General features: G+C 40.6%; 1 protein-coding gene across 1 annotated transcript; it reads right to left on the bottom strand.

Moving 5' to 3' along the window:
* Positions 1-43740: 43740 nt before the first annotated feature.
* LOC132115314 (gamma-aminobutyric acid receptor subunit delta-like) lies at positions 43741-96143 on the bottom strand. The gene is made up of 9 exons (XM_059523711.1): positions 95845-96143; positions 85830-85945; positions 77499-77566; positions 64378-64598; positions 52921-53003; positions 52392-52529; positions 52065-52220; positions 49684-49892; positions 43741-44070 (listed from the first exon to the last, which is right to left on the bottom strand). The coding sequence occupies exons 1-9, from the start codon at positions 95910-95912 to the stop codon at positions 43765-43767; spliced, it is 1365 nt and encodes a 454-aa protein (XP_059379694.1). The 5' UTR covers positions 95913-96143; the 3' UTR covers positions 43741-43764.
* Between the last annotated feature and the right edge of the window lie 48036 nt (positions 96144-144179).

The following is a 144179-nucleotide window of genomic DNA, read 5'->3' as shown; positions in this document are numbered from 1 at the left end:
CTTGCTGACACCATACTGCAGTACATGGTCAAGCTTGCTCTGAAGCACAACTGTACACGGATGGACTTTGTGATTGACCAGTATCCGGAAACAAGTATTAAAAATCTAGAACGGTCACGTAGAGCTGGTGGTGGTACACAACTGGTGAAAATTTATGGACGGGATCAGAAAATGCCAACACAATGGAAAAAGTTTCTGTCAGATGGAACAAACAAAGAGGCTCTGGCAGAATTCCTCTATGTTATGTGGCGAGATGCTAATCTTACCACTGTGGGCAAGAACTTAAGCTTGTACATAGCACATGGTCACCTGTGTCACTGCGTGACTGTAATGGAGGGACTACAAACTCTCAGTGCTGTAGAATATCTGACATGTGATCATGAGGAATGTGACACCAGAGTGTTTTTACATGCACAACATGCTGCGCAGGAACATCAAACCGTAGTCATCAAGAGCCCTGATACTGATGTGGCAGTGATTGCTTTAAGTCTGCAGCCAGATTTACCATGTAGGTTATATTTTTTCACGGGGGTTGGCAACAAAACAAGGATCATTGACTTGGCTAAGTTCTCATCAGCTCTTGGCACCAATGTGTGTTTGGCACTTATTGGAATCCATACCTTCTCAGGTTGTGACTCTACAAGCGCCTTTTATGGCAAAGGCAAAAGAAAGGCATTTTCTGTTGCTTGCGAGAAAGAGGAGTACATGACTGCATTTACAAATCTGGGTAGCAGTTTTAACCTGGACCAGTCTACCTTTGAACCACTTTGCAAATATGTGTGCCACCTGTACGGCCAGTCATCTGCCAAAAATGTGAACGATGCAAGATACAAAGCATTCTGCATGGCATCGTCAGCTTTGCCAGAACTATCCATGCCCCCGACAAGTGACGCCCTGTACCAACACTGCAAAAGGGCAAACTATCAAGCAGCCATAATGAGACATTCTCTGAAAGGTATAATGTGTGCCCCTTCACCCGTTGGCTATGGATGGCACCTCGAGGATGGGGAGTTAGCAGTGACCTGGATGACTAGAAATCCTGCCCCTGAAAGTGTGTTGCAGGTAGTCCACTGCAGTTGCAAGCAAGGCAAATGTGAGACTGGAAGATGTTCCTGTATGTCTGCAAGACTGTCTTGTACTGATTTATGTCGGTGCCAAAATTGTGCAAATGTTTCCCATGAAACAGAGGAAAGAGCTACATGGGATGATGAGTCTGATGATAGTGATGGGGATGAAACTGATGAGTAAAGACACACTGTGTCATATCTTAAGCTGATTTTGAGCTTGGGCCAATGTTTACTTTGTTTTTATCTTTCTGTGATTACACAGGACCTATTGAAAAATGTGATGTATAAAACATCACAGTTTGGCTAAATTTACAATGTGTATGTTTAATTTCGATTGTTGCAAATTTTTAAGTACAAGTGTACTTTCTTCAAACGTGTTATATTTAATGGTTTACATTCACACTTTAGTATACTAATGCACCAATACCTGTCTCAGATGTTTAGGTAAGTGTATAAATGTCAGTTTGAGACATATTTTGTGTTGCTAAAATTAATATAAATAAAGATACAAGCAAAAACAACAGCTTACAATTTGCGTTTTTTTTTATTCACAATTTTATACATTTATGGATCGTGACAAAAAACTGCAGGATATTTTGCGGAGAACTTTTAACATAAAGTCCAAAAGGGTGTTGTCAATGCAAAAATGTTTTAAAAAAGTAGTGCCCAGGTGTGGGAATGAAAATCACTTTCTAGCCACTTTTTCCTAGTTCACCTTATGGCCTATTGACAAAAATGTTATTTTTGTTAGCATCAGTAAATGCATTCGGTATTACGAAAAAGCAATAAACAGTTTTAGAGCATTTAAAAGCATTGGTAAATGGTGGTACAAATGTTCATTGTATGTTCATTTTGAAATAACTAATGTTGTGGTACATTTAAATAAAAAATGTATTAGTCCATGTTATACAAGGATCAATAAGTGCTGCAAAACAAATGTTGTAAAACAGTTAAGTCAAGTAAAGTCACCTTTATTTATATAGCGCTTTAAACAAAATACATTTTGTCAAAGCAACTGAACAACGTTCATTAATAAAACAGTGTGTCAATAATTCAAAATGACAGTTAAAGGCAGTTCATCATTGAATTCGGTGATGTCATCTCTGTTCAGTTTAAATAGTGTCTGTGCATTTATTTGCAATCTAGTCAACGATATCGCTGTAGATGAAGTGACCCCAACTAAGTCAAGTCAAGTCTGCTTTATTGTCAATTTCCACATGTATAGTACATACATACAGAGAATCAAAATTGTGTTACTCTCAGACCCCGGTGCATACAGATAACATTACCATTAAAGCCTAAAAATCTAGATCAAATATAAAATGTAGATACAACTATGAAATAAGGGAATGTAAAAAAAAACATATAATAAAATTATAAAATAAAGTTTAATAAAGCAGCGCAAGGCAAATGGAAGATAGAGGGCAAATCAATGAAGTGAACAGTGCAGATAAAAGATTTTTAGTGCAAAAAAAAGGAAAAAAACCTTAAGTCTATGACAAAGTGACAAAGGGCTCAAGAGCAGTTATTTTATTTAACTGACTGATGAGGTAGTGGAATGACGTCAGTTCCATGCTGAATGAGGTAGTGAGCAGACCAATGCTGCACAAAGTGACTGGTGCATGCCATCATATATTAGTGGGGGGGGATCTGGAGGGGGTTTCATAGTTCAGTGGTAACTGGGGCAGAAGAGGGGAGGGGGGGGGGCAAGTTCAGGTGGGAGTTCAGCTTCCTGACAGCCTGGTGGATGAAGCTGTCCTTCAGTCTGCTGGTCCTGGCCTGGAGACTCAGCAGTCTCCTTCCTGATGGCAGCAGGCTGAAGAAGCTGTGTGACGGGTGAGTGGGATCACCTGTGATGCAGAGGGCTTTGCGGGTGAGACGGGTTCCATAAATGTCCTGGAGGGAGGGGAGAGAGACACCAATGATCTTCTCAGCTGCTCTCACTATGCGTTGCAGAGTCTTGGCAGGACACGTTGCAGGCGCCATACCACACAGTGATGAAGCTCGACAGGATGCTCTCGATGGTGCCTTTGTAGAAGGTGTACATGATGGGGGGAGGGGCTCTGGCTCTCCTCAGTTTGCGGAGCAAGTAGAGACGCTGTTGTGATTTCTTGGCCAGTGCTGCAGTGTTTTCAGTCCAGAAGAGGTCCTCTGTGATGTGCACACCCAGGAACTTGGTGCTGCCCACTCTCTCCACAGTCGCACCATTGATGGTCAGAGGAACGTGCTGAGTGTGTGCTCTACTGAAGTCTACAACAATCTCTTTCGTCTTCTCCACGTTTAGAGAGAGATTGTTGTCACTGCACCACTTGGCCAGGCGGCTCACCTCACTCCTGTAGTTTGTCTCATCTTTGTTGCTAATGAGACCCACCACAGTCGTGTCATCTGCAAACTTAATAAAGAGGTTGGAGTTGTGTGAAAGTGTGCATTCATGGGTCAGCAGAGTGAAGAGGAGGGGTCTCAGCACACATCCTTTGGGGGCCCCAGTGTTCAGTGTGATGGTGCTGGATGTGTTGCTGCCGACCCGTACTGCCTGAGGTCTTCCGGTCAGAAAGTCCAACAGCCAGTTGCACAATGAAGTGTTGAGCCCCAGCTGGATCAGTTTGTAAATAAGCTGTTCAGGGATGATTGTGTTGAATGCTGAACTGAAGTCTATGAACAGCATTCTGACATATGATTCCTTTTTGTCCAGATGTGTGAGTGCTGAGTGGAAGGTAGTAGAGATGGCATCATCGGTCAACCGGTTGGACCGATATGCAAACTGGAAGGGGTCCAGTGAGGGGGGGGGGGGCAGACTTGATGTGGTGCATGTTCAAAGCACTTCATGAGGATGGGGGTAAGTGCAACAGGACAGTAGTCATTGAAGCAGGATGGAGATGGCTTCTTTGGAACTGGAATGATGGTGGTAGTTTTGAAACATGTGGGAACAACAGCCTGACTCAGTGAGATGTTGAAAATGTCTGTGAAGACATCAGTGAGTTCTGCTGCACAGTCTCTTAGTACACGCCCAGGGATGTTGTCAGGACCCGGAGCTTTGCGTGCATTGATCCTGCTGAAGGATCAACTCACGCTGTCTGGGGTCAGTGTCATCACCTGGTCGCCAGGAGGAGGTGGAGTCTTCTGTGCAGTGGTGCTCTTTTGTAGCTCAAAGTGAGCAAAGAACTCTTCTCCAACTCTGAAGGCAGCGTACCGTGTCTTCAGGAGTCTGTAGACCTCCCCTGTCATCCATGGCTTCTGGTTGGCCCGGACAGTGATGGTTTTTGTGACAGTTATATCATCATTACACTTGATGTAGGCAGTGACAGTCTCTGAGTACTCCTGGAGGTCAGTGGTGTTATTGCATGTGGCAGCCTGCTTAAACATGTCAGTTACAGGAGCGTTGTTTCCGGTAGGGATCATTTTAGATTTCAATTCATATTCAAATACACAGAATGACCAATAGATTTAACCTAAATAAATTACTATAAATTACTAACCTTATAGAGTACAAAGCACAACTTAATTGCCTTCGTTTCCTTGCTGTTACTGTTGTGCATGCACGCTCGCACGTTTTTCTTATTTCCTGTGTTTTTAATTTGGCACGTTAAGAACGTTATAGAAGTTATTCCGGCTTTAGCGTAGTCAATTGATTACTGTTGAAAGATACATTTGACATTAGTTTAAACTCAACATCTCTTCTCATCTTTATTTGAGGTAACGTTAGCTACGAAAGTTTGCTTTTGATTTTTATTTGGCGCTGCATCATTTGTTTGTGGCTCTTACTCTCAAATCTTTATTGAGTGACATACAGTTTGCACATAGTCGTAGTCCAGATTTCCGCCTGGTTTGTGGAATAGATGGGTTCACTAAAGAGTACCAAGTCTACAACTCTTTTTGGTATCACATCAGACGAACACACTCACAATATCTAGATGGCATGAGTAGCAGCAGATCACATCTGAGAGAGATCAGCACAAGAGGCATCCGGTGAACCTAGAAAAATGGACAGCAACAACTTGTGGACAAATAGTGGACCAACTCTGGTGGCTCAGTATACTCGGAACTCAAGTGACAGTCCGGATAATGAAAAGACACTGGAAAATAGTGTGGATTTGCAAACCTCTCTTCTTGTTCCTGTGGAACATTTTGTTGATTTTGATGCTTTTGACACTGGTGAAACAGTTTTCTCTGGCTTAAGCAGTAACAACATTCCCTTCTCGAGGCGGTAACTTGAAATTACGTCAGCTTTGAGGTATGGGAACTCCTACCTTCTCCACTTTCGATGAAATCTTATGGGCTAACGCCGGCTGGGGACAGCTGGCCAATTGACACAAAGCATGCAAATACTGACAGGTCAGCGGGCAGTATAAAATGCATGGGTGCGAAAATTACATCAAAATCTCTTTCTTCACGCTAGAAGTCTTATCTAAGTCATCGTGGAAGTTGCAATAGAGGACTACTCACCCTGTTTTTCCTCTCCATATCTGATAGCTGCTACTGCTAGACTCGGACCTTTACCAGTTCTGTGTGACCTGCCTGGGCCTCACACAGACGACACGTACACCCACTGTGCCGGGCTGCCAGTGCGCGCAAAACTAGCTCAGACAACAGCGGGAATGAGGCCCACTGCCGGCAGCGAGCCGCTGGTGGCCCCTCCTCCGCCCGAAGAAGATTTCGACGTTGGCTTGGTGGATGATGGCTTCCATCCCCGGGAACTTCATCCTCTTCGGAGTTGGCGAGGTGTCGGAAAATGTTTGGGCATCTCAGTCGGACCGTCCTGACCAAGAGGGCCCTGCAGACCTCCAGGAGGAGCTCGTCAGGCTCTTCGGCGAGGACTGTCACAGAGCTTGATCTCGCTTGCAATGCACCTGACGAGCCTGCGAAAAGTAGCTGGACTCGTGGCTCCCCCATTAAAGCCGCTGCCAGACCGCATTGAGACATGCAAGAGCTCGTGGTGAAGTCGTGAGCTTCATCCCAATCGGCGCGCACCCATTCTGCTACGCAGGCCATGTTCATGCACGTGGACGGGGCGGAAGACACCTGTGAATGTCTCTCTCTGCATCTAGTCGGCCCACAGCCTGCCTTCTAAACCGTGCAGGTTCACGGCCCATAGGCGGACAAAGCCTATACTTCTGAGGGAAGGCAGCTTCTGCTCTTCATTCCATGGCAATACTCCAGGGGTTCCAGGCAGACGGCGGCACAGTAGCGCTGACGTCATCAGGGATCTGTGCGCGGCAATTGATCTAGCGCTGATGGCTACTTAGCGCTCTGCTCAGCCATTTCATGGTGCTCATGGTCTTCCTGACAGGCACCTATAGCTTACCCTAGCTGACCTTAAAGACGCGGACCATAGGACGCTCCTAAAATTTCCAGTTACTCCCTCTGGCCTCTTTGGTGATGCCATGGAGTCAGTCATGGAGCGTTTCTCCGAGACGCAGAAAGCGCGGCAAGGGGATGAGCCACGAGATGCCCCGTCGCTCACTCCAGTCATCATCTGTGAGGTTCCGCTCTTCTGCACCTCGTCAGGCTCTAAGACCAGCTAAACAGTGGCACCCCGCTCCGAACCGGACGCTCGTTTTGGCCAAAACCAGCAGTGGTAAGAGCCTGGGAGGAAACGTCAGGGTCAGTTAAGGAGCCCGTGCCACGAGAGAGCCAGCGCGCCATGCTTGGCCAACGAGCCGTCTCCCTGACAGACTGATAAAGTGGAAGAGAGAGCGCACGTGAGGTGAGGCCCCGCCTCCCAAGCGCCATGTTCAAATGCATCATGTCCCCCATTTTAATATGGGCGACGATTGCTATGTGTGTTTAAATGCTGTTTATGTGAGTTCCACAATAGAAGCATCTATACAATCAGCAAAAGAGCTTTTTCTTCCTCTTACACCCAACACTGTGTCACTCGCCCTCTCTCAGAGCAGCGCAGAGCCACAACCCATGATTATAATGGCTTCACGAGGGCACGAGAGTGCCAACACCACAAAAACACGGTGTCACTCTCCCTGTTCAAATGCATCATGTCCCCCATGTTACTACGGGCGACGATTGCTATGTGTGTTTTAATGCGGTTTGTGTGAGTTCCACAATAGAAGCATGTATACAATCAACAAAAGAGCTTTTTCTTCCTCTTATACCAACACTGTGTCACTCGCCCTGTCTCAGAGCAGTGCAGAGCCACAACCCATGATTATAATGGCCTCGCGAGGGCACGAGAGTGCCAACACCACAAAAACACGGTGTCACTCTGCCTGTTCAAATGCATCATGTCCCCCATGTTACTACTGGCGACGATTGCTAAGTGTGTTTTAATGCTGTTTGTGTCAGTTCCACAATAGAAGCATGTATACAATCAACAAAATAGCTTTTTCTTCCTCTTACACCAACACTGTGTCACTCTATCTCAGAGCAGCGCAAAGCCACAACCCATGATTATAATGGCCTCGCGAGGGCATGAGAGTGCCACACCATACAATGGCCGCCGGATGGCGACAGAGTGCAATTTCCCCTTAGATGAAGCGGAATGCGCATGTTGAATTATCTGGATGATTGGCTGATTTTAGCCCACTCAAGAGATCAGTCACGTGGAAACAATGCTTCGCTATTGGATACACTGGGACTGCGTGTGAATATGCAGTAGAGCGTGTTTTTACCGAGTCGACCTGGGCGTACCTGCCTCAGGCCTGTGGTCGGAGTCACAGAGAAGGTGGCACATAGACCGTTGGAATTGGAAGTGGTGTCCTTAACCCTGCAAGCCTTTCGGTCTAAATTGGAGTGGCAACATGTACTGATTCAAACCGACAACTAACTCGCTATCTCACTCCCCACTGTCGGGAGATGCTCTGACATCGCGCTGGCCAGATGCCAGGCTTTACGCCTTCCCTCCAGTGAAGATTCTGCCTATGGTGTTGTGCAAAATCAGGGAGGAGAGAGCGTCAGTTATACTCGTGGCCCCAAACTGGCTGAATCAGCCCTGTTTCACGGACCTGAGAGAGTTAGTGATGGCTCCCCCATGGCGAATCCCCCTCAGGAAGTACCTGCTGTCTCAGGTGAACGGCACGATATGGCACCCCAGCCCTGAGCTGTGGAACCTTCATGTGTGGCCGCTGCGGGGACCCTAATGAGCGGGAAGTTCTGCAGTCACGAGTGCTGAACACACTTACGGAGACGCACGCACCTTCTACCAGGTGCTGCTACGCTCTGAAGTGGGGAGTTTTCACAAAATGGTGTGAGGACATTTATATTGACCTGTTCCGTGTCGGATGTTTTGTGCTTTCTACAGCACAGTATGGATAGCGGGAGTTTGCTATTCACGCTGAAGGTGTATGTGACCGTTATTGCCGCTCTCACGGCGGGATTGAATACAGTTCCCATATACGTCAAAGCTGACGTAATGTCGAGTTACCGCCTCGATAAGGGAACATCTCCGGTTACTAACGTAACCTCGGTTTCCTGAGAGGCGGGAACGAGACATTACGTTAGCCGCCGTAGTCGCTGTTTGATCAGCTGTGCTAGTGTTCAATCTGAATTCTGACGTAATTTTCGCGCCCATGCATTTTATACTTCCCGCTGACCTGTCAGTATTTGCATGCTTCACGTCAATTGGCCAGCTGTCCCCAGCTGGCATAAGCCCATAAGATTTCAGCAAATGTGGAGAAGGGAGTGTAGTGTATTTTTTCGTCTGCCATGGATCTGAGCAATCACACAGTCTCGGGCTTTTGTTTTCAGAAGTTAGACTTTATTTCAGAGAGAAACAATGCCGAGATGTTCTCTGCGAGAAGATCTCTTGAATGCTAGGTGGCATCTCATTATATACCGTATACAGGGCGTTCCAAATAGTCAGACTTTTCCTTATGCTTATAATTTTGATACCTCCCCAGGGAGAAGGTGCCCCCTACTTGTTTTGGAATAGAGAAAGGCCCTTTCTGTATGTCTGACCAGATGATTCTCATCTAGTCTGTACAATCTGGACACGTAGGCATATTACTTTCTATACTTAGCCTATGGGGTTATAATGGAATAATAACTAGCATCAAAAATGGCTAGATTCACATTGGTTATACTTGATTAATTCAAATCATATTTATAAAATCTTCCACATTCTCCCCTTTGAGACTTAATAAATCTCACATTTGATTATTTTTATCCAGAGTGCTACTCCATAATTCAGTCTTATTAGTTAACACCAACTATCGACTAAATAACACTGTATTATCACCCGTGACTAGATTATGTAATATCACTCTTTGGAAAAACTGGACCAAACATCTCTCTCCTCACTTGACTAGAAGGGAGTAAAAGATCCAGTCTCCCTAACCCCTCATTAAAGATAAAACAATATTCAGCACGTCAGCACTTGCATGTGGTTGTCACAGTTATGTAAAATCCAAGAGTAATAAACATAAAAAAATGTAACATCACAAAAATAGCATAGTTGATCTTCAGTCCAGATCTTTTGTGCACTGTAGAGGCCATTTTGGTTACCCTCAAAAACCAATTTCCCATCATCTTGACATCTTTGAATTTCATTTGCTTAGCTGAGGCTTTGACTAGTGACCTCAATATAGGCAGAGGTGGAAAGTAACGAATTACATTTACTCGCGTTACTGTAATTGAGTAGCTTTTTTGTGTACTAATACTTTTTAAAGTAATTTTTTAAATCTGTAATTTTACTTTTACTTAAGTATATTTTGTTTGAAGTATTGTACTTCGCTACATTTTAAAACACATTAATTACTGAGTAAAAAAAATACAAATAAAAAAAATAAATCGCTCCCTGGAAACTACAGCAGTAAATAATGGGCAGGAGGGCAAACTGGCGCTAAAATCACAAGAAAGATGCAGACGGACAAAACAGGCGTTAGTGGTGCAGACACCGCTGAAAACGAAACCCCGTCATATTCTGAAGTTGAACTCGAAGAAAATGAGGTGAACCCCTGGCCATATGTATGCTCTATTATGCAGTGTAAGCTGTACTTGCCTAGGAAGACCAAACTAGCAGCTTATAAAATCTCGACAAGACATCAACCCTTCGCAAGAATGTAGAGGTAAGCTAAATAATTGCATCGTTGCATTGGTGGTTAAAATAAGCTTTGACATTTTAGCAAGAGGTTTTGCACAAATTAGCCAAAAAGACAGTGGTGAGGAGTGTGCTATTTTGGTTTTAATGATGTGCGCGCGCATTTTTCTTTCACTGTGTGATTCAGTCTCCTAAAATGCATTTAGAATGATCACAAAATTTAAGATATAGGGGCAGAAAATTCACATATTTATATAATTTCATATATTAAATCAAAATCACACAAACAATGCCATCTTTTCCTCCAAAAATCATCATGAATATATACATACATATATATATAACAGTTCAGTAAACAAGTTAATTAAGAGACTTGCATTTTAGACACCATATTGCCTTTTTAGCTCTATTTCTACAACAGAAAATAATTCCAAACACAGCCACCAAAGCACAGTTTTGCGTCTCTGAGCAACGTGACAGTGTTTCGTTCCTGAATGAATCAAACGTTTAAATGATTCGGTTCAATCGCAATGACTCACTTATTAACAGTGACTTGCTGACACATACTGGCCATTTTAATTTCACATTTAAAGTATCTTTTGATTTTTTTTTAAATAATTAAATTCTTATCATTTCAAATGAGTATTCAACATTTTATGTCTTGTATATCAAAACATTATTCATGCATTTGTAACTGCAGGTTAAATGCATTCTTGTCCTGCACTAAACAGTGTAATACATCTAAATGCCACTTCAATTCAATTCAATTCAAGTTTATTTGTATAGCGCTTTTTACAATACAAATCGTTACAAAGCAACTTTACAGAAAATTATGTTTCTACAATATTTAGTAGTAGCTAGTAGTTTGTGCACGTTTGACAGGATTTTAGAAAAATAAAAATAATAATAATAATAATAATAATACAAGACGTAGTCAGCTAGATGATGAACTATCAATATTATTAATTAATAGTAATTATAGGATGCAGTCACACATGTAGCAATAATTGTTAGTTCTGTTTGTTGATTCAAGGTTAGCATCATCTGGGGTCCTCTGAGGGTCAGCATCATCTCTTCTCAGGTGTTCTGGATCCAGACTGGAGCTTGTGTAAATCCTAGTTACCACGGGATGTAAATCCCGTGGCAAAACATAGAAACAAAATAGAGACATCATTAGCATAGCTGCTGATCCAACAAAGTAAAATTAGTTTAACCCAAGCTAAAGAATAAAAATGCAGATGCAACTACACTCACAATTTAAGAGATACATTATTCGAATGCTTGGCGAAAGAGATGCGTTTTTAATCTAGATTTAAACAGAGAGAGTGTGTCTGAACCCCGAACATTATCAGGAAGGCTATTCCAGAGTTTGGGAGCCAAATGTGAAAAAGCTCTACCTCCTTTAGTGGACTTTGCTATCCTAGGAACTACCAAAAGTCCAGCGTTTTGTGACCTTAGGGTGCGTGATGGGTTGTAGCGTGGTAGAAGGCTAGTTAGGTATGCAGGAGCTAAACCATTTAGGGCCTTATAGGTAAGTAATGATAATTTGTAACTGATACGGAACTTAATAGGTAGCCAGTGCAGAGACTGTAAAATTGGGGTAATATGATCATATTTTCTTGACCTGGTAAGGACTCTAGCTGCTGCATTTTGGACTACCTGTAGCTTGTTTATTGACGAAGCAGGACAACCACCTAGAAGTCCATTACAATAGTCCAGTCTAGAGGTCATGAAAGCATGAACTAGCTTTTCTGCATCAGAAACAGATAACATGTTTCGTAGCTTGACAATGTTTCTAAGATGGAAGAATGCGGTTTTTGTAACATTGGAAATATGATTTTCAAAAGACAAATTGCTGTCCAATATAACACCCAGATTTCTGACTGTAGAGGAAGTAACAGTACATCCGTCTAGTTGCAGATTGTAATCTACAAGATTCTGTGTGGTGTTTTTTGGTCCAATAATTAATATCTCTGTCTTATCCGAATTTAATTGGAGAAAATTATTTGTCATCCAATCTTTTACATTTTTAACACACTCTGTTAGCTTAGATAATTGGGAAGTTTCATCTGGTCCCGTTGAAATATATAGCTGAGTATCATCAGCATAACAGTGGAAGCTAATTCCGTATTTTCTAATAATATTACCAAGGGGCAACATGTATATTGAAAATAGAAGGGGACCTAGGACGGATCCTTGTGGCACTCCATATTTTACTGATGATAAATGAGATGACACCCCATTTAAGTAAACAAAATGGTAGCGATCGGACAGGTAGGATCTAAACCATCTTAGAGCCTGCCCTTGAATACCTGTATAGTTTTGTAATCGATCTATGAGTATGTCATGATCTATGGTGTCGAACGCAGCACTAAGATCAAGTAAGACTAGAAATGAGATGCAGCCTTGATCTGACGCAAGAAGCAGGTCATTTGTAATTTTAACAAGTGCAGTTTCTGTGCTATGGTGGGGCCTAAAACCTGACTGAAATTCTTCATACAGATCATTTTTATGCAGGAAGGTGCTCAATTGAGCAGACACAACTTTTTCTAAAATTTTAGACATAAATGGAAGATTTGAAATAGGCCTATAATTTGCCAGTACACTAGGATCTAGTTTTGGTTTCTTAATAAGAGGCTTGATAACCGCCAGCTTGAATGGTTTTGGGACGTGACCTAAAGATAACGACGAGTTAATGATATTGAGAAGCGGTTCTTCGGCTACAGGTAACAGCTCTTTTAGTAATTTAGTGGGTACAGGATCTAATAAACATGTTGTTGGTTTAGATATAGTGATAAGTTTATTTAGCTCTTCCTGTCCTATATTTGTAAAGCACTGCAGTTTATCTTTGGGTGCGATGGATGAAACTGAAGTGTTAGACGCTGTAGAATCTACATTCGCTATTGTATTTCTAATGTTATCTATTTTATCAGTGAAGAAATTCATAAAGTCATTACTATTTAACGTTGGTGGAATATTTGAATCAGGTGGCGTCTGGTAATTTGTTAATTTAGCCACTGTGCTAAATAAAAACCTTGGATTGTTTTGGTTATTTTCAATGAGTTTGTGGATATGCTCTGCCCTAGCAGTTTTTAGAGCCTGTCTATACCTGGACATACTGTTTTTCCATGCAATTTTAAAAACTTCCAAGTTAGTTTTTCTCCATTTGCATTCAAGACTACGAGTTACTTTCTTGAGAGAGTGAGTATTACTGTTATACCATGGCACAGTACGTTTTTCTCTAACCTTTTTCAATTTGATGGGGGCAACAGCTTCTTATGTATTAGAGAAAATAGTGCCCATGTTGTCAGTAATTTCGTCTAATTCATGTGTATTTTTGGGTACAAATAGCAGTTGAGATAGATCAGGCAGGTTATTTGCGAATCTGTCTTTGGTGGCTGGAACAATAGTTCTGCCCAGACGGTAACGCTGAGACATATAGTTAATATCAGTTATACGCAGCATGCACGATACAAGGAAATGGTCTGTAATATCATCACATTGGGGTACAATATCTATAGCAGTAAGATCGATTCCATGCGATATAATTAGATCTAGTGTATGATTAAAACGATGAGTGGGCCCGGTGACATTTTGCTTGACTCCAAAGGAGTTTATTAGGTCAGTAAACGCAAGTCCTAATGTATCATTTGCATTATCAACGTGAATATTAAAATCTCCCATGATTAGCGCCTTATCAACTGTAACTAGAAGGTCTGAGAGGAAATCTGCAAATTCTTTTAGGAATTCTGTATACGGCCCTGGTGGTCTATACACAGTAGCCAGAGCAAGAGATACATTAGATTTCTTTTGCATGTCTGACAGTGTAACATTTAGCAGAAGTATTTCAAAAGAGTTAAACCTGTATCCTGTTTTCTGGGTAACATTGAGAATATCACTATATATTGTTGCAACACCTCCACCACGACCAGTCTGACGGGGCTCATGCTTATAACAGTAGTTTGGTGGAGTAGACTCATTTAGACCAAAATAATCATTTGGTTTTAGCCAGGTTTCAGTCAAGCAGAGTACATCAAAACTATTTTCTGTGATCATTTCATTTACAATAACTGCTTTGGGTGTGAGTGATCTAATATTTATGAGCCCAAACTTTAAAAATTGTTTTTGTTCATTTACTTTACATTTTTCTGGTTTAATTACGATAAGATTTTTTCTAGATCCTACATTATATTTTGACCTCACTATTCGGGGAACAGACACAGTCTTAATAGTTTTTACAGCACAAGTACTTTTATCATTTAAGCGGGTGGAACAAAACTCATCATAATAGTTATTAGAGAATTGTCTTACTAGTCACATGGAGCGAAGTGTCCTGGAGATGTTGTCAGAGAGCAGCTCCGCTCCGATTCTGCTGGGGTGTAATCCATCAGCGCGAAACAGCCTAGGACGCTCCCAGAAAAGATTCCAGTTATTAACAAATAGCAGTTTCTGTTCTTTACACCATGACAACAGCCATTCATTTAAAGCAAAAAGTCTACTGAACCTTTCGTGTCCTCGTCGATACGTGGGCAGTGGTCCTGACACGACGATCGTCGCCGCGGGCGTCGTGCTGCGAACCGTCTCGATCAGGCTGCTGAAGTCCCTCTTCAGCGTCTCCGTCTGCCGCAGCATGGTGTCGTTAACCCCGGCGTGAAGCACGACCGCTCTGGGGCTCTCGTCGACCTTCAGGATCGCGGGTATCTGCGCAGAAACATCGAGAACAAGAGCACCAGGCAAACAATGAGTGTGCACTTTACCTTCGGCTAACGTAGCACTTACGTGTCGGACGATGGAGTCTCCGATGATCACAGCGTCGCGTCCTGTCTCGCGGAGGGGAGCGAAGCGGTTCCGGATGGAGATGTCGAAGGCAGGAGGGGGAGAAGTCGTCGCTCGGGACCCGGCTCGCGTCCTCCGCTGTGGATGCACCCAGGGTCCGTGGTGTCCCGGCGTCGCAGTGAAGGACATCTGGGAAGATCGCGTCCTGGGTGCACCGGGCCTGTGCAGAGAAACACACGGAGTAGACGTGGTGGGACTGTTAGCAGATCACTGTATACTTAACCCGGACTTGTGAGCGTCAGCCCGGGATGATTCCAGCGCGGTTCTCCGCGCTCTCAGCTGGGCCTGCCTCACCTCCAGGTCGCGAATCTGCTTTCCCACGGCCTCGAGCTCGAGCTGCACAGAGTGGAGACATTCATCCGCCATTAAAGCAAGTAACAGTGAGTACAGCAGTGGTAATGTGTGTGAATAGAGTATTAGCAATGTTAGTGCAGTTAGCTGCAACCACGCCGCTGATGCTAACGGGCTAAAAGCTAATAGCGGACCCGGGAGATCAAAATAAAACTAGTGATAGCGAGGCGCTCTGATTGTTTTTGTTGTAGAATACAATAGAGGATATATTCACACGTTATATAAACGGAAACGATGATGTATAAAATTGATTTTTGAGTTAAAAATAGTCAATGAAAAGAATATAGTGACGGAGCTCAAACGCAGTACAGCCGCCAACAACAAACAGGAAGTGACGTCTTCACTTCCAATGAATCTTCTGCATTTCCTCTGCATTAAAAGATGAGATGAAAGATGAGATGAAACTGATTCCTTTAATTAAAAACAACTAGTTTGAGATTAATAGACCTATCCCAGGGGTGTCAAACTCAGTTCCTGGAGGGCCGTAGCCCTGTAGAGTTTAGTTCTAACCCTGCTCCAGCACACATATCATGTAGTTTTCAAATAAACCTAAATGATTAGATTAGCTGGATCAGGTGTGTTTAATAAGGGTTATATCTAAACTGTGCAGGACTGTGGCCCTCCAGGAACTGAGTTTGACACCCTTGGCCTGTCCCATTTTGACTCCCTCCCACTATTAAAATGTAACTAAGTAATTTTTACTCTGAGTAAAATTTAAATGAGCTACTTTTTACTTTTACTTGAGTAGATTTTTAGACTGGTACTTCTACTTGTACTTAAGTAAAATTTCATTAATTTAATGGTACTTTTACTTGAGTAGAATATTTTTGTACTCTTTCCACCTCTGAATATAGGAAGTACACAGTAAAATAGTAAATCTCCTGTCAATAGTGCAATTCATAAAAACTTTCCCAATTTAACAAACCATGCTCCCCATGCTCCAAATTTCACATCAATCCAATCCCAAATTTGTTGGTTTCTTCTGGCATTTGCTTTATCTTCCTCTCTTAATTTTTTTTAAATTTTAGTCATAACTAGTATTATTTGGGATAAATGTACAACATTGATCTCCAAACATAACACAAACTCCTCCCTTGTCTGCCCAAAGTCAATTAAGAGCCTGTCTGTTTTGCTATGTCTTTTACTTGTTGCATGCACTTGGTCTCCTAATAAGGTTAACGCATCATCAGTATAATTAATGAATCTTTGTTGATTATAATAGATGTAATTAATCCACTCTGTATTTTTGTTTGGTGTTATCCAAACCAAGATTGACTCTAAACCTGCTTTTATTTCATCATATATAAATATACATTGGGGTTTGGCTTTCCTTGTTTGTGCTCTGTTCTGTTCCCCATTGTGCCATGTTAACTTCTTGAAGTAATCTCACTCTTACACATATACCTTTCCATCCAACTGGTAAAGAAGGCAATAATATTTCACTTTCACAGATCCAAAAGAAATCTGCTATTATTAATGATTGGTCTTCATAAATTTCTATTGAAGGTAAGGCTATAGTTTGATTTTCACATTTTTCAGGTGCTATCTTACTTTCTTTAGTTTTTCCGAGTGCTAAAAGTTCTGGAGCTCTAGAAAGAACTCCTGATTTCCAAAAATTTTTCTAATCTATATACCAAATAATAACACATTTACCTTTGAATTTACCCACATCTTGTGTTCTTTTTGGTTTATGGAAACACTCATATTTTTGTTTATAATCTATGCTATACCATTTTGTAATCTCTACTTTTTGTTTTTCAATTTTTATATTTTGACCGATATCTGAATACTGACACCAAGATCCCCAGAGTGGTCTAAAGGCATTCAGCAATACAATATGGTCTGATAAAATCTGTTAAATGACATAAGTTTCTCCCAAATTTGGCACATTTTCGGTAGTCATATGGATTTGGTATGGCTATAACTTTGTTTAACAGAGATTTGGAGCACAGCAAGCAATTTTCTTTTCCTTCCTCAGATTACGAATAATCTAGAGCTTTTCTATTTTGCTTTTTTCATTCTATTTGTTGCATTCAATTGCTCTATTTTCCCTTCAAATCTTCCTACATCCAGATTTCCTTCTTCTCATAACCTTCGAATTCTTGATCTGCTATTACTTGACATTATCTTTCCACTTTTTCTTTTCCATTTGTTGGCTCACATCTGCTCCCACGTATTTTGATTTCAGTAGCAGTCCCATAACTCTCTCATTCCATCTTCACCAGGGAGACTCTTTGCGAGTCGTTGCAATGGTCTTTCCCTCGTTGGCAAGGGTGGGTGGTTACTAGCACGCCCTTCATCCCTCACTTCATGCTGTGTGGAGTCGTCGAAGCTGGTTGACGTATTTTAAGGTTAGAGATGTGAACTCAGGTGTCACTCTGTAACCATTTTGCTGATTAATGCAAGGCTCTCCCTTGAGATCATAACTGCACCCTCATTGGTTCTCTTTGATGAAGCAAAGCATTTCTTGGCCTTACTAGAACTGCTGTCACCTGTAAATGGAAAACTTCTGAGTTTTTTGTTAGTGACACCAAGCATGCTAATTTGTTCATCTTGTTAGTTGTCCTTCTTGGTGTGGGTTGAGGGCTGTCTTGGCCCCTTTTTGAGTTTTCACAATTCCAGTGCTGTCCTTACAATGAGAAAAGGGTGAATACCCATTTTTTATAATATAACAAAGAATTTGGTTTTACTCCATTATTGGCATCCTTACTATTTTTAAATTCATTTCAATTTTATTCTCAACAATTTGCTTATTCAGTTATCTCGTTGTTTTGTAAACAGAGTTCCACTATATCACTGGATACTTTATCTAGTCCTATCTTGCTCAGTAGCATATGCCTTTTGACCTGGAAAACACTCAACCCACTTTATTTATTTTAACAGTCAGAAAGACAATATTTTATCCTTTTGACACAGAATAAGCTCCATAATTTTATTCTGAAAAAAAGAAAGTTAAATGTGGGGTGGACAGAGCAAGCTTGCTTTGCTCTGCCTTCCCATGTTATACGCTGCGCATGTGTGGCACTGTTTTTCTTTCTGCCACAACAATGACCTAGGTCAGCGGTTCTCAATTGCAGTCCTCGCGCCCCACTGCTCTGCACATTTTGAACGTTTCTCTTAGCGCTTCAGACATTTGTTCTATTCGAACATAAATGCCCTGCGAAGTGGACATCACAGGATATTCAGCCATGATTCCAGTTCGAAGTGAACGTAGCTATATGTTCCAATCAAAGTGCATTGAAGTGTGCAAGACGTGAATTTAAATTGTATTGATTTACAGAGGTATATGATGTCACAGTTGTCCATGTTTAAAGACGCTGCACAACACAAATCAGTGAATGAATGTTTCGATGTGAGGTAAACTTCAACAGATTTCCCCTGCTCAGAGAGTAGGGAGCAATGAACAGTTCATGCACGGAGTTCATTTCTAACGAGCTGATTATCTGAATCAGGTGTGTTAACAAAGAGAAACGTGCAAAATATGCAGAGCAGTGGGGCGCGAGGACTGGAATTGAGAACCGCTGACCTAGGTACTGACCAGGAAACTTAACCAAATTCATCCATGGTCATTATTTTACTGGGCATAAATTTACCCTGTGGGCCCACATTCAAATTTGTATACAGCTGTTTTGGCAAATTGATTGAATTGCCTTTCATGCCATACAACACCATCATTCATACTTTTTCACACACTTTCACACCCCCTTTTGGCAAAAAAATTAAAAAAAAAAAAAATTATTTATTTTTTTCTCAAAATGTCAGCTGATTGTGAACTAAATTATTTTAGCTGTGGAATGGCACATTTTGAGTAGGATAACATGAACTTTTTATGTTAGACTCTACTTAGCGTAGACCTGGTATCATTCCACATAGTTTCTAGATGTCATGCAACTGGACAACATCAGCCACCATAAAGTTTAGTATAACACCGCTGTATAAACCTCTCTCTCTTTTTTCTTTCCTTCTTTCTTTCTTCAAAATCTAATAGATTGATTTGTTTGGAATATTAGGCCTAGGCATTGGGCATTTGAGAGAGCCAAATATGATTTCTCAAATGTCACTTTTTTGTCTAATTTAAAGTTTAGTCAAATACTTTTTTGTTATTGCTCATGAGCAACTTTGAGAAGAGGATTTGAGATCTCTGCATAATCTAGGATCCATGGCCATCAAAATTTCCATCTTGTTATCCCCAGTGATGACAGTATATATGATTTCATGATTTTGGATCTTTGGAATAATTTTTTATTCATTATTATTTTATTCAGTCTAGCCTTACCTTTAAACAAAATGGAGTGACCAATATTTCTATTTTTTCAACCATATATATTTTTTCTATTGTTCATCAAGATACCCTTTTTTTTTCCTTTTCCCCAAAAAGGGTTCAGCATTGTTGTCAAGTATTCAGTTATGCTTTTTCCCCAGTTGGTTAAAGGATCACTTCACCCATTTGCATTTAGCTTTGTATTGTTAGAAACCCAGTCATATATTATAATGATCATGGATTTTTCCTTTGTTTTTCCCTGAGATGGGAGAAATAAGGATTTAAGTGTTTTACTTCCTGCTTATTATGAAGTAAAAATCGTCATTTTGCGTCATAATAAGCAGGAAGTCAAAATTCATTGAAAAGTGTAGAGACTACAGACACTAGCTTATTATTATTCCAGGGGATGGGACCCACTCACCCTACAGGCCTATTACAGATCAGTGGGTGGGACTAAACTTACAGAAACGAAAATGAAAATCTGCCATCTTGTTTGGAAGCTATGTAGCTAAGCTAACAAGCGCTTATGGAGTCAGATTTACGAGAATGGCTGGAGGAACAACTCATGATACGGAAGAAGAGGATTTTCAAAGTCTGTTGCTCGAAACAGATGTTCGTGGCTATCTATACGAGCCACAATATAGCGCAGAGCAGCTGAGGCTGATGGAGGAACAGGAGGCGGCGGCTGCAGCCGAGGCCGGAGACCTGCCTGTCGCGTCCGAGGAGCCCAGGCGTGCTCGAGCTGGTGCGGACTGGTGGTGCCTGTGCTCTCGTTGTGCGCCTACGGACACAGAGCTCGAGTCCGTCTGCTGCAAGAATTTGAAAGATGCCAATTTCTCCTCGAAGAAATGTCTGAGGCAGACAAGGACACGGATGTTTGCTTTGTGAACCATCCTAGTTTCGCCCCGCGTATGGACAGAGGCGTCCTGGAGACATACTTCAGAATTCCGAAGGTAAACTGGAAACGCCAGCCGAAGCCTGCAGGGACAAATGGACGTCTAACTGTAAAATAAGTGTTTCAATTTTATTTATTATTCATTTCGTGAAATGTACACAATTTCTTCAAGCATTATTATCACGAAATGATTCCCGGTTAATAAGTTACGTAACGTCAACTGTAAACTGTTTGTGCAGTACCTTTTTTAATGCACAAAAAGCTTACTGTGGCATTGTTTACTACTTTGGCACATAAATACCATACATCGCTAACGGTGTCCTCAATGTCTTGTGATCGCCTAACAGCCTAACAGCGGTGTTCTGGATTAGTGGGAGTGGCTTGTGGAGCTGTGCAAATGTGTTGCATTGTGGGAGTTGTGGTTTTACATACAAATGAGCCCTAAAGTTACTTTCTGTAATAACTCGGTCAAAAAGGCACCAAATTCGAAAGTTTTAATAAATTTCGACTACATATATGACCCACTTTCAATGAAGATCAATGTTCCCACGGGTGAAATGCTCCTTTAATGAAACAATCCTTACTATGCCAAATCCAGCTCCATGTTTATCTGATTGGTGAGTCAAGTACTCACTCCTGTCTGTCAAAATTATTTTTTCTTTAAGACATAAGGCTGGTGTTACGGATCACACTGGAGACAGAGGAGTAACAGATGAAGTTGGTTTATTAAAGACACAAGCAAAGGAGCAGGTAGTGAGGAGTGGATGGGCGTTGGGATCCGTGCCGGGAAGGTAGTGACTTCTGGAAGGGTAGGTGAACCACACACACGCACTTTAGGGGAATCGGTATCTTCGGAGGCAATCCTTAGAGAGAGGGTAGAAGAGGAGTTAGTCTTAATAGTAAGCATACAGGAATGATCTTGTCGCGAACATGACCGGACTTCGACTGAGTGCGTGTGTGTGGCTTTTATGGTGCAGCGCTGATGAGTGGGTGATGAGGAGCAGGTGGTGATGACTAGTGTTCAGGTAAGGGTGTGTGCTGTGATTGTGTGGAGGTGGAACCTGGCGTGTTTGTAACAGTACCCCCCTCCCCAGGGCCCGCTCCTGAGGGCCGGGGACCCCGACGACGTGGTGGGCGTCCTCTTCCCCTGGGAGCTGGTCGGTTGGGGTGACTGGCATTGAAGATCTCCAGTAAGGCGGGATCCAAGATGTCGTTGCGTGGGACCCAGGAACGTTCCTCTGGACCGTATCCTTCCCAGTCCACAAGGTATTCCAGCTGCCCACCACGCCGCCGGGAATGCAGGATGTCCTTGACTGTATAAGCTGCGCCATCATCTAGGAGGAGAGGAGGTGGGGCTTTCGTCTCGCCAGGTTCTGTGGAGGGAGAAACAGAGAAATGGTGAGGTTTCAGGAGTGATACATGAAATGTAGGGTGAATCCGGTACTCAGGGGGAAGCTGGAGTTTATAAGTGACTGGATTTATCTGCTTGGTGATGGTGAACGGGCCAATGAATCTGGGACTAAGCTTGCGGCAGGGTAGACGCAGGCGGATGTCCCGGGTAGACAGCCAAACCTTCTGACCGGGTTGGTATTGGGGGGCCTCGGACCGGCGAAGGTCGGCTGTCGTCCTGCGTCTGCGAAGCGCCCGTTGTAGCTGGTGATGAGCCGCGTCCCAGACCCTCTCGCTCTCCCGGAACCAGTAGTCGACTGCGGGAACATCCGAGGGCTCTCCAGACCAGGGGAATAGAGGTGGCTGGTAGCCGAGTACTCACTGGAAGGGTGTGAGTCTGGTGGGGGGTTGACGGAGGGAGTTCTGTGCGTACTCGGCCCACCCCAGGAACTGGTTCCAGGAGTTCTGGTGGCCGTGACAGAAGGTACGGAGGAAGCATCCGATCTCCTGGACCTTTCTCTCCGTCTGCCCGTTCGATTGTGGGTGATAGCCGGAGGACAGGCTGATGGCCACACCTAGGAGGGAGTGAAACGCTCTCCATACCCGGGAGATGAACTGGGGGCCCCGATCTGACACGATGTCTTCAGGAATGCCGAAGTACCTGAAGACATGGTTAAACATCAGTTCTGCCGTTTCCATGGCAGTGGGTAGGCCCTTCAGAGGAAGAAGACGACAAGCTTTAGAAAATCGATCCAAAATTACTAGTATACATGTGTTATTGTCAGAGGGTGGAAGGTCCGTGATGAAATCCACCCCTAGGTGTGACCACGGATGACTGGGAACGGGCAGAGGTTGAAGTTTGCCAGATGGTAGATGGCGAGGACTCTTGGACATGGCGCAGCTGGTACACTCACTCACGTACCTTCTGACATCCGAGGCCATGTTGGGCCACCAGAAGCGTTCTCGTAGCAACGAGAGGGTTTCATTGACCCCCGGGTGACCAGTGCCAAGTGAGGTAGGGGTGAAGTGGATAAGTGGAGTGCGCCGTGTCCTGGGGATATATTAGTGTCCTGGTGGGCAACCCGGCGGGGTGTTGTTAGGAGGTTCGGCAGGAGGAAGAGTCTCAACTGATCAGGTGATAGGGGCTACTATGACCTTGTTCTGGAGGATGGGTTCCGGGTTTTCTGACCTTTCTTCGGGTGCGTAACATCTGGATAGAGCATCGGCCTTTACGTTCTTTGCCCCTGGGCGGTAGGAGATGGAAAACTGGAAGCGGGTGAAGAATAACGCCCAGCGGGCCTGTCTGGGGTTGAGTCTCTTGGCTGCTCTAAGGTATTCCAGGGTTATTGTGGTCAGTGAGAACTTGAAACGGATGTTTGGCTCCCTCCAGCCAATGTCTCCACTCCTCCAGGGCAAGTTTGATGGCAAGTAACTCCCTATTCCCGATGTCATAGTTTACCTCCGCTGGGTTGAGTTTCCTGGAGAAGAAGGCACATGGATGGAGGGGGCTGGGAGTCCCCTACTGCTGTGAAAGGACCGCTCCCACTCCGGTGGTAGAGGCGTCCACTTCCACTATAAATGGCTGATCGAGGGTCTGGATGTACAAGGAGTGGGGCGGTCGTGAAGGCTCGCTTGAGGGCCTGGAAGGCCTCGGTGGCAGCAGGAGTCCAAGACAGAGATTTGGGCTTCTGGCGAAGGAGGTTGGTTAGAGGGCTGGTGATTGTACTAAAATTCTGAATGAATCGTCTATAAAAGTTGGCGAAGCCAAGGAATCGTTGCAGTTCCTTAATAGTGGTTGGAATGGGCCAGTCCCTGACTGCGCTCACCTTCCCCTCGTCCATCCGGATGCCACTGCGGTCGATGGTATACCCAAGGAACTGCACTGAGGGTTGATGGAATGAACACTTCTCTGCTTTCAGATAGAGCTGGTAGTCCCTCAGGCGTTGCAGGACCTCCGCAACGTGGCGCTGATGTTCTGCCAGGCTCCGGGAGTATATCAGGATGTCATCAATGTAAACTAGGACGAACTGGTGGAGGAAATCCCGGAGCACCTCATGTATGAAATCCTGGAATACTGAGGGGGCGTTTACAAGCCCATACGGCATGACACAGTACTCATAATGGCCGGTAGGGGTGAAGAAGGCAGTTTTCCACTCGTCCCCCTCACGTATCCGGATGAGGTTATATGCACTGCGGAGGTCCAACTTGGTGAATACAGTGGCACCACGGAGATGTTCCAGGGCCGCTGGGACGAGGGGAAGTGGATACCGTAATTTCTGTGTTATCTTATTTAAGGCTCTATAATCAATGCATGGCCGCAAACCTCCATCTTTCTTGGCCACGAAGAAGAAGCTGGACGCAGCAGGGGAGGTAGATGGGCGGATGTATCCTTGTGCCAGCGCCTCCTTGATGTAGTCCTCCATGGCTTTCTCCTCGGGAATGGATAGGGGATATATCTGTCCCCTTGGCACTGGTTCACCTGGCAGCAGATCTATTGCACAGTCCCACGGCCGGTATGGAGGCAGCTTGGAGGCCCGCTTAGGGCAGAAGACATCGCTGAAGGGGGCATAGCACTGGGGAATGGAGATGGATTGGGTATCGACAGGGCTTTCAATGGATGTGGAGTAAACTGGTAGCGGTTCAGGGGGATGTTCCAAGGGATCAGGGCAGCCGGAAAAACATGATTGAAAGCAAGCTTCGCCCCACTTCAGGATTTCTCCGGTCTTCCAGGAGATCACAGGGTTATGCTGATCCAACCAAGGGCGCCCTAGGATTACGTCAGCGGTGGAATCCTCCAGAACCAGCAGATGGATTTCCTCATGATGTAAGAGTCCTGTCTGGAGGGAAATGCAGAGGGCGCCGGAGATGAAGTTGCCGGCTGACCCAGAATCGAGGAGGGCGGAAACTGGAAGAGATACATCAGCGGCAGTAAGTGTCACAACAGTGGTGAGTGGTTTCATTTGGTATCGTGAATGGACAATGGCACTCACCATAGGACGAGGAGGACGGACTGGGCACACAGCAATGGTATGCCCCGGAGCTGCACAGTACAGACACAGGTTCTGGGCCAGCCGTCTCTGACACTCCGCCATAGTGAAGCGGTAAGAGTCCACTATCATGGGTTCGTTGGCTGGTTCTGGGGAGCTGACGTTCTCTGGTCGGCAAAGCGGTGTGGAGGACTGCGCCTGGCCCTGGTGCTCTTCTAAGCATGACTGCATACGAGTGGCGAAGTGGATGGACAGCTGGATGAATCACTCGAGGTCGATGGTATCCCCGTATGCAGCGAGATGCAAACGCACTCTGGGTTCCAGTCCTTGGCGGTAGGTCGTTAGCAAGCCTTGTTCGTTCCATCCACTGGAGGCCGCCAGGGTTCTGAACTGCAAGGCATATTCATTGACAGACATTTTCCCTTGTTTTAAATTGTATAGCCTCTCACCTATCGAGGAATCCCAGGCAGGTCTGCCGAAAACTTCGCGGAAGTGTTCGATGAAGCTAGAATATGACTGAATCACTGGGTTGTTTTGAGTCCAGAGTGAATCTGCCCACAGTAATGCTTTGCCTCGCAATTGGGAAATGATGAATGCTACCTTAGAGCGGTCCGTTGGATACGAGAGCAGTTGCATCTCCAGGACCAGGGAACACTGAAGCAGGAAACCGCTGCATTCCTCCGCGGAACCAGAGTAGGGCGCCGGCCTGGCCATGGGACTGGTGTGCACGGCAGGTGAAGGAGGGATGACGGGATCGGCGGAAGTGCTCGCTGGTGGTGGGGATGCTGGTGCTGACATGAGTGTCCGACTGAGTGCATCAACAAGGTCTTTGAAGGTATCCGTGAGGCTCATGCTTGTGTCTCTCGGTGCCGGTCCGGTCATCTGTTACGGATCACACTGGAGACAGAGGAGTAACAGATGAAGTTGGTTTATTAAAGACACAAGCAGAGGAGCAGGTAGTGAGGAGTGGATGGGCGTTGGGATCTGTGCCGGGAAGGTAGTGACTTCTGGAAGGGTAGGTGAACCACACACACGCACTTTAGGGGAATCGGTATCTTCGGAGGCAATCCTTAGAGACAGGGTAGAAGAGGAGTTAGTCATACAGGAATGATCTTGTCGCGAACGTGACCAGACGATGACTGAGTGCGTGTGTGTGGCTTTTATGGTGCAGCGCTGATGAGTGGGTGATGAGGAGCAGGTGGTGATGACTAGTATTCAGGTGAGGGTGTGCGCTGTGATTGTGTGGAGGTGGAACCTGGCGTGTTTGTAACAGCTGGACTATAACCTATTGAAAAGCAGACTGAGAATGTTAGTTAAAACACAGAATTTAAAGAAGTGCTGTGAGACCAATGAATATTCAAGATTAAAGGAGCATTGTGTAGGTTCTGAAATTTCTAACCGTTACTGACACCAGTGGCCGTTGAACTGTGGCCAGTGGAACTGCAGCCAGTCTCATGCTCGTTCTCAGTGCGCACGCTCTTTTTTTTTTTTACTAACGAGGAGTGTCCGTGGGTGTCTGAATTGTGCTGGAGGCTGGTCGCTTCTTTCCATCCGCAGAATCCATTTGAAAACACTATGGCTGCTGCTTACTATAATGGCTGGCGTGCAGTATGGTTGTAAGCCCAAGTAGACGAGAACACGCATGTCACATTTTGTGAATTTTCGTGTCAATTCGGGCCCGACTCCTCCACACACAATTGAGCCTACAGGCTGATAGATGCACATGTGGTGGACAGTCGAGGTGTCATTCTTTTTTTTACATCATGGTTGGCTCATACATGTACAAATGAAAACTCTATCTTAAAGTTTTTTTTTAAGTAAAAACCTCCACATAGCTCCTTTAATATAGTTAATAAAATAATAGAATAAAATAATTAACATTTGAAGCAGTCTCTATAGTGTCCATTGAATATGCAGCACCTGTGCACTGAAGGGATGGAAGTCTTTCTGGTTAGATCATCAGCCTGGGCTGTTTCACTGGGTCGTCAGTCGGTGATGGCACTCAAAGACCTGATGTTGTGGTGTACGGTCTCCTTTGTTCCACTGCTTCTTCTCAGTCTGGCTTCTGGTTGCTTTCTGCCAGAGTTTTGCATTTCATAATGTTCTTTTCACCCTCAGGAAAAGTCTCAAGTGAAAGATTCACCTTTTCCTGCTTAAATTCAGTCTTTCTCCTTGCTGAAGAGTGCTCTCCTCTTTCAGGAGGGGAGGGGAACATCCTTCAGCCCCTCCCTCTTCTTCTCTCTGCAGCTGTGTTTGCTGCTTTGCCACTTTACAGACTCCAGTTCATTGCTTCCCTTTGTTAAGGCACTGTTCCAGAAGTCATCTGAAATTTTAACACTCAGAGACTGCATTAATCAAATGTACCTATGTAACTTCTGACCAAATTGTGTCTGAGCATTCAGCTCTTTTTCTAATTTTCACTTTTCAACCTCCTCTTTCAGGGGTCCCTTAGTAAAAACAAAATCATCTGGTTGAAAACAGCAGTTCTCTTATTCTATGTTAGTAAAGCAAGTTCTTCATTGCAGGAAAATAGCAAGCATTTTTTTTTCTTTGCAAAATGCAGAAATCAGCTACCTTTATTATCTAAGTATACTGCAATAAAACAAAATAAACCTTCCTTTTGAGACAGCATGATATACGTATGGTAAAATAAAGACTTCAATCATAATTTTTCTTCTAAATTTGCATACATGATTTAGAATAATATGGTATTGTTGAATTAATGTTTCCTAACCAACATAAAATAATTCCTATTATTGTAAATAAAATAATTTAATTTAATTATTTAAGCAACTAGTTCCCTTCCTATTGTAAAATGCCTATGGCTTTTGAATCAAAATGTCTATTAACTTGGTCACCCAATCTTGCTCTCATTCCGCATTGCACTACACAATTTATTATTATTTTTTTTTTCTTAGTTAACTCAAGCCCAATCTCTGAAACTCTGTAATCGATTAACTTTCATACTGTGTCCCAGGGATAACAAGATACAAATTTTAGATGTCTTCACATATTAGATATAAAGTTTTAAGCACATGCATCTTTTAAATTCATATATTAATACAAGTTATTAAATAATAAATGCACATCTTATTTTAATTAATATATTATTCTTTTTATATTCTGTACAGTCCATTTCTTGGTACATTTTTATATATTTTTTCTCTAAAACAACATTCATACAATCAACTTTATTGTTTTAGGGTTCCTGCACTCATCCTTTCTTAACACCAGCCACGCCCTTCTCTGTAACCTAATCACACTCAAGTGATTGTCCAGAAGGGGAGAGCACCTCTTGCTCCACCAGATATAGAGTCTATTTTCTCACACAACCACAACCAGTCACACAGACACTTACATTAAAACTGTCACGCTGTCAGTCTCTGTTTTCCTGTCAGGTTCCGGTCGACCCTTCAGAGTCGAGTCAGGTGCTCGTGGACCCTCCAGAGTCAGGGTTAGTCACCATTGACCTTCCTGAGTCAGGGTTAGTCACCTTTGACCTTCCAGAGTCAGGATTAGCTACCATGGACTTTCCAGAGACAAGGCTAGTTAATGCTGACCTTTCAGAGTCAAGTCAAGTCACTGGTGATCTTCGAGGACAGAGTCAGGTCACTGGTGATCTTCGAGGACAGAGTCAAGTCACTGGTGATCCTCAAGGACTGAGTCAAGTCACCGGGGATTTTCAAGGACTGAGTCAAGTCACCGGTGATCTTCGAGGACTGAGTCAAGTCACCGGGGATCTTCAAAGACTGAGTCAAGTCACCGGGGATCTTCATGAACAAATGCAAGTCACCAATAATCTTCGTCCTCCCGTTGGTTTGGCCACAAGGACGTGGTGGTCTTCCGCTCCGCCCTGGGGGACTCCGGCATCGACCACAAGGACGTGGTGGTCTTCTGCTCCGCCCTGGGGGACTCTGGCATCGACCACAAGGACGTGGTGGTCTTCCGCTCCGCCTTGGGGGACTCCGGCATCGATCACTAGGATGTGGTGGTCTTCTGCTCCGCCCTGGGGGACTCCGGTATCGACCACCAGGATGTGGTGGTCTTCTGCTCCGCCCTGGGGGGGCTTCTTCCTTGACCACATGGGTGTGGTGGTCCTCTGTTCCGCCCGGGTGGGCATCAAGTGATGTCCTTCATGGACCCATGTTTTTGTGTTTTTGTTTTTCTGTCTGTTTCCTTCTTTGGACCTGGCCCTCCGTCCCTCCCCCTGATCCTCCGCCGGTCAACCACCCTCCTGGACTCCTTGTTTTGTGTTACACTTCTCTTGTCTCTGTCTTTCCATTTTACCTGGTTGTTTGTCTCTGTCTCCCCATTCTACCTGGTTCTCCTGTCTCTGTCTTTCCATTTTACCTGGTTGTCCTGTCTTTGTCTCCCCATTCTACCTGGTTCTCTTGTCTCTGTTTTCCCATTCTACCTGGTTCTCCTGTCTCTGTGTACTATGTTTTCTGGCCCTCCGTCCCTCCCCCTAGTCCTCCGCCGCTCCACCTCCCTCCTAGCTTCTTTATCTGTTGGGTTTCCCTGGGTTTCAGGTGGAGCATCTGGCAGCTGCTCCGTAGGGGATGGGGTAGTGTCACGCTGTCAGTCTCTGTTTTCCTGGGTGTCCACTAGTGAGCTCACTTCTCCTTAGGCACTTCACCATAGGCACTATAATTCCTGTCTGGTCCTGTCTTCACAGTAATTGCACTCCAGTTAATCGCACAAGTGCAGGCAATCTATTGTCATTAGTCTCCTTATAAATAGCTGTCTTTCCCTGTAACCGGAGATGTTTTGCGGTCTCCTCCGAACCTGGAAGCACACGATGTACTACGATGTACTCCAGATTCAAATCCCACTCTACCTATTCCAAACAGGCCTTCAGATGACTCAAGTTCTTCATGCCTCCACCAAGAAACCATGGTAAATTAATAACTTAGTTCATGTTGATTATGTCATAGTATAGCATATCTCTTATTTAACCTAATCATTATACATTCAAGTATAAAATATTTTTACTATTTTCTTCATGTTTAGAATGATGAATTATCAAGTGATGATGTGCTATCCAGACATCCCACTGCTATTGTGATGACTGCTAGATAGAAACATCATCTCTCACAGGTTAGTATCAGTAAAAGAAAGTTGCGTTGGAGTGCTTAACACAAAAGGTCTCATTCGTTAAAATTAGCAAATGTATTAACTATCACAACCTAACAATTAACAATAGTCAAGTCAAGTCAAGTCAAGTCACCTTTATTTATATAGCGCTTAAAACAAAATACATTGCGTCAAAGCAACTGAACAACATTCATTAGGAAAACAGTGTGTCAATAATGCAAAATGATAGTTAAAGGCTAAGCAAGCCAGAGGCGACAGCGGCAAGGAACCGAAACTCCATCGGTGACAGAATGGAGAAAAAAACCTTGGGAGAAACCAGGCTCAGTTGGGGGGCCAGTTCTCCTCTGACCAGATGAAACCAGTAGTTCAATTCCAGGCTGCAGCAAAGTCAGATTGTGCAGAAGAATCATCTGTTTCCTGTGGTCTTGTCCTGGTGGTCCTCTGAGACAAGGTCTTTACAGGGGATCTGTATCTGGGGCTCTAGTTGTCCTGGTCTCGGCTGTCTTTCAGGGCAGTAGAGGTCCTTTCTAGGTGCTGATCCACCATCTGGTCTGGATACGTGCTGGATCCGGGTGACTGCAGTGACCCTCTGATCTGGATACAGACTGGATCTGGTGGCTACGGTGACCTCGGAATAAGAGAGAAACAGACAAATATTAGCGTAGATGCCCTTCTTCTAATGATGTAGCAAGTACATAGGGTGTTATGTGAAGTGTTTCCGGTTCCTGTTAACCTAATTAATGCAGCCTAAAAATCCTTTAACGGATTTGGATATTAAAAGCATATTAGTATGTTATGTGTAAGCCAGGTTAAAGAGATGGGTCTTTAATCTAGATTTAAACTGCAAGAGTGTGTCTGCCTCCCGAACAATGTTAGGTAGGTTATTCCAGAGTTTAGACGCCAAATAGGAAAAGGATCTGCTGCCCGCAGTTGATTTTGATATTCTAGGTATTATCAAATTGCCTTAGTTTTGAGAACGTAGCGGACGTAGAGGATTATAATGTAAAAGGAGCTCATTCAAATACTGAGGTGCAAAACCATTCAGGGCTTCATAAGTAATAAGCAATATTTTAAAATCTATAAGATGTTTGATAGGGAGCCAGTGCAGTGTTGACAGGACGGGGCTAATATGGTCATACTTCCTTGTTCTAGTAAGAACTCTTGCTGCTGCATTTTGGACTAGCTGTAGTTTGTTTACTAAGCGTGCAGAACAACCACCCAATAAAGCATTACAATAATCTAACCTTGAGGTCATAAATGCATGGATTAACATTTCTGCATTTGACATTGAGAGCATAGGCCGTAATTTATATAGATTTATTAGATGGAAAAATGCAGTTTTAAAAATTCTAGAAACGTGGCTTTCTAAGGAAAGATTGCGATCAAATAGCACACCTAGGTTCCTAACTGATGACGAAGAATTGACAGAGCAACCATCAAGTCTTAGACAGTGTTCTAGGTTATTACAAGCAGAGTTTTTAGGTCCTATAATTAACACCTCTGTTTTTTTCAGAATTTAGCAGTAAGAAATTACTCGTCATCCAGTTTTTTATATCGACTATGCATTCCATTAGTTTTTCAAATTGGTGTGTTTCACCGGGCCGCGAAGAAATATAGAGCTGAGTATCATCAGCATAACAGTGAAAGCTAACACCATGTTTCCTGATGATATCTCCCTAGGGTAACATATAAAGCGTGAAGAGTAGCGGCCCTAGTACTGAGCCTTGAAGTACTCCATACTGCACTTGTGATCGATATGATACATCTTCATTCACTGCTACGAACTGATGGCGGTCATATAAGTACGATTTAAACCATGCTAATGCACTTCCATTGATGCCAACAAAGTGTTCAAGTCTATATTTTGAACAATACAGTTTTTAGTTACAGTATTTATTGATCTTTGTAAATGTCCGTTAATAAGAATACAGCTGTTCATTGTTTGTTCATGTTAGTTCATAGTGCATTAACTAATGTTTAAAAACTACAGAATTTGATTTTAATTATGTATTAGTAAATGTTGAAATTAACATTAAGATCAATAAATGCTGTATAATTGTTGTTAATTCTTCATTTATGTTATCTGTAGTAGTTAACTAATGTGGTAATACTTTAGTATAGGAAACACATATTCACTATTAACTATGACTTTTCTTTGAAAAAACTCCTAATTTACTGCTTATTAATAATTTATATGTTTGTTGTTAACTTTAGGTATTGGGTAGGATGAAGAATATAAAATAAATTTATGCAGAATAAGGCATTAATATGTGCTTAATAATAATAATAATTAATTAATTAATTAATTAATATTAATAAAATAAAGTGTTACCTCTAATGTTATCTAATAAAACCTTATTGTGAAGTGTTTTTTGTTGTAATCTGTGATACATTTTTCAGGATTCTTTGATAAATAAAAAGTTAAAATAAGAAGAGCATTTATTTAAAATAGAAATAATTTGTAACAATGTACACTACCATTCAAAGTTTGGAGTCATTTATTTTATTTTTTTTAACAATTGATACCTTTATTTAGCAAGGTTTTGTTAAATTGATTAAAAAAAAGCGAAAGTAAAGACATTGTTGGAATATATTTATATTTTGAATAAATTCTGTTCTTTTACAATTTTTATTCATCAATGAATCCTGAAAAAATTATTACAGGTTTACATTATCACAAGATATTAAGCATTACAACTGTTTCCAACACTGATAATAATGGAGTATAAAATCAACATATTAGAATGATTTCTGAAGATGATCTGAAACTGAAGACTGGAGTAATGATGCTGAAAACACAGCTTCACACCACAGAAATAAATTACACTTTAACAGAGATTCACATAGAAAACAGATGTTTTAAATTGTAATATTTCACAATATAATTTTTTTTTTCTGTATTTTTGATCAAATAAATGCAGGCTTTGAGCATACGAGATGTCTATCAAAACCATGAAAAATGTTATTATTTCCAAATGTTACCTCACAACCTCAAAAGTACATTATATTTACTAAATAAAATTAGTATTTGTCACTATAAAACTTGGCAAAAAACTTTGTTCCTGAGTCACATTAATGATCTATCCATGTTCTCATTCAGTGATGTTTGTAACACTGTCAGTGTTGTGCCAGTTCATACTTAAAAAGAACTAGCTCAAAGTTCAGTTCACACAGATGATAATGAACTAGTTCATGTTCATAGTTATATATTCATTAAATACAGGCAATTGGTTGATGAAAAGTTGATTAAAATTAATCGAATAACTTCAACTTCAACGGTCAAAACCATGTCTGACCCTCTCCATGTCTCATATTGTGCATCCTATCTTACTCGGCCGTGCTGTTCACTTTTCATAAATCAACAAAAATGGAAAAAAAATAACATTATAATATTTTAACAAATATGAAACGCGCTTTTTTTAATGGCTACAACAGTATAGTATGCCTACATAGCCTACTCTCTATTTGTACAAATTTCTGCACATTAATTTAATTTTGAATTTTGCACACACAAGTTTAAAGGCATTTGTTCAAATCAAGTTCACGGATAATTGTGCGTGAATTTATTAGCCTAATCATTATGATACTAAAATCCTAACAAATAGGCTATGCTATGTACAAAAAATCAGATGAGCCAATAAAATGAACGGTTAAGCATTTTCCTCCCATAGAAAACCATTATAAGATCGCTTAATGTGGCTTAATGCAGATTAGAATGTCCCCTTATTATGTTGAAATAACGAGATATCGATACTAGGCTACTGTGTCTACCGTGGTCTCCTTTTTGATCAGCGGAAACGATTTTTGCTTGTTTGGGATCTGACTGTCCAGCGTATTTGAAAAAGTTAAGCAAACTTTCCTGTCTTTTTGACATTTTTCCCCTGCGTGAAACGATCGAGGCTAACAGCAATCTCAACTAGTACAACAAGCGCGCAAGTCATGTTTCACAAACATTGAACACTACACAAACAGTAATTTTTTTTTTCATTTAGGCAATTAATTTTAGTGACACAGGAGGTGCCGGATCCAATGTCGGAGGTGACGGAACATGTTCCGGCTCAAATTAAGCCCTGGTAAAACCTGACTTTTCAAATGAGCGTGAACGTGAACTGCGCCTGCTGTTCATTCCTGCCAGAGTGAGCGCCGCTCTCGTTCACGTTCATTGTATGAAAAGTGATTCGTTCAGTTCAGCGTTCGGCGAAAATATGAACGCATTCAGTGAATGTCATTCATTGAACGCGTTCATGCACAACACTGAACACTGTAAAATATATTTCCCTGCTAATTAATGTTTTTTTTTTTTTTTTTTTCAGAGTGGTGTGAATGATGTTGTGACTGAGGTTCAGGAGTATCAAGCTCAGTTACTGAACAGTTACAAACAGTATTCAACAGACATGCCGGAAGTGAACTTCAGCAAGAAGCTTTGGGACTCTTTGACTCCTTTAAAGATCCATTTGCTTCAGATTCAATATCATCTAGACAGGACAGTGTTATAAAAGAAAAATTCAATTTTGTGGAAGCAGAAGAGGTTTTAGTTGGATTAGCAGTATTTCGTCAGAAAAGAAAAAAAACAAAAACAAAGAGACCTCGCAATAAAAAACACATGTTTCCATAATATACCCCTGATAAAGAGTTTAGAACAATTAATGTCTCATCCAAAAATCTTTGCCATGATAAATGGTGGATCTCAGAAATGCAGCAGTGGATATTTTATGACATCATAGATGGCGAACTAATGCTTTCACACCCTTTATTTTCTTCTAGACCAGGGATAGGCAACTCCGGTCCTGGAGGGCCACTATCCTGCAGAGTTTAGCTTCAGCCCTCATAAAAACTCACCTGCCTGTATCTATCTAGTAATCCCGAAAACACTGATTGCCTTGGTCAGGTGTGTTTAATTAGGGCTGGAGCTAAACTCTGCAGGACAGCGGCCCTCCAGGACCGGAGTTGCCTATCCCTCTTCTAGACCCTCTGCTTTACAGATGATCCTTTATTCGGATGAAATCGAAATTTGCAATCCACTTGGGTCTCATGCTTCAAAGAATAAGTTGCTTATGTTTAACTACACTTTGGGAAACATTAATCCAAAGTACAGGTCAAAATTAGCTTCAATCCACCTTCTTGCTATTGCAAAGCAAAGTGAACTCTCAGAATGTGGAGTTGATGCAATATTGGCAAGATTGCATGAGGACTTTGTAAAGCTATATAATGACGTGAAGATTCATCTTCCATGTGGTGAACATGAGATATATGCAGCAGTGGTTTCCATATGTGGAGATACTTTAGCTAAACATGAGTTATGTGGATTTAAAGAGGGTGTGGGCTTTACATACAGTAAATGCCGACATTTTGAATGTTCTTTTGAAGACATGCAAATGTTTTTTAATGATGAAAACTTTGAGCAAAGAACACTGGAAAGACATATTCGACAGTGCAGTGACATTGAGAAAGCCAGTACTAAATATCTCAGAAACAGCCTTAAAACTACATATGGAATAAACCGAAAAAGCAAAGTAATGGATTTCCCTGCCTTTAATTTAAATTTAAATTTTATTTTAATTTTACATTTTTTATTCCATCAAACTCCTCAAGATATAATGCATGTAATTCTTGAGGGCATTGCTCCCTTTGAAATTGTAAAAAAAAGTGTATCCTGAAACAATTGGTTCTTTTGGGACAACTGGACCTTGATGCTTTCAATGCTGATATAATTGGATTCCCATACTCCTCACAAGATACTAGAGATAGGCCTAGCCCTATTGCGTACAGTACGCTAGCTTCCAATGACAAGAAACTGAAGCAGTCATCAGGTCAAATGCTTGTTTTGCTCAAAATAGTGCCCTTTCTATTGGATGTGATTATATATATATATTGGGACCAGCATCAGAAGTAAAAAACATGCCATATTTAAAAGGAAAATTAAGGGACTACTTTGGAGTTGATCAGATACACGGGCCGTTATCGGCGTTAACGTGCTGCGTTAACGGGAGACTCTTATTGGGCAATAAAAAAAATATCGCCGTTAATCTATTCTCAAAGTTGGGTTGGGAGCTGGGTCTATACTACGCGAGCTATGATGACTTTCACCTTGATATTTTAGCGCGGATGTATACCTAGCCGAATCTGTAGGGGGCGAGAACGAGCCTTTAAACCTGTGTGTATGCCTACTGTGTAATTACCACAAACGTGATGTGCTAACATGGATGCATCTAAGATGCTGCCGGGTTTGCTTCAGGGAAATTTATAATTTTTTTTAAAGCAGCTTCCCAATGGAAACCTCGGCAAGACGCACACCTGTTTCACACATACGGTGACACACTGGATGCATGGCGTGCGTTTCTGCTGCATGTCAGTTGCGTGGTGCCTGCGTTGCGTTTTCTGTCTCTTTACACACCAGAATCATGCCTGACTCGGTGCTGGCGCACGGCTGCTGCTGTAGGTGACATAGAGGGAGGCCGCCGACAGACCAGGCTCTTGTCTTCACGACAATATCTATACTTCATGTTGAGCATAAATATAAAGCATATTGATAAAGGACACCGTCAACAGTCTTGACGGCAAAATAGAATATGTTTGACCAAAAATGACGGAGTATTTTAAAAGCAGGTGAGAGCACCGGTGCCTTCTTCTGTCTTGCTCTGAGCACGCTGCTGTTCAGTTTCCACACACACTTCATGTAAAGTTTTTACTACATACATCTTTAAGACTAAAAGCTATTTGAGGTCTATGAATGATAGCTGGTCTTTTGGATGTCCTGCCCGATGTAGGCCATTCATGATTTGTCCGGGACCTAAGTGTTATGAATCCAGGTCCCGCCAACTCCCGCTGACATTTTTTCCTGTCCCGTCCCCTGGTCCCGTCCCAATCCCGTGATTAATAGAGTGAAGATCTAGTGCGAAGATGAATAACCAGCATCAGCAGGCACATCCCGGACAATCTCAGTTAATTAGCTATAAATATTTTTTTTCGTGAGTGACATAAACATTCCCTTTGTGTGTTATGATATTTTCTATCATATCATATCTAGTCCGTTAACACGTCTTTTTAAGTTTGGTTTAGAAAGCAATACTTTATGTTTAGGCAGTAGGGCTCCACGATAAATCGCACATAATATTTAATGCGCATCTTGTCAGTGAAGCCGGTGTCCTGACATTTCCCACCAGGGTTTACTGCGCATGCGCACATCAATATTGCGTCCTTTTTCTCATGCTAAACAATGATTTTTAATGTATCTGCATTACTGTAAGGGTAGGTTTAGGACTGGGCAAGGTGTAAACTTGAATAAAAACAATCTAATTGGTAGAAAAAAAATATTTAATGTTGGTGTCCTTTAGCTGTATCCCTTTTAGCTACAACCACAAATATAACACATAAAATACTGTATTTGCATTCCGGTTCTGTAATCAGAGATAAATCAGAACCAGCTTTACTGACAAGATGCGTATTAAATATCGTGTGCAATTTATCGTGCAGCCCTACTGCCTAAAATATATATTAGATATATAGATATTGGCCTACTCTAACTACATAGAGCTTGCAACACACAAAGGGAATGTTTCTGTCACCCACTAACAAAATATTTATGGCTAATTACCAGAGATCGTCTGGGATTTGCCTGCTGACGCTGGTTATCCATATTCACACACCTGCCACAAGCAGCCACGAGTGGCATTGGAGTGACGTCAACTCCCCCTTGGACTGATTGGCTAGAGGAGCAGCTGTCAATCTAGAACTTATGGGCCAATGGTGACGCTGAATCCTGTCCTGATTTACATGAAACTTTGACTGCAACATTTCTAAACGCAAGCACAGAACGTGGAAACGAGCAAAGGGGAAAAGACCACAAGCACACACACACACAAAAAAAAAACATGTGAGCAGGAAACCTAATTTTGTTTGCGATTTGGAAAATTTTGAATTCATGTTTCAGTTTTGTGCATTATAATTTTAAATGTGTTTACATTTTGATTCACTCTTATTTTGCTATCTATGACCGCGTCGTTTGTTATGTAAAAAAAATTGCATTTGTTTTTCAGTTTTGTGCGTTCTTATTTTACATGTGTTTTTAATTTTTTGATTTATGCTTATTATTTTTCGATCTGTGACTGCAATACATTTGGCGGGATTCTGAACCCCCAATTTTTTTCCTCTCCTATATCTCGCTACTCTCTCGCTCCGGTTTTTCACAAGTTCATCAAACAACTGTGGTAAGAATTTCTCATAAATCACGGTTAATAATGGCTTCTCCTGCTGTTGTTATTTGCACCACTTGCCACATGTATAGTTTATCTCTCTCTGTCTGCGACGAGGGATTCACATGATAAATGCAGGGAAATAGTTAGGCTGACAGAGAAGATTTCAGAATTAGAGGCACGCATCCAAACTTTAAGGACAGAAAGAATGTGAGGGCTCTAGATACGGCTTTGGATGCGACTAGCTCAGGGAGTCCTGTACATTGTTCAGTTCTGGTAACAGCACCTCTGCAGCAGGGCAACTGGGTGACATGAGGCGGCATAGTAGTGGGTCAAAACACCGCTCTTCTGTTCTGATCAAAACATTAAACAGGTTCTCCCCACTCAGTGACGCACCCACTGAGAAACCTGATGAAATATGGTTGTATCTCACACCAAGTGGTGATGAGATACATTGCAGACTGTCATCACTCAATGGCTGGATGTCTAAGTGGAGCAACTTGTTGAACTTGTTGAAAAGAGATGGTCTTCATCCCTCCTGGGGTGGTGCTGCTCTTCTCTTTAGAAATATGGCACATAATCTTAGAGTTTGTACTTGACTAACTGGGGCCCAGGTCAGGAAGCAGACAGACTGGCTAAACCAACCGTTTGCTAGCCGCCTCATGTCACAGAAATCGGTTAATTCTCAGCACATAGAGACTTTCACCTAGATTATCACACTATAGAGATTGTGTCTGTTCCCTGAACTAGAAAATACAAAAAAATTCTCATATTGTATCGTATACTGTAGTTCTTTTGCAATGTGTTGGCATTCATTGTGGACAGCAAAGTAATAATTGCTCCGGAAAATCTGCTTTCCTCACTGGGTGTTTGACAATAAACGCTTTAAATCTTGAATATATTCATTAAATATCTGACAGTGAAATGAACATCAGTTTTCAATTAAACTCTAAAATAACAGTACGCATACTTAGATGAATGACAGTATATCTAGTATTTTAGTGCAGGACCTAAGTGACTAAAACACATGAATATTTAGTATGATTTAGGGAGGAACTAGCTGATAAATCACTAGGATTAATCTTAGCCTGGTTGTTAGCCTGCTCCGGAGCAGGCTAGCTGCAAAGTGTAAATCTCCATAGTAACTTAATGTTGATTAATTTAGCCTGCATTAATGCATCCGAGTAAGGGCTAAATTCAGCCAGGATAACTGGAAAGTCCCAGCTTAATCCCTTATCTTGCTTTTGTGCATTACCCACCAGGTCCCTTTCTACAAAAGCACTTTTTGTAAATAAGATCACTGATCATAATCTAGATGTACTCCGTTTGACATAAACCTGGCTAAAACCTGATGATTACATTATTTTAAATGAGTCTACCCCCCAAGATTACCGCTATAAACATGAGCCGTGTCCAAAAGGTAAAGAGGGAGGTGTTGCTTCGCTTTATAACAATGTTTTCAGGATTTCTCAGAGGGCAGGCTTCAAGTATAACTCGTTAGAAGTAATGGTGCTTCATAAAACATTATCCAGAGAAACAAATGTTAATGATAAATCCCCTGTGATGTTTGTACTGGCTACTGTATACAGGCCACCAGAGCACCATACAGACTTTATTGAAGAGTCTGATGATTTTACATCTGAGTTAGTGCTGGCTGCAGATAAAGTTTTAATTGTTGGTGATTTTAATGTCCATGTTGATAATGAAAAAGATGCATTGGGATCAGCATTTATAGACATTCTGAATTCTATTGTCGAAATCATACTCTAGATTTAATACGGCCACATGGAATTGATGTTGATGGTGTTGAAATTATTAAGCAAAGTGGTGATATCTCAGGTCATTATTTAATTTTGTGCAAACTTCATATAGCTAAAACTGTAAATTCGACTTCTCGTTAAAAGTATGGTGGAACCATCACTTCTACTACAAAAGACTGCTTTGTAAGTAATATTCCTGATTTATGCCAATTCCTTAGCATATCCAAAACCTCAGAACAACTTGATGTAACAGAAACTATGGACTCTCTCTTTTCTAGCATTTTAAATACAGTTGCTCCTTTATGCTTAAGGAAGGTTAAGGAAAACAGTCTGACACCGTGGTATAATGAGCACATTCGCATCCTAAAGAAAGCAGCCTGGAAAATGGAGCACAGCTGGAGGAAAACAAAACCAGAGTTGTTTTGTATTGCTTGGTGGGAAAGTAACCTATCTTACAGAAAAGCATAAAAACTGCCAGATCTGATTACTTTTTGTCTCTTTTAGAAGAAAACAAACATAAACCCAGGTATTTATTCAATACAGTGGCTAAATTAATGAAAAATAAAGCTTCAACAAGTGTTGACATTTCCAAACAGCACAGCAGTAATAACTTTATGAACTACTTTACTTCTATGATCAATACTATCAGGGATAAAATTGTAACCATGTAACCATCAGCTACTGAAGAATTGTATAAACTTGTTAAATAAACTAAACCAACAACATGTATTTTAGACCCTATTCCATCTAAGCTCCTAAAACAGGTGCTTCCAGAAGTCATAGATCCTGACTATTATTAATTCTTCATTGTATTTAGGATATGTCCCCAAAACCTTCAAACTGGTTGTTATTATCTTGCCTCTCATCAAAAAACCACAACGTGACCCCAAAGAACTAGCTAATTATAGATCAATCTCGAATCTCCCTTTTCTGTCCAAGATACTAGAAAAGGTGGTATCCTCACAATTATATTCCTTTTTAGAGAAAAATGGTATCTGTGAGGATTTCCAGTCGGGATTTAGACCGTATCATAGTACTGAGACTGCTCTCCTTAGAGTTACAAATGACCTGCTCTTATCATCTGATAATGTTTGTATCTCACTATTAGTGCTATTGGATCTTAGTGCTTTGTTCAACACTATTTACCACAACATTATTTTGCATAGACTAGAACACTTTGTTGGCATTATTGGAAGTGCATTAGCATGGTTTAAATCATACTTATTTGACCGCAATTAATTCGTAGCAGTGAATGAAGAGGTATCATATCGATCACAAGTGCAGTATGGAGTACATCAAGGCTCAGTACTAGGGCCATTTCTCTTCACGCTTTACATGTTACCCTTGGGAGATATCATCAGGAAATATGGTGTTAGCTTTCACTGTTATGCTGATGATACTCAGCTCTATATTTCTAAGTGGCCCGGCGAAACATACTAGTTTGAAAAACTAACAGAATGCATAGTCGATATAAAAAAACTGGATGACGAGTAATTTCTTACTGCTAAATTCTGAAAAGACAGAGGTGTTAATTATAAGACCGAAAAACTCTGCATGTAATAACCTAGAACAGACACACTCTTGCAGTTTAAATCTAGATTAAAGATCTCTTTAACCTGGTTTACACATAACACACTAAAACGCTTCTAATATCCAAATCCATTAAATAACTTTTATGCTGCATCAATTGGGTATAAACGGAACCGGCAACACTTCCCATAACACCCAATGTACTTGCTTCATTGTTAGAGGAATGGCATCTATGCTAATATTAGTCTGTTTCTCTCTTATTCTGAGGTCACCGTAGCTACCAGATCCAGTCTCTATCCAAATCAGAGGGTCACTGCAGTCACCAGGATCAAGTATGTATCCAGCCCAGATGGTCGATCAACACCTAGAAAGGACAGGACCGGGGAGGGATGCATGTTTATTCTGGAGCCAAATCTAAATTTCTGGAAATGGGAAATGAGACGAAGAGTTGGTTAAGAGATTCAGGAGTCCTGGTATATGAGTTGCTCGGAGAAGGAATTGTTGAGTAGAGATGAAGTGGGCCTATGCATGATTTGCATAACTGCCAAACATGATCATCCCTTGTTTATCGTTTCAACGATAAACAAGAGAGAGGAAGGTAGAGAGAGAGTGGGAAAGGGAGGTATAGAGAGAGGGTAAAATAAGAAGCAATTGAGAATAACCTCTTAAATTCTAAAACTTTCTAAGTAGCTATTGAGAGTTATTAGAAACCCGAGAGCTGCATTGCTGTAAATGACTGAAGGAAGGGTGGAAGTAAATGGATCTTGGGATGAAAGAATGTTTGTGAGGTAAGTTTTATGAGCAAACTGTTAGCATAGAGAAGATTATAATTTTGGCAGAGATCAGAGTGCAGGTGGAATTACATCTTGCCTGCCGCTAGGGGGAGCTGCTATCTGATGCTGTGGAGGAGAGTTCTTCTGACATCACCTGTGACAGCGAGTAAATTCCTAGGGGTTGCCAGAAGTGCTAAGGGCTCAAAGTTTGTCATGACAGAAGATTTATACTGTATATAGTTGAAATAACTGTTTGCTATCTGCACGATTTTATTGGATACCTTGTATTTAAGTAAGTGTTGAAGGGAAACCGTGGTTCAGTTGTCTTCAGCTCTGGATTTTAAAAGATGTGCAATGGGAGCGCTGAGGAAGCACTGGAGAAGTGGCTCGCAAGGAGAGTGAGAATTCCATTTCTGCGTCAACTACGCAAACGATGATGGCGATCTCAGCCCGCGGATCCAACTGACGGAGAGGATGGAGCCCAGGAATAGTTCCGATTTCCCCCAGAGAAGACTCTGGGAGTGGACGCTCATGGTCCAGAATGTGCGCAACCGAACGCGAACACTCGGAAAAAGACTGCGATCGGGACAATGAGAGGTGATCCTCAAGTGACGACAGTGACATTTTATCAAACAGAACGCCGTCTAGACCAGGCGAGTCCATCTGTCCTTCAACAGAAAGAAACAAACCGTACGATATGAGGTTGCCCGATATATGGAGGTTTTAATGGCATTAATATATTTTATTTTATATATATCACGTCCATTTTAATGCACAAAAACAATGTGCTGATTGTCACAACAATCACTGATTTTGTTGTTGCACAAATGTGGCACTTCAGAACAAAAGCAGAATTAGAGCAGCCTCTGACAAAAGAAAAGCCAAAATAAAAGATATTGAACAAGGGATAAATTGCTCAGGATAACATCACTACATTCATCAGCAATACTGATACAAAATCTCATGCATAACATCATCAGTTGTGGGCAGGGTCCCCATGGCTCATATGTAATATTTTTTCATAACATTGCTTGTATTTCAACCCAATTGCTGGGAGAACGCTAAACTTTATGATAAACACTATGTAAGAGAATGCATACAGAAGAATATCTAATTTCACATTAATAATTCAGACAGTTCTGAATTGTATTTGAGAACAATATTAATTAGCAAAAAAAAAAAAAACAGATATTGTCCTTTTCCATAAAAAAGTCAGTCAGAGTCCATTTTTACAGTAATGTATGCCGATGCAACAAAAATGCTGAACTTTTCTGTGAAGAAAGTTTTAAATATGGAAAAGGTAGGAATAAATACAAGAGATTAATTCATAAAGCAGTAAAACATTCTGCATTAGTTCATTCATACCAGTACTTAGAAGGCTACAAGGAAATGTCATTGTAAAGCATAAAAGTTTTTAAAGATGCAGAGGTATGTATCAGTCTTCTGAATGCAACAAACCCCCCTTCATCCAAAAAACTGAATTCAACATAATGCATTTAACATATTCTAAAAGACAACACTACATCATCATATTGATAAAACGTAATAATGCAGATGTCATATTGTAATAATTGTTTAGTTCCGTTATCACATCGTTTATTGATTTATATACATGCAGAGTTCAACATTTTTAAAATTATTTACATTGTGTATGCCACCCAATAGATGACATTTACCACAGCAAATGTGATAGGGAAGACAGCACGAGCATAGATATCAATGGTATCAGCATCAATAGGTTTACACTTGCAGCATTTCTTCTTTTCACTGCTTTCTTTCTGTGCCCGACGGGACTGAGTGCCACGAGTCTCTTCATGCAGATCTCCAGGAGGGTCAGTGGCCCGCTGGGCCCTGTTTTGCCTGTTTGAAACTAGGAGACCCTGGTTCATGCCAGCCACAGAAAGCGAAAATAGAACCATGGCCTGCTTTCCATTCTTTACCATGGACTGAAGAACAAAAAAAGAAAAAAAAGTTATTTATTAAAAGTCATTAATTATTATTATAAATTATTTTTATTCTCCTCTAAACTGAAAAGGGATTAAAGCTTTAATCAATATTGTGCCATTCTATCATGAAGATAAATGTATATATATATATTCTATCATGAAGTAAAGGGTAAAAATAATTGTATATATATATATATATATATATATATATATATATATATATATATATATATATATATATACACACACACACACACACACACAAACTGGCCACTTTATAAGGTACACCTGTTCAATTGTTTGGTAACACAAATTGCTAATCAGCCAATCACATGGCAGCAACTTATCTAGATGTGGCGAAGATGACTTCAAACTGAGCATCAGAATTGGGAAGAGAGTGGATTTAAGACTTTGAATGGAGAATGGTTGTTGGTGCCAAATGGGCTGGTCTGAGTATTTCAAAAACTGATCTGCTGGGATTTTCACGCACAACCATCTCTAGGGTTTACAGAAAATGGTCCAAAAAAGAGAAAATATCCAGTGAGTTGTGTGGGAAGTTGTGTGGACGAAAATGCCTTGTTGATATCAGAGGTCAGAGGAGAATGGGCAGACTGATTAGAGATGGTAGAAAGACAACAGTGACTCAAATTACCATTTGTTACAACCAAGGTATGCAGAATACCATCTTTGAATGCACAACAGGTCGAACCCTGAAGCAGATGGGCTACAGCAGCAGAAGATCACACTGGGTGCCACACCTGTCAGCTAAGAACAGGAAACAGAGGCTACAATTCGCACAGGCTCACCAAAATTGGAAATACGGTTCCTGGTCTGATGAGTCAAGTCAAGTCAAGTCACCTTTATTTATATAGCACTTTAAACAAAATACATTGCGTCAAAGCAACTGAACAACATTCATTAGGAAAACAGTGTGTCAATAATGCAAAATGATAGTTAAAGGCAGTTCATCATTGAATTCAGTGATGTCATCTCTGTTCAGTTAAATAGTGTCTGTGCATTTATTTGCAATCAAGTCAACGATATCGCTGTAGATGAAGTGACCCCAACTAAGCAAGCCAGAGGCGACAGCGGCAAGGAACCGAAACTCCATCGGTGACAGAATGCAGAAAAAAAACCTAGGGAGAAACCAGGCTCAGTTGGGGGGCCAGTTCTCCGCTGACCAGACGAAACCAGTAGTTCAATTCCAGGCTGCAGCAAAGTCAGATTGTGCAGAAAAATCATCTGTTTCCAGTGGTCTTGTCCTGGTGGTCCTCTGAGATAAGGTCTTTACAGGGGATCTGTATCTGGGGCTTTAGTTGTCCTGGTCTCGGCTGTCTTTCAGGGCAGTAGAGGTCCTTTCTAGGTGTTGATCCACCATCTGGTCTGGATACGTACTGGATCCGGGTGACTGCAGTGACCCTTTGATCTGGATACAAACTGGATCTGGTGGCTACGGTGACCTTGGAATAAGAGAGAAACAGACAAATATTAGCGTAGATGCCATTCTTCTAATGATGTAGCAAGTACATAGGTTGTTATGGGAAGTGTTTCCGGTTCCGGTTAACTTAATTAATGCAGCCTAAAAATTTGGATATTGGATAAACGGATTTGGATATTAAAAGCATATTATTTTATTATTATAATTTGTTTTCAATATCCAAATCCGTTAAAGGATTTTTAGGCTGCATTAATTAGGTAAACCGGAACCGGAAACACTTCCCATAACACCCTATGTACTTGCTACATTATTAGAAGAATGGCATCTACGCTAATATTTGTCTGTTTCTCTCTTGTTCCGAGGTCACCGTGGCCACCAGATCCAGTCTGTGTCCAGATCAGAGGGTCACTGCAGTCACCCGGATCCAGTACGTATCCAGACCAGATGGTGGATCAGCACCTACAAAGGACCTCTACATCCCTGAAAGACAGCGGAGACCAGGACAACTAGAGCCCCCGATACAGATCCCCTGTAAAGACCTTGTGTCAGAGGAGCACCAGGACAAGACCACAGGAAACAGATGATTGTTCTGCACAATCTGACTTTGCTGCAGCCTGGAATTGAACTACTGGTTTCGTCCGGTCAGAGGAGAACTGGCCCCCCAACTGAGCCTGGTTTCTCCCAAGGTTTTTTTCTCCATTCTGTCACCGATGGAGTTTCGGTTCCTTGCCGCTGTCGCCTCTGGCTTGCTTAGTTGGGGTCACTTCATGTACAGTGATATCATTGACTTGATTGCAAATAAATGCACAGACAATATTTAACTGAACAGAGATGCCATAACTGAATTCAATGATGAACTGCCTTTAACTATCATTTTGCATTATTGACACTTTTTTCCTAATGAATGTTGTTCAGTTGCTTTGACGCAATGTATTTTGTTTAAAGCGCTATATAAATAAAGGTGACTTTGACTTTATGACTACACTGTACCTATCTTCAGATGGTTACTTCCAACAGGATAATGCACCATGTGGATGGGCAGCCGACAAATCTGCAGCAACTGCGTGATGCGATCATGTCAATATTGACCAAAATCTACGAGGAATGTTTCCAACGCCTTGTTGAATCTATGCCATGAACAATTAAGGCTGTTCTGAAGGCAAAATGGGGTCCAACCCGGTACTACCAAGGTGTATCTAATAAAATGGCCAGTGAGTGTATATACAGTACTGTGCAAGTATCTTAGCCCACTAGTATTTTCACAAAAAAAATTGGTTTTATGTGTCACAGTCTGGTGTGCAAAACAAAGCGCACAACGAAGAAATATAATCAAAAGAGTTCTTTTAATAATTCACAGGAAAGAATGGGCAAACACAAATCCAAATGAAGAAACATCAATAGCAGACAAAGGAAAAATGGAGAACACAGGCTTTAAATACTGAGAGTGTCATCAAGAAGAACAGAAACAGGTGTGGAGCTAATTAAACAAAAACCAAGGAAACTAACTAGGCAGAAAACTGGAGACACAGAAAACTAACCAAACCAGATCATACATGTGTCAGTAATATTTTAATTTGGATTCAGGTTCAGGTTTATTTTTAATGTACATAACAATATACATTGTGAGATAATGCACTCCGGACTTTTCAGGTAAAGTGGGCTATCTCTGATCCTGTATCCTAAGTTATGCTATGGACATTATCTTATGGAAAGATAAACTGAAGTTTCCTGGAAGTAATAAGGTAAACCTTATTCTATATTCAGCAGATAAATTGAGGGATTATTTGTTTTTAACAACTATATAAAATCTAATGCAAATTACCGTAAACTGACACTAATCCGAATGGTCTCTAGAAAGAGGATTGAAAAGTGTGATATTTACAGTACATTCCACATCTGGGCGGTGACGTCTTCCACTTGTTGACCTGGTCCATGATGCAGTGAGAAGAAATGAGTCTGATCGGTTTTTACAGTCTTGAACAAGAAGCACTAGTGAACGATGTACTCCTGAGCACCGAGAAGGTCCTTGGTCTGGAAACATGCAAATGGAGGAGCCTTGAAGGTGAAGGTTTAGAAGTCTTTACAGAAGATCTGGACAACCTGGAACACGAAGGAGAAGGATCGCTGAAGAGAAGGATCTGAAGTTGTTGGAGAAGATGTTGGGCACTAAGCTTGTGGTCGTTGTTGCTGTTTCCAAACTCTGCAAATCTACATCTTACAGAACTTACTTGTTTCTCATTAAAACTTATATTAGCAGATTAACAACAACTATTTTGTACTTAGCACAAAGAACACAGCTGCTTAGGATACTTCTTTGTGTTGAAGAGAATCTTTTCATCTTTCATCTGTCTTCGTCCTGCCTTCCTCTAATGATAGCCTTAAGGGAAAACAAAGCACTTCACTGTTTATGTTACCCCCCTCTCCACAAGAGTTAGTGTTGTTTAATCTGAAGACAAAAGGCATTCTTTGTTGTCCACAAAGCCTGATCAAATCAAAATGAAGCTTTCCAGTCGTCAACTGCTGTCCACTACATCATGAAGGGCCATACTCGAAAAGAACTTTCAGAAACTTATACGAAACCTGAAGGAGAATATTTGGCATAGAAATACTCCTACATTAAAAACGTTTTTGGAAACTTTGGCCATGTTTAGCATGAGAATCCAACTTTTAAACAGTGTAACTTGGAAAGCATTAAATAGCATTAGACCCCCCCCCCCCCCCCCACTGTCCCCACTTAAAATCCAAGAATGATCAGATACACAATAAACAAAGAAATGGCTTGGCTTGGTTTTACTTGATTTGACTAAACAAGAACTTGAATATAAATACAACTAACCTTCAGTGGACTTTATTACAGAAGGCTAGACCTTCAACAGTGAACCCAGCAGTTGCCTTGCTATGTTTTCAGAAGGGGAATTGCCCCAATATGTTAAGTACTTTTGTGAACTCATTCACTGTGTGGCTTTTAATGACATGGCACTGAAATACATTTTTTGTATGGGTTTGAATGAACCCATATGTCCACAGCTGCCTGGGGGGAAGAAAATTTCATAGCAGAGTAGGCTATGCTTTGTTGTTGTGTGACTCATCATATACTGTGAGAATTGCAGATTGCAGAGCGGCCCTGAAATCCCATGGTACCTGTCACACCTTGCCTGCCAAGCCAGAGCCTGCTCAACAAGTGATGCCAAAGCCTGCTCACTTCATGCCTGCCAAGCCAGAGCCTCGAACCCAATGTGGCTGCCACTCCAGAGTCTCAACACATCATGGCAGCCATGCCAGAGCCTATGGCCAAATGGCCACCACACCAGAGCCCTGTTATGCCATGACTGCCATGCAAATTTCTCCTAAGGATTTTTTATTTTTTGAGTAAGGTAAGAATAGGACACAAACTCCTGCATATGCAGAGCTTGGGCCAAGACAAATAAGATTAATGGCCAGTGTAATAGATCCAAAAAAATTTGACCCCGGTGACCTCAACACTCTTAAACCCTGTGGCCTCAGTGCTGTCCAACCCGGAGGTCCTCCCTCAGTCAGCTGTACTGCCCATGATGGTGGTGCAATATAGTGTATTTGGGCTATACAATGCACTACAGTCCATGAATCCACTCAAGAGCTCGCTCCAGTCCATGATTCCACTCTAAAGCCCTCTCCAGTCCATGAATCTGCTCAAGAGCCCGCTCTAGTCCATGAAACAGCTCAAGAGCCCACTTCAGTCCATGAGTTCGCTCCAGAGTCCACTCAAGTCAATAAATCTACTCCAGAGCCAGCTTCAGTCTATGAGTCTGCTCCAGAGCCTGCTCCAGTCCATGAATCCACTCCAGAACCCGCTCCATTCTATGAGTCTGCTCCAGAGCTCAGTCCAGTCCATGAATCCACTCCAGAGCCTGCTCCAGTCCATAAGTTTTCTCCAGAGTCCTCTCTAAACCATGAATCCACTCCAGATCATTAGCCAAAAAAAGTTTTTCTTAAAAGTGTCCCTTTAATTAAAGACCATTGTTATGCTCTCAAAGTATAAATCCACTGAGAACAGTACAAGTTTTAATTGCCCACTTTACCTGAATTCACCGTACTTGAAAGAATATAAAATGCTTGAGACTTTGTGTCCTGAGATGGGTCAGTTATAGCACACATTTTTACCCTTCTATGCAAAATGAATGATGTTCTGATGTTACCTCTGCACTCTTATTCGTCTTGACTTTGGCTTTCTCCTTCTTGCTGTAGTCTGCATTATAGTGAGCAAAAGCATATTCGATCAAGGCAGCAAACACAAAGACGTAGCAGATCCAGAAATACACGTCCAGAGCTTTGATGGCAGAAGCCCGGGGCAATGATGAACGAGCACTGACCATCAGTGTTGTCATGGTGAGCACTGTTGTGATTCCTAAGGTTAATGGACACATGAAAATATTCATTTGACTTATCAGGTTAATTTGCGTGTGTATTTAGTTTTGAATGCTCTAATTATTACTCATAACTGGTTTTAATTTATTTCAATGTTCACATTAGACCACTTAAGACCTTTATAAGTCAATTTGCAACTTCATGTATACAAATTCTTACAACCCAAATTCCGGAAAAGTTGGGACGTTTTTTAAATTTTAATAAAAGGAAAACTAAAAGACTTTTTTAAATCACATGAGCCGATATTTTATTCACAATAGAACATAGATAACATAGCAAATGTTTAAACTGAGAAAGTTTACAATTTTATGCACAAAATGAGCTCATTTCAATTTTGATTTCTGCTACAGGTCTCAAAATAGTTGGGACGGGGCATGTTTACCATGGTGTAGCATCTCCTTTTCTTTTCAAAACAGTTTGAAGACGTCTGGGCATTGAGGCTATGAGTTGCTGGAGTTTTGCTGTTGGAATTTGGTCTCATTTTTGCCTTATATAGATTTCCAGCTGCTGAAGAGTTCGTGGTCGTCTTTGAAGTATTTTTCGTTTAATGATGCGCCAAATGTTCTCTATAGGTGAAAGATCTGGACTGCAGGCAGGCCAGGTTAGCACCCGGACTCTTCTACGACGAAACCATGCTGTTGTTATAGCTGCAGTATGTGGTTTTGCATTGTCCTGCTGAAATAAACAAGGCCTTCCCTGAAATAGACGTTGTTTGGAGGGAAGCATATGTTGCTCTAAAACCTTTATATACCTTTCAGCATTCACAGAGCCTTACAAAACATGAAAGCTGCCCATACCGTATGCACTTATGCACTCCCATACCATCAGAGATGCTGGCTTTTGAACTGAACGCTGATAACATGCTGGAAGGTCTCCCTCCTCTTTAGCCCGGAGGACACGGCGTCCGTGATTTCCAACAAGAATGTCAAATTTGGACTCGTCTGACCATAAAACACTATTCCACTTTGAAATAGTCCATTTTAAATGAGCCTTGGCCCACAGGACACGACGGGGCTTTTGGACCATGTTCACATATGGCTTCCTTTTTGCATGATAGAGCTTTAGTTGGCATCTGCTGATGGCACGGCGGATTGTGTTTACCGATAGTGGTTTCTGAAAGTATTCCTGGGCCCATTTAGTAATGTCATTGACACAATCATGCCGATGAGTGATGCAGTGTCGTCTGAGAGCCCGAAGACCACGGGCATCCAATAAAGGTCTCCGGCCTTGTCCCTTACGCACAGAGATTTCTCCAGTTTCTCTGAATCTTTTGATGATGTTATGCACTGTAGATGATGAGATTTGCAAAGCCTTTGCAATTTGATGTTGAGGAACATTGTTTTTAAAGTTTTCCACAATTTTTTTACGCAGTCTTTCACAGATTGGAGAGCCTCTGCCCATCTTTACTTCTGAGAGACTCTGCTTCTCTAAGACAAAGCTTTTATAGCTAATCATGTTACAGACCTGATATCAATTAACTTAATTAATCACTAAATGTTCTCCCAGCTGAATCTTTTCAAAACTGCTTGCTTTTTTAGCCATTTTTTGCCCCCGTGCCAACTTTTTTGAGACCTGTAGCAGGCATTAAATTTTAAATGAGCTAATTAAGTGGATAAAAGTGTAAAATTTCTCAGTTTAAACGTTTGCTATGTTATCTATGTTCTATTGTGAATAAAATATTGGCTCATGTGATTTGAAATTCCTTTAGTTTTCATTTTATTAAAATTTAAAAAACGTCCCAACTTTTCCGGAATTCGGGTTGTATTAATTTGCAGCTACTGTACATGCCAACTGACTCATTTGAGTATTAGTAAAGTTAATACTGTTAAGTTAAGGTAAGTAGAATTAGTTGACATGCACTAAAAAAGTTACTAGTCAGTAGAATGTGCTAGCCGATATTATATCTACTAATACTCTAATGACTGGTAGTTGACATGTAGTTGCAAAATTACTAACAGTTACAATGTCTAAAGAGGACTTTCAAAATAAAACGCTTACCTATAGATTTTTTTTAAATATAAAAATTTAACTTTTTTTTTTTTTTTTTTTAAATATACTAGATATGGAGAATATTAAAATATATATGATGAAATGTACATTTTATAAACTTAAATTTTTATGAAATTAGCAATATTAACACTGAAATACAGACCTAAAGTCACTCTTGCTGGCACAGCGGATTGGCTGATCCAGAATGAAACCCATGACATGGCAACCAGTAAGATGGAGGGCATGTAGGACTGGATGATGTATACGCCTCGGTTACGCCTTAGTTGAAATCTTAAACTGAGACGTGGAAATCTCCCTGCTGTTTCGAGAATGACAATATGTGGCTTGAAAATATGTAATGTAGTTTTTCAGTTATTATTATTATTTTTTTAATTAAAAATGACAACAGTTGCTGCAGCATTAGCAATTAAGGTTTTGGCAGAGTTTAGTTATATCAGGTATATAGGACGGTGTTGATGAAAAGCCTCACCAGATTTAAAGTTCATCAGCTCCGTGACAAAGCGATAATCTGTAATGGTGAACTGGGACAGCTCCAATTTGTCCAGCCCATGGATGTCTTTCTGACTCTCTGACCAGTGATACACAATGTCTTCTGAAGAGTAGCCATCTGCAAAACCACCAACAGGAAAAAGAAAACATCTTGGTTTGCCTTCAGCTGCATATGACATTTGTATATGTCACTCAAACATGTTGCTCTCATAATGTTACATTCATACAATGACATAAAAGTAAGGAATATGTAAGAATATAAGAAATAAGGCAATTCAAAAGATGGGGAAGTGTCAGTGTTATTATAAAAGAAGCAAAAAAAAAAAAAAAAAAAGGTAATGAAAAACCTAATATAAAACACTAGAAAATATATGTTTTTTTTTTAAATAAAGTCACAGGCATTATTATCATGGTTTGTTTTTTGTGCAGGAATTATTTTCGAGCTCATGAAGTTGAAACACTGTAAATGCAAAGGAGAGATCCCAGATAAAAGTTTTCCCTTTACTCACAGCTTTCCAAGTCTAGCATGCATTCCTGTTCATCCATGGGGTATTTTGTGAGGTCCATGTCACATGCAGTTGTAGAAGTAATTCTGAAATAGAAACCATCATGATTACATTTTGAACATTGAGCAGGACACAGAGAAGAAAATAAACTCTCTGTGATCATGTGTTAAGACATGGAAAGTGAATTCTGATTCTTTATAAATAATGTTTTTTTTTATTATTAATTAATTTATTTTTTACATATTTGTCCATGCTGTTGGCATCATTTGGTTGCTTTACACAGCTCTCAGAAATATGTGATTGGTCAATGGTGGCATTTATTTAAGAATATGCAATGCCAGATTATCCACTGGGCATTATGGGCACGGGCCCTGAAGTCCATGAGCACTTGGGGCCTAAGCAGGGGGAAGACTTTTTTTTTCAGAGTGTCTTTACACAGTGTAAATAGTGTGCTTGTTGGCAAATGCTATTTACACTAGCTCTATCCTGCAATGTCTGTTTGGGACACTCCAGATTTAAAAACAGTTTTAAAACATTGAAATATAAATTCAATTCAATGTTTGGGACATTTAAGATAAAAAAAACAACACCATTGAAACATCACGTGTTGTTGGCAGTAGAACAGAAGACATTCAGACAGAAACACAAGCAGAACAAGTTTTTGTGTAAATCGTCTGTAAAGCCATTCTGACGTAATCTTTAGAATTCATGAAAATGTTCATATTTTCAAAATGTTAGTTGGTTCTAGCAAATTCTAAATTGCTGCCTTCCACATGTATGTCACAAATCGAGCCAGAGACAACAGGTAACTGAAATAACGGTGATATATTTACAGACCTAGGAGTTAATGGAAGGTGAGAATCTAGTGTATTAAAACAGTTCAGTGGGTCTTAGCTGAAAGTTGATGATGGTTTTCTTTGCAGGATAGTCAGATATCGGAACCAGGAACTATGTAGTACAACATTGGAGAATCATAGGAGGATCATCGGGTGTCCTATAGGAAAGTATACATAGGTAAGTGCACACAAGAGTCTGGTAACATTTCAGGCTTGTGAATGGTAGACCAGTGAGTGTGGGACTATCAGGATAGACACAATGAAATTCCTCTGGCAGCATGGGATCAAGGATGTCGTCACGGACCCCCCAGCAATGTTCCTCTGGTCCATATCCTTCCCAGTTGACCAAGTATTCGAGCTGGCCACCACAGTCCATGATGTTTCTGACCTGATACACGGATGGTTGGTCTAGGATCTCTGGAGGAGGAGGCTCGTTTGACTCGAGGGGTTCTTGAGTGGAAGGAAAGAAGGGTTTAAGGAGCGAAACATGAAACAAGGGGTGAATTCGGTACCTGACTGGCAATTGGAGCTTGCAGGTAACCTCATTTATCTGCCTCTGAATCATGAACAGACCAATGTAGTGGAGACTCAGCTTTCTACTGGGTAGACAGAGGGGCAGATCCTGGGTGGACAGCCATACCTTGTCTCCTGGATGGTATGAGGGAGTAGAAGCCAAGCCAGGCATCAGCGAAGGTCTTGTTTCTCTGTAGTGCACGCTGGAGATGGACATGAGCTGAGTCCCACACTCTCTCACTCACTCGGAACCAGTAATCAGCTGGAATAGGCACTGGAAGGACGTGAGGCCTATGGTGTTCTGTTGGAGAGAGTTCTGTGCACACTTGGCCCAACGGAGAAAGCGGATCCAGCTGTATTGATCTTCTTAGCAGTATGCCCGGAGGTAAAATCTGATTTCCTGGATCTTCCGCTCAGTCTGTCCGTTCGTCTGTGGATGGTAGCTGGAGGACAGGCTTATTGTGACCCCTAGCAGACAGAAACTGGAACTACTCCAGGAAGTAACAATGTGCGATGGTGATCCAGGAAGTGGCGGTGAGGAGATGCAGCAGGAGAGCGTGACACAGGAACTGAGATGAGCGAGCCGTGGGGGTAAGAGGTATAATCCGTGGGTGGTGAGGAGTGGATGGGATTGCAGAGACACAGACGATCCAACGAAGAGAAGAACACAGAGAACAGGAACGAGAGACCAGGCATTCCCAGATGACCCTACCTGTCGATTGTAATCATCCATCAGGGAGTGATCGAGTATGTCCCTAGCAGGTACCCAACTCCTCTCCTCCGGACCGTAACCCTCCCAGTCCACCAAGTACTGGAATCCTCGTCCCCTCCATCTCGAGTTCAGAATACAATTGACCGAATAGGTGGGTTCCCCATCTACGAGTTGCGGCGGTGGGGGAACCGGGTTAATTTGTTAATAAAACACAGGTTTAATTTTGGACACACACAAACTCCAGACAAGGTTGTAAAGACCTTGTCTCAGAGGACCACCAGGACAAGACCACAGGAAACAGATGATTCTTCTGAACAATCTGACTTTGCTGCAGCCTGGAATTTAACTACTGGTTTCGTCTGGTCAGAGGAGAACTGGCCCCCCAACTGAGCCTGGTTTCTATCAAGGTTTTTTAATAATCTTGGTGACAGGCTCCAGATTAGGAAAAATGGGTGGCTGGTAACCTATGCTACACTCAAACGGGGAGAGGCCCATGGCTGACACTGGTAGCGAGTTATGAGCGTACTCAACCATAGAGAGTTATTGACTCGAGGAAAAGGATTCTTGGAGACTAAACATCACAACGTTCTCTGTAAATCTTGGTTGGCCCGCTCAGACTGACCGTTGCTCTGCGGATGATAACCCGAAGACAGACTAACCGCCGCTCCCAATAATTTACAAACCTCCCTCCAAAATTTGGACACAAATTGGGATCCCCCGTCAGAAACCACGTCTACCGGGAGACCATGTAACCCAAAAGACGTGATCAATTACAGTAACCGCTGTCTCCTTGGCTGAGGGTAATTTGGGCAAGGGAATGAAATGTGTCGCCTTCGAGAATCGGTCCCCTACGGTCAAGATGACCATCATGCCATTAGAGGGCGGGAGGGCGGTAACAAAATCTAGAGCCATGTGGGACCAGAGTCTCGAAGGGACAGGCTGTGGTTGAAGAAGCCCGTCCAGAGGTCGGTTAGATGTCTTACCACTGGTGCAAACAGAGCAGGCCAAAACAAAATTGATAATGTCGCGAGCCATAAGTGGCCACCAGAATCGTTGCTTTACTAAGCACTTGGTGCTTATCCCTGGATGACAAGCAACATTGGAGCAGTGACCCCACTGAATAACGTTAGACCATAACTCCTCCGGAATGAACAACCAATTCGGTGGACACCCGGGCGGAGGCGTTACCCCTTCTAAGGCAGTCTTGACCTTCGATTCGACCTCCCATACAAGTGATGAGATGACTATACTCTCAGGTAAAATACACTCGGGAGTCACCGGGCATTCGGATGGATCAAAAATACGTGACAAAGAATCGGGTTTGACTTGGTCAGTTTACCTGATGCCACCGGGGTGGTGTTGCACTGATGGCTTGAGCCCGCCATCGCTGCGTGCAGCTATATTTATTCTTATTTTTCTTACTCAAATTATTCTTATTGTATTTTTCTAGAGCTCAAATAAATCACTTATTTGTCTAAGTTTCTGTCTAGTGTTTTATAACTGAAAAAAACTATGCAGTGGTATGTTTACTGACTTAATAGTTTGTAGAGGCCTTCAATACTATTGGGAAATATATTTTCTTATATTTGGGGGGTGGGGGGTCTAGAAATATTTGCAGGAGTCTCATTTTTCATGATATCTTATTCAGATTTCAAATAGAAACTCATGAGACATGTGGCTTTCAACCCATTACTTTTCTAGATTGCTCCAGGACTCATTTCATGTATTTTTATATCAAATAAAAAATATTTAAGTGTGGTAAAAAAAAAATTAAGGCACTTCAGTGTCTATAACTTTTAATCTTTTTAAACATTATCAAATCTGGTTGATAAAAAAGTAAAGCCCAAAGGGTCTTCTTTCCAAAGACACCAAAATTATGTTTGTAACACACTGAAGTAGGAATCTGTTTATAAGTTAGGTAGAGCATTTTCAGCTGTGAGTCCCATAATGGGGGGTGCTGGCTAACAGGTTAAAGCGCTATATAAATAAAGGTGAATTAACTTCTTAAATAGGGTTGGGTATTATTAGAAATTTTTCGGTTCCGATTTTGGTTCTATTATTATTTTTTACTATTTTACCTTCATTGAATGTAGTGTTGCTGGAAGGTAGTAAGTAATGTTGAGTAATGCTAGTCCATCGATCAGCATGTGCTTCAAAGTTGATGTTTATTACACTATTAGTAACAATTTGCTTTTCAATCAGGAATAAGCTGGCTGGCCAAATAGTCCCTTGAGGGTTGAGACCATTGTTAATTTCCCTAAATTAATGAACTGTAAACTGTTGTTTACCAGGACCAGGTCAGGAACGCGGGGTGTGCCAACCACGGGAGGGGCGCGTAAAGTTCCAACAGATAATAAAGACTTCCTGGCACCCTCAAGGGCCCGTTGTTTTATCTCTGCCACCACTGCTGTTTCGGGGAGCAGCAAAATGTTAAATGCTCGGTTGCCTCCTGCCACGTTTCAGGACACTGGACATCTAACATTCCCCCAACAACACAAAGTGTCAAAATTAGTACCCCTTTCGGAGAAGCTGGCAGCATGGAAGCTACTGCCAAATATCTCCCCATGGATAGAAAGGACTGTAGTGAAATGCTACAGGATTCAGTTTGTGTATCATCCTCCACGTTTCAACGGTGTGGTCTCCACATCCGTGAAACCGGAACGAGAGTATTTGTTGACACAAGAATTGCAAACACTACTGGACAAAGGGGCCATAGAACATGTTCCCCTGCCAGACAGAGAGTCAGGCTATTACAGTCGGTATTTTCTTGTTCCCAAGAAAGATGGGTGGTTGCGTCCGATTTTAGCTCTTCAACATCGGGATGTCGTTCTAGCTCATCTCAAATCTCTGGGGTTGAGACTCAATGCCAAGAAAAGTGTTCTTTCCCCTGCTCAGAAGACAACGTATTTGGGGTGGTATGGGACTCGATTGCAATGCGAGCACAGCTGTCTCCTGCATGTGTCGAATCTATTCTAAACACCCTAAATAACATCAAGCTAGGCCAGAAAGTCACTGTTCATCACTTTCAGAAAGTTTTAGGTCTCATGGCAGCTGCATCTATGGTGATACATTTGGGTCTCCTGCACATGAGATCATTTCAGTTGTGGCTCAGAGCCAGGGGATTTCATCCAAGGGCCAATCCCCAGAGACAAATAAGGGTTATGCGCCAGGGGCTTTGTACCCCATCTATGTGGTTCAGACCCCAGTTTCTGACTTCGGGTCCCACACTAGGTCCGTGTTGCCGTCCCAAGATGCTAACAACAGACTCTTCCCTCACGGGCCGGGGAGCGGTCTTAAATGGTCATCCAGCCCAAGGGATCTGGAGAGGTCATCTTCTCGAATGGCACATCAATTGCCTCGAAATGAAGGCTGTATTTCTGGCCCTGAAATACTTCCTCCAGCAGTTGAAAGGCTACCATGTCCTAGTGCGGGTAGACAACACATCGGTAGTCCCTTACATAAATCGCTAGGGCGGACTGCGGTCGCGCCGCTTGAACGAATTAGCGCAGCAGGTTCTGCTTTGTGCACAGGACAAGTTCCTGTGCCTCAGGGTGATTTTCATTCCTGGTCATATGAATGTGGAAGCAGACTTGCTGTCCAGACAAGCTGTGACACACGGGGAATGGAAACTCCACCCCGAAGTAGTGAGTCAAATCTGGGAAAGTTTTTTTGAAGCAGAGGTGGACCTCTTTGCAACACAGGAGACGGCACAATGTTCCCTCTACTTCTCTCTGACTCATCCAGCTCCCCTGGGTCTGGACGTGATGGCCCTTGTATGGCCCAGACTGCGTCTTTACACCTTTCCTCCGATTGCTCTGCTCCCGAAAGTCCTGGCCAAGGTTCGTCAGCAGGGGTCTCGCCTCTTACTGATAGCACCCCGTTGGCTGACCAGAGTCTGGTTCTCAGATCTAATATCCCTCCTCGACGGCTCACCGTGGGCAATTCCGATCAGGAGAGATCTTCTCTCTCATGCGCAGGGGACAGTATTTCATCCCCAGCGAGCTCTGGAACCTTCATGTCTGGCCCCTGAGGGGGACCAACTAAGAAATGCTGGCCTTTCAGCAGATGTAATAGAAACTATTCTAAGTGTTAGGTCTCCCTACACTAGAAAAACATATGCCCCCAGATGGCGTGTTTTCGGGGGCTGGTGCATGACACACCATGCAGACTAGGGGTGTGAATTGGCACTGGTTTCATGATTCAATTCGATTACGATTATCATGTTAACGATTTGATTCAATTCGATTTCACGATGCATCATGATGCATTCTTTGCAACCTTGGTTTTCAATAATCCTGCACATGGCTACATTTTCATCAGTAAATAGTCTACAAGCAGTCAGATATTTGAACTCCCTTTTTATTTTATCTGCTTCAAATAAAGCTTAAATCTGAACAGAGTAAATACACTAGTAAATGAACACTAGTATTAAGTGAACACTAGTAAATAAATACTAAAGCCACATGAAACTGTCAAGTAGTGAATGCATTTAAAGTGCAGTGTACTACTTCAAAAAGTATTTAAATGTTAACAAATGTATAAAAATGTACTTAATTTATAACCCATAATAAATAGTACAGTCTTCAAAACTAAAACTTTCTGCACAGCTCTAATATACAACATAAAATCAAACAAATATAAAATAACAGCACTGGGCACTTACTGAATGTAGCAAACATTCAACTAAAAAAAAATAAAAAAAAAATATTTCAGCTTGACAGGTTTTACACACCGCATGTGTCCTGTCCAGCTCGTCGTGCCTACCAATTGGTTTATAAAAACCAAAATGTGCCCAGATCTCAGGTTTAAAATTTGTAGGTGCATTTTTTTATATTCGCGTATGTGTTTTGCCTGTGTTTCCGCCATTTTAAACTCGCATGACTGAAATGCGTATATGCGAATGACGTCATAGGCAATAATCGATTAAGGTCTATTACTGCATTGATGCAGAATCGTCCACGTCCGCATTGCAATGCATCGATGCAACGATTAATTTCAACATCCCTAATGTAGACCCAGCTCACTGCCAAATTGTTTCAGTACTGGAGTTCCTGCAAGAGAAATTGTCCTCAGACACAGACCCTAGTACTCTCAGAACCTACATGGCCATTATTTCAGCTTGCCACGTTTTGATTGACAGGGTTTCTGTGGGAAAGCACCCTCTAGTCGCCCGCTTCATTCGTGGGGCTAAGCAGTTTAGCCGTAGTGCTCGAAGGGCTGGCTGGCACCCTTTTCGAACCATTGGAATCAGCGCCTGACAGGCTTCTGACTCTAAAGATGGTTTTTCTTATGGCCATTACCTCTCTAAAAAGAACTGGGGATTTACAGGCTTTGTCAGTCCTGCCATCCTGCTTAGATTTTGCCCCTGGGCGAGTCAAAGTTATTTTGCATCATCTCCTTAATTATCTAACAAAAGTTCCTTTCTCGACCATACATCCGATCATTCTTGAAGCCTTCTGTCCTCCGCCATTCACGACATCAGAGAAGGAAAGACTTCACTTACTGTGTCCAGTACATGCTCTTCAGATTTACGTCCACCACACTAGCCAGTGGTGTAAGTCAGAGCAACTTTTCATATTCAAACAATTTTACATTGGGTGAGGGATGCTATTGCCCTAACCTACGAGGCGCATGGTCTAAATTCGCCTCTTGGAGTTAGGGCAAATTCAACCAGGGGGGTTGCATCTTCAATGGCTTTAGCAAGAGGTGCGCCATTGCAGCAAGTGTGTGATGAGGCAGGTTGGTCCTCTACGCACACATTTGTCAGATTCTATAGCTTGGATGTCCATGCTGCTCCGGGCTCGCATGTCCTTGAGTCGACATCCCAAAGTCATATCTGAGACCTCTTTGATGTTTGTGCACACACACTACACAACCATGGGGGTCCAGACACTTTAAGTGCGGCGGTGTCAGTATTCTCGTTCCCATTAGCGCTATTGAGCGTAGCATTGAGAGTAGCTTTTGATAAGGGAACGTCTCGGGTTACTTGACTGTGACCCTGTTCCCTGAAAAAGTGGGAATGAGATGCTGCACCTCAATGCCGCACTGTAAACGTGTCCGGACGTCCTTTCAGACAAACATTAACCTGAGGTTGTTTCCGTGTCATGTCTATTTATAACCTTCAGGTGTGTGTAATATGTGACGTCACCTACCGAGGTTATTTAAGCCAATTCTTGCACATGGCTTCACAACTGGTCGAACAAAGAATGTTCTCATTAGTGCTATTGAGTGCAGCATCTCGTTCACGCTTTTTCAGGGAACAGGGTTACAGTCAAGTAACCTGAGACAGTTTATGACCTTATATCAGTGACTTCAAATTTTTAGTTTTTCACTAACCATGCATAAACGTTGTTTTCTCAAAAACACAATCATGTACATACATGCTATTTATATATTTTTGTAGTGCAGTTTGTAAAAATTGATTTAAGATTTTAGCCATGTATATAAGCAATTGAAAAAAGCACAAAAGTCAGGGCATGTCAAAACTTCTCCAGGCCCCCAAAACCCCCTTAGACCTCAGAGGGTTAACATGGTGGTGATGTACGGCCAGGTTCCAGGAGTAGATGAGGATATCATCTATGCAAACAATAACTATGTTGTGGAGGAACTCCCAGAACACCTCATTCATGAATCCTTGGAAGATGGATGGTGTGTTGGCAGGCCATACGGCATGATTAAGTACTCATAGTGGCCGGAAGGGGTAATAAATGCCGTCCTCCATTCATCGCCTATGTGGATTCAAACAAAGGTTATACGTGCTCTGCAGGCCCAGCTTGGAGAAGATGCATGCCCCCGTGGAGTTCCTCGAGAGTGGCTGGGACCAGGGGAAGTGGATAAGGAAGTTTGACCATCTAGGAGTTCAGAGCTCAATAATTAATGCAGGACCGCAAGCCCCTGTTCTTTCTAACCACAAAGAAGAAACTCTGGGTCGCTGGTCAGCTGGTTGGCCGGATAAATCCCTGGATAAGAGCCTCCTTGATGTACTCCTCCATTGCCTTGTGCTCTGGGATGGACACTGGGTAAACTCTACCCTTCGGGAGTTTATCTCCAGGCAGCAAGTTGATAGTGCAGTCCCATGGGCGATGAGGTGGTAGATGCTTACTGAAGACATCCTGGAATACCACATAATCAGATGGCAAGGAGGGAGTCACACTTGGCTCTGGAATTTCAATCCACATGGAAGCGATCTGGACAGCTGGTGGCTTGTGGGGTGGTCGTGGAAGTGCAGTGAGGCAATGTTGGTGACAGAATTCGCTCCAGCGAATAACCTCACAGGAGTTTCATCCAATCTCTGGAGAATGGTGGATGAGCCAGGGGTGTCCCAGGATGATGTCCACTGTGGGTCCCTCCAGTACCAGATAGGTGATTTTCTCTTCATGGATGTTACCGATCTTGAGTATATATTAAAGGAGCCTTATATCTAACATGCCCACATCCTAATAGTTTTCCTTGGATTGTTAGGAGTTAATGGCAGGTGAGAATCTGGGGTATTGAAACAGTTCAATGGGTCATAGCTGAAGGTTGATGATGTTTTTTTTGCATATGAAAGTCAGATATCAGACCCAGGAACTATGGAGTATAAGGTTGTAGAATCATAGGAGGATCGTTGGGTGTACTGTAGGAATGTATACACAGGTAAGTGCACACAGAGTCTCGTAATAGTTTGGGGTGGTGAACACAGATGAATGTGAACATGAATCCCTGAGAGCGTAAGGCCCCGTTTACACGTACATGGCTATTTTGAAAAAATTGAGACATTTCCCTTCATTTGCTCCCTTCATTTATACGCAAACTGACAATTTGCCTCTGAAACCGATTCTTTCTAAAAACTCCGACCAGAGTGGAGATTTTGAAAACCTTCGTTTGCACGTTTGTATGTAAACTGAGACAAACAGTTGTTTAGGCAGCCAATGTCACAGTATGTGCCAGAGCTCGCACCTACGTCAAAAGTGCAACCTATGTTTACCTGTGATTTTCGGGATTCTGATTGGCTTATGTGGGCATGAGCTTCTCGTTACGCCATCACATACAGGTTTGGCATGCTCTTGACGGCATATATACATGGGTAAGTGTAAATGAAGACTTTTATGAAAACTGACATGTGTACACAATGTTATTTTTGAAACCGGAGAGGTTGAAATGTCCTTTTATGAAAATAGCCGCCCACGTGTAAATGTAGTATAATAGTGCATAAAATGTTCTGTGTTCTTTTTTGGCAAACTGATGAATTTTTTTTGTTAGTTTTGTAGCTGAGAGTAATAACTGCTTAACTTTGTGTAAAACGCAGTGCTCTTCACTGTCACTTCTTACCCAGCCGTCCACTCAATAGAGGAGGGGTGGGACAAATACTACACAGACCAACCATCCTACTTGTACTGAACAATGACTGGAAAACAACATGGAGAAGTTAATATTACTGCATTTTTATATTCAGTAATATTTTTTAAAAATTAGATAATAGTAATATGTTATTGCCATGGATCTTCCAAATCATAGCAACCAAAGCATCTCAGCTGGAAGAAAAATGTGCCCCAAAAGTGTTGGCCATTTTTAGAAGAGCACCGGGCATTTTTCAGCTGGCTAAAAATGCTTTGATGGACACATGTTAATGGAATATTTTTGTTAGGCATATGTTTTATTTGTGATTTTTTGCATTTATGAAATATTATAAATTATCAGAATTTATTGACATGCAAATGTTCAACTAAAAAAAATCTGATGTTTACAAGGCATTTATGAAAGTTTTTAAGGTTTGTTTTACACGCAAACTACTTTAAATGTAGTTTCATGAATGAGACCCTATGTTATTATTGCATCCTGTTAATCTACAAACATACTGACGTGCAAATAGTATCTGCCAGTATAAAGTATAGATAGCATAATTACTATTTTCACTTATTGCAAAGATTGCTGCTGGTCCAGGAAAGCATTGTTGCAATTATGTGGTGTAAATCCTGTATGATGGAGAATATCTACAGGTGTTAATATTGTTCTTCAGGTTGTGATCATAGGCTGTAACCTGTTAGTGTACATCCTGTATAAGCTAGAGGTGTTTCCAACTAATAGTACCCTATAATTCAAAACCTTGATTGTGCGTGTAAGGGTGTGAAAGGGGCCGGACAAGACATTGTGCCCAGGGGCCTCTGAATTCTTAATCCAGGCCTGAGTAGATGGTGTTCATTAAGGTTGATAGGCAACTTTATTTTTATTTTTCATAAAATAAAGAACAGACAACTTTATGTTTATTTTGTTATAATGACTGTCTCTATTTATAAACATGATTATTCGATTTTTTTAACTTAAATTTTCTTTTCTTTATTGTGATCTGTCAACTTTCCAGCTTTACTTCGCTGCCCAAAGTCATTTTACATTATTGCCAATACAAAATTAGCCACGTACCGACTACTGTAGAGAATGACTCCATCAGGCTGGAGGCGTATGAGTTTGTTCTCCACAGTAACATCATGAAACCAGGCTGATTTGGCATTAACTATGAATGTGTCTGGTAACCAGAGTTTGTCCACAAAGCGGCTGTCCAGGCCAAGAGTTTTGTTTGTGTGGTTGAAGGACAGACGGTCATCTCTCCAACTCTGCCGCAGAAACACGGTCATGGTGTATTCCTATCAAAACAAATGCACGCAAACAAAACAGTTGTTTAGTAACATTCCTTGGACTTGTTGTTTATTGTACATATTTACAAATACGTTTACTTTAAAGCACTGCGTTGAATCAAGTAATAAGCCATCAGAGTGGCTATGCATTACAGTGGTTTTTACCATCAATATGGGGTGTTCTTGTTCTTCCTAAAACCCCTGAACAGTGGTAAAATTAATTGAATGGAACTGAACCAACATTGACTGTCTCGAACTGAATAATGACATTGCTACCTTTTGTAGAACTGGCAGGGTGGAGTGAATATCCAGCACTCTCACCACCTTCGATACCATGATTGAGGTGAGACACTTGAGTAAGGGACTGAACCCCAAATACTCCCTAGGTCCTGCAGCATTGGCTGCCCACTGCTCCGTGTGTGTGTGTGTGCACTTGAATGAGTTAAATGCAGAGCACAAATTCCAAGTATGGGACCCCACACTTCACTTACAACCCGAATTCCGGAAAAGTTGGGACGTTTTTTAAATTTTAATAAAATGAAAACTAAAAGACTTTCAAATCACATGAGCCAATATTTTATTCACAATAGAACATAGATTACATAGCAAATGTTTAAACTGAGAAAGTTTACAATTTTATGCACAAAATGAGCTCATTTCAATTTTGATTTCTGCTACAGGTCTCAAAATAGTTGGGACGGGGCACCCCCATACCATCAGAGATGCTGGCTTTTGAACTGAACGCTGATAACATGCTGGAAGGTCTCCCTCCTCTTTAGCCCGGAGGACACGGCGTCCGCGATTTCCAACAAGAATGTCAAATTTGGACTCGTCTGACCATAAAACACTATTCCACTTTGAAATAGTCCATTTTAAATGAGCCTTGGCCCACAGGACACGACGGCGCTTCTGGACCATGTTCACATATGGCTTCCTTTTTGCATGATAGAGCTTTAGTTGGCATCTGCTGATGGCACGGCGGATTGTGTTTACCGACAGTGGTTTCTGAAAGTATTCCTGGGCCCATTTAGTAATGTCATTGACACAATCATGCCGATGAGTGATGCAGTGTCGTCTGAGAGCCTGAAGACCACGGGCATCCAATAAAGGTCTCCCGGCCTTGTCCCTTACGCACAGAGATTTCTCCAGTTTCTCTAAATCTTTAGATGATGTTATGCACTGTAGATGATGAGATTTGCAAAGCCTTTGCAATTTGACGTTGAGGAACATTGTTTTTAAAGTTTTCCACAATTTTTTTACGCAGTCTTTCACAGATTGGAGAGCCTCTGCCCATCTTTACTTCTGAGAGACTCTGCTTCTCTAAGACAAAGCTTTTATAGCTAATCATGTTACAGACCTGATATCAATTAACTTAATTAATCACTAGATGTTCTCCCAGCTGAATCTTTTCAAAACTGCTTGCTTTTTTAGCCATTTGTTGCCCCCGTGCCAACTTTTTTGAGACCTGTAGCAGGCATTATATTTTAAATGAGCTAATTAAGTGGATAAAAGTGTAAAATTTCTCAGTTTAAACATTTGCTACGTTATCTATGTTCTATTGTGAATAAAATATTGGCTCATGTGATTTGAAATTCCTTTAGTTTTCATTTTATTAAAATTTAAAAAACGTTCCAACTTTTCCGGAATTCGGGTTGTAACATCCATTTTCACATCCAGTTTCTACTTGGGTCTGTATTTTTTATGTAGTCTTTGTAAAAAAAAAAAAAAAAAGAGACACTATGTCCTCTAGGGGTCGCTATGGGGAAACGCCTCTCCAAGAACCGTGACTCAAGCATACATACAAAAACACCAACAACATGTCATAGTGAGTCTGGGTCAGAGAGGCTTTATTATCATTGGTACGCAAACTGTAGTGGGTCCAGTGTGGGGGGCAGCAGGTTCTTGATGTGCTTCATGACAACCCTCTCAAAGCACTTTATCATCGTTTTAATCATACACTAGATTTAATTATATCGCATGGAATCGATCTTACTGCTATAGATATCGTACCTCAATGTGATGATATTACAGACCATTTCCTTGTATCGTGCATGCTGCATATCACTGATATTAACTATATGTCTAAGCGTTACCGTCCAGGCAGAACTATTGTTCCAGTCACCAAAGACAGATTCGCAAGTAACCTGCCTGATCTTTCTCAACTGCTATTTGTACCCAAAAATACACATGAACTAGACAAAATGACTGACAACATGGGCACTATTTTCTCTAATACTTTAGAAGCTGTTGCCCCCATCAAATTGAAAAAGGTTAGAGAAAAACGTACTGTGCCATGGTATAACAGTAATACTCACTCTCTCAAGAAAGTAACTCGTAATCTTGAACGCAAATGGAGAAAAACTAACTTGTTTTTAGAATTGCATGGAAAAACAGTATGTCCAGGTATAGACAGGCTCTAAAAACTGCTAGGGCAGAGCATATCCACAAACTCATTGAAAATAACCAAAACAATCCAAGGTTTTTATTTAGCACAGTGGCTAAATTAACAAATTACCAGACGCCACCGGATTCAAATATTCCACCAACGTTAAATAGTAATGACTTTATGAATTTATTCACTGATAAAATAGATAACATTAGAAATACAATAGCGAATGTAGATTCAACAGCGTCTAACACCAGTTTCATCCATCGCACCCTGCAGCATCGCGTGGCAGTCGGGGACGGTGCCTCTGGGATGGCAGACCGGGGTGGTGGTCCCTCTTTTTAAGAAGGGGGACCGGAGGGTGTGTTCCAACTACAGGGGGATCACACTTCTCAGCCTCCCTGGGAAAGTCTATGCCAGGGTACTGGAGAGGAGAATCCGGCCGATAGTAGAACCTCGGATTCAGGAGGAACAGTGTGGTTTTCGTCCAGGCCGTGGAACACTGGACCAGCTCTATACCCTCTACAGGGTGCTGGAGGGTTCATGGGAGTATGCCCAACCAGTCCACATGTGCTTTGTGGATTTGGAGAAGGCATTCGACTGTGTCCCTCGCGGCGGCCTGTGGAGGGTTCTCCGGGAGTATGGGGTCCGGGGCCCTTTGCTAAGGGCTATCCGGTCCCTGTACGAACGGAGCAGGAGCTTGGTTCGTATTGCCAGCTGTAAGTCAGACTTGTTCCCGGTGCGTGTTGGACTCCGGCAGGGCTGCCCTTTGTCGCCGGTTCTGTTCATGATTTTTATGGACAGAATTTCTAGGCGCAGCCAGGGGCCGGAGGGGGTCAGGTTTGGTGACAACACGATTTCGTCTCTGCTCTTTGCGGATGATGTTGTCGTGTTGGCCTCATCAGGCCAGGACCTTCAGCATGCACTGGGACGGTTTGCAGCCGAGTGTGAAGCGGCTGGGATGAGAATCAGCACCTCCAAATCCGAGGCCATGGTCCTCAGTCGGAAAAGGGTGGCTTGCCCACTTCAGGTTGGTGGAGAGTTCCTGCCTCAAGTGGAGGAGTTTAAGTATCTTGGGGTCTTGTTCACGAGTGAGGGAAGGATGGAACGGGAGATTGACAGACGGATCGGTGCAGCTTCTGCAGTAATGCGGTCAATGTACCGGTCTGTCGTGGTGAAGAAAGAGCTGAGCCGCAAGGCGAAGCTCTCGATTTACCGGTCAATCTACGCTCCTACTCTCACCTATGGTCATGAGCTTTGGGTCATGACCGAAAGGACAAGATCCCGGATACAGGCGGCCGAAATGTGCTTTCTCCGCAGGGTGGCTGGGCGATCCCTTAGAGATAGGGTGAGAAGCTCAGTCACCCGGGAGGAGCTCAGAGTAGAGCCGCTGCTCCGCCACATCGAGAGGGGTCAGCTGAGGTGGCTCGGGCATCTGTTCCGGATGCCTCCTGGACGCCTTCCCGGGAAGGTGTTCCGGGCACATCCCACTGGGAGGAGACCCCGGGGGAGACCTAGGACACGCTGGAGAGACTATGTCTCCCGGCTGGCCTGGGAACGCCTCGGTGTCCCCCCAGAAGAGCTGGAGGAAGTGTCTAGGGAGAGGGAAGTCTGGGGTTCTCTGCTTAGACTGCTGCCCCCGCGACCCGGCCCCGGATAAGCGGTAGAAGATGGATGGATGGATGGCACCCAAAGATAAACTGCAATGCTTTACAAATATAGGACAAGAAGAGCTAAATAAACTTATCACTGTATCTAAACCAACAACATGTTAATTAGATCCTGTACCCACTAAATTACTGAAAGAGTTGTTACCTGTAGCCGAAGAACCGCTTCTCAATATTATTAACTCGTCGTTATCTTTAGGTCACGTCCCAAAACCATTCAGGCTGGCGGTTATTAAGCCTCTTATTAAGAAACCAAAACTAGATCCTAGTGAACTGGCAAATTATAGGCCTATTTCAAATCTTCCATTTATGTCTAAAATTTTTAGAAAATGTTGTGTTGTGAAAATTTTTCCTGCACAAAAATGATCTGTATGAAGAATTTCAGTCAGGTTTCAGGCCCCACCATAGCACAGAAACTGCACTTGTTAAAATTACAAATGACCTGCTTCTTGCGTCAGATCAAGGCTGCATCTCATTTCTAGTCTTACTTGATCTTAGTGCTGCGTTCGACACCATAGATCATGACACACTCATAGATCGATTACAAAACTATACAGGTATTCAAGGGCAGGCTCTAAGATGGTTTAGATCCTACCTGTCCGATCGCTACCATTTTGTTTACTTAAATGGGGAGTCATCTCATTTATCATCAGTAAAATATGGAGTGCCACAAGGCTCCGTCCTAGGTCCCCTTCTATTTTCAATATACATGTTGCCCCTTGGTAATATTATTAGAAAATACGGAATTAGCTTCCACTGTTATGCTGATGATACTCAGCTATATATCTCAACGAGACCAGATGAAACCTCTAAATTATCTAAGCTAACAGAGTGTGATAAAAATGTAAAAGATTGGATGACCGATAATCTTCTCCAATTAAATTCGGATAAGACAGAGATATTAATTATTGGACCAAAAAACACTACACAGAATCTTGTAGATTACAATCTGCACCTAGACGGATGTACTGTTACTTCTTCTACAGTCAAAAATCTGGGTGTTATATTAGACAGCAACTTGTCTTTTGAAAATCATATTTCCCATGTTACAAAAACTGCATTCTTCCATCTTAGAAACATTGACAAGCTATGAAACATACTGTCTGTTTCTGATGCAGAAAAGCTAGTTCATGCATTCATGACCTCTAGACTGGACTATTGTAATGCACTTCTAGGTGGTTGTCCTGCTTCTTCAATAAACAAGCTACAGGTAGTCCAAAATGCAGCGGCTAGATTCCCTACCAGGTCAAGAAAATATGATCATATTACCCCAATTTTACAGTCTCTGCACTGGCTACCTATTAAGTTCCGTATCAGTTACAAATTATCATTACTTACCTATAAGGCCCTAAATGGTTTAGCTCCTGCGTACCTAACTAGCCTTCTACAACGCTACAATCCATCACGCTCCCTAAGGTCACAAAATAGCAAAGTCCACTAAAGGAGGTAGAGCTTTTTCACATTTGGCTCCCAAACTCTGGAATAGCCTTCCTGATAATGTCCGGGGTTCAGACACACTCTCTCTGTTTAAATCTAGATTAAAAACGCATCTCTTTCGCCAAGCATTTGAATAATGTATCTTAAATTGTGAGTATAGTTGTATCTGATCAAATGTGCATTCTTATTCTTTAGCTTGGGTTGCACTAATTAATTTTACTTTGTTGGAACAGCAGCTATGCTAATGTTGTCTCTATTTGTTTTTATGTTTTGCCACGGGATTTACATCCCGTGGTAACTAGGATTTACACAAGCTCCAGTCTGGATCCAGAACACCTGAGAAGAGATGATGCTGACCCTCAGAGGACTCCAGATGATGCTAACCCTGAATCAACAACAGAACTAACAAATATTGCTTCAAGTGTGACTGCATCATATAATAATTATTAATTATTAATAATATTAATAATGTTCATCATCTGGCTGACTACGACTTGTATAAATTTTTCTACAAATCCTGTCATATGCGCACAAACTGACAGTCACCACTTATAAGCTATTACTAAATATTGTAGAAACATAATTTTCTGTAAAGTTGCTTTGTAACGATTTGTATTGTAAAAAGCGCTATACAAATAAACTTGAATTGAAAAAAACTTGAACTTTATGATGATGGGTGTGAGTGCAACGGGTTGGTAGTCATTGAGGCTGGACACTGTGGACTTCTTCAGAACATGGAAAATGTTGGTAGCCTTGAGACAAACCGTGACGATGGTGCTGTGCATGGATGTGTTAAAGATCTCATTGAAGACATCAGCCAGCTGGTCTGCACATCCTCTGTGCACTTTGTCCGGAATGTTGTCTGGTCCCACAGTTTTTCGTGGGTTAAAAGAGATTTTCTCACATCATCTGTAGAGAAACACAGTATCTGATCGTCAGGAGGGGGGATGAACTTCTGTGATGTGCATGCGCGAGACATCACATCCGGGGCTTTCCGCGCTTGCACAGACTAAAGCCAGAGCGCGCACGCACGTCATATCAGGAAGCACTCGCGAACTCAGATCAGTTGGACGTGGTTGTGTACAAAAGGTAAAAAATATATAAATACTGTTTGTTTTCTTACACAAACCGCTCGTTTCTTGTATTAGGTCATCAATGTGTACTTATGATGGGGAATTGTTTAATTTTGACTCCTCTTTGCATGCTCTTTGAGGTGGTGACCATAGACATCCATTATGTGAGTCACAGACAAGAACGGTTGGACCTAAAAATATCAAAATGGGAAATACTGAGGAAACAAAGAAACCTACATCTTGGATGTCCTTGAGGTAAGCTAAAACATATCAAAATTTAATTTGAAAGTGAACTATCCCTTTAAGATCCTTAGCCCAAACAGTTGTAATAGATAAAGGTTTGTAAGAATGCTCAAGAAGAAAAAGATAGATGACTGAAGCAGAAGAGGGAGATTCCTCAGAGGGAAGCATTAGTTTGCGCAAAGGGTGAATAGACAGTTGAGAGTTCCAGGGCACCCCATATGCCCGTAGGGCCGATCTAATGCGCAAATACATAAAGAAGGAAGTGCCTGGCAGATTATATTGAGTTTTGAGATTCTGGAAGGATTGTAAACCACTATCATCATAAATATCTCCCAGAGTATTTACTTTGTGATGAGTGTTGCCTGACAAAAGATTATTATTGTGAAAAATTGGCGTATGCTTATGCCAAATTTCAACTAGTTGTAAACGTCTTTCAACATCCCTCCATGTAGAAAGGAGATGGGTTACAATGGGACCAAACCTAGATTTACACTGCCTAAGCGGAACCCCCGAGAAAACCAGATGCCTCAATTTATATGGATACACAATAGATTCCTCAATTACTTTCCAAGATACACAAGCATCAGGGTCAAACCAAACTGATAAAGGGCGGAGGGAAAAGGCTTGCGCATACAATCTAAAATTAGGGAAAGAAAGACCTCCATGTAATCTACTTCGTTGTAAAGTAGTCAGTTTAATACGAGGGCGTTTCCCATCCCATATATACCGTGAAACACATGCATCAAGTTTGTTCCAGTAACCAACTGGTGGAGCTAGAGGAATCATAGAAGAGAAGAAATTAATACGTGGGAGAACATTCATTTTAATCACCGATATACGAGCCTGAAGAGAAGTAGGAAGACGAGACCAATTTTCTAAATCTGAGGATATTTTGCCTAGAATAGTACTATAGTTTTTTTAAATTATTTCTTGCAGGGAAGGAAAAATATCTATCCCCAGGTATTTAAAGTTTTGAACTACTTGGAACTGAACTGAAAGGGAAATGGGATCAGATTTAGAATTGAGGGGAAGTAGACATGACTTACTCCAATTAATTTTAAATCCAGAGAGAAATCCAAAATGGTCAAATAAATCCAATACATGGGGAATAGAATGTGACGGCTTCTCCAGAAACAATAAGATATCATCAGCGAATAAAGAAATATGATGATGAGTATCCCTTATACTTATGGGAGAAATACTTTCAGATAGTCGGACCGCTTGAGCTAAGGGTTCCAAAGATAAGGCAAATAACAGAGGAGAAAGTGGGCAACCCTGACGAGTACCTCGATGTATAAAGAATGGGTTAGAGCAGACAGAACCTGTGAGAACAGAGGCTGCTGGATTGGTGTACAGAACTTTTATCATGTTTATGAAACTCGATCCTAGACCCAGATGCTGTAGAACCGCCCATAAATAGTTCCATTCTAGCTGGTCGAAAGCTTTCATTGCATCTAGAGATAATACTGCACAAGGGGAGGACGAACTATTAGTTGAATAAATAATATGATATAACCTGCATAAATTATCTGAAGCGGAGCGAGATTTAATGAACCCTGTTTGGTCATGGTGAACTAGCCTGTTCATATATTTCTCTAGATGACGAGATAGTACCTTAGCATATAATTTAACATCAGTCCCTATCAAAGAGAGTGGCCGGTAACTAGAACATGAAGTCGGATCCTTATCTTTTTTTAACAAGAGAGAAATCACAGCTATATTAATAGATGGGTGAAATGAACCATGAATAACTGAAAAATGTATCATATCTAACATGAGGGGGCCTAAATCCGACCAAAAAGTAATATACAATTCGACAGGAATACCATCTTAACCTGGGGATTTCCCCTTGTTCATAGATCGAATTGCTGAGTCCAGCTCTTGAAGGGTAATCGGTTCAGCCAGGTAATCAGAGTCTGAATCTGACAGCCTAGGTAAATCAAGGTTTGACAGAAAAGATGCAAAAGAGTCAGGGTCACCAACAGCAGAAGAAGTATAGAGGTTAGAGTAAAAAGAATGAAAAGAAATATTAATGTCTTTTGGATCTGTCACAATGAGCCCGGATTGGGATTTCACTGCTGAAATATTAGCAAACTCTTCACTGTTGCGTATTCTTAAAGCTAAAAGGTGGCTTGGTCTACTTCCTTGAAAATAATAATTCTGCCTGCATCTTTGAATCAGGAATTCTGCCCTAGATCTCAGTAATGAATTGAGCTCGGATCTAACCGCCATGATTTTGCTGAGTGTATTGTCTGAGAAACAACGCTGATTGTCTCTAGTCAGGTTCTGGAGCTGTGATTCCAATTCAACTATCTTTTTATGTCGGTTTCTCTGAAGGAAAGAGGCATAAGAAATTGAGTTATTCCTTATAAATCCTTTAACTGCATTCCAAAGTGTTCACGGATCATCCACTGAGCCTTGGTTAATTTCAATAAACTCAGCAAAATTATTTCTGAATTGACTACAAAAGTTCTCATCTTGTAACAATTTAGGGTTAAATCGCCATCTAGCCGCACGAGACGGTCGAGGGATCAAAGATAATCTGCACAAATTTCCATCATGATCAGACAAAGATAAGAAACAGATATCGGCATCACAAACAGCTGAAGATAAAGAAGTAGAAATGAAAATATAGTCAATTCGCGAATAGGATTTATGAGTAGCAGAAAAGAAAGTGAAAGACTTTGCAGAAGGATTTATTAAACGCCAACTATCCACCAATGAAGACGAGGTTACACATTGCCTAAGTTTGTCAGAACACAAGGCTTGAGAATGTGATTCCTTTGGTCCAGATCTATCTAGGATATGCGACATTACAGAATTCATGTCTGCACCTAATACAATTTCAAAATCTAAAAATTTTAAAAGATAGGAAGACAAAACAGAGAAAAAAGTAGGTTCAGGAGTACAAGGGGCATAAACTGAAATAAATACAATATTCCTATTCTCCACTATTGTTTTTATATGTGTTATTCTACCGTCTGTATCACAACCTTTATCTAAAATAGTAATATTTAAAGTCCTCCGCACCAATATTAGAACACCCTTGGTTTTAGCACCCGAAGATGAATGAGATACCACTTCATAAAACTTATTATTACACCTGTGTACATCCTCCTCTTTCAAATGGGATTCTTGAACTAACACTATATCAATCTTTCTCCTTCGCAAAAAATCCAGAAAACCTGTGCGTTTGTGTGGGCCATTTAGGCCATTAATATTACAACTTAGAATATTTAGGTCAGTCATAGGTATCAAACAGCATTACTGCATAATAATTCAAAATTCAAAAGGGGAAGTCGTGGCCTAATGGTTAGAGAGTCGGACTCCCAATCGAAAGGTTGTGAGTTCAAGTCCCGGGCCGGCAGGAATTGTGGGTGGGGGGAGTGCATGTACAGTTCTCTCTCCACCCTCAATACCATGACTTAGGTGCCCTTGAGCAAGGCATCGAACCCCCAACTGCTCCCCGGGAGCCGCAGCATAAATGGCTGCCCACTGCTCCGGGTGTGTGCTCACAGTGTGTGTGTGTGTTCACTGCTCTGTGTGTGTGCACTTTGGATGGGTTAAATGCAGAGCACAAATTCTGAGTATGGGTCACCATACTTGGCTGAATGTCACTTCACTTTTTTTTTTTTAAAATACAAATTTGAAAACGAAACCAGTTGAGTCTACCATCAAACCACCCCCCACCCCCACCCTTCCCGTCAGTTTTAAAAAATATATTAACACATTTCCATGAACTATGGCAGACCAAACCAAGAACAAACCTTGATCTGCCAGCACCCCTTAATATGATCCGTGGCGTCAACAAAAACCTGCACATTACAGAAGCACCAACATTGGCCCCAAAGTCACATTTTGACTAAATAGTATCTCTGTTGAAAAAATAAAATAAATAAATAAACAAATAAAAATAAAATAATAAAATAAAAATAAATAATAATAATAATAAATTAATTAATTAAAACAAGAGAGAAGGAATATAACTAGAACATAAATATTATACCGCCATAATCAGTAACGATACTGTATACTCAATGGAACTATCTAGTAACTATAATTTCAGAAGTAAATATTAGAGTTAACAGTGAAAGACATGGACGCCTGAGAGCATCTCTTCTCCAATTAGATAGCAAGCGCCCAGCTGAAGATCAGTGAGAGTTGATGGATGAATGGGATCTGAAAAACACTCTTGCTTCTTCTGGAGAGTATAGCAATTTAGGTTCACCCTGATTGAAAATGACCTTCAGCGTTGCAGGATAGAGAAGAAAATTCTGGATGCCTGCTTCTCTCATTTCCTTTCTTACTGGCGCAAATGCACTTCTTCTTTTGGCGGTGGCCGGCGAAAAATCTGGAAAGAAAGACAGCGTTGCACCGTCGGATGTTTTCAACGGGGCGTGAAGTCTGGCTGCCCGCAAAATGAGCTCCCTGTCCGTGTACCGCAACAATTTAAAGATGAAAACCCGTGGTTTAGCACGATCTGAGGAGAGCCTGGTGTACACGCGATGCGCTCGTTCCACTTCAATCTCTTTTCCTGCCAGAGACGGGAGCCACGCCGGTAGCGATCTCTTCAAAAAGCCAATAGGGTCGTCCTTTTCGGACCCTTCAGGCAATCCAACCAGACGCAGATTGCAGCGCCTATTGCGATCCTGTAAATCAACAACCTGTTGCTCGAGCGCTGCTACTCGCCTATCGTGATCCGCGACAATTTTCTTTTGTTCTCTCATCTCCCCTGTAAGAAGATCCATTTTGGAGCATAGCGATTGAACAACTGACATGTGAGAAGCGAACTCGTTCCGCATCGCTGTCAACTCAGATCTTAGAATTTCCTCAAAGTGTGCAATAGTATTCGCCATCTTATCCACCACATCATCCGTCGGTGGCTTAGATTTCTTCTTAATCGGAGAAGCCGACGGAGACATCTCCTGCTGTTTCCGATTGCCAGACATTAGGAACAGTGTTGTTAACGAAAAAAGCTTAAAATAAAACGAAAAAATCAGCAAAAAGGGGCCAAACGTATGGAACTCTATTCAAGTGCGACTAGGTTCATGAGCACGTCACGTGACTTCCCGATCTTCCTGCAACTTGTGTGAATGTGTGAGTGCGTGCGTTTGTGTATTAGATTAGTTTATATGTCTTAGATTTATCTAATAAAGCCTTATTCATATTGAAAAGAGAAGTATCTTGTGTTTTGTGCTTACAAGTTAATGTCTTAAACTGCCGATCTTGTTACTGTGCTAATTGATAGTGTTTTCACTATAGTTTGGATATTAATATCCAGCGCAGATTTGATGATAAACGGCTCGTTCAGTGAATCGCAGGGCGTCTCAGTGATCAGCCGTGAAACAGTGATTCTGTTCAAATTCCCTTTAAAATCTTAAATGATTCCCTTTGATCTAAATTGACCTGTTTCCCTTACATGGTGATATACTCACATCCCCCTCAGAAGTCCTGTGAATGCATCACGATAAGCACAGGCCGTCTCCTCGTAAGACGAGCGTATTCAATTCATGATTATCCCTCACAAGACATAAGCAATGAATGCACTGGGTATACTCATCCCTACTTGTTCAAATAACACTTTATTAAAAATCACTGGACTACGCTGGTAGTGGATGAGGAGATACCCCCTGACAGTGTAAAGCACTTTGAGTGCTTAAAAAAGCGCTATATAACTGTAAGGAATTATTATTATTATTATTATTACATAAAAATAAATGAAAAGACTCTGACGAGCATAATATGTGGAAAATTTAGTAGTCTTGACTTCTACATATGTATATTTGTTATTTCCAGTGTCTTTAGAACTAAGAATGGTTTGGTTTAAATGAAAACTGAAATGTCTTGTTGCTTATCATTTATCCAGTGTTTTTCAATTTTTTTACTAGATGTTTTAGTAAATCATGAATTGACATAGATTTACTCCTACTGTTTATTGTATTTATTATTCTGGAACTGAATCCACTGCATTTGGAAAGAAATGCTTTCAAAAGAAGTTTAGCACATTCAAAACTTTTCTTTGTCTTTTCTTTTTTTTCAGAACAACAACAAAACAAAGCAAATATATTATATATGTGAAAAAGGATGATATCCAAAACATTACCATGTTGGCTTCTGAGATATGGTCAATACTGGCAACTTCAATGGCCATGGCGACATTCACAGGAGGTCCTGTGGAGACATGTGAGAAAAGTAAAATTAATGATCTGACTTCCAAAAAAGAAAATAAAACAAAAATAACAAAAAAAAATCTAATATTTAAGATATTTATTCTAATTAATATATACCTTGATAAAAATTCAGTCCCTTGACAACATAAGATGGACATTGATTCAAGGATGTACAGTAAAATATCACATCCACTAGTGTTCTTTTTGTAGAATGGTACTGTATGTTTATAAAAGAAAAGCAGATACAAGGCACTCAAATGGGGTGTATAGCACAAAAAAAGCCTTTGAATGCCTTGGATTTGTTGTAAGTCATGTGACAGAAAAAGCTATGAATGTGACTGTATAATTTTTAATTACAAATATATTTTATTATACATTAGCCTTTTTATTTTATTGGACAGAACAGTGTGAGAAGAGAGAAGCAGCAATAGGAGATTAGCAAAGGACTCCAGATACCGCACCATATGTAAGAGCACAATCCACAAGAATATGACATGAATGTGCCACATTGTAAAAATTGTGAAGTAGTTCCCAAAGCAATTTAGAACATTTGAAGCCTGGTTTATGCTTGATGCACATGCACATGGGCAAGGGTCAAAGGACTAAAAATGTAATAGCCACTTGTCTGCCTCATTCACTTTACTTTTATCGCTATAATTATAATCTTTCACCTTTCTTCTTCTTCGATCCCTAGCTGGTGCTTGGTTTGGATCGTTTCCTCAAACTGTACTCTGCTGTGGGAGCTAATGGTTGCCGAATTTCATTTACAAGATGTTTCCATTTCCATGGCCATGGACCTGGCTTCATCGAGGTTGATATATTGTTGTCTCAAATCCTCTTCAACTTGTTTGATCCATATTTTTTTTGGTCCTGTTTGTTGGACTTTCCACTGGACAGGTCAATTTTGCCAGAGGAGTTTGTATGGTAAATTGCTGTCTGCAATCCTACAGATGTGGCCAAACCATTGCAATCTCCACAGTTGATATATTTTATCAGTGTAACAAACTGTATTGACTGAACACTGATTAGATTATACACTTTGAGTGACTCAACTATTCAACTATTCTTCCATATGCATAATTATTTTTAAAAGATGAATAAGAATTTAATTTTACAAGGACAAGATTTTTAACATACCACCCTTCAGGAAGTGTGTGTGTAGTGCCAGTGCATGAATTAATCAGTGAATATGCAAGATAGCAAAGAGAGTGACAGGCAGAATTTCAGGATGTGTGTCCCTTCCTTTTTCTGTCCAAGATACAAAAAAAAAATAGTATCCTCAAAATTATATTCCTTCTTAGAGAAATGTATGAAATGGTATCTGTGAGGATTTCCAGTCAGGATTTAGACCGTATCATAGTACTGAGACTGCTCTCCTTAGACTTACGAATGACCCGCTCTTCTCATCTGATCGTGTTTGTCGTATCATAGTACTGAGACTGCTCTCCTAAGACTTACAAATGATCCACTCTTATCATCTGATCATGGTTGTCTCTCTCTATTAGTGCTATTGGATCTTAGTGGTGCGTTCATCACTTTTGACCACAACATTCTTTTGCATGAACTAGAAAACGTTGTTAGCACCTCAGTATTTGAATGAGCTCCTTTTACATTATAATCCTCTACGTCCGCTACGTTCTCAAAACTCAGGCAATTTGATAATACCTAGAAAATCAAAATCAACTGCGGGCGGCAGATCCTTTTCCTATTTGGCGCCCAAACTCTGGAATAACCTACCTAACATTGTTCGGGAGGCAGACACACTCTTGCAGTTTAAATCTAGATTAAAGACCCATCTCTTTAACCTGGCATACACATAACATACTAATATGCTTTTATTATCCAAATCCGTTAAAGGATTTTTAGGCTGCATTAATTAGGTAAACCGGAACCGGAAACACTTCCCATAACAACCTATGTACTTGCTACATCATTAGAAGAATGGCATCTACGCTAATATTTGTCTGTTTCTCTCTTGTTCCGAGGTCACCGTGGCCACCAGATCCAGTCTGTGTCCAGATCAGAGGGTCACTGCAGTCACCCGGATCCAGTACGTATCCAGACCAGATGGTGGATCAGCACCTAGAAAGGACCTCTACATCCCTGAAAGACAGCGGAGACCAGGACAACTAGAGCCCCAGATACAGATCCCCTGTAAAGACCTTGTCTCAAAGGAGCACCAGGACAAGACCACAGGAAACAGATGATTCTTCTGCACAATCTGACTTTGCTGCAGTCTGGAATTGAACTACTGGTTTCGTCTGGTCAGAGGAGAACTGGCCCCCCAACTGAGCCTGGTTTCTCCCAAGGTTTTTTTCTCCATTCTGTCACCGATGGAGTTTCGGTTCCTTGCCGCTGTCGCCTCTGGCTTGCTTAGTTGGGGACACTTCATCTACAGCGATATCGTTGACTTGATTGCAAAAAAATGCACAGACACTATTTAACTGAACAGAGATGACATCACTGAATCCAATGATGAACTGCCTTTAACTATCATTTTTGCATTATTGACACTGTTTTCCTAATGAATGTTGTTCAGTTGCTTTGACGCAATGTATTTTGTTTAAAGCGCTATATAAATAAATAAAGGTGACATTAGAATTCATTTTCAATAAAAATGAACAAAATGTTCTAAAAGTAGAAGTAAAGTGTCTAACGAGTGTTTAATAATGATACAACTATTTATAATTGTAATAAATATAATCATTTACAATGTTATTATTGCATCCTGTTAATGTATCACAATACTGAGGTGCAAATGTATCTGCCAGTATAAAGTATAACTAGCATCTACTTATTATTTACACTTAGTCTGTTGCAAAGAACTGCTACTTTTACATGGTAAATAGAATATATCATGATTTTCACTGTACATTTTTTTCTGTAAATATCATCTAGAGCTACTTGCACTTAGCCTACTGTAAATAGGATCTATCGCTAACAAAGTATGTTAATTCCACTTAGTGTAAATAGCCACTCCCGTATTTTTCTTACTCAATTGGCAGATCATTTGTAAAATAAGAAAAATACACTTAAAATATTATTTTAATATGATTATCTTATATATATTTTTTGCCGATGAGATACCATAAAATGATTAGCTATTAATTCATGAATCTAATGTTCTGCCAGTTTTCACCTGTGATATCATAACATTACATTTGTATCGAGTCTGAAGTATGCAGATGGATTTTTGGCGGGAGCTGTTGCCAAGGTGAATCGTAATATCGGTGCTCCATTGATACTGGCTTTTTATAGTAGTGGTGCACGCGCTTAACTCAGAGTCAGTCAATTTAGAGTTGATTAAACCAACTAATTTCAGCTGTTCTGTAGCTGTTCTGTGTTTCCTATCTCAGGGTAAGTCAACTCAGAGTTCAAGTTTAAACTTGGTTGAACCTCCTTAGTGAAACGGGCCCCAGCTCTATTACTTTCAACTCTCTGTCCATTTAGAAACGAGGCATAATTGACTATTTCAGAATTAATCTATTATTTTAACCATCACTACTGTCTACTCTTGCACCTAATCAATAAGTCCACCTTAAATATTGATACAAAACATTAAACAACTGATACACTGGAATATAGTGATTAATATTATTATTACTGTTGCAGTTGTTGTTGTCTAAAATTGAACACCTTTGCAATGTAAACAAATGACAGGCTACAAGTGTTATTCATCCATCTCCTTCACACTGCACTTTGATGTCAGGTGTCAATATATATATATATATATATATATATATATATATATATATATATATATATATTTGTGTCACATTTAAATATAATTATATTTTAATTCATTTCTTAATTGTTTTTATTTTTATAATGATAATTCAGAGAATGAGAAAATCTGAATAAGCCTTACCAGTGTTGTGATGATTATTGTTTAGGCACTCTATGTTTAAAAAAATAAATAAATACTGTAATATAATACTAGTTTAGTCAAATAACATAAAAAAAGACCATACCCCTCGATGCCTGTGAAACTTTTCTCCCTCAAACAGCACGCTAACGTTACTCTACACTACAGACTACACACAGCAATATAAACAACACATCTGCATGTTCTCACATCACATCGTTCTTGTTAAATAATAATAAGTAAATAAACATCAAAATCACTTCGCTGAGAATGAAACACCACTTACCAGCTGCCGCGGTGTTAATTATATCCTCTAGCAATAAAAAAATGCGCCTGCGGCAAGAGGAATCGTCCCGCTCGGAGGAGGTCATTGTCGTCAGGTGAAAGGTCATCATGTGGGTCATTTTATTTACGGCTAAATTATTATTAATACATTTTACTAATATTTAGATTGGGCATGGGCAGGCATTCACAAAAGGGCATGTTATTACAAAAAATTTGAGGAAAATTTGCTTTGACAAAAGGGCACTTTGGGCACCAAGGGGCAAAGGGGCAGGTGCTCAAGCACCCAACGCCCCCCCCTCTTTACGTGCCTGTCGCTTACTATAATCAATTATATATACTGTTTCAGAAATTAGTATAATAAATGAAGAGCAGTGGGTATGGAAGTAAAATAATGACTTATGTCTTTGAAACAAAAAAGCATGCTGAATAGCACTAACTGAAAAATAATGGATTGCATTAACAGTACTTGCATTTTAATGCCTTGAATTTCCAGGGCTTGCATTGTTAGGTCCTGAAATTGTATATAGTTGTTCATTTAAGTTGTGAATATTTCAATTCAAAATATTTCACACACCTTTTCATAATTAAAAAATCAATAATTCATATTCACGTTCCAGAATTCACTTCCAAAATATTAAATCGGTTAAAAAATACGATGTATAATATTCGACAGGCAAATTTCGGTCAATTTTATTTCACCTTTCAAATTCGCTTCCACAAATTCAGTGGTTAAAATTCGGCAGATAATTGGCCCTTTCACATCCGGGAGCTGCAGGAATAGCAGTAGAGCACAGAGGCATGATCTCCATCTGCTGTAAGTCGCGCACCAGCAGGTGGTGCAAGCGGCTGTTATATAAGGCCAAAGCAACAGGTGGAGTAAGTAATACAGTTACAAAAACTGATCTGCAGAAATTAAGTAAGCGCTAAGTAGAAGTTTTGATTATCGGGGCATGTGGATAGTCTGATTGTGCGTATGTTTATTTCAACGTCTTTGCTGTTACCAAGTAAGCAGCATTCAAAGGAGATTATAATGGTGTTTTTTACTCAACACTGAATTACAGAACTAACATTACATCTAAGGAAGACATATATTGCCTTCGGTTGTTTAGTTTCCATAACTTTGTGTCATGGCTTGTGCGTTGCTGTGCTGTAAAGGCCCGTTCACACCAAGCACGATAACTATAAAGATAACGATAAAGATATTGTTCTAAAAATCGTTCTCAATATTAAAGAATAGCAGAGTCCACACTACAACTATAATGATAAAGGCATAGAGAAACGGTATCGTTGGAATTATTTTCAGAACAATATAAACATTGACATCCAATCAGAATCCATCCTGCTGTAACGAGCTCGAGGATTTAAAGCGGCAGACGCACGTGCGCTCAGAATAAACAGACAATATCGTTCGATGGTGTGGACGCTAATATCATTATCTTTTATAGTTATCTTTATAGTTATCGTTCTTGGTGTGAATGGGGCTTAATACTGGGGATCCCCTCACGTCACACTCCAGGATTCCCCAATGACGAGTAACGCTTCTCAATTAATACTGTGATATAAGACCTCAGATCTCAGAATACATTTTATTGATGATGATGCAAACTATATACAGGCAAGCAAATGAGGTCAAAAAGAATCCAATGCGCTGCATTTTCTTTATAATTGATTTCCATTACCACTGATCTATAAAGTCGACAGTCCCACAAAGATATCAATACCATGATTAGTTTTAACAATATGCAACCAATTTATATTAACATAAAAAAAATGAGTTAAAAACAATCTAGGTATATTAATTCTGAAAATTTAAACGGAAGAAATTATTGATGTTCCAAGGGAACGTCTGACAATTCCACTGACTGGGTTAAAAGGTCCAATGTGTTTTAATTACAATTTTAAATAACACATTGTCAAATTCTAAATCTTGTATATCTCATAGTGATTTTCTACAGGTGAGATTTTGCCAATACCTCCCTTCATATATTTGCAGTATACAATTATTTACATATTAAAGATCCCTGGAAAGTGTTTTTTATGTTCCAACAGTTGTAGTACATTGCTGGATACAAGACTGACTTACTACAGGTTAGATTTAGCCAATATCTCCCTTACAATACGTACAGTACATACATTTCTTTAGAAAAAAAAACGGAAAAAACGATTTACCCAAAGGGGTTTTTTCATGTTTCACAGGTTGTAGTATGTTGTTAGTTATGTAGTTCATATAAATTGCTAATATCTGCCTTATAGTGTATGTGCCATTCACAATTATTTAAAACAAAACAAAATCTGTAAGACCCCAAAAGGGATTTTTCATGTTCCAAAGGTTGTATTATAAAATATTGATATACTTTATGTACAGCAAGGGAGGTATTAGCAGAAATGTACCTATAGTATGTCAGTCTAGTCACTAGGACTGTACTACAATCTTTGGAACATAATAAAATAATAAAATAAAATAAAAATTATGTTTTGAGGTAAATTTGCAGACGGTCCCTAAAGCAGCTTAGGCAAATAGCAAACATAAAACTACTGCGCTTGCTTCTCTTTTCACAAAAAAAAAAAAAATGGTGAAATTTGGTGAAACTTTGTGGTTTGTTAGGCTCGTTTCTGTGCTCATCTGCTTAAATGTACATAATATACAGTAATATATTGTATTAAGTAGATGTCGAATTTAATAATTTAATATCTTGAGGCAAGAAAAGACGTTAATGTTATATATATATATATAACATGCAGTTTTTCTTGTTCCGTAACTTGCGTTCATATCCTCATCTGTCTGTATATAGTTTGCATCATCAGTAAGATGTGAGTTTTGTCTTTTAATTGCTGTCACTGTTAGTACGCTGAGCCACGTAATGTTTTCTTTTCTTTAACAGATTTCTGAGGGAAACCGCATGAAACCTTGAGCATTTGTTCATATTTTACATCTGCTTAACTGTCTATATAGTTTGCATAATCATCAATAAAATGTATTCTGAGATCTGAGGTCTTATATCACAGTATTAATTGATTGAGAAGCGTTACTCGTCATTGGGGAATCCTGGAGTGTGACGTGAGGGGATCCCCAGTATTACAGCACAGCGACGCACAAGCCATGACACAAAGTTATGGAAACTAAACAACCGAAAGCAATATATGTCTTCCTTAGATGTAATGTTAGTTCTGTAATTTAGTGTTGAGTAAAACACCATTATAATCTCCTTTGAATGCTGCTTACTTGGTAACAGCAAAGACGTTGAAATAAACATACGCACAATCAGCTTTTCCACATGCCCCGATAATCAAAACTTCAACTTGCTTAATTTCTGCAGATCAGTTTTTGTAACTGTATTTCTTAAACCACCTGTTGCTTTTGCCTTATATAACAGCCGCTTGCACCACCTGCTGGTGAGCGACTGACAGCAGATGGAGATCATGCCTCTGTGCTCTACTGCTATTCCTGCAGCTCCCGGATGTGAAAGGGCCAATTATCTGCCGAATTTTAACCACTGAATTTGTGGAAGCGAATTTGGAAAGTTAAATAAAATGGACCAAAATTTGCCAGTCGAATATTATACATCGAATTTTTTAACCGATTTAATATTTTGGAAGTGAATTCTGGAACATGAATATGAATTATTGATTTTTTAATTATGAAAAGGTGTGTGAAATATTTTGAATTGAATTATTCACAGCTTAAACGAACAACTATATTAAATTTCAGGACCTAAAGATGCAAGCCCTGGAAATACAAGGCATTAAAATGCAAGTACTGTTAATGCAATGCATTATTTTTTCAAATAGTGCTATTCAGCATGCTTTTTTGTTTCAAAGACATAAGTCATTATTTTACTTCCATAAACAGGTCTGCAGAGGAGAACCACTGACTTACTGAATAAGATAGGTAGGCTTTATTACTAGGTACTTATCAATACTTACATGTGGTGTGCCTCTCACAAGCTGGTTGTAATACTCTAAAAATAAACTCTAGAAATTGGAGCACTTTTGATAGGAATGCTAAGTTAGAGGTTTGTTGTGTAAAAAAAGAGAGGCTACATATTGATTCTAAAAATGACAGGAGGTTGATCAGTGTTGTACAATCCACTGTGATAAGCCATATAAAACTCACCTCCAATCCCTGGGCGAAAGTTTCGAGCATAACCTTTCATTAAATCATCCAGATTAGGCAACCAGGATATTTCAATGTCTGTGCCAACATAGTCACCAATATCACTCATCATGGCCCTATGGGGACAAAACAAACAAATGTTCTTCACTTTTTCGTTCACAATTTTATCATAGATGCAGATGTGGATGTGTGACATGTAATTGCAGTTTGATGGTCACGGTATTAAAATATATTATGTGCTCATATTTAGTTGGAACTGAACTTAAATACAGGACAACTTGATGGATTGAAAAAAGGTTTAATTACAGGTGTTAGGGAAAACATGATAAAACACAGAATCCGAGCATCAAAAAGCAAAACGAAAAACCCAAAACTTGCAGAAGGGCTCAGTGAATGCTGGTTACACAATAAGAAACAAAACAAGCCCAACATAATAGATTTAGAGTCCATAATAGAACAAATAGACATAAAACAAAATGCAAATGGGGGAACTGAATCAGGAAGTTAAGGAGGTACAAATCCAAGTAACAAAACTGACAATGAAAATATACATCAGAATCTCAAAGTAAAAATCTTTTTTAGTCCAGTGTTCTCTGTTCCTCCTCACTTTTTTCTTTTCTTTTTTTCTCTTTTTTTTCTGTTGTAACTATGAAAAAGATACTGCACAACTGTGGTATGCCCTTATGATTTAATAAACAAAAATTTCCCATGAATAACTCAGTGTAGTATTCCTCCATTTTCTTCCCAAATTCTCACATCTCTTTCCCAGTTTATTAATCTCTACTATAACTCATCATTAATGGGACCCCAGTGGAGAGAGTGAGCAGCTTCAAATACCTTACACATCTCCGAGGACCTGACCTGGACTAATCACATTCAAGCTCAAGTTAAAAAGATTTCCCCTGGAATCCTGAAAACTGTCTATATCAGTGCCATAGAAAGTATATTGACTGTGCATTTCATCGTGGTATGGAAACAGCTCAGCCCAGGATCGTAAAGCCCTGCAAAGAGTAGTGTGCTCAGCTGAATGTATCTCCAGAACTGATCTCCCCTCTCTGTAAGACATCCACACCAGGAGATATAAAGCTAGGGCAGTTAAGATCCTCAAAGTCTCTACAATTTTAATCTACAATTTTCATAGTCATTAAAATAAAGAAAACTCTTTGAATGAGAAGGTGTGTCCAAACTTTTGGTCTGTACTGTATGTATATATATATATATATATATATATATATTGTGAATTGTTGTACTTCTGCAAAGTATGCTCATTTACTGTACTTGTTTCTCATTTTCCTCTTGACAATAGCCCATAGATTCTCTATGGGGTTCAGGTCTGGTGAGTTTGCTGGCCAGTCAAGCACACCAACACCATGGTCATTTAACAAATCCTGCTAGAAAATTAAATCGGCATCTTCAAAAAGCTGGTCAGCAGAAGAAAGCATGAAGTGCTCCAAAATTTCTTGGTAAACGGGTGCAGTGACTTTGGTTTTCAAAAAACACAATGGACCAACACCATTAGATGAAATTGCACCCCAAATCATCACAGACTGTGGAAACTTAAAACTGGACTTCAAGCAACTTGGGCTATGAGCTTCTCCAGCATTCCTCCTGACTCTTGGCTTCCAAATTAAATACAAAACTTGCTCTCATCTGAAAAGAAGACTTTGGACCACCGGGCAACAGTCCAGTTCTTCTTCTCCTTGGCCCAGGTAAGATGCCTCTGATGTTTTGTCTGTGGTTCAGGAGTGGCTTAACAAGAGGAATACGTCAACTGTAGCCAAATTCCTTGACACATCTGTGAGTGGTGGCTCTCTAACCCTTGACCCCAATTCTTGAATCAATTTTGCGTGACAATCCTCATAAGTCTGCGGTTCTCTGTGCTGGTTGTGCATCTTTTCCTTCCACACTTTTTTAGGGTTGGGTACCGAAACCCGGTACCAATACGGCACCAGTATAAACCTGATTGAATCTGAATGCAGATTTCGGTGCCTCATTTCAGTGCCTCTGAAATGCCTGAGCGATCGATTGAAATATTTGTCCTGGTTCTCCGAAATGTACACAAGAAGAATGGGCATCGCTAGGCATTTTTATCAGGGATATAGCATTTAGCTCCATAAACTGTACACAAATTTGCGATCGCCTCAGAGTCAGTCCCCTTAAATTTCATATGAAAACGGCAGCAGACCTGTCTCCTCCCCATCTTTCCGTGCACTGTTCAATCCGTAGACCACAACAGAACAGTGTGAGCGGACTCAAACAGAAACAGAGGACACAAGGTGTGTTTATCGATGGATTGTTAGAATATCTGTATCTGTGTATTCTTTGTCATGAATACGGTTTACAAAAGGTCACGAGGGAGCAATCGAATTTCCCCATCTACTCTAAAGTTTTCGCTCCGTTCACTGCTCATCACACTGCAGCTGTTTCCTCCAGCGAAAATCTAGCCCTTAACACATATGAACGCATACTTTAATTATACAGTAAGTAGCCATTCAAAAGGCCCTTTTTACCACCGCCGCGTTTGTAAAGTGCATTTGCAGCTTTTGACCACTGAGTAGCGCTTTAACCACAAGTTATCAAACAAGCGCATCAAAGCACATTTGACTGCTTCAGTCACGGAAAATGAAAGAAAAACACTATAGTTTAAATATTTAATATTTCATATTCACAGATTAAAGTTTGGTATTTATGAAGTTATGTACATTTCTTAGAACGAATTCAAGCAGGATAAATGTCAAGCCTGTGCCTGAGTCTGTGCTTATATTTTCTAAGCTACATGGTATTAAACCGTATTTTAGATTTGACACATTTAAAAGGTGTGCAGTATTATTTATATTATATTAATTATGCTTTATATTATTCAAAATAAATTGTGGTTTACTTTGCATCGGAGCATTAAAAGTTGTAGCCTATTTTAGGGGGGTAGGCTACATGGATTAATATGCAAAATGTCAATATTTTCATATATTATGCCTATATTTTAATTTATATTTTAAATATAAATATATTTTTTCATTTAATAAAACAACATGCATTTTTGTTATTCGTTACCTGTCCTTTATTTTGACATAACTTATTGGGAAAAAGACATTTGTCTGTAAACTGATTAAAAAATTGTTGCATGTTTAAACGTGAAGCACTGTATAATTTCGTTCCCATTATTTAGGCCTAATTTGCCTAAAACAAGAAACGAATAAAATTAAACCTGCACTATTAAATCTTTGAAACTCCAAAGAATGGACGGATTAATAAAACGTCCTCACGATTAAACTCAAGTTCTCTCATTATAAACAACAAAATTCACACGATGTAAAAAAGAAGTTTAGTAATTGACAACTTAAGTGCCTTTAAAGGGAGCCTTCTTTACTTGCTTTTAAAGTAGGGCAATACATACAGACGGTTGGTCTGGGAACGCCCCGTCACGTGATGTGAATTTAGCCCGTGGGGGAAAACATTGCCTTGGCGCCAATTGAAATACAAGGGACAATCATGCCGAAGAGTTGCTGTGTCGTTTTCTGTACCTCCAATAAACTAACAAATTATTAATTAAAGTTCAACATCCTTCCTAATAAATATACAGAACCGGAAAGGAGGACAAAATGGCTACAAGCAATAAATTGTGAGGATGATCAAGGGAAGCTGTGGAATCCCAAGACTAAGCATGTGTATATGTGCAGTCTGCCTTTCATCACAGGCAGGCTACGTTAACATTGGGTTCATTATAACCAGTGTTGGGGAGTAACTAGTTACATGTAACGGTGTTACGTAATTTAATTACAAAATTAATGTAACTGTAATTAGTTACAGTTACGAAGAAAAAATGAGTAATTAAATTACAGTTACTTATGAAATTTTTAACGATTACAAAGGGGATTACATTTGAATATTTACACACATCCACATACAGATTTAACTGATTTCTTTCCCAAATTGCACTGACTATTCTGAGACATACCGCCCTAATAATTTCCGGGATGCGGAAACACAGTCTAGTTTGTAGAATCCAGTCATACAAACGGAATGCCTAACGCGGACGGAATATGGCACATTTTGGATGACTAAATCAAAAGTAGGTCAGTACACTTGAATCAAAACATGACATGGACTAGTGTCTGTGAATATTAAGCCCCAAAAATGCAATATATGCACGTTCTGCGTGTCTGTGGAAATCAGGCGCGGACTGGACACCGGGAGAACCGGGACAATTCCCGGTGGCCTGGCAGCCGATTTTGCCCGCTATTTTAATATCATTATTGTATAATTGCCTGCCGAATGTACTAAAGCGATCATTTGCGAATCCGCCGTTTGATAATTAAATCTCTAATAAATCAGGAAGTGTTAGTCATGACTCGCGCGCTCTCCGCGCCTCCGCCAAACGGTTTGGATCAGACTCAGAGTAATCAATTCGAGAGAGAGAGAGAGAGAGAGAGAGAGAGTGGACTGTGGAAGCGCACAGCTGGAGCAGAGAAGCTGAACTCCTGTTCAGGGTTTCAGGTCAGTTTCATCTGTAAAGATGCTTTTTTTTCTTTGTTTTTTTATTTAATTAATCAAGCAGCAGCACGTTGCTCATCAGTCATCACTCAAAATACTATATAAAGGACATCATTATTATCTGTTGTCATGTTACAGTAGTAATTTAGCTGAAAAACAATCCGATTTTTTTTATAGGTTTAGGGGGAGCTACGGACAGACAACAACACAACCCTTACGAAAATTAACGTTTTAATATATTTCTATAAATCCAGAGAAAATAGTTACTATTGTTTAACTGTGGTAACCAAAAATTTAAAATGATTTTACAAATTGAGTTATTTAAAAATAAATACAAATCCATTAGCAAAAAAACAAAACAAAAAAAAAAGGTTATTGTATATAGGCTAAAAAAAGCATGGTCAATTTTTGTAAGGAAAACATGACTCGTGTACAGTATTAGGATTTTTCTATAAAGATATTGTAGTATTGTAGAGTATTGTATTGTAAAGTATAGTTTTGTTCAATCTTGAGTATTAAAGTCATGAGAGAGATGGATAACAGGGCAAAATAAAGAGACTGAAGAGAAAAATGGAAGTGAAGGTGCAGTTCAGGAGAGAACTTTTAATTATTTAGCATGTCCCCAAATTAAAGATTTAAACCTTTTTTATGTCAGGTCCATACAAAAAATAGTTTTGTCCATGAACTGGTTTGTATGAGTTTGAATTTTCCAGTCTGAATTTTTTTCCCAGTCCGCCCCTCCTGTAAATTAATGGCAAAGACATGGCTTCATTTACTACACATAGGCCTACTGAAGCTCGCAGTGTTTTCAACCTCTGCCATCTCAATATAGGAGTACATGAGCACATAAACATAATTTCTAGAACTGTTCTGTGTCACTTCATGTGCATTTTACTTATTTTGAGAAAACTATCATCATATCATATACAAAGAGACAGCAGTTTAAAAAAACACCAATGTCTCAGGAGTTTATTACACAGAATACGACACATGCTTATTAGATAACTGTATTTGAGTTGATGTATATGCTTTTATTCATTATTCTTTAATTTTCACAAATTTAGAAAAGTAATCAAAAAGTACTCAAAAGTAATTAGTTACATTACTTTAATAAAGTAATTGAAAAAGTTACACTACTATTACATTTTAAACAGGGTAACTTGTAATCTGTAACCTATTACATTTCCAAAGTAACCTTCCCAACACTGATTATAACGTTATCAAAACTGTGTAAGGTTGTTTCAGAAAGTGGCATGCATATATAATTATCTGTCCAAGATACTAGAAAAGGTGGTATCTTCACAATTATATTCCTTCTTAGAGAAAAATGGTATATGTGAGGATTTCCAGTCAGGATTTAGACCGTATCATAGTACTGAGACTGCTCTCCTTAGAGTTACAAATGATCTGCTCTTATCATCTGATCGTGGGTGTATCTCTCTATTAGTTTTATTGGATCTTAGTGCTGCGCTTGACACAATTGACCACAACATTCTTTTGCATAGACTTGAACACTTTGTTGGCATCAGTGGAAGTGCATTAGCATGGTTTAAATCGTACTTATATGACCGCCATCAGTTCGTAGCAGTGAATGAAGATGTTTTCTATCGATCACAAGTGCAGTATGGAGTACCTCAAGGCTCAGTACTAGGGCCGCTACTCTTCACGCTTTATATGTTACCCTTGGGAGATATCATCAGGAAACATGGTGTTAGCTTTCACTGTTATGCTGATGATACTCAGCTCTATATTTCTTCGCAGCCCGGTGAAACACACCAATTTGAAAAACTAATGGATTGCATAGTCGATATAAAAAACTGGATGACGAGTAATTTCTTACTGCTAAATTCTGAAAAAACAGAGGTGTTAATTATAGGACCTAAAAACTCCGCTTGTAATAACCTAGAACACTGTCTTAAGACTTGATGGTTGCTCTGTCAATTCTTCGTCATCAGTTAGGAACCTAGGTGTGCTATTTGATCGCAATCTTTCCTTAGAAAGCCACGTTTCTAGCATTTGTAAAACTGCATTTTTCCATCTCAAAAATATATCTAAATTACGGCCTATGCTCTCAATGTCAAATGCAGAAATGTTAATCCATGCATTTATGACCTCAAGGTTAGATTATTGTAATGCTTTATTGGGTGGTTGTTCTGCACGCTTAGTAAACAAACTACAGTTAGTCCAAAATGCAGCAGCAAGAGTTCTTACTAGAACCAGGAAGTATGACCATATTAGCCCGGTCCTGTCAACACTGCACTGGCTCCCTATCAAGCATCGTATAGATTTTAAAATATTGCTTATTACTTATAAAGCCCTGAATGGTTTAGCACCTCAGTATTTGAATGAGCTCCTTTTACATTATAATCCTCTACGTCTGCTACGTTCTCAAAACTCAGGCAATTTGATAATACCTAGAATATCAAAATCAACTGCGGGCGGCAGATCCTTTTCCTATTTGGCGCCCAAACTCTGGAATAACCTACCTAACATTGTTCGGGAGGCAGACACACTTTTGCAGTTTAAATCTAGATTAAAGACCCATCTCTTTAACCTGGCTTACACATAACATACTAATATGCTTTTATTATCCAAATCCGTTAAAGGATTTTTAGGCTGCATTAAATAGGTAAACCGGAACCGGAAACACTTCCCATAAAACTCTATGTACTTGCTACATCATTAGAAGAATGGCATCTACGCTAATATTTGTCTGTTTCTCTCTTGTTCCGAGGTCACCGTGGCCACCAGATCCAGTCTGTGTCCAGATCAGAGGGTCACTGCAGTCACCCGGATCCAGTACATATCCAGACCAGATGCTGGATCAGCACCTAGAAAGAACCTCTACATCCCTGAAAGACAGCGGAGACCAGGACAACTAGAGCCCCAGATACAGATCCCCTGTAAAGACCTTGTCTCAGAGGAGCACCAGGACAAGACCACAGGAAACAGATGATTCTTCCGCACAATCTGACTTTGCTGCAGCCTGGAATTGAACTACTGGTTTCGTCTGGTCAGAGGAGAACTGGCCCCCCAACTGAGCCTGGTTTCTCCCAAGGTTTTTTTCTCCATTCTGTCACCGATGGAGTTTCGGTTCCTTGCCGCTGTCGCCTCTGGCTTGCTTAGTTGGGGACACTTCATCTACAGCGATATCGTTGACTTGATTGAAAATAAATGCACAGACACTATTTAACTGAACAGAGATGACATAACTGAATCCATGATGAACTGCCTTTAACTATCATTTTGCATTATTGACACACTGTTTTCCTAATGAATGTTGTTCAGTTGCTTTGACACAATGTATTTTGTTTAAAGCGCTATATAAATAAAGGTGACTAAATTAGCCTAATTATTCTACCTGAAGCAAAACTATGTAACGTTAGCCTAGTGTCGAACCTAAACTCGCATGAAAACACGTCTGCTAAGAGGTGTAGTCTACGTGATACCACTAGAAAAGACCAAGGATTTCCGTATACCCACTTAAAAAAGCGTGAGGATACGTAACAACTTGGTTTTGTGTCTGAACTTTTACACTTTCATTCATAAATTCACCCGTCTGTGTTTGTGAAGCGACACTGATAGAATCACGGAATACAGTCACAACTGGCTATATAAAACAGAACATCACGGGATATGGCTATTTTTGAATGAATACATCTACAGTATGGCTGTAAAATGAATCAAATATCGATATGGACTAGTGTATATGAATATTAAAGTTAAGAGACTAGAATTGTTCTACGTGTCTCTGGGAATAAGCGCTCAACATGTGCATTTTTGTCATTCAAATACACACGATGTTCGCTGTGTTTTCCCCCACGCCGAATCCGCCCCCAACTATGACTAGATGCCGACTGTATGTATGGGGGAGATATACAAATACAACTTCTGTGGGGCATGAAGGAAAAGTAATTTAACTAGAAGTGTAACTAATTACTGTTGCCAGATATCAATAAGTAAAGTAATAATATTACTTTTAAAAGCAGTAACTAGTGATGAGTAATAAATAACATTTTTGCAGTAACGAGCCCAATACTGATCAGGACATCCCTAGAGAGAGGTTCTACTTCTCTGGCTGTCTTTTCAAATCCCATTCGTTGTGATTTCCCATGTTGTTTAATATGCCAAATAGCCAATTAAATTTAGCTTATATATAAATTGAACTGATTATTTTCCTTTTACAAGGCAGAAGACTGGTCCAGTTCCACTTACAAACTTATCTCTGTATATTGATGACTGTCCTAATATGCTCTACTCAGAAAAACAAAAACAGAGAATGTTCATTAATATATATATATATATATATATATATATATATATATATATATATATATATATTGCACTGAAATTTAAATTAAAATCTTACAAATGTATTCACATTTTCACATTTTAAAGGTATAGCTTACCCAAAAATTAAGGGTGAGGAAATGATGGCAGAAGTTTCATTCATGGGTAAACAATTTTTCATATTAAGTACATTAGGCAAAAATACTATCATAAACTTTCCACAATGTGAATAAAAAAAAAACAACAGCATACTTTGGTTTGTTGGGATGGTCCTAAATAGGTGTTAATACATTTCATAACATTATGCATGTCTTTTTGTCTTTTATTTATATATATAAATTTTTTGAGGTCAAATTTGACCTACAGTAGTGATGATTCTGTGAGATTCATCCCAAAAAAGAACAACATAAAAGCATACTGTACACAAGGGGGCAAACCCCTAATGTGTTGATGCACATCCACAAGAGATATGAACTGTGTGTGAACTGAACAACAAGCAAAGGGAGAGACGTGTGTATGGGTCAGAGATGAGACTCAATTTACAAAAGTGATTTAATACATAAAAGCATATTACCGGTAAATGCAAAAGGAAAGTGTCTACTTTATATGACCTTCTAGTGAGTATCTTCTTTAAATCATGGTAAAAATTTATGATAGCTTTTCTTTTTTTCTTCTTTTATTTATTTTTTTACTTATTTATTTTTTTGCTAAGATAAAAAAATAAAAAATTAATCAGGACACATTCTAATGTATGGGGAAAACATAAAGCTGCATTGAACTTTTATTGTTTTGATGCTTGAAAATCCCTTTTGACCCATATACAAATGAATACATGCATAGAGAGCTCCTCGCAGAAACGTACAGAAATATTAATGACAGCATATTATTTATATCCAACTACCCACCACCAGCGATACATAACCACAACGATGTATCATATAAAGCAAAAGAAACAAACATGAAAATCTGTCCCATATCCAAGCATCAACGAGTAGCCTATATGAGATATCGGCTACTGTATGTGCATATTTGACGGCATTCGTGATGATGTTCACAGATCAGCTCAAATTCTGCTCAGAAATAAGATGCATTTATTCACTGCTAAAGCCTCTTTAATAAATATTATAAAGCAATATTTTGACATTCAAACTACAGTGTACTCAGCTATGCGTGTATGTCTGGAGCACTGTTCTCCTGATCCTCACACTGGTGTGAAGGACACGCGCATTCTCACCTGCTCATTCTGTTCTCCCTCAAGAGCACGAACCAGAAGATCGTCACGGCAAAACTCCGTGCATCCATTATGCGCAAAAACGGTAAGGTTGACTCGGGTTGAAAGGAGACGGACAGATTTAAATATCATAGTTTTCACAACCTCTTAAGAGAATCGCAGGAAAATTTGTATAAAGATCCATATTTTAGCCAGTGCCTTATCCAGACGGCAGAAAAAAGGGCACATATATCTCGCTTGCTCTCAGCGATAGCTCTCCCTCTCTCTAAAACCTGAACCATCTCGAGGTCCGATTCTCGAACGAATCGTTATGTGAGCCGGTTCTTTTTAATGACTCTGTAGAATCGAAGGAAGCGTTCTTGAATCACTTCACTAGCTGCGAGCATAGGCTTAAACTCGGGGGGTGGGGGTGGGTACAGAAACCCCCTTACCTGAGGGTTGCCCCCCCTAATACTATGATTAAAAACCACACTGTTTATTGTAAATAACAATGTTTTATACTTTAAATAATTGTGTAAGTAGTAAAACAACACAAACGTGGCAAAAAGCGTTTTAAGTTTAAAAAGATTTTTAGTCTCCCATCCCTTGCCTCACAGTGCTTTGGTCCAAATGCCTGCTTTCCTCTTTTTTGTCACCTTCACACACAAGTCCTTGAGAAAAAGAAAAAAACACAAGTCCTTGAGAGAGACTATGGAACTCCAGTAAGTAAGGCTGTTGGCCATTTTATTCCATTAAACATCAGATAAAGTGATTATTTTATCTTTAATACATGATGCCAGTGTATTTTTCGATGAGTCCACTATGTTAGTAATAATAATGTTACCTGCTTGATGCAAAGGGTTACCAAGTGATCACAACAAAACCCGCCCAATTGCTACTCAAAACTAGCCCAAACTAACCATGTGTCGAGAGGGTTCCCCCGGGCAATTTTTGGGGCTAAGATACACATTACTGGGGTCGCCTCAACCTGCTGCAACAGTGAAAAAGAAGCCTAATTCCAAGGGAAAACCGTGGACTTGACAACACTGTGACGGATAGTAATGTCTACGGACATGAGTCACGTGTCATGGCGCGACCACAACAGTTTGAATATTGTGCAGTAGCCTACTGGCTAATAAATTACTTATTCAATGACTTGCTTTTGTTTTTGTCAAATGTAGTGGAATTTTGCATGCAGGCATTTTGCATATTTTTAGCATATTGCTAAAAATATTATATTTTGCACAAATGATTAATTGTGCAATATTTAATTTGGACAAATGCATTAAAGATAATTTTATATATATAAAAAACAGGACAATTTACCATGAAAACAAAATTTAAAATTCTAACAATATTTAAAAATATAGGCAAAACCAACTCCCACACTAAATTTTTTTCCCGTTTTGATTTATACAATCAAGCTGGAACAGAGACATTTATTCCAAATACAGCCAATCTACAACACATCATACTGTAGGCTATATAAAATAATGAAAAACATAGTACTTGACAACATCTTTAAAAACAAATTTCAATGTACCTGCAAAAGAATGCCACGCCAGTTCCCAAACTGGGAGCAGTTTTGACCGCCGGCTTGAAAGAACTGATACAGCAAAACTAACCATTCGAACAAACCGATTCATTTGAATGAATCAGATTTTCCAACACTAAAATACCAGCTACAAATCCCTCCTCTCCGTTCACATTAAGTCCTCCGCTTGTGGAGGATGCAACCACTCGATGCACGATAAAACAATGCTCTTGGCTCCTGGCTTAAAAGCCAGTGTATTCATTTTTCACAAATCACAGCATAGTTGTAGGTTGATCTCTACAGCCACAGCGCATTTAATGCATCCTGGTTCGCAATGCTGTTACATGCATCTATGAAGAGGTAATGATTTGTAGAAGGCATCAAACACAAAGCCTATTGTACCCACATTAATATATTCGTCATTGTTTAATAGTTTACCAGTGCACTACGCTTAGATTAGGCTATTGTTTGATTTGTTTCTGTCCTGTTTAATGTGTATGGTGTGTTGTCTGTTATATACTGTACAATTAGCCTACCTTGAACTTGGGGCTGAAATGACGTAATGTTGCATGCAGTGACAGTGATTGCATAAGCTATTGTTCTAGTAAATGACTTTCATGACTGACCTAGCAGAATCACTGCACAATAAGAAACCCTATGTGCTATGATAAATGTTTTTTATGCTTCCCATCTGATTAAGAACTTGCCAAAATCAGTCAGCTGTATCTACAAAACAGGCCAAGTGTTTAAATTGTTTTTCTGAGAGTTTGTATTAGCCAAGAGAGGAGAGAGAGAGAGAGAGAGAGAGAGAGTACAGGAATACTGAGCTTTATGTTTACTCAGTCTTCATAACTTATACAAAACACACAGACACACACACAAATATATACAAACTGATTCCAAAAAAGTTTGGACACTGTACAAATTGTGAGTAAAAAAGGAATGGAATAATTTACAAATATCATAAACTTATATTTTGTTCACAATAGAATATAGATAACATATCAAATGTTGTGAGACATTTTGAAATGTCATGCCAAATATTGGCTCATTTTGGATTTCATGAGAGCTGCAGATTCCAAAAAAGTTGGCACAGGTAGCAATAAGAGGCCCGAAAAGTTAAATGTACACACAGTATAAGGAGCAGCTGGAAGACCAATTTGCAACTTATTAATTCAATTGGCAAGTAATTGTGGCAGTGTGAGATGATGTACAGGTCTGTGCTGGGACAGAATGCATTGAACTCCTTAATTATTTTAACACAGAATTTGTTTTTCCATAATTGCACCAAATTAACATGTAAAATCGATATAAAAACCAATACTGTTTAATTTAAAAGTTCTGATTACCACAAAATGCTTCATGCGCCAGGAAATGATGTTTGTTGCAATCACTACTAGGATGGATTAAGGATGGATTAAGGGATTTACTCAGAGAAAGTTACAAAAATGAACAAACAAAAAATAACACAAAACATAATGGTTGTGAAAAATGGTTCGCTTCCTTGAAAAATGTAACTTATCACAGGAACATCTCACAACATTGAACCATCAATAAAAGCTCCTGAGAGAAGCATGTGGACATTTGGTTGGAGATGAATTTGAATGAGGCTGCTGAGATATTTTTAAACCTGGACTGTAATGCTGTGTGCTGCAGTGCTGTATAGCCTCCTGAGAGCGAGGCTGAGAAGCGTGTGTGTGGTGCCCTTTTCCTCGCCCACAGTTTTCATCTGACAGAACCGCATACTGATATCTTGTCTGATTTGAGGTCAGATGAAGCCAGAATATAATAGAAGTTAATAGAACATCTTGTGGGCCTGGCGTGCTGCAGTGGAGGAAGTGAAATCGCATTAATTTTCTCTCAAAAACATTAAAATGCAGATTAGAACAGCATTAACAGTGTACGCACTTATCTCTCTCTTTCTCTCTCTTTTTGTGATCCAAAACCCACAGATCTGTCTTGACTCCTTATGTAATGCTGTTCACATGGCTCATTCTCACTGGAGCCTTTTGTGGGCCATTATTATGGGCTATTGTTGCACAGCTTTCTGTAATAAGGGATTATGTGCAGTCAGCCTGTAATTTTTGCCAATTAAAAATTATGAAAGGTTGTTTGGGATCCAGAATCTCGCTGAAGAGTGTTAGCTATAGATTACTAAATCCCCAGTGCTTTTATAAAACAGGGCTTATTGCTTTTATAAAATTATTAGTACTTACTTAGTACCCTTTAAGTTAAAATTTACAGCAAAATATGACATTATAAAATATTTTTTTCAATGCAGTAAAACTGATTGCCAAGCAACACACTGATGCAGTGGCGCAGTAATACTGATGAATTGAGGTCACGGGTGTGTGTTTCTAGAGTAATTTACAACAGCTTTGAATGTGGCTCAGCCATAATCATAATCAAGGAACAGAACTATCCTTTTAATTATCCTTTTCTTCTGCACAATCTGACTTTGCTGCAGCCTGGAATTGAACTACTGGTTTCGTCTGGTCAGCGGAGAACTGGCCCCCCAACTGAGCCTGGTTTCTCCCAAGATTTGTTTTCTCCATTCTGTCACCGATGGAGTTTCGGTTCCTTGCCGCTGTCGCCTCTGGCTTGCTTAGTTGGGGACACTTCATCTACAGCGATATCGTTGACTTGATTGCAAATAAATGCACAGACACTATTTAAACTGAACAGAGATGACATCACTGAATTCAATGATGAACTGCCTTTAACTATCATTCTTGCATTATTGACACTGTTTTCCTAATGAATGTTGTTCAGTTGCTTTGACGCAATGTATTTTGTTTAAAGCGCTATATAAATAAAGGTGACTTGACTTGACTTTAATAATTTGTGATAATGTCTGGATGACTGTACATTATCTCTATTATTCTATATTATTTCATGAGACTGATTTATGTTCACCATTTGTCTTGCATCAGCCTAGTAAAAAGACAAACACTGCAATTTAGTCTATCCATCGATCCAGAAGAGGAGCCAGAGGAGAACTGACCCCCAACTGAGCCTGGTTTCTCCCAAGGTTTTTTTCTCCATTCTGTCACCGATGGAGTTTCGGTTCCTTGCCGCTGTCGCCTCTGGCTTGCTTAGATAGGAACACTTCATTTCCAGTGATATCATTGACTTGATTTCACAGATACTATTAAAACTGAACTGAGCTAGATGATGACATCACTGAATTCAATGAAAATGGTGCAAGTGATTCAAGATATATAAAAATAGTATAGGCAACTTTTATTTATAATTTCATTTCTCTCAAGTCACTCCATTTTTGTTTGTTAACCTTAGTTAGTACAATTGCTTACATAAACTAAAAATAAGCTATATTTTTTTCATAATAATTCATGATTTATTAAGTTTTAAATATAAATGTTGAAATCAACCAAAATTAATAAATACTGTAGAAGTATTTTTCATAATTAGTCTGTTACATTAAGTCGCTGCAGCTGTTAACACTCCCCCGCTGAGAGATACACACACACACACACCGACAGTTTCCCAAGCATCTATGCAAATGAGTTTTAGGACTAAAAATTTAGTGTTAATTTAATTTACTGTGTTTCCCCAGTGCTGCTGATTTGACACAACAAAGCTCTCACGTATGTTTATAAGTAAGCATATCTATAGAGACAAATATGTGTGTGTGTAGCTTACAAAGAATGAAGGTGGTTCTTACGACCAGTGATACAATTTTATGACAAATATTCACATTTTTCCTCATATACTTTTTTTTTTTTTTTTGGCATGCTAAACTACAATTCTTTAATAATTATTATACATGCAGTTCTGTGCACTTATAATAACTGTGAGACCATATGAAATATGTGTAATTAATTACCAAAACATTCATATTTACAATCCATTATGCATTCAAATACACAAAATCTTTTAATAAAAAGTCCATAAACCCTGGAGTTTTCAAACTTAAACAGGTCAGCAGCGTTTTCAAAAGTCTCCATTTTCGAACATGAAAAACGCTGGAGTACTGTAAACGATAAATGATTTGTTGCAAAAGTAATGCGTTTTAAAACTAAAACACACTAGTGTAAAGGGGCCTTAGATGACTCCATCCTTCTTTTACCTTGGGCCACCAGCTTAGGAGACCTTAACAGTAAAAAAGAATCATAGACTATTGGTATTAAGTGTCATACATAGACTATTAGGGGTCATATGGTGCAATTAAAATGTTTCCGTTCTCTTTGAAGTGTTACAAGCTCTTGGTGCATAAAGAAGATCTGTAAAATTGCAAAGATTAAAGTCTCAAATCCAAAGAGATATTCTTTACCAAAGTTAAGACTGCCACAGCCTCCTAAAACGGCTCATTCTCACACGCCCCACATGTCTACGTCACTATGTGGAAATATATGTGTAATGCCACCCAAATATTGACGCAATGAAAGAAGGTGTGGTTTCAGTAACACAGTTAGTGTTTAAGCAGTCATGTCAGGGAGATGTGTGTGTATCTAGACGAGAGCAATAGCACTTTATTTGGCCTTCAGAAAGTAGATGCTTTTAGGAATCTTACTTACAACAGAACAGCAACGCATTTTATGGACGAGCGTTTCGTGAACCTAGATGACAATCTGGCGCTTCTGAATCAGCTACAGGAAGTATGTTTTGTTATTAGTTTAAGTATTTGCTATTGAATGTTCAAATGTGGAGCTTTGTGCATTGTGTGTGTGTGTGTGTGTGTGTGTGTGTGTGTGTGTGTGTGTGTGTGTGTGTGTGTGTGCAAACACGTATGAGCTTCATCACTGTTTGACTTCATGACTGTCACACCATTCTGTTCCACTTTCGGGCTAGAAATGATGGTAAAACTAAGGACAATTTTAACTGTGTTTACTTTTATTTTGAAAGATGAAACTCGCGATTATTTGAAAGGGGTGTTAATTTGCGCACCATGTGTGTGTTTGTGTGTGTGTGTGGTTCAGTTGGCTAATCAGAGCAGACTGTGCTTGTCAGAAGGAGGGACTTTGTAGAAAAGCGATGCGTTTGAGAGAGCCGAGGCATAGAGAACCTTCAATAATGTACAGCATTTTTAAAAGAATGTGTTTTTTGAACATTAAAGCATGTCAGCATATTCTGTTACACCAAATACACAAAATAATGATGTTTAAAAAAAGGATCATATGACCCCTTTAAGTAAATAATAATAACAAAAAAATTCTATACATTTTATTAACAAAGCAAAAACTACTAAATTAATAAAATGAATGGATAAAGAAATGTACAGTAGATGAAAAGAACTGTTTTTCTGAAACTAATAAAGTGAAAAACCTTAATACATGGTTAACATTGTTGCAGATGCGTCAGTATTGACTTTTGCCTCTCTGGCATGGAGACTCAGGACATGCAACATTTGTTTTTGACTCACAAGGTGAAGGCTCAAAATGTCTGTTAATGTCTCTTTCCTCACAGGCTGAAGACTAAGAACAAGAAATGGCTAATGGATGGGTACATTTATCACTTTCCAATAATGAGGAGATTACACTTTTTTTTTCATTCCACTGCTGTGATTGGCTTTTGACATCAGAGGTGGCACAAACAGTGTGGTCCACTCCTTCTCCAAACCATGATGGAGAAAAAAAAAACACTGGCTTAAACCTTTAGAATGATTTTGAAGATGGGTGTAAGGCAGTTAGTTTCTATGAAACAGCATGTAGACCAATACGAAAGTCCTTTCCTTTCAAGATCTGGTACTGGTTTCTTCATCCTCTCTCTAAGAGGTGTCTGGCAGTTGTTCTAGGCTGTTTGTCCAACAAAGATTAAATTAAAATGTAGAAAACCTTTCTCCGCTGTGGCAGTCAGAGAGAGGTCCCACCATAAATCTGATTTTTTGTTGTTGTTGTAGATCAATACATTAAATATCTTCCTTATTGACTCATGCTGGCATATTGATAGTTAATAATAATTCAAAGTAATGTTAAATAAGCTCCTCTCCCACCCCTAATATATTTTGAATTGTAAGATCGAATATATAAAATTGTATAAAAAATAAAAAAGATCTTTACTTTATACTGTTAATATGTACATGCATTTAAAATCAAGTATTTTTGCACTTTAACTAAAGTAAAAATTGAAAAGCAGTACTTTCAGTTTTACTGGAGTAATATAAGGGTATGCAGCTAATAATAGCTTTTTAGAGCAGAGGATGTGTCCGTATGTATTCACAAGCAAGATCCAATCAGGTCCCTGTTAGGAGTGTTTGTTCCATCGACAGATGGGTTGTGTGGCGTCCTGCAAAGCTGTTCCACAATGCTGTGCCAAGCCAATTCAAGAGTGCCACTCCAACTGATTCCATTAACTCAGAAAAGCAGTTCTTCAAAGTCTACGGCTACAAAAGGGCTTAAAGGAACAGCTCAGCCAAAAATGAACATTGTTTATTCACCCTCGTATTGCTCCATACAGCAACTCCTGAGATAATGTATTATTAATAATTTAGTTCTGTTTCATTTTGAAAGACAAAAGCTTTTCAAATCCTTAGTTATACATGGTTAAATAACCTACTAAATGATAATTCATATAAAAATGAATGTGTTCATCAGTAGTTGATGCAATGTTACACTTCTTAAACCTGAAATGGTTTTTGTTAATCCAGTGGTGAAATGCTGTGTAGCCACCTGACTAATGACTAGTCTATGTGTGAAGGTCCACAAAACTGGGCTCTCTTTTTTTCTGTCTTTTTTTTTTTTTTTTTTTTTTTTTTAAGAATGTACGATTTAAAACATGAAAAAGATAAATTAGGGAGAATCAAGAAATTATGAATAATTTATTGCCATTGAGTAAATAATATGTAATAATATAATCCATAACAAGTTACTGTAGTCTGATTATGAGTATTTTACAAGTATGTAATTTTTGACAACTGATTACGTAATACAGATTACATGTAATCAGTTATTACCCAGCTCTGCTTATAAATAATATAGAATGTATGATTCTAAAATAGAAGAATCTAATAGCAGAAAGTTTAGTGTGAGGGGTGGGTTTAGGGTAAGGGGATAGAAAAAAACTATTTGTATAGTATAAAAATCATTACAAATGGAATGTCCCCACAAAAAACTGAAAACCTGTGTGTGTTAGCAGGTGGATGTTTCTGAAAGTTAGCATGCACAACATTTTGTTGCTCACACTACATTTCATTGAACAACAACTCTAATTTTTATTTTTATAAGGAAAAAGATACTGGGGTAGGGACACACACAGTTTGTGTGTAATACGGCTGATGCCAATTGATGAGTCCGCTATGTTAGCAATAACAATGTACCTGCTTGAGGGAAAGGGTTGCCAGGTTTTCATAACAAAACCCACCCAATTGTTACTCAAAACTAGCCCAAACTATCGAGTTTTGAGGGGGGTCCCCCATAGGGCTGGGCGATATATCTAATCATATGATCATGCACATTTAGTCAGTAAATCTGGTTCCGTGATTAGCGCTAAATCGCCATCACCTGCTTTCAAATGGAGCGGCGTTTAATAGACAGAGCCGTAGATCACTGACAAGCTATGCAATACCGCGTTCATTATCGCGCCTTTGACTAAATGTGTATGATCATATCACATAAATGTGTGTTAGATATATCGCCCAGCCCTAGTCCCCCGGTAAAAATCGCTTCAGCCCGTGGAATTGGCAACACTGTGATGGATAGTAATGCCTACAATGGACACGAGCGCTGTCACGGCGCGACCACAACAGCTTGAAGGTAACTAATTTGGCACGGCCTCCCTGCTGCACTAATAGTAGTAAACCATTCCTCTGTGTATACATAAGTATAATTGTAGCTGTATTATTTGTGTCCACTTCAAAAATTGCTCTTGAGAAATTGTTAGATGAAATTTACGCCACTGTGTACATACATATTACATATATGTTTCAAATAATGAAACCTCTCATTTTCTGAAAAAAAAAAAATGGCTTTCCACCATTTCTTGCATTTTCTTTGTTTTATGAACCCCTCAGTAAAGGATGTTAATATGGAATAGAAGTGATGGAGAGATAAAAGGTAATCATTCAAAATAATTCTATAAATAATCAGATATTGTTGATTACCACAAAAGACTGCTTTTTAAGTTATCTTCCTGATGTATCCAAATTCCTTAGCATATCCAAAACCTCAGAACAACTTGATGATGTAACAGAAACTATGGACTCTCTCTTTTCTAAACTTTTAAATACAGTTGCTCCTTTACGCTTAAGGAAGGTTAAGGAAACCAGTATGACACCATGGTATAATGAGCATACTCTCACCCTAAAGAGAAAACCCCGAAAAATGGAGCGCAGCTGGAGGAAAACAAAACTAGTGGTATTTCATATTGCTTGGCGGGAAAGTAACCTATCCTACAGAAAAGCATTAAAAACTGCTAGATTTTATTACTTTCTTCTCTTTTGGAAGAAAACAAACATAACCCCAGGTATTTATTCAACACAGTGGCTAAATTAACGAAAAATAAAGCCTCAACAAGTGTTGACATTTCCCAAAATCACAGCAGTAATGACTTTATGAACAGCTACAGTTTCGCATCAGACAGTGCACTATAGACCCCCTGAGGAACAGTTCCACAATTGTATAAACTTGTTAAATCATCTAAACCAACAACAAAAACCAACACTCACATTTCACTGCTGGTTATATATGCTATATATAATTTTGTATGTGACAAATAAAAATCTTGAATCTTGAACATGTATGTTAGACCCTATACCATCTAAGCTCCTAAAAGAGGTGCTTCCAGAAGTCATAGATCCTCTTCTGACTATTATTAATTCCTCATTGTCAGTAGGATATGTCCCCAAAACCTTCAAACTGGATGTTATTAAGCCTCTCATCAAAAAACAACTTGACCCCAAAGAACTAGTTAATTATAGACCAATCTCGAATCTCCCTTTTCTGTCCAAGATACTAGAAAAGGTGGTATCCTCACAATTATATTCCTTCTTAGAGAAAAATGGTATATTTGAGGATTTCCAGTCAGGATTTAGACCGTATCATAGTACTGAGACCTGCTCTTATCATCTGATCATGGTTGTATCTATCTATTAGTTTTATTGGATCTTAGTGCTGCATTGGACACAATTGACCACAATATTCTTTTGCATAGACTTGAACACTTTGTTGGCATTAATGGAAGTGCATTAGCATGGTTTAAATCGTACTTATATGACTGCCATCAGTTCGTAGCAGTGAATGAAGATGTATCATATCGATCACAAGTGCAGTATGGAGTACCTCAAGGCACAGTACTAGGGCCGCTACTCTTCACGCTTTATATGTTACCCTTGGGAGATATAATCAGGAAATATGGTGTTAGCTTTCACTGTTATGCTGATGATACTCAGCTCTATATTTCTTCGCGGCCCGGTGAAACACACCAATTTGAAAAACTAATGGAATGCATAGTCGATATAAAAAACTGGATGACGAGTAATTTCTTACTGCTAAATTCTGAAAAAAACAGAAGTGTTAATTATAAGACCTAAAAACTCTGCATGTAATAACCTAGAACACTGTCTAAGACTTGATGGTTGCTCTGTCAATTCTTCGTCATCAGTTAGGAACCTAGGTGTGCTATTTGATCGCAATCTTTCCTTAGAAAGCCATGTTTCTAGCATTTGTAAAAATGCATTTTTCCATCTCAAAAATATATCTAAATTACGGCCTATGATCTCTATGTCAAATGCAGGAATGTTAATCCATGCATTTATGACCTCAAGGTTAGATTATTGTAATGCTTTATTGGGTGGTTTTTCTGCACGCTTAGTAAACAAACTACAGCTAGTCCAAAATGCAGCAGCAAGAGTTCTTACTAGAACCAGGAAGTAAGACCATATTAGCCTGGTCCTGTCAACACTGCACTGGCTCCCTATCAAGCATCGTATAGATTTTAAAATATTGCTTATTACTTATAAAGCCCTGAATGATTTAGCACCTCAGTATTTGAATGAGCTCCTTTTACATTATAATCCTCTACGTCCGCTACGTTCTCAAAACTCAGGCAATTTGATAATACCTAGAATATCAAAATCAACTGCGGACGGCAGATTCTTTTCCTATTTGGCGCCTAAACTCTGGAATAGACCTTGTCTCAGATGAACATCAGGCCAAGACCACAGGAAACAGATGATTCTTCTGCACAATCTGACTTTGCTGCAGCCTGGAATTGAACTACTGGTTTCGTCTGGTCAGAGGAGAACTGGCCCCCCAACTGAGCCTGGTTTCTCCCAAGGTTTTTTTCTCCATTCTGTCACCGATGGAGTTTCGGTTCCTTGCCGCTGTCGCCTCTGGCTTGCTTAGTTGGGGTCACTTCATCTACAGCGATATCGTTGACTTGATTGCAAATAAATGCACAGACACTATTTAACTGAACAGAGATGACATAACTGAATTCAATGATGAACTGCCTTTAACTGTCATTTTGCATTATTGACACACTGTTTTGCTAATGAATGTTGTTCAGTTGCTTTGACACAATGTATTTTGTTTAAAGCGCTATATAAATAAAGGTGACTTGACTTGATTAAATTGGGTGACCAAACTGTAAGACCTCAGTGTTTGCTGTCTTTTTTTAATATGTATATATTTGATTATTTGCATCATACATTGAGCCTTTGATATTCTGGTCTCTAGATATGGCTTTGCATTACAGAAAGTTCAACAACCTCAACAATTATTCTTAAATTAAGATTTGAAAAAGTTGAAATTACCATGGTTACTAAACATACTGTAGGATAGAGTTCTGAGTTGGGATGTTTCTGATATACCCTCAGGTCCATCTTTCAGTGCAGGATTTTTTTTTACCCATTTTATCATCTGCTAACTGAAATCAGTGCTGTTAGCTACTGCATGCATGCAAAACAACATACTCAATTGAATGCATTACTGGTATTATCTTAGACCACTTTTGCCCTGTACTTTGTTTATAAAAATTCCCATAATCCTCAGAACTGGACACTGGTTAACATCCCTCTATCCCAGCAGGCAAAAGCAGAAAGCAGAATCTCAGCTCATCCTCTTATCCTATTCCTCAGTCAGATTCTTCATTCACGCCAAGACTCTTACTGATCCCAAACCTGTGCACTGATCAGATTGCTGGCACATAACCAAATCCTTCTTGCCTCCCCAGCAGCCTCACCTCACTATCAAATGCCTCAAATAAAATTAATCATATCTGTAACTAATTATAATCCTGATGCATGCAAATCAACATGCAGATTTTTTGAGAAATGAGTTCAAATGTGGCAATCAATCAGATTACTTAAATCCAAGCAGTTCTATAATGAGTTTTATAATAAAAAAAACACTAATAATTGAGTTGTGTTAGACTACTTAATTTGAAACCCAAACTAACACATTTGTGATAAACATATCTATGTACAAGGTCCTAGCTCAATACAACCTTCTGTGACTGGTCTTGCCTTCTCACCACCTATGCAAATGTAATTTTTAGGCAGCTATAGAATAAACAGTGGGTTTGGACAACCCAAACTTACCACCTGAGCTCCTGCAATAATGGCGAGTATGGAACATCCCTGTCCTTAGGATATATGTCCCTTTCTATGTTGAGCAGGATGGTGCTATACATGAGGTTCACATATTTTAAGATGTATTATCTTAAAATATTATAAAATAATATTAATAAATTATAAATAAATTATAAAATAAGATGCAAATTATAATGGGGCCTGTTTCATGCTTTTCCTTATTTTAGATATCCATCAATTATGGTGATGGAAAAAATTACTCACCATTTCCTTATTGGACGTGCCTTTAAAGAGAAATGCACGGATTACATAATGAAAGAGTTTCTATTTTCAATTTGAATTATTTTGTTTTATAGTATGCTAGTAATTTAAAGCTTTATATATATATATATATATATATATATATATATATATATATATATATATATATATATATATATATATTTTTTTTTTTTTTTTTTTTTTTTTTTTTTATGAGGTCTGTGAGGCAATTCACTGAGTTTAGGTTCATCATTGTGAAGCACTCCTGTTCAAGCCCCAGACGGCAGAAAGTTTTCTTTCATTTTATAAAAGCACTCAATTTTTTTGATATTGTGAGTGCACACAAATAAAACTAGCCCATATACAGTTTAGAATGAGTTATTACTCTTACCTTTATGAGCAAAATAAAATATAATCACTTTTCCATTACAAACAAAACTGAACTATTAAACTATGAAACAGTAGTTTAAGCTTTTTGTGTGTGTGGGGCGGGGGGGGGGGGGCAGGCTAGGGCCTATATTTGAGCTCTAAACTACTACATCCAATGCTGTTTTGTGAGCATGCTCTTAATATATGTAAAGCCATTTAACATGTACATGAAAAATTTAGAAACATTGGAGACAACTATGGGACACCATTTTGCAGCAGCAAGCATCAATACAAAAAGGAACCTCAAGGTTGATCTAAGAGAATGTGCAAAAATGTATAAATGTTCCTATATTTTGCCTGGGTCCCCTAATTCACTAAATCTGCCACCAATTCACTATTCTGCCCTCTTAGAGTGTGAGCGCTCTAAAATCTTTGGTTTGCTGTTAAGTAAACTGACATATTTGCAGAAGCTTTAAAAGAAATACTGCTCCGGGTAACTTGCATCAGCCACCACAAGTTTCTCCTCCATCATTGCAAAAAAAAAAAAACGTGAATGATGTCTGGCACGGTTTTATATATATATATATATATATATATATATATATATATATATATATATATATATATATATAAGCATATATGCAGACAGGGAAAACTTTTGAAAAATGTCCTGATCTTCATGTGTAGGTCCTTGGCATCTAGCTTAATTTAAAAACAGAATTTTAAAAAGGACTTTACATAAAAAAACCCAGTGAAAATATAGTGCAATCAGTTCGGACATTGCACTGTACTCATTCAATAAATGTACAGCTAAACAGATGAGTTTTAAGTCTAGATTTAAATGTGACTAGTGTTTTAGCATATCTGATCTCTTCTGGAAGCTGATTCCAACTGCGGGCGGCATAGTAACTAAAGGTGGACTCCCCTGGTTTTATGTGAACCCTTGGTATTTCTAACTGACTCGATCCTAGTGATCTGAGTGCTCTGTTAGGCTTATATTCAGTGAGCATATCTGCAATATATTTTGGTCCTAGGTCATTTAGTGACTTATATACGAGTAAAAGTACTTTAAAATCATTCCTAAATGTAACTGGGAGCCAGTGTAAGGACCTGAGGACTGACGTGATATGCTCATATTTTGTGGTTCTAGTCAGAATCCTGGCAGCAGCGTTCTGGATGAGCTGCAGCTGTCTAATGGTCTTTTTGGGAAGGCCGGTGAGGAGCCCATTACAATAGTCCACCCTGCTGGTGATAAAGGCATGAACAAGTTTCTCCAAGTCTTGGCTGGAAACAAAACATCTAATTCTTGCAATGTTTTTTAAATGATAGTATGCTGATTTAGTTACTGCTTTGACATGACTACTGAAACTAAGGTCTGTCTCTAGAATCACACCAAGATTCCTGACTTGATTTTTAGTTGTTTGACCCCTAGAGTCAAGGTATGCATTCACCTTGAAAACTTCATCTTTGTTACCAAATGCAATGACGTTTGGGAGGAGTTGACGATGCATCAATGCATTGGCAGAGGGAGTCAATTGGGCTGTAGTCATTTGGAGATAAGGTTAGGTAAATCTGGGTATCATCAGCATAGCTGTGATAGGCAATTTGGTTCTTTCTCATTATTTGACTTAGTGGAAGCATATACAGGCTAAACAAGAGCGATGCAAGAATTGAGCCTTGTGGGACTCCGCATGTCATGGACGTCCACTTAGACTTATGCTCTCCTAGACTTACATAATAGCCTCTCCCTTCTAAGTATGACCTGAACCATTTGAGTACCATCCCAGAAAGCCAGACCCAGTTTTCCAGTCTCTGTTGAATTATGTTATGATCGACAGTGTCAAACACAGCACTGAGATCTAGCAATACCAGCACTGATATTTTGCCAGTCACAATTTAAGCGAATATAATTTCTTATCTTAATGAGTGCTGTCTCTGTGCTGTGATGCGGTCGAAAACCAGATTGAAAATTGTCCAGGTATCCATTTGAGTTTAAGTATTTGTTCAGCTGATTAAAAACTAACTTTTCTATCATTTTGCCTATAAAAGGAAGATTATATATTGGTCTAAAATTGCTCAAAATGGTGTTATCAAGATTGCTCTTTTTCAGGAGGGGCTTAACAACTGCAGTTTTTAGGGAGTTTGGAAATGTCCCAGAAAGAAGAGAGGTGTTCACCACTTCTAAAAGATCTGCTTCTAAGCAGTTAAGCACACTTTTGAAAAAAGATGTGGGAAGTGTGTCAAGATAGCAGGTTGACGATTTTAGGTGCTGCACTGTCTTCAAGAATGTTGCTATCAATTGCTTCAAAAATAGACATAGCATATTTTTGATATTGTGGCCTAAGCTGTCTGACCTCTGCATTACTTGATGTCCTAATCGCCTTCCTGATATTGATGATCTTCTCAGAAAAGAAGGAAGCAAACTCATTGCATTTGCTGTTTGAGAGCATTTGACTGGGAATCTGATTTGGGGACAATGTCTCTCAACAATGTCTTTTGTCTCTCAACAGTGGCAAAAAGAGTATGCGTGTTGTTTAAGTTACTGTTTATAAGGTCTAAGAAGAAATTCTGTCTAGCTGTGGCTAGTTTCACATTAAAAGCATAAAGGCTTTCTTTATAGATGCTATAGTGAATTTCAAGTTTCGTCTTCCGCCACATCCACTCGGCTTTTCTGCATTGTCTTTTCATAGTCTGAACTGCTGTTGATCTTCTCCAAACTGATTTCGGTCTGTTTGTTTTCTTACTGACTATTATTGGAGCAATATCATCAAAAACATTCTTAACTTTGAAGCAATATCAAGAGAATATCAACAGAGGAGAATATCAACAGAGTCTGCAGAAATGCTTGGTGTTAAAGATATAGCCTCCATAAATAGTTCACTTGTGTTCTCCTTCTGACAGAGACAGATCTAGATTCAGTGGTAGCAGAGATCAATATATCAAAGAAAATACAGAAGTGATCATAGACTGCTACGTCCTTAATAATTATGGATGAAATGTTTAGACCCCTACTGATGATTAGATCCAGAGTGTGTCCACCTTTGTGGGTGGGTCCATGCACATGCTGAATCAGGTCAAAAGTGTTTAGAACATTATCATTTCTTTTGTAGTTTTGTTTTCTGCATTATCTATGTGAATATTAAAATCCCCTGCAATAGCAAAACAGTCAAACTCTGAGGAAATCATTGATAACATTTCTGTGACCTCTTCAACAAAGGCTGGAGAATGTTTTGGAGGCCTGTAAATAATAATAAACAGAATGCGTGGAGCACCTTTCAGCACAATCCCCAGATATTCAAAAGACAGGTACTGACCAAATGACACTTGCTTGCATTGATAGACATCTTTAAATAAAGCAGCTACACCTCCACCTCTCCTAACAGTCCTGCAGACACTCATGAAAGTAAAGTTAGGAGGGGCTGCTTCATTTAGGATTGTTGCACTGCAGCTGTCTTCTAGCTATGTTTCATTTATAAACATAAAATCCAGATTGTTTGTGGTTAAAAAATCATTGATTAGAAATGATTTATTTTTAGTGAACGAATGTTTAAAAGTGCTAGCTTGATGGCAGTGCTTTGTGTCTTTACATTAATTTTAGTTTGATGCATAAAAGGCCGCAGATTAGATGAGTTTGCCCTTCGGCTTGAGAAGGCCTTAGACTTTCTATCACGTGATAAAACTGAAATAGAGATAGCTACAGGCACACTGGGTTCCCGCTTGTTCAGTAGGCATTTGTAAATGTTGCTGTTATTATAGCGGGGACCCGACACATATCACTGAGAGCAGCTATCAGTTGTTTTTGGTTCACCTTCAGCAGATAGAGGGTTTGGGCGCTGGCGTTGTGGCAGTGGTCGAAGAGCTCTTGCATGAGCAGGGACCACAGGCTTTGGTGGTTTTGGGGCCTGCCGTTTTTTTGTTGATATCTGTGGGCTTGCAGCAAATGAGTGAGAGAGTTTAGTCCCAGCATACACCAATTCCTCCATTTTCTGTGAGAAGCACAGAAGTGGAGATGCTGGAGAGATGGTTAATGTGTCTGGTGAGATGGGCTGTGTCTCTGGTGTTTCCGGTGGCTGTGATATGTTGTCCTGGCTTCCCTGGCTGTTTTCCAGAAAGTCGTCCTTGGGTGCTGAATCTTGTAGCTGTTTTGATACATCACAGTCTGTCTGTGAGGAGCTCTGTGGGCATGGCTCAGCAGGGATAGTGTCCATGAGCAGTGCTTGTTTTGGCTGCGTGGTGTTATCAGTGTCCTTGTGGGATATGTCAACCACATGATGACTCGGACCCGGTGTGTGTGTGCTGAATGGATTGACACACTCTGCTGAAGAATGACGGAGGGAAAAGTAGATATTGTCCTTAAACACTCTAGCACCAAGTTGGTTTGGGTGGAGGCCATCCAGTTTAAACAATTGTCTATGGCCCCAGAAAAGATTGAAGTTGTCAATGTAATTCACTCCTTTTATATTACAAGATCTTTGTAGCCATGTGTTCAGCCCAAGCAACCGTGAAAACATATTTGTTCCACGTGCTGGGAGTGGTCCACTGATGAACGACTGAACTTTGAGTCTTCGAAGTGTTTCAAAGAGTTCACTGAAGTCCTTCTTAAGGAGTTCTGACTGCTCTTTCCGAATATCATTCTTCCCCACATGGATGATGATTCGATTTGCAGTCTTGTGCTTCATCAGAATGTTCTGAAGTTCCTTGTTCACATCAGAGACCGTTGCTTGAGGAAGGCAGCATGTTGTTGTAGTCCCGCTACGGATGTTTCTGATAACAGAGTCACCCACTATCAGAGTCCTTGGCTCGGCTGCGCTCTGAGCTGAAAGCCGCTGTCGACAGTGATATCCACTGGCTCGCCTTTCTGGTTTAAAATAAATATTTATAATATTGCACATATCTAGCCCCCAATTTCATGGTTGGGGGCTGCGGATTTGTGCTACGCCACTGGACTCCGTATGTTAGCAAGAATAGTGCCCACTCACTTTTGCCCAGGCCCGCCCAAAAATAAAAATCTGGCTACTGCATCATACTCACCTTGCATAGTGATGAACCTTCCCTGATGACCCTGATGTAGGACATTAAATTACAATATTATTAAATCACGAGAGTGACTAGAGTGCAGTTGGTTCAATGTGTCTTGAAATTGCTATTTCAGTACTTTGTAATACACTAATTGGTCTGTGCAGCACCAAATCAAGTCAGACACACCAAATGTCAAAATTGAAGTCCCAGAGGAGGGCGGGAGGGAGCTTAGAAGATGGATGCAGGGCAGGAACAGAGATGGGCGGTATAATCAAGGGAGGAGTTGACAAGGTATAAACCAGGGTCGAATCCACAGCCAGACTCCCATGATGCAAGCCCACAGAGGAGTCAAGGGAGAGACGAGTCACGATGGAGACAAAGGACCAGATGACATTACATTTACATTTATGCATTTAGCAGATGCTTTTATCCAAAGCGACTTAAAGTGCATTCAGGCTATACATCTTTTTTACCAGTATTTATGTTCCCCTGGAATCGAACCCACAACCATTTTTTTTATTTTTGCGCTGCTAACACAATGCTCTACCACTGAGCAACAGGTACTCCAAGGTGAACAAGGTGGAACCACAGTGACTTTAATTTTTCTTTCTTTTTCTTTCTTTCTTTCTTTCTTTCTTTCTAACCAATAAACCAAACTAGTAATTTGGTATCAATATTTCTATTTGAGAATCAGTATTGCCTCAGTACAGTACAGTACAGTACAGCCACTACAACAGGGCAGCCCAGCCCAGGGAGTTTCAGCCGGGGGATAACGTGATGGTCCTGGTCCCGACGACCGCCTGCAAGTTTCTCGCCACTTGGCAAGGGCCCTATAGGGTAATGGAGTGAGTTGGGCCCATCACATACCGATGCGGCAACACGGAAGAAGGAAAAAGGACCAGCTTTACCATATCAACCTCATTAAGCAATGGGTCAGGACTAGGGCCCAACTGTCCTCCATGGCCACCACTGAGTCTGCCGTGGTAGACCTCAACCCCCATCTTTCGACTACCCAGAAGAAGGAGTTGCAACACCTGATCGGTCAATTCTCCGATGTGGTCTCCCCCCTCCCTCTGCAGACCCACGTGCTCCAACAGGACGTCCACACACAACCAGGGACGATTGGAGGAGGTACAAGAGATGCTGAAGTTAGGGGTGATAGGACCATCATGCAGCCCGTGGTCCAGTCCCAATGTCATAGTCCTGAAGCCAGATGGCACCCTGCGCTTTTGCAACGGCTTCCGCCGCCTCAACGAGGTCTCCGAATTCGATGGCTACCCCATGCCCCGGGTGGACAAGCTGCTGGATAGCCTAGGGAGAGCCCGGTTCATCTTCACCCTAGACCTCACTAAGGTATACTGGCAAGTGCCGTTGACTGAGGAGGCCAAGCCAAAAACTGCTTTCTCAACCCCCAGTGGCCACTGGCAGTACTGGGTTCTCCCCTTCGGCCTACACGGGGCCCCAGCAACCTTCCAGCGGACATCCTGCTGAGTCTCCACCAGTCTTATGCGGCCGCGTACTTGGATAATGTCGTTGTTCATTCGGAGAGCTGGGGAGAACACCGAGAGCTGTTGTGGAGGGTGTTAATGGAGCTGCGCAGGGCTGGACTGACCGCCAACCCTCAGAAATGTCATATGGCCCTCTTTGAAGCCAAGTACTTGAGCTTCCAGGTGGGTCATGGCCTCATTAGACCCCAGGAGAAGAAGTTGGCAGCAATCCTCTCGGCGCCGCGGCCCACCTCCAAAACCAAGGTACGGGCCTTTTTGGGTTTTGGCGGGCTACTACTGCTGCTTCATCCCTAACTTCTCCTCCTTAGCCTCTCCCCTGACAGACTTGACCAGGAAGGGGCAGCCGGAGAAAACTCCCTGGGGACCCTCCGAAGACGAGGCATTCCGGCGAATAAAGGCGGTCCTTACCTCCAAGCCGGTCCTACGGGCCCCAGACTTTAACCGCCCCTTCCTGTTGCAGACAGACACCTCCAACTGAGAGGTGAGGGCCGCCTTTACTCGCCGGAATGCCTCGTCTTCGGTGGGTCCCCAGGGAGTTTTCTCCGGCTGCCAGGTTCAGGACAGTGAGGAACACCCGGTGATCTACATCAGCTGAAAGCCATCCCCCACAGAACAATGGTAAGCCGCCGTCAAGAGAGAAGCGTTGGCCATAAAGTGTGCAGTCCTGGAGCTCAGGTACACATATATATATATATATATATATATATATATATATATATATATATATATATATATATATAAGCAATTTACCAGTCTGCCAAGCAGCAACTGCATTTTTAAATATTCTGTTGCATTACTATTTAGCATTAAGTATTTTCAAAAATTAAACAATACAATATGCATAATATTATATATAATAATATTAGAAAAAGCACAAAATTAAAAACTTAAAAACTTACAATGTATGATATAATTTAGTGAAATTAGATCATAGAGTACATACAGAATGTTGACAAAATAATGCAGAGCAGTTTACCATAAAATGCTGTTACCATAAAAAGACTTATTAGATGTATAATGTATTGTCTATTATTCAGTGATCACAAGCTGAAACTCAAGAGAACAATGGGAGAAACGCATCACTGGTTTCCTGAAAAAGTTCTGCATTGGTTAAACAGATGTCTCTCTTTTTGTTGACCTGTTTCTGGCTGTCCCTGAAAATGTCCCTGTTTTTAATATACGTAAAACCTCTGCAAATAACATGTCTTCATATTTTCTGACAGTGAAGATTAACACATACGGATCTGAAAGTCATTTTCGGTAATGTGTTGCAGCATCATATTATCAATATTTTCCCCTTAAATTAATAGTTTACCCAAAAAGGAAAATATTAACTATTTTATTCATTATTTACTCAGCCTGGTGGTGTTCTAATGCCATATGACCTTTTTCAGTCAACAAAATTAAAAAAATATATTAAAGCTATTTAATTAAAATTAAAAGTGAAAAAAAAAAATACCCTTGAATCAGCTTGGAACTTAAAAAAAGGATACAAAATTATCACAGAATGATCCCATATTGCTTGTGGTGTATATTCCAAGTTTTCTGCGGGCATACAATAGGGTTTGGTGACCTTTGCTGTTGGTCTGTTGTGCATGAATGTGTGTTCAATGAGATTATATTAGAGCATTGTGATATTGGATAATTATGATTATATATATATATATATATATATATATATATATATATATATAAATCAAAACCTTTCATCAAAGTTGTCCTAAAACCTAAAACCAAAATGAGTTTTTGTCCTAGGACAACTCTGATGAATGTTTTTGATCCACTTCAAATGTTGACTACTGTGTGTGTGTATGTATATATATATATATATATATATATATATATATATATATATATATATATATATATATATATATACACATACACACACTCACAGGCCACTTTATTTGGTACAGCTGTTCAATTGCTTGGTAACATAAATTACTAATCAGCCAATCACATGGCAGCAACTCAGTGCATTTAGGCATCTAGATGTGGTGAAGATGACATGCTGAAGTTCAAACCGAGTATCAGAATGGGGAAGAGAGAGGATTTAAGTGACTTTGAATGTTTAATGGTTGTTGGTGCCAGACATGCTGGTCTGAGTATTTCAAAAACTGCTGATCTACTGGGATTTTCACGCACAACCATCCCTAGGGTTTAGAGAGAATGGTCCAAAAAAGAGAAAATATCCAGTGAGTGGCAGTTGTGTGGAAGAAAATAAATGCCTTATTGATGTCAGAGAAGAATGGGGAGACTGGTTAGAGATGATAGAAAGGCATCAGTAACTAAAATAACCACTCGTTACAACCAAGGTATGCAGAAAACCATCTCTGAACACACAACACGTCAAACCCTGAAACAGATGGGCTACAGCAGCAGAAGACCACACCGGGTAACACTCCTGTCAGCTAAGAACAGGAAACAGAGGCTACAATTCGCACAGGCTTAACAAAATTGGACAATAGAAGATTGGAAAAACACCAATCACCAATCACCAATTACAAGAAACCATCCCCCAGAACTGTGGCAAATCAACAACTGGCAGACGATCTTAATTTTATTGCAGGATTTAAAAAAACTACTGCAACCCCTCTCTCCCCCCATTTAGCACTCTAGATCAGTGAAGATGACGTGCGTCAGGTTTTTAGAAAGAACAAGAGAAAAAAGGCACCAGGCCCAGATGGTGTGACACCAGCCTGTCTGAAAACCTGTGCTGACGAGCTGGCCCCCATCTTCACACAGATCTTCAACAGATCACTGGAGCTGTGCGAAGTCCCCTCATGCTTCAAACGCGCCACCATCATCCCCGTCCCAGAGAAACCCAAAATTACTGGACTTAATGACTACAGACCTGTGACTCTAACATCTGTGACCATAAAATCATTTAAAAAACTGGCTTTGGCTTATCTGTATCTATCTTATCTTATTATTTGGCTTATTGATCACTGAAACCTTATTGGACCCCCTGCAGTTTGCCTACAGAGCAAACAGGTCTGTGGAGAATAACATTAACATGGGCCTGCATTACATACTGCAATTTCTAGAAAGACCAGGGACTTATGTAAGGATCCTATTTGTGGATGTCAGCATGGTTTTTAACACTATCATCCCAAACCTCCTCATGCCCAAGTTAATCAGCTTTCCGTGCCCAACACCCCTTTGTCAGTGGATTTCCAGCTTCCTGACAGATAGGCAGCAGCTAGTGAGGCTGGGAAAATTATCATCTAGCACCCGTATGATCAGCACTGGTGCCCCCCAGGGTTGCATCCTCTCACCACTGAACTTCTCCCTCTACACCAATGACTGCACATCTAAAGACCCCTCTGTCAAGCTACTGACAATGCCACACTCATCGGCCTAATTGCAGACAGGAGGTTAAAGAGCTGGCAGTCTGGTGCATTCTTAACAACCTGGAGCTTAACATGCTCAAAACTGTGGAGATGATCATGGACTTCAGTAGGAACCCCCTGCTCTCCCTCCGCTCACCTTCATGAACAGCATTGTAATGACAGTGGAGACATTCATGTTACTGGGCACCACTATCTCTCAGGACCTGAAGTGGGACTATCACATTGACTTTACTGTCAAATAGGCCCAGCAGAGGTTGTACTTCCTTCACAAGCTGAGGAAGTTCAACCAGCCACAAGAGCTGCTGAAACAGTTCTACTCTGCCATCACTGAATCTGTCCTCTGCACTTCTATAACTGTTTGGTTCAGCTCAGCTACCAAATCTGACCTCAGAAGACTATAGAGAATAGTCCGTGAGCAAAGGTGCTAGCAAAATCTCTCTGGACCCCTCACATCCAGCACACTTCCTACTTGAACTGTTGCCATCTGGTCGATTCTACAGAGCTTTGAGCACCAGAACGACCAGACACAGGAACAGTTACTTCCCTCAGGTAATCCATTTTATGAACACTTAACATTAATCGTGGCACATACAACACTACTATACATTATTTATTTAACACACATACTTATTTACATTTCAAATTTGCACATCATCATAGCTGTACATACATAATTGTCTATATTATATATTGTGTTTTTGGAAACGCTTGTTTGTTTACTCTGTTGAGACTGTCACAGTGTCTGGGTTGTGTTCCCTGGGTTTCCACTAGGTGTCCTCCTTTCTCACGGTGTCTGTCACCTTATCACTTCCTATTCCCTTATTTGGTCACCTTCCTCCTGTTGAGAAATTGATTGTTCCCCACCTGTCTCCTGTTCCCTCATTATCCTTCTGTGTATTTATACCCGGTCTGTCTGAGTCTGTGTTACGGAGTCCTTGTTTAATGTTCCTTGTTGAATGTTTAATTCATGTCCGTCAGCTCTTGTCCTTGCCTTGTGTTCGTGTCTTGTTTATGTTTGGATGGATGTTTTGGTCTCGACACCTGCCTGGACTGTTTACTCTATTTGGATTACCCTTTAATAAAAGACTTACCTGCAATTGGTTCCCTCTCCCGTGGTTCTTAGTAACACCGATCATGACAGAGACGTGCTGCGTTTGGTCTCGTACTCTATCGCATACCTTGTCAGCGTTGTGCGCTTGCTTAGACCTTTGCTGTAATAAACAGTAAAGTGTATTCAGCTGAATTTGATTTCCATTTGTCCGACGGTTATAAAAAAGGTTAGTATACCAGACCTCCTGTTAAGCCCTCCTCATGTAAAGATGGGCTCCACCAGGCTGGGACACTGGTAAGGGATATAAGTATCAATTTGATTCATCCTTTTTTTGCTACTACTTGTTTCACTTCTGTTTCAGTTTATATACCCAATTTTTATTATGTGTTTCCAGATCCATAGTATCATTACCACCCGCAAACCACACATCGCACACTGTAGGCAGCGCAATCCTTACAACCTGCACACTTTGCCTATGTCTGCAAATACACTACTATCTTTTTCTATTGGTCTCTGGAATTGCAAGTCCACTGTTAACAAAGCCGATTTCATTACTTCTATTATTAGCTATTCAAAGCTAAATCTCATGGCCCTGACAGAGACCTGGATCAAACAAGAGGACACTGCTACACCTGCAGCACTCTCCAATCATTTCTAATTTTCCCACTCCCCCCGTTTGACTGGAAGAGGTGGAGGTACTGGTCTGCTTATCTCTAATGATTGGAAATGTAATCCTTTACCATCTTTGGGTATCAACAGCTCCTTTGAATCTCATTCAGTTACTATTACCTACCCTCTTAAAATCCATTTTGTAGTTGTTTATCAACCCCCAAGACCATTAGCTAACTGTTTGGATGAATTAGATGTGCTGCTCTCAACCTTTCCTGAGGATGTTCCTCCCCTAGTTATGCTTGGAGACTTCAACATCCACATATATAAACCTCAATCTGCAGACTTCCACACTCTGCTTCCCTCTTTTGATCTTAACTGAGTGTCAACTACTCACAAATCCAACTGGACCTTATTTACACATGACAATGCTCCACTGATCATGTACTGGTTTCTCCACTGCATACCTCGGATCACTTCCTTCTCACTCTTAACCTCAACATGGTTCCTGACACATCACATACCCTCCACGTAATCTTTCAACGTAACCTTCACTCACTCTCACCCTTCCAGCTATCTGCTATACTTTCATCTTCACTTTCTTCCCCTAAACTGTTAGGATCTTTTGATGCTAACAGTGCTACTGATATGTTGCCTCTTGTTTTCCAGGCCAGCCTGTACCACCCCTTCAGCCCCTTTTTTATCTGATGTTCTCCACAAACATCGTTCTAAGCTTAGAGCTGCTGAAAGGGTGTGGCACAAATCCAAAAATACCACTGACCGTAATGTGTATCACTCTCTTCCTTCTCTGCTAATGTCTCCACTGCTAAAAGGACATACTACCATAACAAAATTAAGAATTCATCTCTTGCATGCTCTTTAAAATGTTTTCCTCACTTCTTTGTCCTCCTCCTCTTCCTGCATCAACTCTAATAGCTGACGACTTTGCCATGTTTTTCATTAACAAAATTAAAATCATCGGTGCACAATATTCCACACCACAATCTGTCAAGCACATCTTACCAGCAAACAGTCATTCACATCCTTCCTTTCACTCTGAGGCAGAAGTCTCAAAACTCATCCTTTCTAATCGTCCTACTACTTGTCTGCTTGATCGTATTCCATCTCATCTCCTTCCAGCCATTTCCCCTGCAGTTTTTTCCTGAACTCACTCACATCATTAACATATCCATCCCCACTGGTGTTTTTCACCTCAACATTTATAAAAGGCTCATATAACCCCACTACTTAAGAAACCCACCCTCATCCCATCTCTTTCAGAGAACTACAGACCAGTTTCCCTTCTTCCTTTCATTGCAAAAACACTTGAATGGGCTGTGTTCAACCAAGTGTCTTCCTTTCTCACACACAAAACAACCTCCTTGACAGCAACCAATCTTGCTTCAGAAATGGACATTCAAGTGAGACTGCCATGCAGTGTTGGGAGTAACGGCGTTTAAGTATAACGGCATTACTAATGGAGTTAAATTTTCAGTAACGGAGTAATCTAATTAATTACTTTTCCCGTCATTGCAACGCCGTTATCGTTACTGAGAATGTAAAGTGTCGTGTTACTACAGCTTGGTTGAATAAAGCACAAGGTGTCATGCTTTGGCTAGTGTCTACACATCAGCTGCCTGACACCGTTGTAAATCCGATGATGATTGGCTGGGTGGGCGGTGCCCTGCTCATGCTGTGTCACTGCACGCTCTGACAACCACTAAACACAAGACGGCATCAGCGATAATGGCGTTCTCGAACTGGAAGTACCGGGAATTAAAGGCAAGAATGCTTCTGTAACATGCACGGTATGCCCAGGAAAAAAGACTTCATCCACGTCTGCCTCAAGCAACTCAAATCTTATGAACCACCTCACATCAACACATGCTAACATATTACTATAATGCATATTTAATGCTGTGTTCACACCAGACGCGACTTGCGCGAATAAATCTAGTTTTAAAAGTATTTCATGCGAGAATGTAGTTGTTTTAAACTCAAATATGTGGTTTATTTATAAAGACAGCGTCTATTTAAGAATGTGTTTCGCTGATTTTCGGAGGTTGTCTATTCGCGTCTTTGCATTGACTTAAAGAGGATATTGCAGGTTAAAAAAAAATCTAAATTAATATTTAACCGTGTATGAAAATACCATATAAAAAGATAATGCAGGATTTAAAATGGTTTAAAATGACATAAGGACACCAATTTAGTAGATAAAGTGAGCGTTTCTTTGACTGCTCGTAAAAAACGCTTTTTTTTCCAACATCGCGTCATTTTACGTCACAAGAGGGAGACGTGTGCTGCTGTGCTCTGCCGCTGCTCAGTGCAGAGTAGGTTGGTATTCAGTAAGAGCGGTCGTGAGTCAGTGTGTTTTCAGTAGGTTTTGTATTTCAATTTATCATCGTCATGGTAAATTATTGTGTTTGTGGAGCTTGCAAAAACTCCAGCCTGTCAGGACATCGAGTCCACCGGTTTCCTAACAAGAAAAAGGACGGTGCTATCTTTCGTGCCTGGGTGTGGTTTGTGCAGGTGAAGAGACGGGATTTCTCTTCCGCTTCGGCTTCGGAAAACGCGGTCGTGTGTAGCGTTCACTTCAGATCGGAGGATTATCGTCCCGGCGATATGATGGAGTTCAACATGGGATACCGAAGTAAGAACCGAGTGAGACTCATAGCTGGTGCGGTTCCTTCAGTGCAAGTAGCTTCGGGTTCTCCCGCCGGCGGGAAACACGGTGGTCACGGATCCGTCAGAGATGCAGCTCGACGAAAAACGTGAACTGTGCAACGTAAGTCTTTTTTTTTTTTTTTTTTTTTTTTTTTACATTTACTAACTAACAAATCAGTCAACATAATGATTTAAATAATGAGAAGCAACGTGGCTTGTATAAGTTGTTGTAAAGTACCGCAGCTAGCTTGTTAGGCATAATAACTAATGCTAGTTGCTAGCACAGCTAATTCGTAATTTGTCATGTTTGTTTATAAGGATTTATCAGAAATTGCAAGTAATGAAGTGGGAGATACATCTTCAGCCAGTGCTGCAGTGTTTGTTGCTGACCCAGAGCAAGAGCCTTTCTCTCCACTGGCCCCTGCATCACTTTGGCTCACAGTGTGACCTCAGACCTTCACATCGTTCATCAGGTGGATTAACATTTTACATTAAATATGATGTGCAATGAATGAACTATCCAGTGTCCACAGATCAGCAACTTTAATAACTAGCCTACTAACGTTACAATATTAAATTTCATTTTTTCCAAGAAGCTGTTTTCTTTTATTTGCTTCTAAGAAGAGTCAAGTTACGTTATAGCTCCATCATTGCTCAAAGTAAAAAAAATATATTTATGATGTATCATATACATGCTGTTACACAGTTGTATAACTGGACTTATTTTTATTCTAGCTGTCCAGGCACAGCCCAAGATGGCCAGTGTGGGGACTCAGACAGAAAGGTTTGAGAAATCAACGTCAACTCCACTGCCCAGTCCTGTGCATACCGATGATGAGTCATCCTCTGTTTTCATGGACAAACCTGGTGATATGTCATGGATCCCAGAGTGGGAAATGACAAGTGATTCATCTGATGAGGAACCACAGCAGGAATCTCACCCTGACCTCAAGTAAGACTTATTTTTCTTTTATTTAAGTTTTTATATGATCAAATTGTGTCAAGTCAAAAATAATGTTTTTCTTTTTTTTTCAGTGCTGCTGATAAGTTCATTGTGTGCCAAAGCCAGTTGATGTCTCTCTTTACCATTTGCCCAGCCTGTTGTGGGGAAACCCAAGGCAATGTTGAGAAGCAGGAGGGAACTTTTGTAAAAAATAAAGCAAGTAAGAAACTATTTGTGTTTTCTGGTAGAAAATGATGTTGTAACATAACTTGTATAGTTTGTTTTAATCATTATACTTTGTTGTTTGTATGTTATAGTCATTTTCTGCCTTTCACATACATCTCTTAGGTCTGTGCAGCATGTGGGTATCAGCGTTTTTGGCAGAACCAGCCAATGCTGCATCGCAATATGCCAGCCTGCAACCTATTACTGAGTGGGGCCATCCACTTTTCAGGTTGCATGGCTACCCAGACCATCAGGATGTTGAAGCTGTTTGGGCTTTAGAGCATCACTGCCAGCACCTTCTTTCGCCATCAGCGCTTGTACACGATTCCAACCATCGTGCAGGCGTGGAGATCTGAAAGAGATGAGGGGTGGACTGATCCTGTCTGGTGACTGCAGGTAGCACACTTCAGCTTATATCATTACAATGGAAAACAAGTCTAAACTGGATAATATAGTTTAATGTATTAGTTTTTGTGCTTAACCATATGAATTAAACTGTTTTTGACATTCATAGGTCAGATTCTCCTGGCCATTGTGCAAAATATGGCACATACTCTTTGATTGAGGACAGAATCAACAAGGTTTTAGATCTTCAACTTGTCCAGGTAAGTTAATATTATCAAACACACATATCACCTGTTTAATGTTACACAGTGAGATGACAAAATATTTTTTATAGAGCTCCGAGGTCCCAAGTAGCAGCTGGTGTGAGTTAGAGGGCCTAAAGCGCAGCATAAGTTTTCTGACTCGGCAACATATGCAAGTGTCAGCCCTGATCACAGACAGAAATCGGCAGGTAAAGAAACGCACATGAATCTTGCCCCTGACTCTATTTACAGCTAAAATCAAATGTTCTTGTAATCAATGTGTTTTTTCAAACATTTCAGGTTGCCAAGTGGGTGCGGGAGGAGTTGTGTCCCAAAGGAACAAGCTATTTCTTTGACATCTGGCATATTGGAAAAAGTATGTATCTTGATGAAGGTAGTTTTGTTTATATTGTCTATAATTACATTTTCCTTTTTAACATTTTGTGTTTCTGTTGTGAAACAGGTCTAGGGAAAGCATTGGATGCTGCTGCAAAGGAGAGGGAGTGTGAAGAACTGAAGCTGTGGAGGCCAGCTGTTATTAACCACCTCTACTGGACTGCCGCTTCCACTCCTAATGGAGATGCAGATGTGATGGAGGCCAAGTGGAAAAGCATGGTCAACCATGTTCAGGACATCCACGAACATGGCACTCCTACGTTTCCCTGCTGTGCACATCCACCTCTGGAGGGCGAAGCAAGGAACAAGGAATGGCTGGAACCAGGTACAAAATACTGTTTATTAGGGATGCCCAAGCCGATGCCTATGCCGAGTATCGGATTCGATACTGCCAGTTTTGCCAGATCGGGTATCGTATAAGCGCTTTGTGCCGCACTGTATTGGAGCCTTTCATATCATAATACAGTGACTCATTAAACAGCTGTGCTATACATAAACATTTTTTTTATAGTAGGTTATAAAATAATTTTTTATTAATGTATTTTACAACAATGCAAAGAGCAATGGGTAAAGTTTTACCAGATTAGGTGTTAAACTTATTGTCTCTTATTTGTTTCCCACTAAATTATTTTTTTTCTTCCCTAAATGTTCAGATTTTTCTAGATTAAATTTTACTGCTGATTTATCCACTAATGTAGTTTATAATAGCATTTTTGTCACAGATTATGATACATTATTTTTTAGATGTGTTGTTTTTCTTTATAATGAAGTTGTCTGTAAAAAATCCCACCTCATTGTGGTCGTACACTCATGACTCATCTTAAAAACAAAATTGTTTGTTTATGCAGGATCAACTGTAGCAGTTAAACTGGAGAGTGTAGCTACTAGAACAGCGCTGGTAAAGGATGTTCGGCAGTTGTCCCCACAGCATCAGACTTTTTTACTGGAGGCATTTCACTCCCTTATCCTGCACTTTGCACCAAAGCACACTGGGTTATCCTTTCTTGGGATGTACAGCAGGTAAGTGTGTGATGTGAAAGAATGAGTACTTTCTGAAACTAATGCAGTCTAACACAGCAGCCCAAATTTCATTAAATTTGCAGTAAGCAATGCTTTTTTCCCCCAGTTTTTTACTTCTGGGTTTATTTACATATGCACAACTTGTAATGGGTAAAATGACTTTTTTTTCTACAGACTTCTCTTGGCAGCCCTGCATTTCAACCACAATATGGCAGCAGAGAAGTTGCTCGAACCAGTGATGGTGAGGCGTGTTATGTGGTTCGCTACCCAAGGTTCCGCAAAGGTGGCTGGGTAGTCCGTCCTGTTAAGGAAAAGCCATCATATGGTGGGCAGTTTCAGTCAGTTCTTAAATATTAAGCAAGTCAGACCACGAGTTAGCAATGAATGTGATCTACACTTTTGCTTCCTTCTCCCAGCATATGCATCAGCCCTCATGGAATCTCTGAGAGAGGAATACTCCAGGTCACCACAGGCTCTACGAGAACGCAGCACAGTATTGTTTTCCACTACACCTGCTCCCCTTTCCAGATCCCTCCAGAGGATCAACAAGGATGAGGCTGTTGGCGTGTATATAACACAGCATTCACGATTTAACACGTTAACGAAATCTTAGTGTGATACCCGAAAGATTGTTAAATTGTATATATGATCATAAAATGTTTTATACGACAATTTGTGATTTGTTTATTTTCTATTGATTGTCAACAAAATTGGGCCATTCAAAACCTTTATAGAGTCCTCCTTCCTCTGGAAACTGTCTTCTAATGGCTGACACAACACATGCAGGTAAGGGCTTCCTGATGTGCCTGCCCAGAATGCCATAGGCCCAGCGGACAACCTGTCGGTATGCAGTGTAGTGGTATTGCCTTGAGACATGGAATAAATATCAATATTGATAGTCTTATACCAATGGCATCAAATAGTGTGATATATGTTTTAGCTGCGTTTGTGTTCAGGGGACAGGCAGCTAGCGGATGGTGAGGAGATATCGATGTTTGCGGTATGTGAAAAAAAATGTTTTGGCCTAAAAATCGCGTGAGATCGCTTAGAACATGTCTTTTTAGCTCAAAAGTAATAAATTATCTCTACCATAAACATACTCATGTCTGCTGGCCTGGAGAGGTCCATGCTCCTGTCTGAAGTGCATATAGGCTATCTGTAGCACATATGGGTTCAGACAGCAAGCCTCGAAGCCTGGGTGCAGAGTCAGGCACTGCACATCAAGTCTGGGTGTGACATTTTCCACTAAGGCCCAGTATGCATCCACCTCCCTCCAACACTGACTTTCCTCAGCTTTAAACATTGCCTCGCATTTCCCACACATGCACCTATGGAAAAAAAAATTGTATCAGGAATAAAAATATCTCTGTCTCTCGATGAGAAACTGCTAAAAAGTTATATCACGTAACGTAAGTCTGGACGGATATTAATGAGCATGACAAACGCCTGATCAAAGCTTAGTTTCTGTTATTGTAAGTTCCAATACGCCCAGATGACCAATAATATCTTTGCTATTAAATTATATACGATGGTAATAATCTGTACAATATTGTGAGCACAGTTTATATCGTTAGCGAACGTGTATCTATAAGCTAACACTGGTCTCTCACCAAGACACCTGCCCTGTTCTCCACTGGTTCTCCTCACACCACAACTCAATTTGTCTCCTCTGACCGTTGTTCTGTCTAACATTAATCCTGGCCTGTCCCTGCTCTCTTGGCAGCCTAGCAGGTTCATAATTGTATGGCTGTGGTCCGTCATACAAGTAAGTATGAACAATTTCCTCAGCGCCTGGAACGTCATTGCGGTCCATTTTTTCCCCTGTTGTTTGAATCGACCGCTCTCCCTCTTGCTACGTCACGCCCATCACGCCCATTTTCAGATGCGGAAGTAAAATTTTATCACAAAAACGACTCCAGAAGCCACTGTAGCGTATTTATAATTTTTTTTTTAAGAAAATCTAGTTCCTACATTATTTTTCTATACATTGACTCGTTGGGTCTTCTAACCTGCAATATGCTCTTTAACATTAAAATCACTCGCGCCAGACGCTCTATTTGCGTCTGGTGGGAACGCACCATAAGAGTTGGATAGTGTTCTGTTCATTGTGCAGTAACGTTAGGCCTAATATACAGTTACAGAGATTTGCACTAATGGCCAGGTTTCCCTTTGTTTCTTTTTACCCAAGTTTAAATTTGTTTGTCTTAATTTTGCACTTGAATTTTATTTTCAATATTTATTTTTCATGTTTTATTTCTATGCATATCATATGACAGGCTGCAATCTATTGAGTTCAAATAAATACAAAATTTTCTAAAATACTTAGTGTTTTTATTCTTCAATCGGTTAATATAAACATCTTATATATTAAAGATGTTATATGACATAATAGCATTATGCAACATGAAAAAATAACGTCACAGTTACTTTGCCGAGTAACTAATTACTTTTACAACCCGAATTCCGGAAAAGCTGGGACGTTTTTTAAATTTTAATAAAATGAAAACTAAAGGAATTTCAAATCACATGAGCCAATATTTTATTCACAATATAACATAGATAACGTAGCAAATGTTTAAACTGAGAAATGTAACACTTTTATCCACTTAATTAGCTCATTTAAAATGTAATGCCTGCTACAGGTCTCAAAAAAGTTGGCACAGGGGCAACAAATGGCTAAAAAAGCAAGCAGTTTTGAAAAGATTCAGCTGGGAGAACATCTAGTGATTAATTAAGTTAATTGATATCAGGTCTGTAACATGATTAGCTATAAAAGCTTTGTCTTAGAGAAGCAGAGTCTCTCAGAAGTAAAGATGGGCAGAGGCTCTCCAATCTGTGAAAGACTGCGGGAAAAAAAATGTGGAAAACTTTAAAAACAATGTTCCTCAACGTCAAATTGCAAAGGCTTTGCAAATCTCATCATCTACAGTGCATAACATCATCAAAAGATTCAGAGAAACTGGAGAAATCTCTGTGCGTAAGGGACAAGGCCGGAGACCTTTATTGGATGCCCGTGGTCTTCGGGCTCTCAGACGACACTGCATCACTCATCGGCATGATGGTGTCAATGACATTACTAAATGGGCCCAGGAATACTTTCAGAAACCACTGTCGGTAAACACAATCCGCCGTGCCATCAGCAGATGCCAACTAAAGCTCTATCATGCAAAAAGGAAGCTAAAGCTAAAGAGGAGGGAGACCTTCCAGCATGTTATCAGCGTTCAGTTCAAAAGCCAGCATCTCTGATGGTATGGGGGTGCATAAGTGCATACGGTATGGGCAGCTTGCATGTTTTGGAAGGCTCTGTGAATGCTGAAAGGTATATAAAGGTTTTAGAGCAACATATGCTTCCCTCCAAACAACGTCTATTTCAGGGAAGGCCTTGTTTATTTCAGCAGGACAATGCAAAACCACATACTGCAGCTATAACAACAGCATGGCTTCGTCGTAGAAGAGTCCGGGTGCTAACCTGGCCTGCCTGCAGTCCAGATCTTTCACCTATAGAGAACATTTGGCGCATCATTAAACGAAAAATACGTCAAAGACGACCACGAACTCTTCAGCAGCTGGAAATCTATATAAGGCAAGAATGGGACCAAATTCCAACAGCAAAACCCCAGCAACTCATAGCCTCAATGCCCAGACGTCTTCAAACTGTTTTGAAAAGAAAAGGAGATGCTACACCATGGTAAACATGCCCCGTCCCAACTATTTTGAGACCTGTAGCAGAAATCAAAATTGAAATGAGCTCATTTTGTGCATAAAATTGTAAACTTTCTCAGTTTAAACATTTGCTATGTTATCTATGTTCTATTGTGAATAAAATATTGGCTCATGTGATTTGAAAGTCTTTTAGTTTTCATTTTATTAAAATTTAAAAAACGTCCCAACTTTTCCGGAATTCGGGTTGTACAATGTGGTAACTGAGTTACTAACTCAGTTACATTTTAGAAGAAGTAATTTGTAACTGTAACTAATTACTTTTTTAAAGTACGATGACCAACACTGCTGCCGTGCTCTCAGTTGTTGAAGCCCTAAAACTGGCAAGAGTGGATTCCAAATCATCAATACTTATCTTGCTTGATCTGTCCACTGCTTTTGACACGGTTAACCACCAGATCCTCCTGTCTACCCTACTGGAAAAGGCATCTCAGGAACCGCACTAGAGTGGTTTGAGTCTTACCTATCAGATAGGTCCTTCAAAGTATCTCAACCTCTTAGCCTGCACCCCGACGCGGGCGTCCTCAACTCCCCGTGTTCGCACGTGTCAATATTTATGAATAGATTAAATGAAATGGGACAAATTTAATCTTGACAAACTATATAATATTATAAAGATCTAAGCTTCAAGCATCAACGACAGATCGCGGTTTTTCAATGGAAAGCTTATAAAGAATATATTTGCTATATTTGTGTAAGCAGTACACATCAAAACATGAAGAATGAAAACGCAGTACATACCAGATTCGTCGTAATAACGATTCATAAACACATCCACAGCTGTAAATCTCAGTTTAGTTAGAAATGTAAGGGTCCACTGAATGAAATCTCATGGAGCACGTTTAGTCCAACAAAGCAATAACGTTGTAATATGGATGATAATTCCTTTGTTTACGTTTCAATTCTTCAAGGACAGAATTGTTTGTGTCCAATATGGAATAACTCATGCTCAGAAACTGCATCTTCGTAGTAAAAAAAAAAAAACAGCATGTGTCAGGATAGACTCGGGAGACAGAGGTAGGTGAATTCAGAACAGTGATTTATTGAAATATATACAAGTGCTCGGTGAATCCTTATCCTCAAGTGCACTATTTTACAGTCCTGTTCCTTATGTACATACTATGTACTTATTATAGTAATTACAATAACTATGTAATAACTAGGTACTAACCCTGAACCTACCCCTAAACCTAACCCTACCCCATGTAGTTACCTTGTGTTACCAGAACTTTCTTAGATAAATACACTGTAAGTACACTATAAGTACATGTTAGTACACGTACTGTAAAATAAAGTGCAACCTGAAACTACATAGTTCAGATGCGGGCAGTATGGGAGTCACATTGGACGGGAATGCAAACAGGTGAGTTTGCTCGGTTCTGTAATGTCAAAGCCACAGTCACTGATCACTCAGTTATATTCTCTTCTTCCTTAGATGCCAAAGACAGTATCAACTCAGGGTAATCATAGGAGACTTCAGCGACCGTCGAATCACTGGTCACAGGTTAGTGTAACACCAAAGGTGAGTATACGTTACGTCTGGCTTGCAGGAGCTCGGGAGACAAGTGGAGACTGTTCCTGTTGGAGGCTTGATGGGGAACTGAGGTACAGGTGAGTGCTTTTATACTGGCAGTGATTGGATCTGTGATGCAGGGCAGGTGTGGCTGGTTAATACTCAGGGGATTGTGAGTGTTGATGATTGGCGGAGACCGGGCTTGCCAGATCCCTGACAGCATGGAGATGATTCATACAAAAAAAGTGAAAGAAAGGCAAAAGATTGTTTATTTGAATTCTGGCACTCTCTCGTGATGACTCGTGAAGCGCGCTCTGACGCACCAGTCATCTGATGGAGGCGGAACTTAGCGATCGCCTTTTTCTTTGTTTTATTTTTCAACAGTTTTCATATACGTGTGAGTGTGTTTTATGTTGAATGTGCCTGTATCTGCATGATTACCATCTGTTTGAGTGCAAATCAGCTCGCTATTACGGTGTAATCACGGCTATCAATGTAAAAAGCCATCTATATGAATAGAGAGTGTTTTATTTACTTTATGGCACATTTGTATTATTACCATCTCTATATATGGCCATCAGCATGTATTTTAATTGTAATTCATTGTAAATGCTGCATTTCTAGCAATCTCAGTATGTTGTAACTGGCATACAAAGTTATTGTGGGGCGGCAGTGGCTCAGTGGTTCATGTAGGTTATCTACAAACTGGAAGGTTGGTGGTTCAATCCCCGGCTCCACCTGACCAAGTGTCGAGGTGTCCTTGAGCAAGACATCTAACCCCAGCTGCTCCTGACGAGCTGGATGGCACCTTGCATGGCTGACATCGCCGTCGGTGTGTAAATGAGTGAGTGAATGTGAGGCAATTTGTAAAGCGCATTGGATACCATTTTATTGTATTTTCCTACTGCTCAAATAAATCACTTATATGATGTCTAAGTTTCTGTCTAGTGTTTTATAATTGAAACAAAATATGCAGTGGTATGTTTAAAGAATACAGTTGCTGGTCATATAATTAGAATATCATCAAAGTTTTATTTCACTAATTCCATTCAAAAAGTGAAACTTGTATATTATATTTCAAATGTTTATTTCTTTTAATTTTGATGATTATAACTGACAACTAAGGAAAATCCCAAATTCAGTGTCTCACAAAATTAGAATATAACTTAAGACCAATACAAAGAAAGGATTTTTAGAAATCTTGGCCAACTGAAAAGTATGAACATGAAAAGTATGAGCATGTACAGCACTCAATACTTAGTTGGGGAATTACTGCATCAATGCGGCATGGCATGGAGTAATGTCACGGTTGGTAAACCGTGATCTCGGGGTGTTTACACTTTGTGGTGAATTCTGTGTGTTCCGCGTCTGCACTGATTAGTTGTGGGCGTCTCCGTTAATTGTATCAGCAACAGCTGTCACTCATTACTCATCCACTATATAATGGCTTGTCTCACGTCTTGTGTTTGTGAGATCGTTGTCTAATGTTTGATGTGGTTCCCCTGTTCGTTGGCTTTCAGTGTCGTTTGCGTGTTGATGTCTGTGTTTCCCTAGAACCTCATCCTCTCTCCGCACATTCACTCAGCCATGGACACTTACCTTCGGCTCTATTCCCCGCAGTTCCTGTGCCATCCTCTCCTGCTGCTTCACGCCGTCATCATCCGGATTACTCACCTTCTCTCCGCCATCAGTTGGATTCCTCACCTCTTCACCATCCCCTCGGAGTGTCGCTGTCTCTTCATCATTGTTTGTTTATGTACTCACTTTATATCTTCTCATTAAATCAGTAAACTTGCATTTGCTTCCAGACTGTCCTTTCACCCACCGAAACATAACGATCTCACCAGCATGGAAGCAGCGAGCACCAACAACCTCACCGACTTCATGCACCACAGTGTCAAGAGAATGGATCAGCTGCAGGAGAGCATCTCGAACACCGGACGCGCTGTCAAAGCGCTGGTGGCACAGGTGTCCGAGCTCACTCAGCAGATCCATCAGCTCACGTCTCCCACTGCGCCCATCGCACCGCCTGCGCCGTCCGTCCCCCGGGAGATTCCCCAGGACCACTTCCCCAGGACCACAGAGCCGCGACTTCCGGCGCCGGAGAATCATGCGGGTGAGCCAGCATTTTGTAGAACCTTTCTAACCAAGTGTTCGATACATTTCGCCCTACAGCCCCGCACTTTCGCTACTGAATAGTCAAAAGTAGCATACACGCTCACACTATTATCTGGCAAGGCTGCCTTATGGGGGACGGCGTTGTGGGAGAATCAACACCCGTGTTGTGCCTCGTTCCACACTCTATCAGAAGAGATGAAGAGAGTCTTCGACTGGGCCGCGACCGGCAGGGAGGCCGCCCATCGCCTCTCGGAACTCCGGCAAGGATCTTCTTCCATCACCGACTACTCCATCGAGTTCCGCACCCTGGCGGTCGCGTGCCAGTGGAACGAGGCGGCGCAGTGGGATAGATTCCTGCATGGGTTATCCGACCGTGTTCAGCAGGAGATCTACCTCCTCGAGCTGCCCCCTACTCTCAATGGATTAATTGAACTGGCATTGCGAGTTGACGCAAGGTTTAATCGCTTGGGCCGCCAAACCAGTCCTTTCAGATCTACCATCTCTCCTGTTAGGGGGTGCTTGAGTCGAGAGAACACGGTCGGTTCTGTCGACGATCACGAGCCCATGCAGGTGGGTAGAGCTCGGCTGTCCCGGAGGGAGAGGGAACGGCAGAGGTCCCAAGGACTGTGCTTGTACTGTGGAGGCTCGGCTCATAACACTTACTCATGCCCGGTAAAAGAGCCAGCCCGATAGTAAATCTGAGGCTACTATCGGGTGGGATCTCCGCTGAGAAGTCCTCACCAACATCATCGACCCTCCTTCCGGTGAGACTGCGGTGGAGGAATCAACATCATGAGTGTCATGGTATTATGGTATTACGATGGTAATAATCTGTACAATATTGTGAGCACAGTTTATATCGTTAGCGAACGTGTATCTATAAGCTAACACTGGTCTCTCACCAAGACACCTGCCCTGTTCTCCACTGGTTCTCCTCACACCACAACTCAATTTGTCTCCTCTGACCGTTGTTCTGTCTAACATTAATCCTGGCCTGTCCCTGCTCTCTTGGCAGCCTAGCAGGTTCATAATTGTATGGCTGTGGTCCGTCATACAAGTAAGTATGAACAATTTCCTCAGCGCCTGGAACGTCATTGCGGTCCATTTTTTCCCCTGTTGTTTGAATCGACCGCTCTCCCTCTTGCTACGTCACGCCCATCACGCCCATTTTCAGATGCGGAAGTAAAATTTTATCACAAAAACGACTCCAGAAGCCACTGTAGCGTATTTATAATTTTTTTTTTAAGAAAATCTAGTTCCTACATTATTTTTCTATACATTGACTCGTTGGGTCTTCTAACCTGCAATATGCTCTTTAACATTAAAATCACTCGCGCCAGACGCTCTATTTGCGTCTGGTGGGAACGCACCATAAGAGTTGGATAGTGTTCTGTTCATTGTGCAGTAACGTTAGGCCTAATATACAGTTACAGAGATTTGCACTAATGGCCAGGTTTCCCTTTGTTTCTTTTTACCCAAGTTTAAATTTGTTTGTCTTAATTTTGCACTTGAATTTTATTTTCAATATTTATTTTTCATGTTTTATTTCTATGCATATCATATGACAGGCTGCAATCTATTGAGTTCAAATAAATACAAAATTTTCTAAAATACTTAGTGTTTTTATTCTTCAATCGGTTAATATAAACATCTTATATATTAAAGATGTTATATGACATAATAGCATTATGCAACATGAAAAAATAACGTCACAGTTACTTTGCCGAGTAACTAATTACTTTTACAACCCGAATTCCGGAAAAGCTGGGACGTTTTTTAAATTTTAATAAAATGAAAACTAAAGGAATTTCAAATCACATGAGCCAATATTTTATTCACAATATAACATAGATAACGTAGCAAATGTTTAAACTGAGAAATTTAACACTTTTATCCACTTAATTAGCTCATTTAAAATGTAATGCCTGCTACAGGTCTCAAAAAAGTTGGCACAGGGGCAACAAATGGCTAAAAAAGCAAGCAGTTTTGAAAAGATTCAGCTGGGAGAACATCTAGTGATTAATTAAGTTAATTGATATCAGGTCTGTAACATGATTAGCTATAAAAGCTTTGTCTTAGAGAAGCAGAGTCTCTCAGAAGTAAAGATGGGCAGAGGCTCTCCAATCTGTGAAAGACTGCGGGAAAAAAAATGTGGAAAACTTTAAAAACAATGTTCCTCAACGTCAAATTGCAAAGGCTTTGCAAATCTCATCATCTACAGTGCATAACATCATCAAAAGATTCAGAGAAACTGGAGAAATCTCTGTGCGTAAGGGACAAGGCCGGAGACCTTTATTGGATGCCCGTGGTCTTCGGGCTCTCAGACGACACTGCATCACTCATCGGCATGATGGTGTCAATGACATTACTAAATGGGCCCAGGAATACTTTCAGAAACCACTGTCGGTAAACACAATCCGCCGTGCCATCAGCAGATGCCAACTAAAGCTCTATCATGCAAAAAGGAAGCTAAAGCTAAAGAGGAGGGAGACCTTCCAGCATGTTATCAGCGTTCAGTTCAAAAGCCAGCATCTCTGATGGTATGGGGGTGCATAAGTGCATACGGTATGGGCAGCTTGCATGTTTTGGAAGGCTCTGTGAATGCTGAAAGGTATATAAAGGTTTTAGAGCAACATATGCTTCCCTCCAAACAACGTCTATTTCAGGGAAGGCCTTGTTTATTTCAGCAGGACAATGCAAAACCACATACTGCAGCTATAACAACAGCATGGCTTCGTCGTAGAAGAGTCCGGGTGCTAACCTGGCCTGCCTGCAGTCCAGATCTTTCACCTATAGAGAACATTTGGCGCATCATTAAACGAAAAATACGTCAAAGACGACCACGAACTCTTCAGCAGCTGGAAATCTATATAAGGCAAGAATGGGACCAAATTCCAACAGCAAAACCCCAGCAACTCATAGCCTCAATGCCCAGACGTCTTCAAACTGTTTTGAAAAGAAAAGGAGATGCTACACCATGGTAAACATGCCCCGTCCCAACTATTTTGAGACCTGTAGCAGAAATCAAAATTGAAATGAGCTCATTTTGTGCATAAAATTGTAAACTTTCTCAGTTTAAACATTTGCTATGTTATCTATGTTCTATTGTGAATAAAATATTGGCTCATGTGATTTGAAAGTCTTTTAGTTTTCATTTTATTAAAATTTAAAAAACGTCCCAACTTTTCCGGAATTCGGGTTGTACAATGTGGTAACTGAGTTACTAACTCAGTTACATTTTAGAAGAAGTAATTTGTAACTGTAACTAATTACTTTTTTAAAGTACGATGACCAACACTGCTGCCGTGCTCTCAGTTGTTGAAGCCCTAAAACTGGCAAGAGTGGATTCCAAATCATCAATACTTATCTTGCTTGATCTGTCCACTGCTTTTGACACGGTTAACCACCAGATCCTCCTGTCTACCCTACTGGAAAAGGCATCTCAGGAACCGCACTAGAGTGGTTTGAGTCTTACCTATCAGATAGGTCCTTCAAAGTATCTCAACCTCTTAGCCTGCACCCCGACGCGGGCGTCCTCAACTCCCCGTGTTCGCACGTGTCAATATTTATGAATAGATTAAATGAAATGGGACAAATTTAATCTTGACAAACTATATAATATTATAAAGATCTAAGCTTCAAGCATCAACGACAGATCGCGGTTTTTCAATGGAAAGCTTATAAAGAATATATTTGCTATATTTGTGTAAGCAGTACACATCAAAACATGAAGAATGAAAACGCAGTACATACCAGATTCGTCGTAATAACGATTCATAAACACATCCACAGCTGTAAATCTCAGTTTAGTTAGAAATGTAAGGGTCCACTGAATGAAATCTCATGGAGCACGTTTAGTCCAACAAAGCAATAACGTTGTAATATGGATGATAATTCCTTTGTTTACGTTTCAATTCTTCAAGGACAGAATTGTTTGTGTCCAATATGGAATAACTCATGCTCAGAAACTGCATCTTCGTAGTAAAAAAAAAAAAACAGCATGTGTCAGGATAGACTCGGGAGACAGAGGTAGGTGAATTCAGAACAGTGATTTATTGAAATATATACAAGTGCTCGGTGAATCCTTATCCTCAAGTGCACTATTTTACAGTCCTGTTCCTTATGTACATACTATGTACTTATTATAGTAATTACAATAACTATGTAATAACTAGGTACTAACCCTGAACCTACCCCTAAACCTAACCCTACCCCATGTAGTTACCTTGTGTTACCAGAACTTTCTTAGATAAATACACTGTAAGTACACTATAAGTACATGTTAGTACACGTACTGTAAAATAAAGTGCAACCTGAAACTACATAGTTCAGATGCGGGCAGTATGGGAGTCACATTGGACGGGAATGCAAACAGGTGAGTTTGCTCGGTTCTGTAATGTCAAAGCCACAGTCACTGATCACTCAGTTATATTCTCTTCTTCCTTAGATGCCAAAGACAGTATCAACTCAGGGTAATCATAGGAGACTTCAGCGACCGTCGAATCACTGGTCACAGGTTAGTGTAACACCAAAGGTGAGTATACGTTACGTCTGGCTTGCAGGAGCTCGGGAGACAAGTGGAGACTGTTCCTGTTGGAGGCTTGATGGGGAACTGAGGTACAGGTGAGTGCTTTTATACTGGCAGTGATTGGATCTGTGATGCAGGGCAGGTGTGGCTGGTTAATACTCAGGGGATTGTGAGTGTTGATGATTGGCGGAGACCGGGCTTGCCAGATCCCTGACAGCATGGAGATGATTCATACAAAAAAAGTGAAAGAAAGGCAAAAGATTGTTTATTTGAATTCTGGCACTCTCTCGTGATGACTCGTGAAGCGCGCTCTGACGCACCAGTCATCTGATGGAGGCGGAACTTAGCGATCGCCTTTTTCTTTGTTTTATTTTTCAACAGTTTTCATATACGTGTGAGTGTGTTTTATGTTGAATGTGCCTGTATCTGCATGATTACCATCTGTTTGAGTGCAAATCAGCTCGCTATTACGGTGTAATCACGGCTATCAATGTAAAAAGCCATCTATATGAATAGAGAGTGTTTTATTTACTTTATGGCACATTTGTATTATTACCATCTCTATATATGGCCATCAGCATGTATTTTAATTGTAATTCATTGTAAATGCTGCATTTCTAGCAATCTCAGTATGTTGTAACTGGCATACAAAGTTATTGTGGGGCGGCAGTGGCTCAGTGGTTCATGTAGGTTATCTACAAACTGGAAGGTTGGTGGTTCAATCCCCGGCTCCACCTGACCAAGTGTCGAGGTGTCCTTGAGCAAGACATCTAACCCCAGCTGCTCCTGACGAGCTGGATGGCACCTTGCATGGCTGACATCGCCGTCGGTGTGTAAATGAGTGAGTGAATGTGAGGCAATTTGTAAAGCGCATTGGATACCATTTTATTGTATTTTCCTACTGCTCAAATAAATCACTTATATGATGTCTAAGTTTCTGTCTAGTGTTTTATAATTGAAACAAAATATGCAGTGGTATGTTTAAAGAATACAGTTGCTGGTCATATAATTAGAATATCATCAAAGTTTTATTTCACTAATTCCATTCAAAAAGTGAAACTTGTATATTATATTTCAAATGTTTATTTCTTTTAATTTTGATGATTATAACTGACAACTAAGGAAAATCCCAAATTCAGTGTCTCACAAAATTAGAATATAACTTAAGACCAATACAAAGAAAGGATTTTTAGAAATCTTGGCCAACTGAAAAGTATGAACATGAAAAGTATGAGCATGTACAGCACTCAATACTTAGTTGGGGAATTACTGCATCAATGCGGCATGGCATGGAGTAATGTCACGGTTGGTAAACCGTGATCTCGGGGTGTTTACACTTTGTGGTGAATTCTGTGTGTTCCGCGTCTGCACTGATTAGTTGTGGGCGTCTCCGTTAATTGTATCAGCAACAGCTGTCACTCATTACTCATCCACTATATAATGGCTTGTCTCACGTCTTGTGTTTGTGAGATCGTTGTCTAATGTTTGATGTGGTTCCCCTGTTCGTTGGCTTTCAGTGTCGTTTGCGTGTTGATGTCTGTGTTTCCCTAGAACCTCATCCTCTCTCCGCACATTCACTCAGCCATGGACACTTACCTTCGGCTCTATTCCCCGCAGTTCCTGTGCCATCCTCTCCTGCTGCTTCACGCCGTCATCATCCGGATTACTCACCTTCTCTCCGCCATCAGTTGGATTCCTCACCTCTTCACCATCCCCTCGGAGTGTCGCTGTCTCTTCATCATTGTTTGTTTATGTACTCACTTTATATCTTCTCATTAAATCAGTAAACTTGCATTTGCTTCCAGACTGTCCTTTCACCCACCGAAACATAACGATCTCACCAGCATGGAAGCAGCGAGCACCAACAACCTCACCGACTTCATGCACCACAGTGTCAAGAGAATGGATCAGCTGCAGGAGAGCATCTCGAACACCGGACGCGCTGTCAAAGCGCTGGTGGCACAGGTGTCCGAGCTCACTCAGCAGATCCATCAGCTCACGTCTCCCACTGCGCCCATCGCACCGCCTGCGCCGTCCGTCCCCCGGGAGATTCCCCAGGACCACTTCCCCAGGACCACAGAGCCGCGACTTCCGGCGCCGGAGAATCATGCGGGTGAGCCAGCATTTTGTAGAACCTTTCTAACCAAGTGTTCGATACATTTCGCCCTACAGCCCCGCACTTTCGCTACTGAATAGTCAAAAGTAGCATACACGCTCACACTATTATCTGGCAAGGCTGCCTTATGGGGGACGGCGTTGTGGGAGAATCAACACCCGTGTTGTGCCTCGTTCCACACTCTATCAGAAGAGATGAAGAGAGTCTTCGACTGGGCCGCGACCGGCAGGGAGGCCGCCCATCGCCTCTCGGAACTCCGGCAAGGATCTTCTTCCATCACCGACTACTCCATCGAGTTCCGCACCCTGGCGGTCGCGTGCCAGTGGAACGAGGCGGCGCAGTGGGATAGATTCCTGCATGGGTTATCCGACCGTGTTCAGCAGGAGATCTACCTCCTCGAGCTGCCCCCTACTCTCAATGGATTAATTGAACTGGCATTGCGAGTTGACGCAAGGTTTAATCGCTTGGGCCGCCAAACCAGTCCTTTCAGATCTACCATCTCTCCTGTTAGGGGGTGCTTGAGTCGAGAGAACACGGTCGGTTCTGTCGACGATCACGAGCCCATGCAGGTGGGTAGAGCTCGGCTGTCCCGGAGGGAGAGGGAACGGCAGAGGTCCCAAGGACTGTGCTTGTACTGTGGAGGCTCGGCTCATAACACTTACTCATGCCCGGTAAAAGAGCCAGCCCGATAGTAAATCTGAGGCTACTATCGGGTGGGATCTCCGCTGAGAAGTCCTCACCAACATCATCGACCCTCCTTCCGGTGAGACTGCGGTGGAGGAATCAACATCATGAGTGTCAAGCCCTTCTGGACTCCGGATCCGAAGGTAATTTCATTGATTCCTCACTTGCACATCACCTGAACATTCCTGTCCTTCCCGTGTCTCTCCCCATCCATGTCACCACACTCAACGGCCAGGAACTGCCTCACGTCATGCACCATACAGAACCCATCACACTGATCACATCTGGAAACCATCAAGAAACCCTATCCTTTTTTCTCATGGACTCCCCTGTTGCTCCCATTGTTTTAGGTCACCCCTGGTTGTCCAAACATAATCCACGAGAGGAATGGGGTTCTAACACTGTCACATTGTGGAGTGAAAGTTGTCATGAATCTTGTCTGGTTTCTGCTTGTCCTGTTGTCCCTGTTTCTGTCTTTCAGAAGGAGACCATGGTTTTGCCAAACGTGCCCGTTGAGTATCTGGACCTGAAGGAAGTGTTCAGTAAGTCCCGCGCTGCTTTTCTTCCTACGCATCTTCCCTACGACTGTGCCATAGACTTAGTGTCAGGTAAGTCTCCGCCTAAGGGCAAGTCATACTCTCTTTGTGTTCCTGAGAGGGAGGCCATGGAGAAATATATTTCTGATTCCTTAGCCTCTGGGTTCATCCGTCCTTCCTCTTCTCCAGCGGGGGCGGGGTTCTTTTTTATGGGTAAGAAGGATGGTTCGCTGCGACCTTGTATTGATTACCGACAGTTGAATAACATTACTATTAAGAATACTTATCCTTTACCACTCATGTCTTCAGCTTTCGAGAGGTTGCAGGGAGCATCTATATTCACAAAATTGGATTTACGTAATGCTTATCATTTAGTGCGCATCAGTAAGGGGGATGATTGGAAAACCGCCTTTAACACCCCTAGAGGGCACTTTGAGTACTTGGTGATGCCGTTCGGGCTATCCAACTCGCCCGGGGTTTTCCAAATACTCGTGAATGACGTGTTGAGAGATATGGTAGATCAGTTTATATATGTCTACCTGGATGACATACTGATTTTTTCTTCATCTCTCCAGGAGCACGTTTAACACGTCAGACGAGTGCTCCAGAGGTTGCTAGAGAATGGGCTTTTTGTCAAGGCGGAGAAGTGCATATTCCATGCACAGTCTGTTCCCTTCTTAGGGTATATCGTTTCGTCCGAGGGAATACGTATGGACCCTGACAAAGTTAAGGCTGTGATAGATTGGCCATCTCCAGACTCCCGAGAGTTGTTGGCGGTCAAATTAGCGTTAGAGGAGTGGCGCCACTGGTTGGAGGGTTCAGGGGTTCCCTTTATTGTTTGGACCGATCACAAGAATTTAGAATAATCCAGAACTGCCAAAAGACTCAATTCCAGGCAGGCTCAGTGGGCACTTTTGTTCGGTCGTTTTGAATTTACCCTATCGTACCGCCCGGGTTCCAAAAACGTCAAACCTGATTCTTTGTCACGTCTTTTTGATCCCTCCGCCCATCCCGTTACTCCCGAGTGTATTTTGCCTGAGAGATTAGTGGTCTCAGCACTCGTATGGGAGGTCGAGTCGAATGTCAAGACAGCCTTAGAAGGGGTAACGCCTCCGTCCGGTTGCCCACCGAACCGTTAATTTGTGCCGGAGGAGTTAAGGTTCGAAGTTGTCCAGTGGGGTCATTGTTCTAACGTGGCTTGTCACCCAGGGATAAGTAGAACTAATGGGTTGGTTAGACAACGATTCTGGTGGCCACGTATGGCTCGCGATGTCCGCGATTTTGTTTTGGCTTGCTCAGTTTGTGCCAGTGGTAAGTCATCTAACCGACCTGCTGATGGGCTTCTTCAACCACTGTCTGACCCATCGAGACCCTGGTCCCATATCGCTCTAGATTTTGTTACCGCCCTCCCGCCCTCTAGTGGCATGATGGTTGTTTTGACCGTAGTGGACCGGTTCTCGAAGGCGGCACATTTCATTCCCTTGCCCAAATTACAGACAGCCAAGGAGACAGCGGTCACTGTTTTAGATCACGTTTTTCGGCTTCATGGCCTCCCGGTAGACGTGGTTTTGGACAGGGGATCTCAGTTTATATCCAAATTTTAGAAAGAGTTTTGCAAATTGTTAGGGGCGTCAGTTAGTTTGTCGTCGGGTTATCATCCCAAAAGCAATGGGCAATCAGAGCGAGCCAACCAAGATTTAGAGAGGACGTTGCGATGTTTGGTCTCCAATAATCCTTCTTCCTGGAGTCAACAACTCTCTATGGTGGAGTACGCCCACACTTCGTTGCCAGTGTCAGCTACGGGCCTCTCTCCATTTCAGTGTAGTGTAGGGCACCAGCCACCAGCGTTTCCCAGTCTGGAATCTGAAGTCGCGGTCCCCTCCGCTCACTTGTTTGTCCAGAGGTGTCACCGCACCTGGACCAGAGCCCGCGAGACTCTGCTCCGGGTGAGGGAGCGCACTAAGGCCAAGGCCGATCGCCACCGGTCAAAGCCTCCCGTCTACGTTGAGGGTCAAAAAGTGTGGCTTTCTACCAGTAACATTCCTCTGCGATCCGTTTCTAATAAATTAGCTCCCAAATTTATCGGCCCTTTCACTATCACCAAAATCATTAGT

This window comes from Carassius carassius, chromosome 34 (assembly GCF_963082965.1).
Source record: "Carassius carassius chromosome 34, fCarCar2.1, whole genome shotgun sequence".
In the NCBI taxonomy this organism is placed as follows: Eukaryota; Metazoa; Chordata; class Actinopteri; order Cypriniformes; family Cyprinidae; genus Carassius; species Carassius carassius.
This window is presented reverse-complemented; position numbering and strand designations above follow the sequence as displayed.

Excerpts from the sequence above, each read along its gene's own strand:
- LOC132115314 (XM_059523711.1), bottom strand. The coding sequence starts at position 95,912 with ATGGATGCACGGAGTTTTGCCGTGACGATCTTCTGGTTCGTGCTCTTG. Across the intron at positions 64,599-77,498 it reads ATATCTCAGAAGCCAACATG|GAATACACCATGACCGTGTT; the intron begins GTAATGTTTTGG and ends TTGTTTTGATAG. Across the intron at positions 44,071-49,683 it reads AGACGAATAAGAGTGCAGAG|TCCATGGTAAAGAATGGAAA; the intron begins GTAACATCAGAA and ends TTTGTTCTTCAG.